General features: G+C 47.0%; 7 protein-coding genes across 7 annotated transcripts; 4 read left to right on the top strand and 3 right to left on the bottom strand.

Annotated features, from left to right (window-relative positions):
• Window positions 1-3,222: 3,222 nt before the first annotated feature.
• Window positions 3,223-3,893, top strand: LOC130489308 (sesquipedalian-1-like). Its single transcript, XM_056862998.1, has one exon. It carries the CDS (start codon window positions 3,223-3,225, stop codon window positions 3,844-3,846), a length of 624 nt encoding a protein of 207 aa, XP_056718976.1. The 3' UTR covers window positions 3,847-3,893.
• A 3,711-nt stretch (window positions 3,894-7,604) lies between these two features.
• TBC1D10B (TBC1 domain family member 10B) lies at window positions 7,605-24,685 on the bottom strand. The gene is made up of 9 exons (XM_056862994.1): window positions 23,811-24,685; window positions 15,330-15,429; window positions 15,099-15,206; window positions 13,470-13,576; window positions 12,629-12,743; window positions 11,961-12,026; window positions 10,518-10,707; window positions 9,594-9,748; window positions 7,605-8,432 (listed from the first exon to the last, which is right to left on the bottom strand). Exons 1-9 carry the CDS (start codon window positions 24,683-24,685, stop codon window positions 7,731-7,733), a joined length of 2,418 nt encoding a protein of 805 aa, XP_056718972.1. The 3' UTR covers window positions 7,605-7,730.
• A 7,144-nt stretch (window positions 24,686-31,829) lies between these two features.
• On the top strand, window positions 31,830-40,466 carry MYL11 (myosin light chain 11). The gene is made up of 6 exons (XM_056863074.1): window positions 31,830-31,951; window positions 36,566-36,641; window positions 36,748-36,852; window positions 36,957-37,035; window positions 38,418-38,466; window positions 40,097-40,466. The coding sequence occupies exons 1-6, from the start codon at window positions 31,916-31,918 to the stop codon at window positions 40,199-40,201; spliced, it is 450 nt and encodes a 149-aa protein (XP_056719052.1). The 5' UTR covers window positions 31,830-31,915; the 3' UTR covers window positions 40,202-40,466.
• A 282-nt stretch (window positions 40,467-40,748) lies between these two features.
• Window positions 40,749-43,816, bottom strand: QPRT (quinolinate phosphoribosyltransferase). Its single transcript, XM_056863834.1, has 3 exons — window positions 43,265-43,816; window positions 41,678-41,809; window positions 40,749-40,970 (listed from the first exon to the last, which is right to left on the bottom strand). Exons 1-3 carry the CDS (start codon window positions 43,814-43,816, stop codon window positions 40,749-40,751), a joined length of 906 nt encoding a protein of 301 aa, XP_056719812.1.
• Window positions 43,817-46,783: 2,967 nt separating this feature from the next.
• On the top strand, window positions 46,784-51,517 carry DCTPP1 (dCTP pyrophosphatase 1). The gene is made up of 4 exons (XM_056864226.1): window positions 46,784-47,062; window positions 48,710-48,837; window positions 49,585-49,695; window positions 51,288-51,517. Exons 1-4 carry the CDS (start codon window positions 46,784-46,786, stop codon window positions 51,514-51,516), a joined length of 747 nt encoding a protein of 248 aa, XP_056720204.1. The 3' UTR covers window position 51,517.
• A 1,482-nt stretch (window positions 51,518-52,999) lies between these two features.
• SEPTIN1 (septin 1) lies at window positions 53,000-66,433 on the bottom strand. Its single transcript, XM_056864225.1, has 11 exons — window positions 66,374-66,433; window positions 61,353-61,443; window positions 58,254-58,340; window positions 56,717-56,840; window positions 55,998-56,132; window positions 55,634-55,751; window positions 55,294-55,395; window positions 54,558-54,657; window positions 54,300-54,465; window positions 53,304-53,391; window positions 53,000-53,080 (listed from the first exon to the last, which is right to left on the bottom strand). Exons 1-11 carry the CDS (start codon window positions 66,431-66,433, stop codon window positions 53,000-53,002), a joined length of 1,152 nt encoding a protein of 383 aa, XP_056720203.1.
• On the top strand, window positions 66,432-109,679 carry ITGAL (integrin subunit alpha L). The gene is made up of 30 exons (XM_056864224.1): window positions 66,432-66,492; window positions 74,605-74,722; window positions 78,270-78,364; window positions 79,555-79,619; window positions 80,263-80,377; window positions 81,260-81,390; window positions 82,440-82,585; window positions 83,961-84,105; window positions 84,726-84,883; window positions 85,809-85,869; window positions 87,375-87,507; window positions 88,509-88,657; window positions 89,082-89,210; window positions 90,096-90,299; window positions 91,050-91,180; window positions 91,578-91,732; window positions 92,587-92,738; window positions 92,912-93,034; window positions 94,240-94,313; window positions 95,322-95,463; window positions 96,685-96,789; window positions 98,273-98,352; window positions 99,660-99,746; window positions 102,471-102,546; window positions 103,598-103,708; window positions 104,748-104,834; window positions 106,092-106,193; window positions 107,320-107,415; window positions 108,593-108,703; window positions 109,542-109,679. The coding sequence occupies exons 1-30, from the start codon at window positions 66,432-66,434 to the stop codon at window positions 109,677-109,679; spliced, it is 3,480 nt and encodes a 1,159-aa protein (XP_056720202.1).
• The last annotated feature ends 498 nt before the right edge of the window (window positions 109,680-110,177 follow it).

Below are 110,177 nucleotides of genomic sequence, written 5' to 3'. Positions count from 1 at the left end.
AGGGGAACGCAGAATTTGTGAGAGAATGGGAGGCATGGACAATATGTTGTCAAAATGCACTTAAATTGGGAAGCGTGGAAGGTTATGTTTTGCTCTAATTCAACTGATTAAGGTAGAAATATTATTAAGATCAAAGATTTAGGTTTTAAGGAATGTAATTTAATACATGAAGTATTGTATTGAATTAGAAACTAAATGCAAAGGTGACAATAAAGTTATCAAAAAGATAGAGGAGGGGAGAGGGGAAGTCAACGTAAATATATGAACTAATTAGTTATATAGAATAGAGAAATATTGTTTATATTATATAATTATCTTAATGAATGATGGAAACTACTGTACTATAAAAAACAATTAAAAAAGTTAAAAAAAATTTCTCAGCTAAAAAAAGAGGATTTAAAAAATAATAATCAGTTGGCTCATACAATTGTGTAGGAGCTCTTCGGTCTTTCGAGACTTTTATATATTAATATAATTAATGTATTAATCCTTTTATATATTATATATTAATCTTATATATTAATATTTTACATATATTTTATATATTAATATATTATTATAATAAATATTATAAATTATATATTATTGAGTCAATCCATCTCTTATATTAATCCCCTATCTCTTAATAAAAATTGGATCGCCACTGGCGTAGTCTCCCACCCACCCTCTTCACAGATCTGCGTGCAAATTTGCATGCACAGTTTTGAGGGCAATTGCATGCGAGGATATGTGGGCTGGGGTTATAATCGACGCTCAGAAGGGGAGCCCTGTGAATCTGTCACAGTAAAATCCGCAAAGACTCATGCTTACTGGGATCAGTGCCCACGAAAGCCGATGCCACAACAAGGTCGCAACTCTACTCAGAAGTAAATCCCCATTGGGTCTACTCCCGGGAAGGTGCATTTGCCAATGCAGCCAAATCCGCCAGCCTTTAAAGTGAGCCAAAAACAAAACAAAACACAGGTTCTTGTTACAGAGGGATTTCTTTGATTCCTTCATAAAACCAGCATAGGAAACTATCACTAGAACATCATTGCATCTATTCCTTAGCTTCCCCCTTTCCAAAAATCGCACTGGCATGAGGCAGAGATGCAAATGTAGCCACCTCAACACCTTCACGGAGGATCAGTTAGGGTGTTTCCTCAAGAGGCAAAGGCAGAAGAAATCTATGCCTCCCAGTGAGGATCCTCGCCCTTCCTGGAAGTTTGCATTTCCCTCCTCAGGTGCCCCTCGGTTTGAAAACTGTTGCCTCAGCCTTGAAACCTCCTCAGCCTTCTCCCTAGTTTATAAATAAACGCTGCACCATTGTGGCAGCCTGAAACCCAACAAGTGGTCATGCACCTGCCTGTCAGGAAGCTGTAAGGCCCATCTGGTAGTCCAGGAACACTCATTCTGGATGTGCAATGGAGATGCATGTGTTATGCTGGAGAATTACTGTCTACTGATATATCAATGTATGGACACTTTATAGAGAATTATAGCAACTTAGAAATAAACTTGATCCAACCCCCCTTTAAAAATAACACTCCCCTCCAATTTCTGCAGCAGTTTCTTCCTCTGATTATCCTGGAGAATTACTGTCTACTGATATATCAATATATGGACACTTTATAGGGAATTATAGCAACTTAGAAATAAACTTGATCCAACGCCCCTTTAAAAATAACACTCCCCTCCAATTTCTGCAGCAGTTTCTTCCTCTGATTATGCTGGAGAATTACTGTCTACTGATATATCAATGTATGGACACTTTATAGGGAATTACAGCAACTTAGAAATAAACTTGATCCAACGCCCCCTTTAAAAATAACACCCCCCTCCAATTTCTGCAGCAGTTTCTTCCTCTGATCAATGCAGTCTTCCTTAAAACAGATCCCTGGCGGGCCAGAAAGAATTTGTGGTTAACACTCTTAGCACATTGCGGCTTAGCTGCTTCCTCTTCGTCGCTGGCTGGGCTTTCTGCTCTTGAGAGAGGCGAGGGGAAAGCAAGCAGCTGCCCCTTCAAGCGGATGGCAGCTCTTTCCTCCCGCCTTCTTCCTTGCAATCGTGACTTTTCAGGCACCTGCATGGAGAAAGCCAGGTGAGCGCAAGCCCCGCCCCTCACCTGGGAAACCACTGCCCTTGCAAGTACAGGGGGAGGGGAAAGGGAAGAGACACTTGACCGGCCCGGCCCAAGAAACCTTAATCCCAAAGGGGCGGCTTGATGATTTGGCACCAAGGTGAGGAAATCCAGGTGGGATGCAAAGTCCATCCCCTGCTGGGAATATCCTTAGTCAGGCCTGGGGCTGTCTGTGCCCGCCTGGAAATGTCCTCCAGGAGGATCCTGGGCCTGCAGGCCAGGCCTTTATTCCTGTAGAAGCAGCCTCTCCCCTCCCTAAGGGAGAACATTGCTCTTTGAGCTGCTGTTTTTCCATTCCCTCCTTTTTCTGTCTTCCATTACTCATTTCTCCTTCCCGCGGCACTTTGGGCATTTGTCTTATAGCTTATCTTTTCCTTTGTTCTTGCCCTCCTCCCAGTCTTCCCTCTGCCTGTCCTTGGCTTAGTCACCCTCTCCTCCCTTAACTGCTGTGTGCCCTGGTATGTCCACTCCCTTCTTCATGCTATTTCACTCTTTTCCCCATCTTACTGGCTCTTTATTTGATGCCATTCCCTCAGTTGGTATTTTATTTCCATCCCTACCTATTGATTCCCCCTTTTCTAGAACAGGGCTTCTTAAACATTTTTCCACTCGTGATCCCTTTTTGCCCGAGAAATTTTTAAGCGACCCCAGGTATATGAAATAGGTCTACAAATCAAACATTTACAGATAATAAATCATAAAGAAATTTATTTTAAAACAATTCTTTTACTGTTGCCAAATTTTTTGCGACCCCCCACATTCAGTGACCTGAGCCCATATGGGGTCGTGAACCAAGTTTAAGAAGCTTTGCTCTAAGAATGTGGTTCCTTTGGTTCCTCCCCCCACATCCCCAGAATCTCGTCTTAATTCCTCCATTGGTTTTATTCCTTGTTCACTGTTTTCACTTTCCATTTCACCAGCACTGCATTATTTTATTCCTTTCTACATTTTCCCCAGCCTCGTGCCTATTCATATTCATGATCCTTTCAACTTGCTGTTGTCTCCTTGGATTCTGATGCTTTTTTCACTCCTCCTCATCTTCCATCATCTTTTTTTCACTCCTCCTCATCTTCCATTATCCTCACTTTCAGGGTCTGAGCACCATGAAACTCCACCTCTCCAGCGGTTTGGTCTCTTCCCACATGGAACACACCCCAGACCGGCAGGGGTTACTGTATAAAAAGAGCAGTCGCACTTCCTCCTACCACCCGCGTTGGTGCACACTCTGGGGTAACCTTCTCTTCTATCGGGAGCGAGGTGGAGACCGGGACCCTCCTAAGCTCATAATCTTGGAAGGCTGTATCGTGGAGCTGCGAGAATCCTCCTCTGAACCATACGCCTTTGAAATTTCTTACCCCTGTGGGTTGCCGGGCGGTCGCGCATACCAGATGGCAGCCGAGAATCAAGAAACCCTGGAGGCCTGGGTGCGGGCGCTCAGCACTGCAGGATTTGGATACCTCCGAGCCTTGGCCGCTGAGCTGGAAGGGCAATTTCAAATGCTGAAGAATCAGCAGCCCCCCAAATTGGAGGGAGCCCCAGTAGCCTCAAAAAAGAACTTTAAGCTACCCCTTCTGAAACTGGTGGCTGAAACAAGATCCAAAGAGACAAATTTCTCACAACTCCATCAGGAATTTGGCGAGGACATTCTGAGGTTAAGGCGTATGTGGCAGGAAAAGAAAGATGGCAAGACACAACCTGCAGAAAACAATTTGATAGACTTGGAGTAGAAAAATCAGCAATACCAAACATTTGACTACAATGAGCAAGTCTAGAGGAGAACTGGGATCTATATAAAGTTTGGGGAAGGGAATGATACTGCTAGGTATAACTTCCTGAATCAACTATTTGATGTGTATTTGTGACACACTGAGTATTTTTTTAAAGAGTAGATTTTAATAAATTAAAGGAAAACTTTTGAGCAACGCATTATTTACTTCAGTTTTATCCTCAGGAAAAATTGCTGGGCATGAGGAAGGTATGCTAGTTAATGGAGCTCTCTGGGCATAGCAAAAGGATCCCTCCGGGAGTGCTTGTGGAGGAAAGAGGAAACGTTTGGCAATGCAAATCCTTCATGAGAAAGTAAAATCTGCTATACCACCATCACCAAAAGACAAGGTTATGGTTCTTTTTATAATTTGGTCCTAATCTATCCATTTTGACCACAGAGTCCTAACCTAGAATCGGCAAGGCCACCAGGGTCTCCATCCTTTTAAGCCTGTGGGCACTTCTGAGAACATTGAGTGGGCCCCACCAGAACTGTCATGGCCTGGCTGACCACAAAATGGCAACCATGGGCTGACCACAAAATATCGGAAGGTTCTAAGCCAAGTGTATTCCTATGGTGGAGGCAGCCATTTCTAAATGGGAGTTTCCTACAGACACAAAGCCCCTCCCGGGCTCTTCTGAAGTACCTCCTGCTCTAATAACACAGAAGTAAGCCAGAATTGTCCTCTCATCCATTTTATCCTCACAACAGGCCTGTGAGGTAGGTTAGGCTGAGCAAGTGTGACTGACCCAAGCTCCCCCTGGCAGAGTGGGGATTCAAACCTGGGTCTCCCAGATTCTGGTCTGGCATTCTACTCACCATACTGTGCTGGAAGCAGGCCATCCAAACAAATGCCACCGTTCTCTGAATGAAGCCCAACCACTGGGTTTTCCCCACTCTGACTACCAAACAGCTCTCCAAGGTCTTAGGAAGGTGACCAAACACCTGAGATGCTGAAACTGAGCTACGGGCCCTGCCACATAGCCTTCCACAGACCAAAGCTTTCTCCTTTCCTTAGCCATGGAGATAGCAATTCTAGAGGGGATCAGATAACCATCTTCAAGTACTTGAAGAGGATGGTGCCGAGTTGTTTTCTGTTGCCCCAGAAGGTCGGACCAGAACCGACAGGTTGAAATTAGATCAAAAGAGTTTCCATCTAGACATTAGGAAGAACTTTCTAACAGAGCGGTTCTTCAGTGGAACAGGCTTCCTCAGGAGGTGGTGAGCTCTTCTTCCCTGGAGGTTTTTAAGCAGAGGCTAGATGGCCATCTGTCAGCAATGCTGATTCCATGACCTTAGGCAGATGTTGAGAGGGAGGGCATCTTGGCCATCTTCTGGGCACGGAGTAGGGGTCACTGGGTGTGTGTGGGGGGAGGTAGTTGTGAAATTCCTGCATTGTGCAGGGCGTTGGACCGGATGACTCTGGTGGTCCCTTCCAACTCTATGATTCTACAACACCCCCCACCCCCATCCTCAATCAATCAAGACACTTCGAGAGCTTGAATGTTGTTTCTTTTGTTAACATTTTTAAACAAAGCAATGGAAAAAAATTCAATGAAAATGAGGCACAAACGACAAAAAAAAATTATTAACAGGGAGGACAGCAAGGAGATGTCAGCTGTAAACTTCCAGTTATTCTGCTCTTCCTGATTAAGTGGGTGGAAAGCTAAAAAAAATATATAAAAGGCGAGGGGTAGATTTGGATGTATCCCTAATTTCCAGTGTCTGTCCCATTAAATAAGAACACAAGGTCAAAAAAAAATCAAAAAATCTCAAGTACCTGTGTACATAATTACAATACTGAAACATATATATAATATATGTGTTATAGGAAGAAGTTATGTACAGAGATGATGATGCACGTATGGGGGCTTTCTTCCCCCTGAGTCACGGGAGTGGGGGGACAGAGGACTTTGGGAGAAGCTGTCATTTAACAGCAAGTAAATTCTGGGAAGCAAGAAGTTAAAATAAGTTCCTGGCTCCGGCTACTCACGACTGCAGAGAACGTGACCTAAGGGGAAGGTGAGAATGTCTCTGCAGAAGCTGAAAGCCCCCCCCCCTCACAAAAGATGTTGCGAAAGGTACCTAAGTCAAAGCTGTGGCCCAGCCTGACCTCCGAGAAGCCAAAAGTCCGGTCTCCTTCCTTAGACCCTTTTCCGGCATAGTACCAACAGTTCTGGTTCTCAGCTCCTGCTACCATTGATGGTGGCAGGCCTCTCCTGAGCCCAGGGCACCAGAAATCGAGGCGTTTGGATTCCTCATGACCTTCAAGGGCTTAGCGAGCACCCCGTGGTAACAAGAAAGGGGATCAGGGGACACGCACAATGCTCTTTGGGGGCCACACGGTAGACCACAGAGATGATACATTCTGGTTACTTTATAGGGTCCCGTTCCTTTTTCACGAAGAGAGGAGACAGAATAAAGGATGCGCCATTTGGCGTGTCCGCACGACATAACAGCAGACATTTTAGAACTGTTTTCAGCCGACGTGGCACCCGCCCCGAAAGCTGTGTAGTTCTCTGAAGACAGACAGGGGCTCTAATAGGAAAAAAAATTCGCAGCCTTTTCTTAAAACTTTAATTCTTTGGGTGAACTCCCTTGTTGACTTGGTTTATCCTGATAATGGAAATGCCTCCTCCAGCAGTTGAGGCAGGGGGCTGGATTCATCCTAATAGCCAAGGGCAACATTTCTAACTGGGATGGGGTGGGCAGATATAAATTTGCAAAAAAAAATAAAATCTTGGAGTGGCAGAAATGAGGCTTTGGCTGACTACGTACCAACGAAAGATTGCCAGCAAAGGATGTCCCACCCCACCCCTTGCTTATGCTTCAGGAATGCATGAGCCTGAAGGCAAAACTCCAGGTCAGGGAATGAATCACTTTCCTTTCTCATTGAAGGATTCTGCTCCACCCACAGATATGGACAGCCGTTCCTATGTACCCAACGCTCTCCCCCACCCCTGGACCTCCTGGACAGATGTAATTTTAAGAGCAGGTGAATGGCGGAGCCACCATGCCCCCTGTCAGAGATCCCCTACCTCAACAGTGGGAGGCAGGCCAAAAAACCAACCAGCCTAGTTTTTGCCTTTCAACCCTCTGCCTGCCAGGTGGCTCTTAAAGGAACAAGCAAACAGCACCAATCCTAGTCCAAAAGTAACCATGCAGGGGCTGGGGGGCGAGAGAAAGAGGGCTTGGAGGGGATTTCTTCTGTCGGCCTGTCGAGAGCCCGTCAGGTTCAGACTGGAGCAGAGAAACACCCAGCGACATTATAAGGAATGGAAGAAGAGTTAGAAGACCGAAGGGTGGAGCTGGGAAGACCATACAATGCTTTTAAAACTAGCCTTTCTGGAAGGAGGGGGCCCACACAGCCTGCAATGGTTAAAGGGCTTTCAGGAGGGACAATTCTATATACAGTACTTGAGGATGCTGTAGTTATTAGTACCAGTACAGCTGTGGTTATGTCTCCAAGCTGGGAGCGGGGAAGGTACCGCTGCACTGGTTGGCCGTGGGGGAAATCTGCAGCACAGCAACCACGGGGAGAACAGCGGCCATCTTGTTCTGGGCCCTATTCAGTACCAGGGAGGGGGGGTGTCAATCTACCTCAAATCAGGCACACAAAGAGAGAGGCGAGCACACGGACACTCAGCGAAACATCCCCCTACCCCGCTGTGGCCCCACGCTGGGGGGGGGGGTTCGGCGCACGGCAGCCGTCCCCCTCAGCACACCTCCTCCTCCTGTCTTCTGGGTCCCCCTACCACAATAAGAGTGTCCCTGGTGTTGGCCACCATCTTGGTCCTTGGCTGAAGGGAGGGAGTACCTGGGGAATGTGCTGCCCCCTATCCCTCCTCAAAAGTACGTGTCTTGCAGCACGGACGCCGTTGGAGCTTCCCCATCTTTTCCTTCTTCGCTGGGCGGCGGAGGAGCCGATTTGGGTTCCTTTTTCCTCAGCGACAGTTTCCGTTCCTTCTTCAGCCGGGCTTCCTCTTTGGCTCGCTCCTTTTGCTGCTTCCTCTCCCGCTCTTTCTCCTGCCTCTCCCGCTCCTTCTGCAACTTCCGCTCGCGCTCCCTCTCCTGCTTTTGCTTCTCCTTCTCCAGCCTCTCTTGCTTTTCCCGCTCCTTCTCTTTCCGCTTCTCCTCTTTGTTGCTGCCCCCGAACGTCTTGGGGCCACCGAGGGGCATGTTGTTCCCTGTTGGGGAGGGCAAGGCCGGGTGGAGCCCTTCAGAAACCACCACCTGGCTTTGGGCTGCCGGAGGGGCCGGAGAGGGAGCCACGGACACCGCCAAGGTGCCCACGGAGTGCGCCGGGGAGAAGGAGGGGCCGCTTATGCTGCTGTAAGTGACCCTTTGCTTCAGGCTTGTGAGGCTCAAGAGGCTGCTGCTGCCCGAGAGGGGCGGGTTCATGCGGTGGCGCTCCTCGAGGATGGCTCGTGAGCCGTGGAGCCGCCGGGAGGGCTTATACTGGAGCTCACCCCGCGTCTCCCGCCACTTCTTCAGCTGGGTGCCGTTCTCTCGTTCTATGAGGGCTTCGGTCACCGGGAGATTCGTCACCTGGTCGAAGAGGGAGATGGAAAGAGGGGTGAGGAAGAATGGGCCTGGTGGCATATTTTTCTACCACAGCCTCCCACTGCTCGCCAAGCACACCTTTGCCTGGCGCCACCCCACACATACAGTGGGGAGCTGGCCTGTTCATGTGGTTCAAAGCCGCTTTAAAAAACAACAGAATTTTGAGTGTATTTGTTTCAGATTTAAAATTAGTATGGCCTTGTGTCTGGCCGTGTAAATGTTGTACCTGATGTTTGAAGATCTTAAACCCCTGTTTTGAACAGACAAGGTCAAAATCTATTACATTGCCAAGAGGCTGCTTACTGCAGAATCTAATGTATGGAAAGGATGTCTGAAACCCACAAGCGTTCCTTCTGAGACAGGTTTCTAGTCCTCATGACTGCCAACAAAAATGTAGAAATTCAACGGCTGATGATGACCCAGAAACTACACTGATCACCTGCCATAAATGGTCCTGGCCAAGTTTGGAATGACCAACACTGGTGCCATAAGGGTCCAGGAACCTTTGCTAAAAATGAGGGTCTTTCTTGGGAATACCCGCCTTATCCATGCGTCTTCAGCAGTGTCCTGTCAGAACAACTGGTGCCCAGTTGTTTTCTGTTGTCCCAGAAGGTCAGACCAGAACCAACGGGTTAAAATAAAATCAGAAGAGTTTTCATCTAGACATTAGGAAGAACTTTCTAACAGTTAGAGCGGTTCCTCAGAGGAACAGGCTTCCTTGGGAGGTGGTAAGTGCTCCTTCCCTGGCGGTTTTTAAGCAGAGGCTAGATGGCCATCTGTCAGCAATGCTGATTCTATTAACTTAGGCAATTCATGAGAGGGAGGGCATCTTGACCATCTTCTGGGCACTGGGTGTGTGTGGGGGAGGCAGTTGTGAATTTCCTGCATTGTGCAGGGGGTTTGACTAGATGACCCTGGTGGTCCATTCCATTCCATTCCATTCCATTCCATTCCATTCCATTCCATTCCATTCCATTCTAGAACTTCTACACTTGAGGTCATGTTTTCAGCCCAGGACCCAACTTTATTTATTTACTATTATTTGCATTTATATCCCGCTGTCACTCCCAGCAAGCTGGGCTCCCCTCCGGCTTCATCCTGCTTGCTTCTCCGCTTAGCACATCGTCCCCGCGTCAGAGTTCTCACCTCATGGACCAGGTAGTCCTCTTGCATAGTCTGGACTGGCAGGTTCCGCAGCTTCTCCATCGTCTCGTACATGCCCTGGCACGAGCGCAGCTTGTCTACTGAGCCCAGAGTGTTCCGCAGCAGCACCAGGCCCACTCGGAAGATTATCTTCACCCCTGTGGGAATCACAAGTTGAGAGGGAGAAGAGTGACACAGGCTATACACCGGGGGGGCGGGGGCAGGGAGAAACCTCTTACCATGTGAGAGGGGAGGGGAGGAAAGAGAGGTGGGGGAATGGGCATAAGGCACCTAGGAATTTTGCCAGGGGAATGGTTGTATTTTTCAGCGAATGTGTTATGTTCAACCGTTCCCATGTTTTGGGTGCATTAAACAACGAGGGAGCTACCAGTTTGGATTGTCACAGACTTTAATTTTGGAGCATCTAATGTGTTAGTTGAGCTGAACAATGAATATATGAATCTAAAACATTATATGTATTATATGAGTACACAATTACATTTGATCTGAGATTTACCTTTTGGTCATAGTTGCTGTAATTTTGCTGGTGATTTCCAGTTTCCAGCACGAGGTTATGTTTTTTCTAACTTAGGGGAATGGACAAAGCAGATCCCAGGCTCTCTTCATATCACTTTAGGACAACCGTGTTAAGCATGGGATCGGGTAGCCTAGGGATCTAGCCGCTCCTCTCTTTTTGTAAAACAAGTTCCTTGGCCTCAGACTACAACCAGGTCAGCAGTGTCTTGGGACCCTTCCTTTTATTCAGCGATGGGAGGGAAGTTCAGGAAGGGAAATGGGGGGAGAAATCCAATTTCTATAAAAGAGTAATTTTGTCTCTGGGCAGGCCACTTTCTTTGGGAGAGGGGGGAAAGGATGCCGAGTGACCAAACACACATTGCTTTATGGGAGCTGAAGAATGAGTCTCACCTTCACAAAAGAACATGTCCCAAACGCGCAACACGGAGCACCAGGGCAAGGTCCGGGAGAAGATGCACATGAACCACTCGGTCATATACAAGATGGGGTCAATCTTGTACCTCTTCAGGTGGCGGTAGGCGAGGGGGGACACCCGCCGTAAGAGAGCAAAGAAGATCTCCCCGTCCAGCTGGATTGCCTCCTGCACAAGACACGTTCGGGATGAAGGCAGGAAGCAAGGTCAGAATTAATCGTAGCTCTTCGGTGTCTAAATCCACATTCGGGAAGCAAAATACATCAGGAGCTAAGATTCATTCTGGCCTTGCCTACAGAGATATCTAGACCAGGAAGAGCAACAATCTGAACAATGATTTTTGATGGTCCTGATATATTCCAATAATTCAGTGGGACTTATCCAGTTAATCGACTGGCCCGACTTGTGTGTGTTTTAAAGCTTAAGTTAGAGATGTTGTGTTTGAATAATTTTACTTTATTTTAATAATTTGTACCACTGAGGAAGGCCGTGTGGCCGAAATGCATTCGGTTTTAATGAATTTTTAAAATTATTTCTATTGGATTGAAGCCTTTTCCCAAAGCAGAAATCCAGTGATGGGGGAAAGCGTCACTTGCTGATCCCCACCTGCTCTGCAGCTGTTAAAAGCACAGATTCTTCAGTCACAGAGAAACCCAGGGGGCTGAAATCAAACAGACAGCCCCCCTCCCCGTGCCTTATATGAAAAGTTGGTTTGGTTTAATTAACTCTTAACACACCTTCGCTCCTGCTGCTCATGTTTTCCCAAAGAGTTGTACATAAAACAAGATTGGGGGGAAAACCCAAATCAGGTTATCTTTTTAATCAATTAAGCAACCCGATTACTTAGTAAATGTGGCATCTCCTCTTTCAAACTAGGTTAATCTTTACAAGACGGAAGTCAGATTTGTCCATCAGCTGCTGTGCACAAGACGTTATAAAACCAACACCCGGAACCTGAGCACACAGTGAATTTGCTCTCTGCGAGAAGACCTCAGGTTGACCGGCGGGGGTATACACATGTGTACGAGAGAAAGAAAATCAGGTTGAAAACAAACTAATAATTTCAAAAAAACTCAAGCATGTGATTTGGTCTTAGCAGAGAAGTGAAACAGGTTAAAAAAAACAAGGCATGTGTGTTCTTCTTTTAAAGAGTATATGCTTGGACTGCTGAACATTTCTAATCTAGAGACCTCCTGACCTCTTCCCGGGGGCTCTGTCCTCCAGAAGGACTCTCCTCTCTCTAGAAAACAGAGCGCAACAGAATTTTAGGGCACTCTCCTCTAGGCACAGTTGTCCCCAAGAGGAAGAAGCAGGAAACCTCCCATCTGCGAAGGATTTTAGAACAGCACAGAGGGCATTTCCCTTACGAAGTACTGAAAGCCACAAATTCCCCTTCCTTCCAGGAATGTGGTCACACTCACCAGTCCGGCACTGTAGTACCCAGGGAGATATTTGTCACAGATTTGCACCAGACACCAGAAAGCATGCTGGGGAGAGACCAAGACAGACAGAATATTTAGCAGGAGCCATCTGGACAACCACTCTCCTTGCACAATCCTAGCTTGCTTCCCCGCCAAAGGCAATCAAGTGCTATTAAGTTCTGGCAGCTTAGCCTTCGATGCTGGGGCCATCCTCTCTCCTATCCTGGCTACCCCATTTCTTGGTCAACCCTGGGCAGATACGTGCTGATGTCCCCACAAAAGAAATAAACACAGGACCACTACACTTAAAGAAACAGGGTGCCAGTCATGAACAGGTGTGGGCCTTGTTTAACTAGACTGACCACCACTTGGCTGCAGGCGCTCCGGTTCAGCTATGGGGGAGCAGGATCCAAACCACACAAGGGAGAGCCTTCAAGAGGCAGAAGTTCAGTGGAGAAGGAGCCACTGGGTAGGCCCGGTGCCACGCCCGAGGAGCCCAAACCTTCTGGATTCAGCACAGCCACCCTTCACACCGATTTCAGACAGCTACCATTCGCTTGCTACATTGATAAACTGAGGGTCTTGGGTTGCTATCTACACATTTCCACTACACCCCACACTTTTGGGAGAGCACCTGAACTTGGCAATGTGATTGGGCAGCTCCTCACCTCTGCGGGCATATTCATCAGCAAAACTGCAGCGACGGGTGCCTGGGCTTGGCAGTAGCCTTCCTCCGGCCTGTAGATCGTGTAGGCTTTCAGGATGCGGAAGAGGTCCTGCTGCCTGCGTGTGTGTGAGAGAGAGAGGAGGATGGGAACCAAGAATCCTTCCCCACGCTCGAGAGGGTGCCCTAGTCCAGGTGTGGACCATGAGGCTCAGAGGAGCATTTGAAGATATTATGTGGGACTTCAGCCTCTTGGAGGCGCCATTTCCAACCCAGGACCCGCCTAGTGAAGAAGCATACCAGTCTTGGGTGTGGGTGCTGTAGGTTTGAGCCTGGCCCTCTGCTTCTTTATGGGAGGGGCCTGTGGCTCAGGGTTGGAGCATCCGCTTTGCACGCAGAAGGCCCCAGCTTCAACCCCTGGCATTTTTTTGAAGCAGCCCCAAATAGCCCAACTTAGCCCAAGCTCGTCAGAACTTGGAAGCTAAATAGTCGGCCATGGACAACACTTGGATGGAAGACATCTAAGGAAGTCCAGGGTTGCTACACGGAGGAAGGCAACGGCAATCGCCACACAAATGGGGTCGCCATGAGTCTATTTTGACTTGACGGTGCGTTGTTCTTCTTCTTATTAATTGGGCCTACGACTGCCAGGGGATGAAGCAACAGTTACAAGAGTCAAGCAGGCATACCTAGTACACCTTCTAGTTCACCAGATGGGAGCAATCTAGCATGGGGGAGGTGTGTCATTTCAGAAGGTTTTAGAAAAGCGCTGGGACCTCCCAACTCTGGATGGCGCCATGTCTGACCTCGTGTAGCGACACCTTCCCCTTCCTCCATTCACTCACCCGTGGCCTCCCCGATCGACAAACAGCTCATGTAATGGGAACTGCCGGTGGAGGTCTTTCTCAATCACATCAAGCCACTTGGGGTCTCCAGCTTGGCGCTCCAATTCCTAATGAAAAAAAGGCAGATAAAGAGGGAAAGGCTGAGATCTTACCTCTGTTTTCGAGCCAAGGCATTTACAGTGCTATCCTAAGTAGAGTTATAGCCTTCCACGACCACTGACCTTAATGGACTCAGAAGGGTGTAATTGTGCTTAGGATGGCACTATGTCTCCTCTCCTTAGTATAATTCAGAGATGTGACAGCCCAGAAGAATCTGGAAATAGCCACATTTTTTTTCTCTGAGGCCCTTTCCCCCAATTATTTTGAGCACAAAAAATACCCATCTTGTCTTTCTGGAATGAACAAAATGGTTTTTATTCAGAATGCGTAGTATGCCTCAAAAAACCCAAAAATAAATCTCCTGACTGCACCACTGGATAATGAGAACTCCTGTGTATAATGCAGACACATACCATATATTTTCAAGGCATATGCTGCTTAAATGAGTAATTTTGTCCGTGTCCTGACCTGGACGGCCCAGGCTAGCCCCATCTTGTCAGATCTCAGAACCTAAGCAGAGTTGGCCCTGGTTAGTATTTGGATGGCAGACCACCAAGGAAGTCCAGGGTCATGACACAGAGGCAGACGGTGGCCAACCACCTCTGTTCTTCTCTTGCCTTGAAAACCCTACGGGGTCACCACAAGTCATCTGCGACTTTACGGCACTTTCCACCACATGATTTTGTCCACAATTAGTCAGCTATACTGTAATGGGTAAAAAGAGCCCCGTGGCGCCGAGTGGTAAAGCTGCAGTACTGCAGTCAGAAGCTCTGCTCAGGACCAGAGTTTGATCCCAAGGGAAGTCAGTCTCAGGTAGCCGGCTCAAGCTCGACAGCCTTCCATCCTTCCGAGGTCGGTGAAATGAGTACCTGGCTTGCTGGGGGTAAAGTGTAGATGACTGGGGAAGGCACTGGCAAACAAGTAAAACAAAGTCTGCCTAGTAAATGACGGGATGTGACGTCACCCCATGGGTCAGGAATGACCTGGTGCTTGCACAGGGGACTACCTTTACTGTAATGTGTAAGATGAATATAACACTGAACTATCTAATACTGTATTAAGTTTAACTCATCATCCAGATGTGCTGATAGCCCTACTATACCTTTGTTCTTGTTTATTACAAAATTTGCACTCTCTATTTTTAACCTTTATTTTTTCCAGCCTCTCAGATGTCAAAAACTAAAGTGAATGTGCTAAAGCAGCAAAGCGCCGCCGTAGTCATCTCTCTCTCTCTCTCTTTAGTATCTGGTATAATCACAATTTTGTTTACAGAAAACTATAGCATTTATACTTCTAATTTTCATACATGTGCTTAACAGCGCAATTTCTTTGCTAGCTGAATTATAAACGATGCGTTTTAAAACAGTAAAATAAGTTCAGCCTTGACAAGTAACTAAGCATTGCATCCATCTCAAATTTGCCCCAAATTTCTCTTACCTTACCCCTCAAAAAAGTTTTCCCATGGCTTTAATATTTCCAGAAATTTTACATCTCTAGTATGATAGTTCAAAAAAAGATGCTCCAAAATACCTCAAATTTCCCCTGATTTTGATCCAGGAGTTCCTTGCTGTTTGAGAGAAGCTGCCATGCTTTGCCACGGAGGGAAGAAGGAATCCCCTTCCGGCAACGCAATTTCACCTACAAACAGATGGAGAAGCGAATAAATAAATACAGGAAGCCAATAAGCAAGCAAGGTAATCAGCACACCAGCTGGGATCTTTCCTCATAGCATCCAAGAATGCAGAATGGATCTCCGCTCACCTTCTGGAATCTGCGCGACAGCCATTTGTCCCAGTTGCACAACATATCCAGCCACTTCAGTTCCCGTTGCCTGCCCACATCCACAGGGATGGTGCTCTCGCTGCAGAGGGAAAGTAAGCGAAGGAGGACATACTGAGCTGGGAAGAGGAGGACTGTAAGTTCTACTCTTATCCCAAGTTGAACATCCAAATGAGACATGCAAGAAATGTGCATACATTTGCTTGTTTGGCATAATTTATGCTGCTTCTGCCATTCATGGCAAGGGACATGCAGGGCACGGAACTGCTGCCTCCCCAAAGACCTTCTCAGCTTGTTCTCTGAGATTTCACCGGGGGCATGGCTACAAGCTTTTCTCCCTCTCCCATAAAACCAGAACGCAGGCTCACCGGCTTCTGAGACCACATGCACACACACACACCACAGTTTTAAAGCACCTAGCTTCCAAGACACACCAAATCATGCCAGTGAGATGACCAAGTTAAAGTGGAGGGTGATGAATTTAAAGGAGGCACTGCTCAACTAGCTAGGACTCAGGTTTAGCTGGGTCACAGGTAGCGTGTGGGGCAAAGCCAAGGAAATCAAACCAGCCCTTTGTGTGTGTGTGTGGGGGGGGGAACAATGTGAAAGATGTGCAGCTTCAGTCAAGAAGCCTTGAGGAACATGATTGCACAGAATGCGCTGGGCAGGGCATTTTAACAGAAATGCGGCAAGAAACAGGAAGTGTGGCTTGCCAAACAGGAAGTTGTGGGCCAGCTTTATTGGGGGGGAAAAAGAGCCAGGGAAGGAAGCAGAAGTCAGGGGGAAAGGGGATACTGTGTGAGGGCTGTGGGAGTATTCCTTTCCCACAGCTAGGCCTAAGAGAGGAAGCGTGTGGTTGACGCATCCAAGAGCACGGTGCTCTTCTTCCAAAGAACACTTCTAGGCCTCATCTTTCTCAAAGAGAAGAAGGGCTTGATCAACAAACTTCCACCCCATTCTCTCCAGGAGAGCCAGCATGGTGTAGTGGTTAAGAGCAGTGGTTTGGAGTGGTGGGGTCTGATCTGGAGAACCGGGTTTGATTCCCCACTCCTCCACATGAAGCCAGCTGCCCTGCTTTTCCTCTAAGAAACTCAGAGCAGCCTCAATGGGGTTACTGTACATAAGAACATACGAAAAGCTCTGCTGGATTAGACCAAGGCCCATCGTCCCGCAGTCTGTTCACCCAGTGGCCAACCAGGTGCCTCCAGGAAGCCCACAAACAAGACGACTGCAGCAGCATTCTCCTGCCTGTGTTCCATGGCACCTCATATAATGGGAATGCTCCTCTGATCCTGGAGAGAGTGGGTATGCATCATGACTAGTATTCATTTTGACTAGTAGCCATGGATAGCCCCATGCTCCAGAAGAACATAAGGCAATCCCTGCTGGATCAGACCAAGGCCCATCAAGCCCCGCAGTCTGTTCACCCAGTGGCCAACCAGGTGCCTCTAGGAAGCCCACAAGCAAGACAACTCCCTGTGTTCCACAGCACCTCATATAATAGGCATGCTCCTCTGATCCTGGAGAGATCAGATTGTACCCTCATATCAAGTGACACAACTGAGACCATTCAAGGTGATTATTATTTAGAATATTATTTAAAATGTTATCATATAGAATGTTGATTATTATTATATTCCACTTTTCTCCCCATTGGGGACTCAAAGCAGCTTACAACATAATTTCTCCTCCTCCACTTACAAGGAAGGTTAGGCAGAGACAGAAAGACTATATTACTGGCTCAAAGTCACTCAGCAAGCTTCCACTGAGATTCAAACCTGGGTCGCCCAGATCCTCGTCCAGCCTTCTAGCCACTACACTGTGCTTGCTCTTTAACTAATTTCCCATCAGACAGATGAGCGCTAAACCTTGGCCTTCCCTTCCCCAAAATCCGTCAGTCCAGCCACAGATCAAAATCCATGCCTAGCCATGAAGATCACTATGTAGACACAGACACACACCCATAAGAAATATTTCATAGCCTAAGATAAACTACGTACAGCACATTTTAACCATTGTTGAGGCACTGGGGGAGAAAGATTAACGCCTAGTGTTGTGGGCTTGACCTCTGATCAGTGCATCGGTCTATCTCATGTGACAAACAGAACAGGAATGTTCCTTAACAGTCGTAGGCATCTTCTTGTCCCTGAGGGTCAATGAATGGGTTTGGTCAAGTGCACAACAGGACCCAGAAGAGCCAGCTTCCTGCCTAGCAGGAGGGAGGAGAGAGATGTGTGTCTGAGTGTAAAGACCCTTGGTCTATCAAAGTCATCATTGCCTACTCAGACCGGCAGCGGCTCTCCAAGTTCTCAGGTAGAGATCTTTCACATCACCTACTTGCCTAGTCCCTTTAACTGGGGATGCCCGGGGATTGAACCGGGGACCTTCTGCTTGCCAAGCAGATGCTCTACCGCTGAGCCACAGCCCCTCTTTCAGCAGCCATGGTGTGGTTGCACCCACTACCCTGCGTTAGAATTCCAAAGGTGCCCACAGGCTCAAAAGGTTTGGGGTCTCCTGCTGTAGAATCTTGCTGAAGCTAAACCAGCTTGGATCTGTTTGAAGAGGAGGCAGGTTTGACCAGGAGAGCTACACCAGGGACTGCAGCTCTCACATGGATGAAAGCCACACAGGACAAGAGATGCCAGGGGGAGGGGGGAAACTGGTGAGCTGAGAAGAAAAGCTGGCAGGATCCAACCCAGCACCTGGTTGGTAGGCCTACATATAACACCTTGGGTTCTGCAAAAGACAAAAGGTGAGACACAAATGCAATAAGCGAACTACGGCAAATAAGTGCCGGAGAGTGGTTAAAATCTTCCCCAGGTGGTTTTCCCTTTCTTGGTTCTAACCCTACTGAGAACTGGCACATGAACACACATGAACACATGAAGCTGCCTTCTACTGAATCAGACCTTTGGTCCATCAAAGTCAGAATTGTCTACTCAGACCAGCAGCGGCTCTCCAGGGTCTCAGGTTTGACCAGGGTCTTCACCTACTTGCCTGGTCCCTAACTGGAAATGCTGGGGATTGAACCTGGGACTTTCTTCATGCCAAGCAGATGCTCTACCACTGAGCCACGGCCCCCCTCCATGGCTCTCCAGGGTCTCAGGCAGAGGTCTTCTCCTACTTGCCTGGTCCCTTTAACTGGAGATGCCGGGGATTGAACCTGAGACCTTCTGCATGCCAAGCAGATGCTCTACCACTGAGTCACACTCAGCTCTCCATTTCTTCCTGGCTACCTTCTTCTTTGGCAATCACCTGTTCTCAATATCCCGTTTTCCTCATGGGCTCCATAAGCAGCCAAAAGATGACGGAAGGTAGGCCAAACGGAACAGCGACAAATCCCCTTTGGACAAAACGTCGAAACAATTGGTTCTACCACCTCCCCCAAGCAAAGAAAACCATGCCCTGCTGCCCTGTCAGCTGGGGGGGGGGGAAGCCCTAATCCCCAACACAAACACACTTTATAACACTCTGCTGTTCTGCGGATGAACGAACACAGCAGACTGTGCAAAACCACCAAGAATACGTTCTTGTCAGATTAGCGACTGAAAGCAAATTCCATTCTTGAAATAGACGGCACAGATTAGGGCTGTCTGCACAAACGCGGTGGTATTTAAAAGGGTTTTTTGTTGGCAGGAGCGGGAATGGTTTTACGCCAAACATAAGAGCCGTCGTTACTAGCCGCCATCCACAGATCTTTCCTGTACGAATGCGTCTACCCTGCTTCTAAAATTATTACGCAAAAGGCCATTACCTCGTCATGTGGTGGCAAGCTCCATTAATTGATTATGTGCTGTGTGAAGAAGATCTGTATGCGCTGGAAGGGATCTGAAGAATGGACTGGACACACTCCCGGAGGGCAGGCCTAGCCACAGTCAACTGCCACAAAAGCTTCTCGCGTTCAAGAACAGGAACAAATCTAATTGCCGGCAGTCGGGGACAAACGACAGGGGTTGGCTACTGTGCCTCGGCCAGGCTTCGGGTTTCCCCGAGGCATCCGACTAGCTGTTGCGGGAGACAGAGTGCTGGTCCACACAGATTTCAGGTCTGAGCCAGCAAAGCCATTCTTACATTCTTAATTATATTACATCACTTACAGGGCCAGTGGGGGGGGGGGGGTTAGGATCAAACAAGGTTAACAAACTCCCAGGAGTCAGGAGATTTAATAAGGAGACTTGAGCATGTGGGGTTGTTGTTTTTTAAACAAGGAGAGTGTTTGAACACATGAATCTGCCTTCTACTGAATCAGACCCTCAGTCCATCGAAATCAGTATTGTCCACTCAGACCGGCAGCGGCTCTCCAGGGTCTCAGGCAGAGGTCTTTCACATCACCTGCCTGCCTCGTCCCTTTAACTGGAGATGCCACTGGGGATTGAACCTGGGACCTTCTGCAAGCCAAGCAGCAGCTCTACCACTGAGCCATGGCCCCTCCCCACAGTCCCCCCCCACTGAGCACAGCCCCTTTCGGAATAAGGACGGCTGCCAAATTCTGCACATCACAAGTGCAGCAAAGGTGCTTTCGGGACACCCACACTCGCACCAATGGCACGCAAGGCCCCCAACAATGCAGAGGTCAAGGCAGAGGTGTCGCCTCCCCCACCAGCCCATCAAAGCTGAGGCTCTTAAGGAGCCATGAGAGTTAAAGGACATCCCCTAAGCCTCCCATCAGCCAGCAAGGGCCAATGGTTCCACACTCAGGAATCCTTGGAAGCAGGACAAAGTATAATACCAGGCTCAGCCACATGCCTGAAGGCCACAGACAGTTGCAAACAGGGAAGTTTCTGAATCTACCTACCATCTCCTAGTAAACTAGGGAAATTTGGCAGAATGGCAGGGAAGGGAAGAACAGGGGCACGTTCCTCCTGGCAGAGATCAAAAACTCCTTGCTAGCAAAGACACGTTCTAATCCCCTGCTGCACAAATGTCATCGCAAAGAACATATAAACCTCGGCGCATTCGATCTCACAGTCCACCCCCTACCCAGACTGCACGTTGCTTTTGCTTAGGGGCCAGAGCGGTGTAGGGGTTAAGAGCGGTGGACTCGAATCTGGAGAACCGGGTTTGATTCCCCACGCCTCCACATGAGCGGCAGACTCTAACCTGGTGAACCGGGTTGGTTTCCCCACTCCTACACACGAAGCCAGCTAAGTGACCTTGGGCTAGTCACAGTTCTCTTAGAGCTCTCTCAGCCCCAACTACCTCTGTTGTGGGGAGGGGAAGATGTTTGTAAGCCAGTTTGATTCTTCCTTAAGTGGTAGAGAAAGTCAGCATATAAAAGCCAACTCTCCTTCTTCTTCTTCAGATGTTGCTGGCAACTGAGGATTGTGGTGGGGCGGGGGCAGGAAGGGGAGTGGTGCTGGTCAGAATGAGCAAATAGAAGCCAGGTGACATGTGTGAATGCACACCGGCCAAGAGTCGACTCCCAGGAAAACTCCTTCCACAATAATAGCAGGGGCAGACAGAGAGGACAAAAACAACACCTGGAAAGTGACCCGCCCCTTTCTCTGCCATGCCCCTGAGGGAGGGAGGGAGGGAGGGGGGGCTGCTGAGCCTGGGGGTGGCCACACATCTTGCCCGCCGGCAGCCACCACACAAATTGCCTGGGCTGGGCCCAGCGGCTCCTGTTGCACAACCTGCCTGCTACCACAACTTACCCAAACTTTGCCTGGGATGGGCCTGCCCAGGCTGAGCCCGGTGCCTGCCGTCACGTAACTCGCCTGGGCACTGCGGCCTCCCCGCCACTCAGCTGCCACTTGTGAAGAGCCGTTTCAGGGCTCAGTATAAGCAGCCCCCACCCCCGAACTTTTCCCAGTGGCCATAAGGACCAATCCACCTCCATTAGAACATAAGAACAGCCCTGCTGGATCAGTCCAGCAGTCTGTTCACACAGTAGCCAACCAGGTGCCTCTAGGAAGCCCAAAAACAAGACAACTGCAGCAGCACCATCCTGCCTGTGTTCCACAGCACCTAATATAATAGGCATGCTCCTCTGATCCCGGAGAGAAGAGGTATGCATCATGACCAGTGTCCATTTTAACTAGTAGCCATGAATATGCCTCTCCTCCATGAACATGTCCACTCCCCTCTTAAAGCCTTCCAAGGTGATCAGCCATCTCCACATCCTGGGGCAAGGAGTTCCTCAATTTAACTATGCGTTGTGTGAAGAAATACTTCCTTTTATCAGTTTTGAATCTCTTACCCTCCAGCTTCAGCAGATGACCCTGCATTGTAGTACTATGGGGGTTACTGCACTTTGTATTCCCAGCGATATATTAAGAATTTGAAAATGTTATAAAAAACATCGCTTTAAAAGGGTTTTTGGATACCACGGCTTATAAATGGTTGGAAGATGTCTTCACAGCTAAAGGGGCCAAACAAAGTGCGAACAGTATTTTTTATAACGTTTTCAAACTCTTAATACATTGGTGGGAATACATAGAAAGTGCGAACAGTATTTTTTATAACATTTTCAAACTCTTAATACATCGCTGGGACTACAAGTGCGGTAACCCCCTGTGTGTGTGTGTGTGTGTGTGTGAGTGAGTGAGAGAGAGAAGATTCTCCCTGTCCACTCTCTCCAAACCATGCATAATTTTATAGATCACGTCTCCCCTTAGCTTTGAACAGTCAAAGCTACTTGTCATTGTATGGAGTAATTGAAGGCCATATAGGCAGCCAGGCTGGGATGCACAGACCACGAAAATCAATCCATCCCATCTGCAAAGGGAGGCCAGGAAGTAATCAAGCAGCTCAATCTCTCAGATCCTTCTAGCAACTGGAGAGACTCGAGCATTACGTGTTAACAGCTGGAGATGCAGAGATCCGGTGTGGTTGTGCTTAATCCTCAGCCAGCTCCATATTGTGAGAGAGGAAATTCCCTGCTCATGCTTTTCTCCACTTGCCAACCCCACCAAACATATGATGTTAATCGGGCCATGCAGGAGGTAAAGCGGGGGACATTCTACTCTGCCCTACCCATTTAAAAAACCACAAAAATAATAGTCTAGATCCACAAAGCTGTAGGGAGTGCCAATTCTCTCACCCACCCCCCAAACCTCAAAGGAGTTTGGGACAAGGATTAGTTTGCAAGGAACACAAGAGCCCTCTGTCACAATGAGTAATACAAAAGAACAGTCAGCACTCTTCCAGTGGAGTCATACATCCAAAGGAATTATTTTGATTTCAGGCCAATGAGGGCGGAATCCAAGCTGAAGAGGAAAAAAAAGTGTTATGGAAAAAACAAAAAGAAAAAAACAGACAGCAATGAGATCCCAGTCATATTTGGATGGTGAAACGAGTCATTCAGCGAAGCAGAAGGATTCTACCAAAGTGTTACGGTTAAAGTTTGGAAGATACAAACCACTTGGGGACGCTGCCCAAGCAGACAAGAAGTCAGCGGTTCCTACCTAACTTGTACGACACTTTCCAGAACCACTGAAGGATCATAACTCGCCGCTCTCTGAAGCGGTTGCTAAATTTCTTAGTTACTTTGGCGTAACAGTGAATGTAGTTAATGAACGAAGGATTCAGGTTATATAATGGTCTCCCTGGCCTCTATATGGAGCATTAAAGTTGTTCTTGGTTATTATTTGTATAGGTCTGGCCAAAGTATGGCCATTTTATAACTGCCCTGTATTTTGTATTGGATGTCCCATTTTTGTACTTGATGTTTTAGCTACTATGCCAATAAATAAAGCTATGAATGAATGAATGACTTTCCAGAACCCCAGGAAGTTTTGCAAATTCACATAGTTTTCACATTTGGATGTTCAGAGAAAACTGAGTATAATAATTTGTTAACGATCACCCAACAAACTTTTTGTATGCCAAGTACGGGATACTTAAATAGGGTCACATGAACACATGAAGCTGCCTTATACTGAATCAAACCTTTGGTCCATCAAAGTCAGTATTGTCCACTCAGACTGGCAGTGGCTCTCCAGGGTCTCAGGCAGAGGTCTTTCACATCACCTACTTGCCTAGTCCCTTTAACTGGAGATGCCGGGAATTGAACCTGGGACCTTCTGCATGCCAAGCAGATGCTCTACCACTGAGCCATAGCCCCTCCAAAGGAAGAAGTCATTTTGCCTGCCAGGAGATGATCTCATAACCTTTCCCTCAATGCCAGTCATAAAACCGGCACCCCCCAAACTAAGAGTGATACCTTTCAAAAAACAAAAGCACAAAGCACCTGTGGATGATGCCTTAGGCAGCGGCCTTCCTGTCAGAGTAATAATTTGGCCACGGGTATTCCCCAACTTTGTGGTCCTCTGATAAATTGTATCCCCCATGCCACCTCTATAGAATGACAAGTAATACCCCCCTCCAGGGAAGAAAGGACATATTTTTCACTCCCAGTTCCCTGGATGGAGCAAACATCTTACCAAGCTTATCTGCCCCCTTATATCGCGTCTCACATCCCCTAAAGAGGGGGAGAACTACCATTATCATGCCAATACTTACACCGCATCAGAAAACTGGCTGCCCCCAAGGAAGCCGTATCTGTCGGTCTTACGGCACGCCACGCCATTGATTTCAGAATCAGAACCCAGAGAGCTGGCATCATCAGGATATCCAGGGCCGGTCAAGGACTCCATGGTACCGGACATAAGACTGACAGACTCCAGGTAGCTCATGGTGTCGGGAGCAGGAGGAGCCTTGGGTGATGGAGTGCCCAGGCTGGGCTGGAAACCCAGGTCTTGGGGTGGTTGTGAAGAGGACAGATCATAAGGTTCTGAGCCCCCTGGGCCAACAGGCGAAGTCTTTTCCGGCGGCGAGCCGGGGCTCGGCGCTACCACGACCACTGTCGGTGACATTGGTGGGACCGGGAGGGGCTTCACCTTGGCCTCCGTGGGCAAAGCCCCAGCTGATGACCTCATTCTGTCCTGAGGTGATGATGCCACTGACGTCCCGTTGACCGTCGCCACAGTGGGCCCGGGAGCCTCTGAATTCACCACCGGTACCGTCACTGCCGAAGATGCATCCTCCACTGGAATCCCGTCCATAGCTGCCTCTCCAGCATCAGATGCCACCTGTACAAGAGACGCCACATCACCAGTACCCCTGGCCACGAGAGACATCTCTATGGTCATCACGGTCGATGTGGTCTCTGTGGACACGCATGATAGTTCTGTCTTTGCGCTTGTGGGAATGGTCGCTTCTGTGGGTTCCATTGTTACCAAGCCGGCCGCTGCTGCCACGGGCGAAGTGGGCAAGGTGCCCACAGATTCCGCCGATGCCACAGGAGCTGAGCCCTGCCCCTTCAGAGCATGGAGCATCGAGCGGGGGGAATTGTACCGAGGAGGGGGCGACGGGGGGTCCCCAGAGCCCGTCTCCATGACCACTGGGGGCCCCTCCCCCCCAGAGGGGGAGATGTAGCCCAGCTGCCCAGCCAAGGCCTCCCTTTGGGGGGGGAAGGGAGGGAGCCAGCCGCCCCGCGGTCCCCCCCTCGCCCGGGTAGAGGTCCCAGCCGTATGAGAGGCAACCACCCCAGCCTGCGCGCGCATCTCCGGCCTCTGCGGCCCCCAGTTCAGCCAATGCGCACCGAGGAGGGAAGCGAGTTTGGCCAATGGCACGAAAGGAAGGGGAAAGGGAGCCGAGAGCCTCGGGGGTGAGGGAGGGGACTCGTGGCGAGGGCTCCAATCGGAATAGAGTAGGGCCCGGGGCCCGGCCAATCGGGAACGCGACATGGGTGATGGCGATTAAAAAAAGAGGAAGGGCGGAGAGGAGGAACTCGGCGAAAAGGCGGGACTAACGAGGAGCGTTTGCGAATCGCGGATTGCGTATCAAAACCAGAAATCCGTTTCCTTAACCTGAGGAGAGCTTAACCAATCGGAACTGGCGTCTGCAGCGGTTGCAGTGAAGAATAGGGTGGGCGGGTTTACAGATTTGTTTAGCCTATAGGAAGAGGAACCTGCAAGAATTCTCCAATTACCAGCAAGGGTGGGAAATTAACCTTTCCGTGTCACGGGCGCACGTGACGCTTGCAGGCGGGACAACGGGGGACTAAACGGCAACCAAGATAAAGCCGTACCAGAACGTTGTGGGCGTCGTTTGAGCGGCGTGCTCTTGAACCAATGGGACGCGTAGGTCTAACGAAAGGCCAGAAACGTTCCTTGTGGGCGTATTCGGAACCAGGTGGGCCAATAGCGATGGCGCTAGGCACCCGGTTGAGATCATCCTTTGCCAATCAGATTCAAGTACTCTGAGTCAGTCCTCTTGAGTGCCACAAACTCGGGCCAATAAAGAAACACTTAGGAGGAGGGTAAGGGGAAAAAAAACTCCGTTAGCATTGTGTTTGGCAGCTATTTTGGCGAATGGAAAGTGAAGGGTGGGCGCCCCGAACATTGCTGCCGAGACGTTGGCCAAAGTCCCGGCATCCTTTGCGCTCGTGTGAGGGCCAAAGTCCCGGCACCCTTTGCGCTCGTGTGATGCCTTTTTGCTCAGACTGGCAGCCATTGCTGTGGGCAAAAGGTGGCAGAAGCTTCTCTGCACGGAGGGAAAAGGCAGCTTAAAGCCGGTGAAATGGGAGGAAAGGTCGTTCTTCCCCTCTGTTCGGTTGGGTTTAGTACAGTTCTTTATTGCAAAGGTGGCTGCGTCTGCATAGATGGAACATAATGCAAATTACTGCATAGAGTGTAATGCAAATGACGAGGCAGGTTTGATGTGCCTCGAGCAACTCTGTGGCTGGAAGGCATTCAACAGGTACAGTTTCCCCCTAGCAGAATGGCGGGCAAGACTGCGCCACGGGGATCCCTCCCCTGCAGCTGAGGAGTGTTTGGCATTGAAATTTGCTACCATTACTCAAGGATAGGCTAGCCCAAACAGATGTGGGCCTAGTGTGCTACCTATTAAGGAACAGTAACGCACATATAGTAGCAAGATTCTTGGAAACCTCTCTAGGAGCGCTGCGCCAAGCTCCCCCCGCAGAGTAAACTTTATTAAATAGACTACATAGCACTTCAAGAATCACAGATTTTAATTATTTTATCGATATTCTATCATTTAAATACAATGACTGATTGATGTATTTAAAAGATCTATGCCAATAAAGGGTTGAATATGAGTGTTTGGTATTGTTTGCAGAACCGGTTTCGTTCCCAGCCTGGGAGAAGCAGAGGCGCATCTCTAAGCCAACAGGGAGTATCGCCTTCCATCTTGGGTATGTGCCCGAGAGGAGGATGTGTTAGCTCAGCACTGGTGGCAGAACAAGACCCAGAAGGCAGAGGTAACCTGAGCTGAACTGGCAGTTGTATTCATGCACTTTTCTCTGGCTTAGCCGTTTCTCTCCAGTCTAGGGGGGAAAGTCCACGTTTTTTCCCTTCATCCGTCTTTGCTTTGTCCTCCATTGTTGTTTCCTTTTCTCTCTTCCCTCTTCCTGTCTCTCCTTGATCTTAATGTCTCCCCCCACACTGTTTTACACTCTCTTTTTCTGTCAGTCAGACACCACTGTGGTTGCCAGTAGGCCTGGAGAAAAATGGTCTGCCCCTTTAATAGAGGCTTCAGGTTGTGCACATGAGTTGTTGAAGCTTTTCAAGACATGAAAGTAAATACCGTCACCTTGTAAATAATGTCCCATTAAGCCTCTGTTAAAGAAACAGGACAAGTTTCCTCCAAGAAGCTGGCAATTGTAACCACCACTGCTCCTTTCTGTGGAACTGGGAAGCCCTTTAAATACAAGTATGCACAGTAAGTTTCGGGCTCTCCCTCTTTTCCCTCTCCCCTCTTCCATCATATTTCAGCTTACACTGAAACAAACTGTGGTCAGTCTTTGGCACCACAAGTGTTCGCTTTATTGTTATGCCCAGTCACATTGTGGTATTAAGTGCCGTCAAGTCGCTTCTGACTCACGGCGACCTTATGAATCAATGTCCTCCAAAAGTCCTATTGCCAACAGCCTTGCTCAGGTCCAGTAAACTGCAGGCCGCAGCTTCCTTTTTAGAGTCAATCCATCTCGTGTTGGGTCTTCCTCTTTTCCTGCTGACTTCCTGCTGCCTCACCCCAATTCTGCTGTTGCCGAATGCCCCACTGTTCCTTTCCCTCTTTTAATGCCATCTCTGGACATTGTGTTGGTGAAAAAATAGATGACAGGTTGTCTCCTTACCTGTGTGTTCCCTCGAGCCCTAGGCACCTGGGTGAACCTGGTCCATTATCCCATTAGTTTGAAAGCAGGAACCACTAAGGACTAGTCTAGAAGAAGTATTAAAAAAAAGGTAAGGTAAAGGTCCCCTGTGCAAGCACCAGGTCATTTCTGACCCATGAGGTGACGTCATATCCCGACGTTTCCTAGGCAGACTTTGTTTACGGGGTGGTTTGCCAGTGCCTTCCCCAGTCATCCTACCTTTACCCCCAGCAAGCTGAGTACTCATTTTACCAACCTCGAAAGGATGGAAGGCTGAATCAACCTTGAGCCGGCTACCTGAAACCTACCAAGAAGTATAACAGCCAGCAATTCATTTTCCAGAGTTGCCACCCTCTCCTCACACATCTCTGGCCTCTGGGTTGGCTGGTGGCATTTGGGGTGGGGGCTGGATCTCACCCTGGGTGCTGATCCCCACACAGGGGCTGTAGTTCAGTGGTTGAGCATCTGCTTGGCATGCAGAAGGTCCCAGGTTCAATCCCCAGCATCTTCAGTTAAAGGGACTGGGCAAGCAGGTGATGTGAAAGACCTCTGCCTGAGACCCTGGAGAGCTGCTGCCAGTCTGAGTAGACAATACTGACTTTGGTGGACTAAGGGTCTGATTCAGTATAATGCTGCTTCATGTGTTCATGTGTACAGGGATCATAAGGATGGTGGGACTTTGCATGCATGGAGAAGCCTACGCAGTTTCCCTGCTTCCGCATTCTGTCCCTGCCATTAAAACATCTGGCTACAATTGAGACTTGTTGGGAATAGGGGAACAAAGAAGGAGAGGAATGGACTGGGCTTCCCGTAGCTGTCTGCAGTGGGGTGGGAGAAGAGCTTAGATTGCTATCTTTAGGAGCTCTTGCCCGGGTGCCTCACCAGCGACAGCTGGGGCCAACCATCCCAAAAAGGAAATTTTCTCAGGGACATTGGATACCCTTGGCTGGGAGAGAGAGAGGAAGGGTGGACAGGAGGATGAAAGAAAGAATGGAGGAGTACATTCATTCTGCATCTTGGGCTTTAAACACTGATGTGTGAGGCCCTTTGAAAATGTTTCAGCACATGGGTACCAGCATCTTTTCACCTAGCCATACCCAAAAACGATGAGAATGCCGTCACCCAGCAACTAGTTGTTCACCTGCAGAAGGGCTTCTGAGTCAACTATCCCATCATTCCAGTGGGTGGCCCAGCCCTGAGTTCAAGTTAGCCCTCTGTTTCCCTGTGTCCATGCCACAGAGTTGTAGATCTAGCAACACCTGCCAGAGAGAAGGAGACAGAGTTTTTGTGCTTTGCAGAAGTTGGTGTGTAGAATCACTGAAATAAGTTCAAGATCTCAAAATTTTATATAAGGATGATTGGTATATAGATTCTTAGTATTTTGGACAAAAAAATCCCTGAATGAGGTTTAGATAGGGACAGATTCCCAAACTGTGTGGGGGGAAAGGTAGAAACCTGGGGTACCATGGACATCTACAATAAAAAGCATAGTAAAAGTCAAACCTAATATACCTCTCCCTTCTCCAAGAAAGGAGCTGGCCGCTTGCGTTCCTCTGGAGTCTATTTCTGGACTCTGGTTACCCCCACCCCCACCCCTGGAGCCAAACTGGAAGACGGGGCTATAGTTAGCTGCCCCGCCTCCCACAGTGGGAGTCTATAAAACCCCAAGGGAATTAGCAGCCTGTGTCTAGGCTACTCACCCTTCTGGGACATCCCCACCGCACCCACAGCCGCCGCTCACTGGCCCACTGAGAAAAATGGTAAGTGGAACAGACGGGTGCAGGCATCCTAAGGTCTCTGAGGAAATGAGGGGCAGAGGAAACGGGCAATTGTCCCCCACCCCACCCCCATGGGAATTTGCAACCTCAAAGTGGAGAGAAAGGGAAAAAAGGAATATCAGTCCCTCGAGCTGTTTCCTTCCTTTCTTTCAGAGGGTATAGGATTTGCAGTTTTTATCTTGGTTAAAGACGTGATCTAACAAAAGATGTTGGACAAAAGGAGGGGACCCCATTCTGTTTTACTCTGAAAGGAATACAAGTGGCCTACAAGTCTCTTACCTGTTTTTCTCTTGTGTTCATTCGGTCCCCCATCCCTCACCTTTTCTCTCCCTCTCTCACTCACATCTGGCCTCTTGAGTTTCTTTTCCGCTTACACATTTCCCTAGCCAAGCAGAAGAAATCGTTCTGTTCAGAGGATACCTTGGAGCTGTTGAAGAGAGACTGAGGGGTGATGTCTTAGTGGGGAGGCCACGAAGAACAGCTGAGGGGGTTGTACAGCAAAGAGAATTGGGGAGGGGGGGCCAAACAGGATGCAGAATGCCATGGTATGGAGGATGAGAGGATAATTTTGCATATACTACCTGGAGCCATCTCTCCCCTTCATTATCCTGCCCTGATTCCCATTCTTCCACCGTGCTCCCCAGAACTTGCTGGTGAATCCTTTCCAGCCCTTGAATAACCACACCGTGCTGTTAATTCTTGAATAATGCAGCAAAACCCTTTACGCAAATGGATATCCATTGGACATCTGAAATCCAATGATAGACCCCACCACCACCACCACAAATGCCAGCTGCTTAGGAATCTGTTTGAAGAGGTGGGTGATTAAAAAAGGAGCCAAAGGCAACTAGCAATTGCTGAACAGACAGCAGCCTCGGGAGTCGGGTTCCTAAAGGTGCCGCAGAGTTCAGACAAAGGGAGCTAGAATACAGAGGGGCCGAAGAGCCAGCCAGGATCGGGGGTTCCGCAGCCTCCTTTCTCTTTGGTAACAGCATGAAACATACATTTTTCCTTTGCCCTTTGAAGCTCTTTGCGTGCCCTGAAACATGACCAGCACACACGCCTCATCTTACGCAACCCAGAGCACAAGCGTGTGCTTCGAGCACCCTGCAAGAGGTGCTTATGGAGCAGTAACCCCAGGTCACTTGTGAGAATAAGCGAAGCCCTGCGACACTGTGGATGAAGATGACCCCCAAACACACAGAAACCCCCTGAGTCTGACAGTGCAGTCCTATGGAGGTTTACTCAAATGCTCTTACATGTAGGATTGCCAACTCCACTTTGGGAAACTCCTGGAGATTTGGGGGTGGAGCCTAGGGAGTGGTGTTTGGGGAGAGGAGGGACCTCAGCGGGGCATAATGCTGTAGAGCCCACCCTCCTCAGCAGCCATTTTCTCCCGGGGAACTGAACTGTGTAGTCTGGAGATCAGTTGTAATTCAGGGAGATCTCCAGGCCCTACCTGGTGGATGGCAGCCCTAACATGGGAGTAACTCTGCAAAGGACGGCACTGTGATTCTATCTGTGGCTTGTGCACTGATACAGAAAGACACAACCTCCGGGGGAGAGCGGGTTCTCACTTTATGGTTCAAGGTGGTGTCTGACAAAGTGAGCTCTGACTCATGAGAATTTATAGTCTGGAAGATTTTGTTGGTCTATGATGTATCTTTCTGGTGTAGGTGCACCTAAATCTTCAGACTATAGGCCACTTCTTAGATCCTCACCTCTCCCCTCCAACACATATTTCTACATTGGGAGGGAATCCAGCACTACACCCTGCAGTGATCTTACTTCGCTTACCTAGGATCTTCATATTCAGTCTAATGCCCTTGGTATTAGACACATCAGTTTAGAACAGAGAATGTATTCTAGTTCACTTTTTTAATTGCCTCCATATCAGGTTTGTTCAAGTCGCATCGTATTCCTCCAGAATGTGTTTTTATAGCAAATGTCGGGCTATGCGTTATTACTGTTCATCTAATTTATTAGCCAGAAACTGTTTTTGGAAGTGAAATTTTTTATTAACTTCAGGAGATGTAAAAGTAGACTGTATCATTTATTGCGCATCTTCCACACATACTTGAAGAAGCAATATTGGTAGTTAAAAACCAGAAATATATATTTGGTGGGACCTCAAGGATTCTTTACCCCTGTCGTCTGAAGCAGTAATTGCGAGGTCTAAGGCAAGCTGCCATTTTTGGACAATATTTTTTTTTCCAGCTTCCAGACAACATAGTTCCTTAAAGCATCATTTTCTCCCAGTTTTAAAGCCATTTTCATTACAATAAAACACTCTGGAATCTTCTAAAATTTCCTCCCACTCGGGGGAATATCGAAAACCTGGTACCAACAATCTATTCTGGAGAAAGATTAACTTCCCCCCAAAAATGAGAAGAAACATTCCTTTAAATGGGGAAAAGATGTTTCCAGGCTTCTTTTTTCATAGACTGAGAGGCATGGAAGTATCAGAAATGTTTTTGAATGTTCAGCAAGCCTCTCAATATTTCCTTCTCTGGAAACGTGGAAGGAGCACCCCCGTTCTCGACTTTTGTTCACGTGTGTTTATGCTGTGAATGGGCCTGATTATTCATTCCCACCTTGACCTGTTTCAGGCACCCAAGAAGGCAAAGAGAAGGGCAGCAACCGAAGGAGGAAGCTCCAATGTTTTCTCCATGTTTGACCAAACGCAGATCCAGGAGTTCAAAGAGGTAATAAACAAGGGCAGAAGCGGAGGGAATAGATTCTGTTTGCTGGAAGGAGGGCTAGACTCAGGGCTAGGAGGGGATGCTCAGAACTACCGGCTCATTATAAAAAGTTCACATTCTCAAAGAAGATCCAAAGGTGGTCTGCCTTCTAATGTGCCATCACGTAGGACCCCTTCAGGTATGCAACAGCAGAAGTATAATGTAGTGGACTTACCACATAATCCTCTGCAGAATTTATCCAGTCTAAGTCTATTGATTTCAAGGGGCTTAGAGCGAAGTAACTCTGTGTAGGATGGTACTGTTAATGTTGCTCTAGTCCAGGGGTGTCAAACATAAGGCCGGGGGGCCAGATCCGGCCCTTTGAGAGCTCTTACCTGGCCCTCGAGGCATCTACCCTCCTCACTCTCGCTCTGGGCTGGGCTGGTGAGGCATGGCCCAGCCCGACCAAGTGACATATATGTCATATCCGGCCCTCGTAACAATTGCGTTCGACACCCCTGTTTTAGTCTGTTCAATACAGATTTTGGCTCTGCTGTCTGAGAAAGATGATGACAAACATTTGGTGTATTTAAGGTCAAGAAGCAAAGATTTAAGTGTTTGGGGGGGAAAGACTGAATTACATGGGCACGGACGTTAAGCTAAGAGGCCTAAGAAGATATATGAGAAGAATACCTTGAAATAGAAAGACAACATCCCCCCCCCCGGGAAAATCTAGGTATACCCCATCAGTAAACATGGGAACCCCAAACATGGCAAATAGCAGCCCCCTAGGGATGTTTCAGGTAGGGAAAAGTGTGGGGGTGGGAGGCTGGACCCCTGCTCCTGCACCATGATCCTAGTTGGGCCCACGAACATCGGTATTGAGTTCCCAGCACGATCCTGCAGCACACATCTGATCGTGCAGCCCTAGGTACGGCTCAGGGAAAAGAACGTTAACATGTAGGTAGACGGTCAACTTCCTGTCTTATGCTTTGCTTTAACACTTAATAGGTGGGATCCTGTCAGATGTAGTGTTTGTGAGTAGACCAGAGTGTCGGAGTAAGTTTGAGGACTCCCCTGCTCAACCATGAAAGTCACCTTGGGCCTGCCCCTGTTTCTCAGCTTAACCAACTTCAGAGGGCTGTATGCTGCACTGAGCTTAGGGTTGCCAGGTCCCTACTCACCTCCAGCGGGAGAGCTTGTGTTTGCGTGCGAGTGTGTGCACGATTGCCCGCCGGCCCTCAGCTGGTCGGCGGGCAGAGGGGCACATTACCGAGGGTTTGCCCGCCACCAGCGGGCACCTGGCAACCCTAACTGAGCTCCTTAGGACAAAGGCAGGATTAAAAAAACAAACAAAGAACGTTCCCAAGTCCTAAAAAGGACAAGGATCTATGGCAACTGTAATTTGACAAAAAAATTAAGGTTGTTGTGTTTGTTGAAGAAGAACCAGAGTTGGTTTTTATATGCTGACTTTCTCCACCACTTAAGGGAGACTCAAATTGGCTTACAATCTTCTTCCTTTCCCCTCCCCACAGCAGACACCCTGTGAGGTAGGTGAGGCTGAGAGAGCTCTAAGGGAGCTGTCACTTGCCCACGGTCACCCAGCTGCCTTCATGTGGAGGAGTGGGGAAACCAACCCAGTTCACCAGATTAGCGTCCGCCGCTCATGTGGAGGAGTGGGGAATCAAACCCGGTTCTCCAGATTAGAGTCTACCACTCCAAACCACTGCTCTTAACAACTATACCGTGCTGGCTCTCTAAGTTTGTAGGACTTAACGGGGCTTAGAAGAACTAATATTGTTGATGCCACCTATCCTTGCGTGTTTCTGTCTCCTTCAGCACCCCCAGTTTATTTGACGGATCCCTCCATCCTTTCCACCGCACACATAACGCCCCATTTCAGAACCCGCCCTCCTTTAGCAATGATCCCAATTCGTAGCAAAATGCCTTCATCGAGAAAGCCAGCAAGAGAGACATCTGCGCTTCTGGGTCTCTGTTTCCTTGACCTTATGTGGGTATTGCTGCCGCCCCTCAACACCCCACCCCAAGAATGATGGAGGTTCCTTTCCGGGACCCTTGAGACGCAGCAGTATCTATTTTGGGCGAGAGACGACCGAGAGAGTAGGTGGCATCTGTGCTCGGACAGAACAAGCACCAGCTCCTTACAAGGAGATCTTTGGAGACATATTGTAGACGATGGGCCTGGAGAAAGATGGGTCACCAGAGCCTACAGGCTTCAAGCCATTGAAAGTAGAGACAGGGCCCAGCTTTGAAAAGGCGTTAAAAAAAAACCTTCATCTTTAAATCTCATTCTGGAGGAAAAGGGGAAAAGTCGACGTTTAAATAGTGGGGCGGGGGTGAAGAGAGTCTCCTTTTTAATCATCATTCATTCCAGCTCGGTTTCTTTCTGATGACAACCTGTTTTAAAACCTTTGGTGCAGAGGGCAAATTTCACCAGTGGGATGTCGGAAGAAGAGCTTCGGTTTTTCTTCCAGCATCACATTCACCGCTCTTTGGGCATTCTCTTAGTTTCTGCTTTTTGATTTGCTGGCATCGATATTTGCAGAGTGTCTGTCTGGAAAGCCGTTGCCAGTCACACTGGATAATATTGTGCTCGGTGGACCAGCAGTCTTGACTCAGTATATGGTAGCTTCATACGTTCAGTGTTGCTTCTTACTCTGTGGAGATTAGTGTCTCCTGGAAGGGATCTTTTGGGACAAGGTTCCACAATTGCACAGCTTTGGGTTTGCTGAGATATAAATCCCAGAAGTGAATACTCTCTTTATTTAAACGTTTGCTATATGTAAATTGTAAGATGCTCAGGGCACAGATCCATCATTTGCACATGGACATGAATGGTGCTACATAATTAATAATAATTACTGCTACTAGTAGTCAGTCAGTCATGTGTTTATTGTGCATGGCCATAGGCTTTTACAATCTAGACAATATTACAACAACTTAAAATATCTGTCCTCTCTCCATCTGCCTATCAGCAACGAAGGGATTTTTCCCAGCTAGTGCTGTTTTTGTGCACTGGACTTTTACCCCGTGGATTGGAAAGGATTCAGATGGTGCTTCTCAAGTTGGCACCTCTATTACCGCGCTCCAACCCCAATGTCAAGTTGGTGAGAAGATGCAATTTCTGCCCTCCTCCATTCCCAGCGATTTTACAATTTACCATTTTTTCAAATTTGCAATTTACCTTTTTTCCAGTGAAAAGAGAGAACTGGCAAATCCCTCACTTCTATGTTGCCTGAAAGACAGCAATGGCTCAACGCACATTGTGGTATCTGGCAGTTAATTTGTAGCAGGAAGGAGACACATGCATCTCGATGCAGAGACGGAGAAGACCGAGTGAGGCATGGTGGCATCAGATCCTCCCTCCTTCCCCCTCCCCACACCAGCAGCCTCTGGAGATCTCATCGACAGCTCCTTTGGAATGCACCACCTGTCCCCCAAGGGAGGGGCCCAGGGTTTAATATGAGACGGAAGAAAATTGTTTCCATTCCTGCTAGAAGCAAAGAGGGATATCGGGTGACAGGTGCCTCTAGGGCACAGCTGCAGAGAGGCCGGGAGGGGAAAGAGAGGCCAAAAGAGACTCATGTTGGCTGGGGTAACCCCCTCTCCCGTCTCGTGATGCACTGTTAGATGAACAGCAGAAAACTGGGAGACATCAAGCGATGTTTGTTCCAGCCCTGGGCATCAGTGCAAGAGTTTGACCTAAACCCTCCAGCCAACTTGCTAAAATCCTACAGAAAGATTTGGCAACTTTCCTGAAAAAAATCATACAGTTTTTATATTCTCTCCTCCTGCACCTCCATATGTAAGAGATGAGCCTGGTTTTGCCGGGGAGGGTGGGATATAAAAATGAAAAATAAACAGATAAGCTGCCTAATTACAATCCGTCGCTGCTGTATTTTGACCATTCTTCATTTGCCCAAGTTAGTTTGTTTTGTCTCTTGGTATCCGGGCCTTTCAGACAGCTACAAGCCGCTAATATAATCTGCTCCCTTCGTTTTCTGACCGCTTTAGTTCAACGTTCCCCATTCTTTCTCTTCTCCTCAATACTAAGCTGCGGAGCCTGTGTTAACTCAATTGATTTAGGGTTGTCCTTCATAAAATGTGGTGATCTAGGCTGGAGATCACATCCAACTTTGTTATTGGCCATTGCCCATGTTGGAATATCTTCTGTATTGTCAAATCCCAGGGCTGAAAGTAGGGAGTGATCCAGAGGCCACCTATCAGAACCCCAAAGTGTCTTCTTAGTCCACTAGCCAATTGACCTTGAAGTCGGAATAGTTTGTTTGATACCCTCCTCAAGGTCAAAATTGACATTAAAAGAAAATTTGTACGAAATGGGTTGTTCACATGCTGAAAGAAATGTGTTGCCATAAATCCACCAAAATGCAAATGTGTTATGCAGATCCTATATGCAAATAGTGGGTGGCTGAATTCTTATGCAAATTCCATGCAGAGTCGAGGACAGTTGGAATCAGATGCAAGAACCAAAGGCAGTTGGAGAGAAGAGCCACTGTATACAACACAGATGTCAGCCCAGGTCCAGCGTAGTTGAGGTTGGACATGGAGATGAGCTTTCTACAATCCTGCCATGATTTCTTCTCTCTCTTTCCCTAGGCCTTCACTGTCATTGACCAGAACAGAGATGGCATCATTGACAAGGATGACCTGAGAGACACATTCGGTGCCATGGGTAAGACAAGAGGGAGTTCTGGAGCAGCAGGGCCATGCGAAGAGGGGGTGGTTAGCCCACGGACCCTACCAATCCAATTCTCAGTTGCTCTTCCTTGTCTCCACAGGGCGCCTCAACGTGAAGAATGAGGAGCTAGATGCCATGATCAAAGAGGCCAGTGGCCCAATCAACTTCACCGTCTTCCTCACCATGTTTGGGGAGAAGCTGAAGGGTGAGTGATTCCCTCAGTTCTGCCCTTTCTCCTCTCCCTAGTTGATGGCATCTTCACCCTTTGGGCAATTAACTCCTCTCATTTGCTCTCTTTGTCTCCACCAGGTGCTGATCCTGAGGACGTAATCATGGCCGCTTTCAAAGTCCTGGACCCTGATGGCAAAGGCACCATCAAGAAACAATTGTGAGTACCTGCTTCCCTGTTAAGGGTAGGATGTTTTGGAGGTCATTAATTCATAGGGTCACCATAAGTTGGGAGCAACTTGATGGCACTTATAACACACACACACACACACACTCCCCTCCTCCATGCCCAGAGGCCCTGTCTTCCACATTACAAGTCTACATCCATTTAAGGCTCATTCATTGGTTGGTTTCACTCAGCCCTGGGATCTGTGATTTTGTAAAGGTTATGAGACAACAGAGATTTCTGACCAAATTCCAGTAGGTGATAGTTTCAAGCAGTAAATCTTTATTAAAAACAGTCATAGACCAGCACAGCTCTTCACAATTTTCCACCAGAAACCCTTAATATTAGACTCTGACCACAGGTTTACACAAATTCTAAATTCGTTATTTACGCAGTTATTGTAAGCTAGTTATACCACACTTTAAATTTGGTGGCATACCAGTTTTCTCAACAGCGTCTGACGAGTTCTACAGGCTGCCAGACAAAACTTTGCCGTTCCTGCTGTAACCTGTAGGTTTTAGTCTATGAGCAACATTTTAGTACACCCCGGACCTGAATGGCTGGGAATGCCTGCCAAGCCAGGGGGAAATAAACTTAAAACGAACCTCTTGGTATAATGGACAGCGCAGTAGGATATGCTCCGTTGTGTCGATCTCCCTTAGGGTGATAGTTTGGAGAATTCTGATAGAGAACCCTACCCTCCTCGCAGAATGAAAGTTCCCAGGATTCCCTAGGGAGGTGAACTGATAACACCATCTCCTTGAATCTCTGGTGTAGATATGCACGGTGTTGTGAGGATTAGGACATTTTGATAATCCTGGATTCCAAAAGGGTGAGATTGGTTGCCTACTGAGAAATGGCCCCATTAGGGAGCTGAAGAAAAAGCCAAGCTGGAACAATAGGATGTTTTGAGTTTATGTATGATTGCGGGAGGGAGGGAAGGTAGCATGGTATAGCCCGATCTCGTCAGATCTCAGAAGCTAAGCAGGGTCAGCGGTTGGAAGGGAGATCTCCAAGGAAGACTCTGCAGAGGAAGGCAATCATATGCCTTGAAAGCCCCTTGCAGGGTCACCGTAAATCAGCTGTGACTTGACTTTGGGGAGGGGCTGTGGCTCAGTGGTAGAGCATCTGCTTGGCATGCGGAAGGTCCCAGGTTCAATCCCTGGCATCTCTAGTTACAAGGACCAGGCAAGTAGGTGATGTGAAAGACCTGAGCCTGAGACCCTGGAAAGCCGCTGCCGGTCTGAGTAGACAATACTGACTTTGATGGACCAAGGTTCTGATTCAAGGTGGAGGGTTTGGGGGTCAATTTGAAAGCAGATTCCCAATATTGGGGGATCCCTCTGACATGCCCTGTTTTCTTTGGCTTCACACAGCTTGGAAGAACTCCTGAGCACCCAATGTGACCGGTTCACCCCAGAAGAGGTAAGGCCGACATTTCTTCTCTCATCCACATCTTCCTCCTTCTGTCCCTCCTATTGATATTTCTTCTGCCACAGATATTCCTTGTCAATGTTTTCCCCTGCCAAATCCAAATTTTACAAGGTCTTAGAATACAATATCAGCCTTATTCAACATGACGAACAAACAGAGGCTTTTTTGTGATGGGCGCAAACCTGGCTTGTCGCCAGGGTTCCCACAGTCTTTTCCTTTCCTCCCCTTCCTTGTGTGGTCTTCTGCTTTCAATAAAGGTTCGTTATCCATGAAGTCCAAATCCGGATACCAGAGCTAATTGGCGTTGGTTTCTTCCCCATAACCTGGATTTGAAATCAACAGAAAACCATGGAGTTTGCACTTTGTTTCTTATCCTCTCTGTAGTTTGCCCAGGTGCCTACCTTTAGACATCATGGCAAACTGGAGTTTGACTGGAGGTTTCCAAAACCAGGAAGCCTTTGGTTGCACTCTGCACTCAAGGGGAAGAGGGAGAGGAGAACAGAAGCAAAACAAGGTTTGGGCCCGTCTCACACAGAGATGTGTCGTGATATCTGAATACAGCGTTTGCTGTATTTCTGCAAAGTCACTTCCCTACATTTTATTGATTCACCATACTGATTTACAATACACGGAGAGTTTCACTTCAAGCCAGGGCAGTGCCTTAATCAAGGAATAACTAAGGGCTTCTGAGCATGCGCAGAGCGCCTCTCTGCCACTGCTGACTAATCACAGCTCATGTCCGCTATGGATTGCAGCCCAGAGGATCTAACTTCTGAGCAGGCATGATCCCTGCCGTTTGTCTGCTTTTTGTTGAGTGTAGGATTGTAGTTCCAGTTTTAATCCAGAGAAGAGGGGAAAATTTGATCAATAGGATATTAGACATTGCTGTTATGAACTTATTTCCTGTGGCGTACAGCATACCAGCTCTGCCCTGACTGGCCAGTTTAAATGGCAAAGTTCCATCGCAGGTGGTACGCTTCACCAAGAGGCAGTTAGTGAAGCAATGGCATTTTTGTGGAAAGCCATGTAAAAATTGTCAAATAAACACCATTTTGAAATTGTAAAGCATCCTCTTTGCACCTGAATTTACCACGCTACCCATAAGGTAGTTTCAGATGGGTAGCTGTGATGGTCTGTAGTAGAAGAGCAAGGTACGAGTCCAGTAGTGCCTTAAAGACCAACAAGATTTCCAGGGTGTAAGCTTGAGAGGAGCCCCATGGCGCAGAGTGCTGCAGTACTGCAGGTCCAAGCTCTGCTCATGACCTGAGTTCGATCCCAAAGGAAGTTGGTTTCAGGTAGCCGGCTCAAGGTTGGCTCAGCCTTCCATCCTTCCAAGGTCGGTAAAATGAGCACCCAGCTTGCTGGGGGTAAAGGGAAGATGACTGAGGAAGGCACTGGCAAACCACCCCGTAAACAAAGTCTGCCTAGTAAACGTTGGGATGTGATGTCACCCCATAGGTCAGGAATGACCTGATGCTTGCACAGGGGCCTTTACCTTTAAGCTTTTGAGAGTCAAAGCTCTCTTCATCAAATACTCCACCCTACCCATACTGACCCATCTATATTTAAAAATACCAATAAATGAAGGAGAAACGTGTTAATGCTCTTGTTCCCCCTGCAGGTCAAGAACATGTGGCACGCTTTCCCTCCAGATGTAGCCGGCAACGTGGACTACAAGAACATTTGCTACGTCATCACACACGGAGAGGACAAGGAAGGGGAATAAGCCCTGAATTTCCCACCCTTGCTTTGTGGGGGAATCCACCTAGACACCCCCAGGCCGGGGAGTTTCCTTTAACGCTGGTCCCAGGTGATCCACACATTTTTGTAAACCGGCAATATAAATGTCAATCTGTTATTTATTATTATTGGGGGGAGGAAAATTACACCCCCTCCAACACCAAACCCTGTGCACCTCTACCAGTCTTAACTTGACCGGGACCTTTCTCTATGAAATGTCTTAATAAAGATGAGGACATCTCTGTTTCTAATGCTCCTGTTGTTAACAGTCTGTCTTCTCTCACCTTGAAATGCAACCACCCTGGAATAAACATACATCTAACAGTAAAACATATATCTAACAATAAAATGACCGATTCATGACAGTCACAAAAACAGCAAAACTGGCCCACCCATGGATATGGTAAGGATTTCTGCATATTCTGGAATCTCCCTAAACAACGCTGTACGGAATGACTGCCACCCTTCTCCGGTTCGACAAACCTCCTACCAATTTTCATGTCACAGATGAACTCATAGTCCAGTTTCCCCTTTCAGAAGACGAAATTCCGCACAGGCGGCTTGGAAGCCGGGTCTCGGCAGACCTTGAGGGAGAAATCTACCGCCGTGGCTGACTGGGTGAGGCAACCGAGTGAGACCACGTCAATATTGGGTCCCACAAACTTGGCCAGGTTATCCTCAGTGATTCCTCCACTGGCTTCTAAGGTCACGTGAGGAAAGGAGGCCTTTAAGGTGCTGGCTGTGGGGTGCAGCTCCTACAAGAGGAGAAATGGGGGAGATTGAACAGGAAGACAGGCAGGGAGTAACCAGACACTTGCTCTTTCACAAATCAGGGCAACACAATGCATAGTTAAATTGTGGAACTCCCTGCCCCAGGATGTGGTGATGGCTACCAACTTGGAAGGCTATAAGAGGGGAGTGGACATGTTCATGGAGGAGAGGAGTATTCATGGCTACTAGTCAAAATCAATAATAGTCATGATGCAGACCTATTCTCTCCAGGATCAGAGGAGCATTCCTATTATCTTAGGGGCTGTGGAACACAGGCAGGATGGTGCTGCTGCAGCCGTCTTGTTTGGGGGTTTCCCGGAGGCACCTGGTGAGCCATTGTGTGAACAGTCTGCTGACTTGATGGGCCTTGGTCTGATCCAGCATGGCCTTTCTTATGTAGGGCAAATTGTTTTGCTAACATTGGGGCACATTTGCTGTTGAGATGTTGAATAGTGTGGTGTCCAATATAAGTGACTCCCATGTGGGGCCAGGTAGTTTTTAACTCAGGTTTGTTCGTTTTTTTTACAAAGTTGTAGTACTGATGCCATTAAAGTACTCCACAGCAATGCTACAACTGTAATAATTTCCCACTATCTTTCCCAATAAAGAGCTTTTGGGTTTTATTTATTTCTTTTAAAAGGGTAATAATTTTAGTTTCAAAAGCTATCCCTATCTTGCTCTGACCCAGTACCTCAGGAGTAAAATTGTCCAACATGACAATATCGGCCCCACATTCTCCTGCTTCAACCGCCTCTTCCAGTGAGCGACACTCAACTTCTATCTTCAGGGCAAAGCCTCCAACACGCCGGGCCTTCTGGACAGCCTGTGAGGTTGCACACATTAAAAGGCAGAAATATGGTTAGAAATTCTCTGATTCTCTCCAGGATCAGAGGAGCATACCTATTATATTGGGTGCTTTGGAACACAGCAGGCAGGATAATGCTGCTGCAGTCCGCTTGCTTGTGAGCTTCTTAGAGGCGCCTGGTTGGCCACTGTGTGAACAGACTGCTGGACTTGGTCTGATCTAGCATGGCTTTCCTTATGATCTTAGGGAGGATGGGGCTACTAGTCACAATGAATACTAGTCATGATGCATTCCTATTCTCTCCAGGATCAGAAGAGCATGCCTATTATATGAGGTGCTGTGGAACACAGGCAGTTGTCTTGCTTGTGAGCTTCCTGGAGGCACCTGGTTGGCCAGTGTGTGAACCGACTGCTGGACTTGATGGACCTTGGTCTGATCCAGCAGGGATTTCCTTATGTTCTTATGTAGAAAGGATGAGGGTTTCCAGATCTGGCTTGGGAAATTCCTGATGTTTGAGGACAGGGACTAGGGAGGGTGGAGTTTAGGGAGGGGAGGAGCTTAGTGGGGATGTGATGTTGCTGTAGGACTTCTGTTTCTTCTAGACCAGGAGTGTCGAACTCAATTGTTACGAGGGCTGGATGTGACATAAATGTCACTTGGTCGGCCGGGGCCATGCCTCGCCAGCCCAGTTTGAGAGTGTGTGTGTGTGTGGGGGGGGGATGGCTTCCTTGACTGGCTTACGGGCTGGATAAGAGCTCTCAAGGGGCCTGTTCTAGACTCTGTGGTATACCAAAGGTATGGTATACCCTCCAAAGCTAACATTTCCTCCAGGGGTACTGATCTCTGCATTCTGGAGATCAGTTGAAATTCCTGGAAAACTCCAGGCCTCACCTGGAGATTTTGCAGACCCTAGCAAGGACATATGTAGATTTCCCTTCCAGTGTCGTGCCATATTCCCCATAAAAATCCTTCCCTGTGAAAAAGATCCTGGTATATATTTCAGGAGTAAAAGCCATTCAGTACAAATTTCCGCTTCTCCCTAAAATTTTCCTTTTGCATTATTGATTTCAACCTAATTAATTACTTTCTGTTCACCTAGCCCATAAATTAATGTAAATTGTGAATTATCCAGAATTCTAAATGATCTGTTCTTGTGGGTGGGGAGCTCAATTACTGCTTCTCCCTTTTTAGCCAGTCAAAAGTACTGCTCTTTTTTCAAATGTTATTGTTTATTACTGCACTAGCATTACAAACTAACATTTTTAACGTGCAGTGGCTTTGGTTGGCTGCGAAGAAAAAGCAGTACTTAACGTCCCCTCAAAAAACAAATTCACTTTGTGTACGTGGGCCACTCATTCTTAACTGAATTACTGAATCGCTACTGGAAGCAACCATAGTGAAGGAATAACCTTTCTACTGTAACATGCAATGTAGAATTATAGAGAAAGAGCAAGAGAAGAAGGAAACACCCACTTGTGTGATGCTGCCCGATGCCCACACGTGGTTATCCTTCAACATGATGAGGCTCCCCAGATCATAACGGTGGCAGGAAGCTCCGCCCACTAGGAGGGCGTATTTTTCAGGGAGACGGAACCCAGGCGTGGTCTTTCTGGTTCCAGCCACCTCTCCATGCCAGCCAGCTGCTTGTGCTGCCCGGCACGCCTTTGCCGCCAACGTGGCAATGCCGCTGCACCGTCCCACACAGTTCAGAGCCACCCGCTCGCCCAGCAAGAGATCTTTCACTGGCCCACGAACTTCGGCCACCCGAGTAATTGGTTCTACCCACGCTCCCTCTGGTTGGAACCACTCCACGGAGCAGCCCACCTCAGCAAAGGTGGCCTCGAAGAAAGGAAAGCCAGCCAAGATCCCGGGGGACTTGCAGAGGAGCACGGCCCGTTCCTGTCGGTCACCCACAGCGTAGCCTCCATAGTCAAAGCCGGGAGCGTCTTCTTGCAGCCAGTCGCGGGCCAGTTGGCGCAATCGCGCGGCAGGGAGAAGGTGAGAGAGGTCTGAATGCGAGGCCATGGAAGCTGGGGAGGAGAAATGGCAAAAAGGTACCAGGCCACATTCTAAGAAGCTGGTGGTCAACCACGTGGCAGGAGTAAGTGATGAAGATGCCTGTCTTATGCTCAACAGCAGAGGTCCTCAGTATTTCCAGTCCTGGGGCTCACTGAAAGCATGATTCAGGAAGTCCTGTGACAGGAACCCAGAATTTTGACCCTACCGTTGACAAAGCCATAGGGTTGCCAACCTCCAACTACTAGCTGGAGATCTCCTGCTATTACAACTTACGGTATCTCCAGCCGATAGGGATCAGTTCCCCTGGAGACAATGACATTGGTTCACATTGTATATATTTGTTTTTGTAATGACGTTGCTCACTACTTGTAGCTTTTCCAAATAGATTTTTTTGCACTTTGTAACTACATTGTTGTGTCGCTCCAGTGCTAACCTCCAGGTAGTAGCTGGAGATCTGCAATTACAGTTTTTAAAGGTTGTTTTAAAAGCCTGCCAAACAGCTAATTAGACTGCAGTATCAACAAACTGTATTTCTCAGTGAAACATCCTTTTAACCATATTATAAAGGGCACCTTTTAACATATCCATTCCTTTTGTAACCTTTTGAATTGTGTTTGTATGCCAATAAAGGGATGATGATTGATACAACTGAACTCCAGCCGATAGAGATCAGCTCACCTGGAGAAAATGGCCTTTGGCAATTGGACTCTATGGCACTGAAGTCCCTCCCCTCCCCAAACCCCGCCCTCCTCAGGCTCTGCCCCAAAAACCTCCTTTGGTGGTGAAGAGGGACCTGGTCCCTGGTTTCATTTGCAGAGTGAACACACATTGGCACTCTTATAAGCAGAGGTATGTATGCACATAAAAGATGCATGTGTGCTCAATTTAACATGTGATCAGGGCGACAGCTGCCTTCAGTTCTTAATTCATAAGTGGACAAGTGATTTCACACAAAGTCCTAGGAGGGGGTGCCTTCCCAAGGGCACCTCCAATCTCCTGTCCTTAGTCAGCTGCTCCTGATGAATGAGCAAACTAGGGACAGCCAAAGTGAATCACCTTTGTAGCGCTGGTCTGCAGGATAAAGGTCAAAATTCCCTTTTCTCTGCACAGGCTGACTTTGTTAAGTAAGCGCCACAGAAAGAAAAGCCTACTATTTTGTTTATTTTTAATTTATTCACACTTGCAGCACCCACTAATGAGAGATCAGGGGTGGATGGGTGTCCTCGTCTCCAAGGCTTTAAAGGCAAAGCATAAAAGCAACTCTAAAATGCAGCTTATTAAACAAGGTAACCGCCCCAAACCTAACAAAACCCCAAAGAAAAACTAGTTGCAATTCCAGTTAACCCAGAGCAGCTGAAAATGAAAGGCAAGAAAAGTCTGCCTGGGTTTTTATTTTATGGCACATGCACTCCCCATTCTGTGATGAAGGGAGTTTGACTCTCAAAAGCTTTTATCCTCAAAATCTTGTTGGTCTCTAACAGTGCATTCCTAAGAAGAGTTACTTAGTCTAAGCTCATCAATTTCAATGGGCTTAGACTGGAGTAACTCTCTTTAGGAATGCACTGTAAGTTGCTAGACTGGAATCTTGCTCTTCCATTGCAGACTAACACAGCTGCCCACCTGAAGCCCCATTCTGCGAGAGGTTTAGGAGTGAAAAAGGTGGCGCCGGCCGCTTACCTGAAGATCCAGCTTTCCTGAACACTCCTTTGCAATTTTTTCTCCAGTTCCACTGGCTGCACAGAAAAGATTTGCTTGAATTCCTGAGGGGTGGGAGGCTGTGGGGTGAGGGGCAGGATTAGGGCTATGAAGGTTTGCCGCACTTTGGACTCCGGCTTTTTCGTGTACAAACAGCCACACGCACTGAGTGTTTTAAGAGGGATACATGGGGGATGTTAAAAGGAACGACTAGAGGGATATGTTGGTTCTTTCTCAAAGCACACAGGGGTCTATTCGTTTTCTGGAGGGCCTTTGGAATGCATTAACACAAAGGGGGGGGTTGGTTGCTGACAAGGAACTGTCTCCAAATAGGAGAACTTCAGAAAGAAAAATATAAGAAGGATCACACATACGTTACAACACAGATAACTAGGGTGCAAGACATGCATTTAGTGAACTGTGTTTCTCCAAGCAACGTTCATATGCAAGCAAAGTTTTTTTGCGGGAAAGTAATTTTCCTATGCATTTGTGAAAAAAATGGACCTGCAAAGGCTGTTCGAACTTGTACGGTTGCCAACAAGCCTGGAGAAAAACGTCCTGCCCCTTTAACAGAAGCCGGACAACCCCAGGGTTGGCATGCTGTTGTTATAGAATAACGTTGCCCGCCTTGTAAAGAAACTTTTCCTGCATCAAGGTGGGTGGAGGGTTGAAGGGGTATCTTTTTGATCTCAAAAACTTGGTACTTATGGATGTATTAATAAGTATTAGATACTCTTTTGCATTATCTTTTATTATATTTTTCGTATTACTTATTGTACTTGTTTTTTTGTTTTATGTTATAAAAATCAATAAAATTTTATATATATATATATATATATATATATATATATATATATATATATATATATATATATATATATATATATATATATATATATATATATAAAAGAAACTTCCTGCATCAAGGTCGAACTTTCTGCTTAAAAAAAAAAAAGTTTTATTTGTGAGTCTTTTCTCCTATTTCTTTTGCATTTGTTACAGGCGGCTCCTGATTCGATGCCCTCCGTGCCTGTCACCCAGCGAAGCCCCACCACCTGCTCCTCCCGCCTTCCTTATTTTCCAGTGATTGGCCGCATCGTCACCTCCCTCTCTCCCCCCCCCAAATCGTCTAACGCTGATTGGCCCGCAGATTTTCCTCCCCCGGCGCCGTGCCTCCGCCATCCAATCAGAGCCCGCTTCCCTGCCCTTTGCTGATTGGCTGGGAGGGGGCACGCGTGCCGAGCGGGCTCCGCGCGGGGTGCGGGCTGCCCGGCTGTCATGGCCGCCCCCTCCGCCCAGCCTGCGGCCAAGAAAGGCCGGCGGATGCAGAAGTACCGCGAGGAGTGGGAGAAGGACTACTGCTGGCTGCACAAAGTGCAGGGCAACGCCCTGAAGGCCCGCTGCAGCGCTTGCAACAGGGACTTCTCCATCTCGCACGGCGGGGTGTGCGACGTGAAGCAGCACGCGGCGGGGGGAGGGCACATGCGCAGCATTCGAATGCAGAACCAGAGACGCGCCGGATTGCTGGGGACGGGTGGCTCGCCGGAAGCCGATCAGGTGGAGTCTCCGGGCGCTTTCGCACAGCCCAAATAATGCACTTTCCATCCACTTTCAGTGCGCTTTAAAAGTGGATTTTACTTATGTTTTTTTTTAAAAAAATATTTGTTTATGTTCTTATTAAGTCACATTCAGTTTCAATATCATCATCTTCAGAGTTACATAAAATAAAACAATTTCAAACTAAGCAGCCTAATCAGTGTTGACTTTTCTGACTTCCCCTCCTCTATCAAATTAATATCTATATAATCCCCTCTGTATTTGTTTTCTAATTCATTATATCATTTCTATGAAAGGTGGGTTTTACTTATGTGACCCGGCAAAATCCACTTGCAAACGATCATTAAGGTGCACTGAAAGTGCATTATTTGGGCCGTGTGAACGTGCCCTCCTTCTCTCTTGCATATCTCCGTGGGTCGTTCTGTATATGCTCTGTTTTTCCTATCACGTTTTTGCCCTGTTGAAGGCATGAAGCTGCCTTCTACTGAATCAGACCCTTGGTCCTTCAAAGTCACTATTGTCTACTCAGACCAGCAGCGGCTCTCCAGGGTCTCAGGCAGAGGTCTTTCACATCACCTACTTGCCTGGTCCCTTTAACTGGAGATGCCTGGGGATTGAACCTGGGACCTTCTGCATGCCAAGCTCTACCACTGAGCCACGGTTCGTCCTCCCAAAGAGCTCAGGGTGGTGTACATGGTCCTTCCTTCTCTGTTTTATTTGCACAACGACCCTGTGAGGGAGGTTAGGCTGAGAGAGTGACTGGCCCAAGGTAACCTAGCAAGCTTCAGGATAGAGTGGGGATTTGAACCCAGATCCTAATCTGATGCTGACTAGTCTATGGTGGTTGTGCCCTGAGCTGCAGTATTTTGCAAAGCAGAAATAGTTGTTGTGAGGGCCACCTTACATAGAATTGGGTCACCTATCTCATTGTTTGCCCCAGTGTGGTGTAGCGGTTAAGAGCGGTGGTTTGGAGTGGTGGGCTCTGATCTGGAGAACTGGGTTTGATTCCCCACTCCTCCACATGAGCTGCGGAGGCTAATCTGGTGAACTGGATTTGTTTCCCCACTCCACATGAAGCCAGCTGGGTGACCTTGGGCTAGTCACAGCTCTGTCAGCCTCACCTACCTCACAGGGTGTCTGTTATGGGGAAGGGAATGTGGTTGTAAGCCGGTTTGATTCTTCCTTAAGTGGTAGAGAAAGTAGGTATATTGGAAGTCAAAATAAATTGAGTATACATGACTATTTTTTTTGCATAGTCTGAAAGTTTCAGTGAAGAATTTTTGACATGGTTGGATTTTGGATTTCATTGTTTAATTTTGGATTTCAACTGTAACTTAATTTCTTTTCTTCTTTGTATTTCCTCTATTGTTGTATCTTATTAAAGTTAATTAAAAAAAATTATTTTTTAAAAACCAACTCTTCTTCTTCTCTGAACATCAATGTCTCTCTGGGGTCTTTCTCAACCCCTGTTGCCTGGGATCTTTTTATGCTGGGATTGTATACAAAGCAGGTGTGCTTCCACTTGGCCATAGCCCCTACCCCTCGCCTACAGGACTACCTGCTATCCAATTTTAAACTGACAGGGGAGTTTCTTCATTCCTTGGTCAAAATGGAGGTTTGCATGACTGTTATTTTTTTCCCCACTAGGCTTTGCGCTCTCCTGCCAGTTCCTTGGAGATAAAAGTAGAAAAAACGGATGAAGCAATAGTGGAAGATGGGCCTGGAAACTCAGGGAGGACATTTCGGTTCAGTAATGAGCCCACCTTGGAAGACATGTAAGAGATTCCTTGCTCTTCTCCTACCCCGGCCTCAGTTGCAACCCATACACCCCTCACATAACCCATTCTTGGTATGGGGCATTCGACATTGGGGGAGCTGTATCACAACAGCAATTCCCAGCTCTCGGCTTGCATGCACTGAAGATGTGCAAAGCATGTACAAAAGTATGTGCATAGAGCCTTTTGCTGCAATTGGAAATCTGAAAAAGGAGATCACATAGCTGTGATGCTGTTTTCCTTCTCTCTGTGGAAGATATAGGCCACCATGCTGTTCCACAACAAAATCTAGAAAGCTGTGTAATAAGTCACTTGGTCTTAATACAAGCTAAAGCAAGACAGGAAAAACTAGGAAAAGCTGAAGGCAGCGGGAAAAGAGGAAGACCCAACAAGAGATGAATTGACTCAATAAAGGAAGCCACAGCCCTCAATTTGCAAGATCTGAGCAAGGCTGTCAAAGATAGGACATTTTGGAGGACTTTGATTCATGGGGTCGCCATGAGTTGGAAGCGACTTGACGGCACATAACACACACACAAAGCAAGACAGTATTGCATTGACATGTTTTCGTGGACTGCCCATATGTGTTCAGTCTCCCCAGAATGAGAAATGGAGAAAGTTACTTTCCCCATAATCTCGTTCATCTTCAGGTGTACCAGCTGTTTCATTTTTTCCACCTCTGAACCCGTCCTCATGCACTTCTGATCTCTATTTCTGGTCTCATTCCTTTTTCTCTCTCCCCCACAGCAGAAGCCTTCAGACGGCATTCGCTGCTGAGAGGGGCTGGGGAAAGTACCACCAGCCTCGGAATCTGCTTCTTGCCCTTGTCGGAGAGGTGGGGGAAGTGGCCGAACTCTTGTGAGTACTGAGGATGGAACTGGTGCTCAACCTGTAGAGGCAGGACTTGGGAAGGGGCATGGGGTGGAAGAAGGGAGAGGCCCATGGGTGTGTCCTTTGCAGTGTCTCCACTTTAATTTGCATTTTAATTTGGAAGAAGTCACAACCCTCGGAGGAAGGTGGGAGTTTTGTGGCTGGGGAATGTCCATGTTTGGCTCATTTTAATTAAATGGATGGGTAGGGACTGCTTTGCAAAATCATTCCATTTGTCCATCAAGGTCAGCATTGTTTACTCAGGCTTGCTCAGTAAGGCTTTTTCACATCACTCACTACATGATCCTTTTAACTGGAGATGGTGGGGATTGAACCTGGGCCCTTCTGCAAGCAAAACAGATGCTGCCTTATTGAGCCACAGCCTCGCCCTTTAGAATTTGGATAAAGCATCTACCTGAGCTTAAATAGCAAAAATAAGTGCATGGTGTCATCAACTGTAAATTGCTCGTTTGTGTTTACATGGCTGGGTTTCTCTGCTGTAAACAAAGAAGAAATGACACTCGTCTTCTCCCGGTCACCATTTCTGTGATTATTGTGAGGAAACCTGAACACCTGTTCCCACATTAGAAACCATACTCATAGTATGTTGCACAATTTTGAAAATGGCACATGAATGGAAAAACGTAGGGCTGCCCTTAAGACTGATCCGGCGGCTCCAGCTGGTACAGAATGCGGCAGTGAGACTCATTACAGGGGTCTTGCCCCGAGAGCATATAATGCCAGTGCTCTGCCAACTGCACTGGCTCCAGCTGGAGTATTGGATCAGGTTCAAGGTGCTTGTTTTGACCTTTAAAGCCTTACACGGCCTGGGACCTTCGTATCTGCGGGACCGCCTCTCCTGGTATATACCCCCCGAAGATCTTTACGATAATCAGATAACAACTTACTGGTGGTCCCTGGCCCTAAGAGTATGCGTCTGTCCTCGACGAGAGCCAGGGCCTTTTTGGCCCTGGCGCCGGCCTGGTGGAATGCTCTGTCTGGTAACATCAGGGCCCTGCGGGACCTTAAAGAGTTCCGCAGGGCCTGCAAGACAGCTTTTCCGCCAGGCCTACAGTTGAGGATAACTGCGGGTATCAACCTCTGCTGGCCTCCCTAACCCCCCCCTTTGTTCTATGCTGCTACTCATGGGGGGGCAACCTACTGCCTATTCTGGGCACTATGGGCCAAATTAAGTGCCATCTGGAGTTTTTAATGGTTTTTAATTGGGTTTTATTGTTTGATTTTAGAATTATTACTTTTACTGTTGAATATGTGTGATGTTCCCCGCCCTGAGCCTGGTCTTGGCCGGGGAGGGCAGGTTATAAATTGAATAAATAAATAAATAAAAATGACATGTAGAGGAGATAGATAATTTGTAACAAATACATGGCAGTTTCATATAAAATGCTTTTTGTGGGATGACCTGAGCTGTGACGAAGAACGGTGTGTGGGGCAGAAGATGAAATTTCAAAATAGTAATTCCTCAATACCTCTCGTTCTAAGTATTATGCACGGCCTTTTGGGCTCTTCGTACCCAGGGTCCACTGAGTCTTCACCCAACTTTGTTTCTGTGTTCTCAGCCAGTGGCGGGCCGAAGCCCCCGAAGGCCTACCAGGATGGACGGAATCAGAGCGTGAAGCCCTCTCCGATGAGCTCAGTGACGTCCTCATTTACCTGGTGGCCCTGGCAGACAAGTGCCACGTGGACCTGCCTTCTGCCGCCCTCCGTAAAATAGAGAAGAACCACCTCAAGTACCCAGCCGAGAAAGTCTACGGCTCGTCCAAGAAGTACACGGAGTATCAGAAGTAGGACCTGCCGCTGCCTCTTCCGGAGCAGGAGGACAGAAACTTACCCGTGGCCTTGAAAGGTTCCTAAGCTCTAGTTGCGAGTCAGGAGGACCGAGGATACTGTTGTGATTTTAGGCCTTGTCCGGATTATCCTTTCCAAGCATGTCCCTACCTCATTGTAGCCATTGCGGGATAAGTCCTGATATCCAATCAGTGTGTAATGGACTGGGAGGGGGCAGTGTGAACTGTGCTGCTGTTGCTTCCATGCCCCTTCTTTAAAAAAACAACATTTTATCTATGCTTCAGTTCCCAAGGGGGGGGATCCCTTTGCTTGTAGCAACCAACTCACCTGACAAGCAAAAATATGGTGAGGACCCTTCTGTCTTGCCCTTTTCAAACATTGCTTTGAAAAGGCAGCTGAATTTTGTACCATGCTTGAAACTGACAAGGAGCTTCCGGACACTTTGTTTTGGGGCTGGTCAAATTTCAGAGGGAAGCTGGACGTTACAGAGCAGATGCATACGGCAGCCTCTCTGTTCTTGGGGAGAGCTGCCAGTCTGAGCAGAGAAATGCAGGTAGGGGAGGAGGCTGCATAGCCCTTTCAGTCGCAGCCACAGGGGTAGAGGCATCCTTTCTACCCATGGATGGAAAAGCAGCTGAGCGGTGGTAGATATTAAGTGATAAAGTGCAGAAAAGGAAAGGGTTAAGCAGCCTATATGTCCCCCAGCTGTTTCTCTACTCAAGTTGGCTGCCTCTGCTGTGTTCTTGTTCAGCCACCCAACCATCTCGTTGGTTGTTTTGGATGCAGCATCAGACGGCGGACTCCCAGTTCACCATTTCTTTAGTGTGAGGTTTTCGGAGCTCGAGAACTGTGTCCCGCCTTTAAGATTGCCTTGTTGCGTTGCCACTAGCTACCCAGTTCTTAAAATGACCCATATGGCCTCAGAGAACCATAATATAGCAGCCTCTCTGTTTGTAGAGAGTATGTGGACAGCTTGGCGTATATTTCTGGATAAACAGATTACCGGTGCATGTGTGGTGGGGGTGAGAAAATGGATTTGTAGAGAAGCATCTGTTTGAGAATGGACAGATACCTTTGGAGATAAGTATTCGGTGAGAAACAGATGTCTGTGCGAAGGATGATTAAATCAATCGTGGGAGATAGAGGAATAGAAACTGTTTTAGATCTCTCCACAAACTAGTTCTTACATTGTGCAAAAAATATATTTTATTTTCTTTGAATGCTCTCACAATTTATTGAAGCAGTTGCATGCCAGTGAGCTATTATCACATCCTTAATTGTGTTGAGAAAGAAGGATATATATGAGAGAGAGACAGGCAATCCACTTGGAGAATTTCCTAAGCAGTTCACCCCCCTCCCAAATCAACATTGACACTGGGATCTCCAGTGTAAAGGGCTTCTTTAGCCACTTGCCAGGCGGAAGAAGGAAAGAGTCTCCCTTCCAGGATGCCCACGAAAGCGTGGGAAGGAGCTGTGGTGTCTTTCAGAGGCTGTCTGATTGCTCCACTTGATTCTGCAGCATCTGTTCCTTCATCCTCTGTAACATTTCCTGCATTCGGCGGAGCTGGGCAAAGAGAGAAAAAGAGGCTGAGTTTGTCAGCTTTCCGAAAGTACCTGTGGGGTCGCCAGTGTGGGGACCCGTGCTTTAAACCAAATACACAGGACCACTTTATTGTACTCCAGGTTATCAGGCAGTCATCTATGATCACTGACTGCAAGGGAAAACTCAGGACCTTCCAAAGCACAGACTTGTTTTGTGCAGGAGGGGCATTTTGCAAGAGACTCACCTCCTCATCTTTCTCGCGGATTAATTTCTCCGTCTCAGCGGTCAGAGGCAGAAGCGGCAGCTCGGTCGCGCTTTGACGAGACAGCTTCCTGGAATGGCAACCGAGAGCTTAGAACCCAGGAGATACTGGCTCTTACTTGTGCAGTTAATTGGGTCTCCCTTTCAATCGTCAGCTTTGCGGCTCTGATGAAAAGGCAACTACTCTGACCAGGATTTCTTCTTCTTTTTCTCTGCCAGTTCCTTTTTTTCTTGCCCTGTGTTGGTACCTGTCCTTTGTTAATGACTAACAAATAAGGATTCACAAAAATATATCTTTGCATATAAAACATGTTCCCTGGCCAGGCAGGTAAAAGCCAATTAATGGGAAGACTCACACACCACTTCCCATAAAGTTTTATAACCCTGACACACCTCTCTTCTTTTCCTCAGTCTTTAAAAAGTGGATCAGTATAGACCCTTTGGGGATCTACCAGAGCAAACTTGCAATTGTTAGCCATTTACCAGGGAGTAATCTATCATTAGAGCCCCGTGGTGCAGAGTGGTAAGCTGCAGTACTGCAGTCCAAGCTCTGCTCACGACCTGAGTTCGATCCTGACGGAAGTTGGTTTCAGGTAACTGGCTCAAGGTTGACTCAGCCTTCCATCCTTTCAAGGTTGGTAAAATGAGTACCCAGCTTGCTGGGGGCAAAGGAAAGATGACTGGGGAAGGCACTGGCAAACCACCCCGCAAACAAGGTCTGCCTAGTAAACGCTGGGATGTGACATCACCCCATAGGTCTGGAATGACCCGGTGCTTGCACAGGGGGCTACCTTTACCTTAATCTATCATACTTAGGAGACATCAGTGTTAAGCAGGCCCAATAATGCTCATACGTTTTGTCATCTTAAGTTCTGAAACTGGCTCCCGTCAGTCCCTTTTGTTGATTCCTTAACTGGGTCCTCCTTGGGCCAATGCCCCTTCCCACAAAGAAAATTTTGGGACCCCAGAACTTCCTTACGCGCGGCTGCTGCGATCCCGAGCCCCGGTTCTGGTCAGGCTCTGGATACACTGTGCACGGTAGTTTTCGTAATGGACTTCGTGGGTCACATCCTTCAAGTCCTGCATATGGGTTTGAATCAGCATGTTCCGAAGCTTAAGGAAGTCGCAGTGAGCAGAATTCTCCACTAGGGGGAGGGTAACAAAATGGGAAGAGGCATCAGCGGCTTCCTGCGGCACGGTGCCCTCTGCTGATCCTTCCCCCTTAAATGCGACTTACCTTCCACAGTTCCCCAGGGATACTGCCTCCCCCGGAAGACTTTATCCTTCAACTCTCTTACCACCTGGCTAGATCCAATTACAGCAAAGGGGATGCTACGCTGTAGGGAGAACACAAATTGTGTATAAGAACATAAGAAAAGCCATGCTGGATCAGACCCAGGCCCATCAAGTCCAGCAGTCTTCACAGCCAACCAGGTGCCTTTAGGAAGCCCACAAGCAAGATGACTGCAGCAGCATATACTGCCTGTGTTCCACAGAACCTAGTATAGTAGGCATGCTCCTCTGATCCTGGAGAGAATAGGTATGCCTCATGACGAATATCCATTTTCACTAATAGCCATGGATAGCCCCGTCCTCCATAAGAACATAAAAGCCATGCTGGATTAGACCAAGGTCCAGCAGTCTGTTCACACAGTAGCCAACCAGGTGCTTCTAGGAAGCCCACAAACAAGACGACTGCAGCAGCACCCTCCTGCCTGTGTTCCACAGCACCTGATATAATAGGCATGCTCCTCTGATACTAGAGAGAATATGTATGCATCATGACTAGTAGCAATTTTGACTAGTAGCCATGAATAGCCCCATCCTCCACAAACATGTCCACTCCCCTCTTAAAACCTTCCACGTTGGCAGCCATCAAAACATCCCAGGGCAGAGTATGTAGATCTTAGTGGGCCACCTCCCTTCCTTAAACACACACACACGAGCTCAGCCGCCTCCCGGCCAATTGTCACCTTCATCTCATCGTCCTGAGCTTTGAATTCTTCATCCTCATCCGAGTCACACTCAGGAAACTCATAAATGTTGATCCCGTTTTCTTCTAACTCTTGCCGGATCTGGGGGTTCAAAGGAATTGGAACTAGCAGCTAAACTGCCCACGAAAGGCAGCTGTGGCCGGGATGGGGGTAGTATTGGGATACAAGAATCCCAGCTGCAGAGACATCTGTTTCTGGCCTGGCGTGAGATTTCAAGTAGGTTATCTACTCCTGAATGGAGGATTCCCTTACTGTAGCCATCAATTCCAGATCCCTGGGATTTGAGGTTCCCTTCCCCTGCACCCTTCAAAAGCCTCACCTTCTCTTTTTTCTGTTGCACCTCTGCTGGAGTCAAGCAATCAGCCTTTCCAATTACAGGTACAATATTGACTTTGTCATGGATGGCACGCAGGAATGCTATATCCAGGGGGCGGAGCCTGTGGCAGAGGAGGAGGAGTCAGAGTCTTGACATACCCTATCGGAGTGCATAGGAGTCCTGCCTCTTAAAAGGCTGCTTCTGCTCTGACTTAGGGCTTATTTACTAAACTTTTTGACGGAGTGTGGCTAAGTTCTAATTATCCCTCATCTGGGGAGCATCTTGTCCCTCCAGAGACTAAGAGGTACAGCTCCAACCCCTTCTTCTTTGTCACAGCAGACAAATTGTAAGCTTCCACACATTGTACCCATGTCCAAAAGGTGAGAGGACGTAGAGGCAGCAGTGGACACGGCCGTCCTGGATATTCTTGCGGTCAAGGCCACTCTCGTCCTGAAAATACTGCTCAAACTGGCAATCGATGTAATGGGCCATTGGCTTCCAGCTGCGGCACAAGAGCAGGGAGGAAAACAGAGGTTATGAGAAAGGACCTGCCTAGCTAGATTCACCCACACAGCTTCTTGAATGTATATTCTTCTAAGATAATCATTGAAATATTTTTTTAACATATATCCAATTACAGAGCCTGCTGAGTTAAAGGTTTGAGGTGAACAGGTTTAAAATACTGAATGGAGGAAGTTAGTGAATGGAGGAAGTTATATGAACAAAGAAGATCAACTGTACTATCAACAATACTATTTTGAAAGGAGTCCTCAAAACTGGACCTTAACCTCACAATTCCAACAGCAAGGAATTTACCAGAATTTTGGCAAAAAGGTATTTTAAAAATTCAGTTCCAACCCAAATCCTCCGTCTCAAATATTTAGACTCTCCCAAAGTATGCATGCTTTGCTTCCTCCCTCCCCCCAACAAGAAACCCTGACTTCAAGTGTAGTGTGCTAGATGTTCCTTCCTTTCTGGAGAACCCTGGAGTCCTGGCTGGCTCCAAATCTTCACTCCCTGTATACATTTCATAGATAATCTGAGCCCAAGGAACTGAGGCATGTGCCCATACATACGCCCTCTTACCACTCCACGTTGTTCACTGCATCTCCAAATCCTGGGGTGTCGATCACCGTCAATTTCACTTTCACCCCCCTTTCTTCGATATCTACAGCATGTTTGACAATCTCCAGTGTCTGTGGGATCCTGGCTGCAGGGAGGGGAGGGGAGGAGAGGCGGGATGGAAGAACAATCAGCACTGTGCTTTTCCTGCCTCTTAATGTTCCGGACCTTGCTCATCAATGCAGGCCACTGTTACTGGAATCACAGGCTTTATTGGTTTCTCTGACCATGTGACACGCTATCTTCAATCCCTGTCCTGGGTTTTTGAGTGCTCTGAGATCCAGCACAAACTCCTCATCCTTACCTTGAAAGCCCTCCGTGGACTTGGCCACCTTTATCTCTCTGTTCTTGTCTCCAATTACATCCTTTCCCAACACCTTCGGTCCACCATCCTCGGCCATCCAAAGGTCTCCTGCTCTCTCCAACAACTCTGCCTTTTCTCCCCTGCCTCCCCTTCTGTTTGATCTAAACAAAACACCTTGCTATGCTCTGTATTATAGCAAACCAACTCGCATAGTATCGCATGCTACAGAGTGGCCATACTATGCGAGTTGGTTTCCCCTTCTGTTTGGACAGTCTCCTGGAAAGCCTGGCCGATGCTCTCAGTTCCTTCTTTCCTGGAGGGTCCTCTGGAAACCCACCTTTTCTGCAAAAGGGACCCCTTCGTCCTATTCTTCCTGTGTACTCTTGTCACCCTCTTCCACGCCATCGCCTCCCCGAGTCCAATTTGGATTGTAAGCACCTCTGGGCAGGGATCTGTTGGAGGGTTGCCAACCTCCAGGTACGTAGCACAGAACAAAGATAGTATAACAATGTGCAATTATGTATTGAGTGCTACAATGATACAATTATATACAAAGAGACTAATATTCTATTCCAAAATGTATACAAAATGTCCTGTATAGTGTGTATGAGTCCTTCAGACTTTGTTCATATATTTCATATATATTCCATATTCCTTTTTGGTACCAGCATTGGACCCTGTTGAATGAATATGGAATATATATGAAATATATGAACAAAGTCTGAAGGACTCATACACACTATACAGGACATTTTGTATACATTTTGGAATAGAATATTAGTCTCTTTGTATATAATTGTATCATTGTAGCACTCAGTACATAATTGCACATTGTTATACTATCTTGGTTCTGTGCTAATTTCCAAACCTCTTGGTGTGAGTACAGAGGTATTTGTTTGTTTCCAACCTCCAGGTACTAGCTAGAGATCTCCTGCTCTTACAACTGTTCTGCAGCTGATAAGAGATCAGTTGTCCTGGAGAAAATGGGTGCTTTGGCAATTGGACTCTATGGCAGTGAAGTCCCTTCTCTCCCCAAACTCTGCCCTCCTCGGGCTCCGCCCCCACAATCTCCAGGTGTTTTCCAATCCGGAGCTGGCAACCCTAATCTGCCGTTTTGTGGTTGTGCCGCAAAACACTTTGCACACTGATGGGGCTATGTTATTGTTGTGATGGTTTCTAACAAGAAGCCCCGCTCACCTTGGGCATCCAGAACTGTCCGATCTTTATAGAGATCTGTCAAGAAAAGGCTGTTGATGAGGGTGGATTTTCCCAAGCCGGATTCTCCTGTAGAACGAATAGGTCAGAAGGAAGAAACTGATTATTCTCGAATCCTGGGGGTCAAATCACGACACACGCTGGAAGGTCCATGACTGAATACCTCATGCATTGTTATGGCAGCTTGAGAGACCCCAATTCAGATCACAGCCATGGGGCATGACATGGTGGGACAGAATGAAACCTTTCCTTCCTCCTCCCGCTTTATTTTATGAGCTCAAACCGCTCCCCCCACCACCAAGCTGCAATTTGACCAGAGGGGAAAACATACAAGCAACATTCAAGAAACCTGTACATTTCTCTAACAGGGCACACCTCAGTTTCAGAAGGGTGTTTGAAGTGCAACAAACTGTTCAAGAGGAACTGGAGACCAAGTCCTATGAGGAAAGGTTGAAGGAGCTGGGTATGTTTAGCCTGAAGAGGAGAAGACTGAGAGGGAATCTGATAACCGTGTTCAAGTACTTGAAGGGCTGTCATATAGAGGAGGGTGCCGAGTTGTTTTCTGTTGCCCCAGAAGGTCGAACCAGAACCAACGGGTTGAAATTAAAAGAGTTTCCGTCTAGACATTAGGAAGAATTTTCTAACAGTTAGAGCGGTTCCTCAGTGGAACAGGCTTCCTCAGGAGGTGGTGAGCGCTCCTTCCATGCAGGTTTTTAAGAAGAGACTAGATGGCCATCTGTCAGCAATGCTGATTCTGTGACCTTAGGCAGATGATGAGAGGGAGGGCATCTTGGCCATCTTCTGGTCACTGGGGGTGTGCGGGGGGAGGTAGTTGTGAATGTTCTGCATTGTGCAGGGGGTTGGACTTGATGACCCTGGTGGTCCCTTCCATCTCTGATTCTAAATGTTTTCACCCTCCCTCATGCAAAGTACTGGAGAGCCATCTACAAATCTTCCAGTGCCTCATCTGGTTTGACCCTGCAGGGGAATCTGTTTACAGTCTATAGCCAATAAGTACAGACGAAGAAGAAGAGTTGGTTTTTATGCCCTGCTTTTTCTCTACCGTAAGGGGTCTCAAAGCAGCTTACAATTGCCTCCCCTTCCCCACAATAGGCACCTTGTGAGGTAGGTGGGGCTGATAGAGTTTGGAGAGAACTGTGACTGGCCCAAGGTCACCCAGCAGGCTTCGTGTGGAGGAGTGGGGAAATCGAACCCTGTTCTCCAGATTAGAGTCCGCTGCTCATGTGGAGGAGTGGGGGATCGAACCCGGTTCTCCAGATTAGAGTCAGCCGCTCTTAACTATACAACGCTGAGAATCAGAGAATCAGGTAGGGCGCCTGGGTTTCTGCCCCTCCTGTCCCAGTCTCTAAGTGGGTGTGACCCCCTATTAAATTTGCGAGGAGAGCAACCAATAGCTCCACTAAACAAGCACTCATGGGTGTCCCAACTTCACTCTGCCATGGGAAATTCCTGGAGATTAGTGGGTTGAGCCTGGAGAAGGCGGAGTTTGGGGAGGGAGTTCGGCAGGGATGTGATGCCATAGAATCCACCTGCCCAAGTGGCCATTTGCTCCAGGGGAACGCTCTCTATATTAATGGTGATTAAGTTGTAGCTCCAGCAGAATGACAGGCCTAGGGTTGCCAGGTCCCTCTTCACTACCGGCGGGAGGTTTTTGGGGATGGAGCCTGAGGGAGGGGGGGTTTGGAGAGGGGAGGAACTTCAATGCCATAGAGTCCAATTGCCAAAGGAGCCATTTTTTCCAGGTGAGCTGATCTCTATCGGCTGGAGATCAGTTGTATCAATCATCATCCCTTTATTGGCATACAAACACAATTCAAAAGGTTACAAAAGGAATGGAAATGTTAAAAGGTGCCCATTATAATATGGTTAAAAGGAGGTTTCATTGAGAAATACAGTTTGTTGATACTGCAGTCTAATTAGCTGTTTGGCGGGCTTTTAAAACAAACTTTAAAAACTAGTCAAAAAGGGCAAGAGTCCAGTAGCACCTTAAAGACTGGTAGGGTATGAGCTTTCGTGAGCCACAGCTGAAGAAGTGAGCTATGGCTCACGAAAGCTCATACCCTACCAGAAAATATTTTTGTTAGTCTTTAAGGTGCTACTGGACTCTTGCCCTTTTTGATTACTGCAAACAGACTAACACAGCTACCCACTGTGATTTAAAAACTGTAATTGCAGATCTCCAGCTACTACCTGGAGGTTAGCACAGGAGCGACACAACAATGTAGTTACAAACTGCAAAAAAATCTATTTGGAAAAGCTACAAATAGTGAGCAACGTCATTACAAAAACAAATACCGGTATATACAATGTGAACCAATGTCTACGAAGTCCAATAGTCACTTATGTAAGTATCTTGAAGGTAATAAAGCAGAAGAAACATTGCTTTCAGAGATGACACGGGGATATGGCCGTTTCAAATTTCTTCAATTCTTCATCAGTCCCCAAGCATCAAGAAAACTTGATTCAAATAGTTTTTGACTGCAGTTAATGATACAGGATAGTCACCACGTTCCACTTAGGATACAGCCAGTGCAGCAGTGTCCTAAGTGGAACGAGGTGACTATCCTGTATCAATGTTTCTTCTGCTTTATTACCTTCAAGATACTTACATCGGTGACTATTGGACTTTGTAGACATTGGTTCACATTGTATATATTTGTTTTTGTAATGATGTTGCTCACTATTTGTAGCTTTTCCAAATAGATTTTTTTGCACTTTGTAAATACATTGTTGTGTCGCTCCTGTGCTAATTTCCTAACTACCCAGTATCAGTACAGTGGTGTCTCTTTTTTCTACTACCTGGAGATTGGCAACCATAGCCAGGCCCCATCTGGAGGCTGGCAATCCTAAACATTCGCTGTATTCTTCTTCAACTACCAGATTATGCAAAAGACTACAGTCAGGAGGCACCATTTTGTACAGAGGCAGATCTGTAGCAGTGTAAAAAGAGAAATAGAAGGAGCGAATCTGGTTGTACTGGGGATGTCTGGGATCTGCTCCCAGCAAGCAAGAAGGTTGGAATTTGTCGCCATGAAGGAAATGGGTATTTTCATACTTTACCTGCCACCATCAGAGTGAAGTCAAAGCCCTTCTTCACGGATTTCCTGTGGACTTGGCTGGGCAGGGTAGCAAAGCCGACGTAATCTTTGTCCTAAGGCACGGAGAAAGATTCCATTTGAGTAGGGTTGCCACCAGGTCCCTCTTTGCCACCTGCGGGAGGTTTTGGGGGCGGAGGCCGAGGAGGGCGGGGTTTAGGGAGGGAAGGGACTTCAATCCCAACTTCACATTTACACTGATGGGATCTGTGCTGGCAGCAACAGACCAAGAAAGGGATCTTGGGGTGGTAGTGGATAGCTCAATGAAGATGTCAACCCAGTGTGCGGCTGCTGTAAAAAAGGCAAATTCCATGCTGGCCATAATTAGACGAGGAATAGAGAATAAAACTGCTGATATCATACTGCCTTTGTACAAATCTATGGTGAGACCACACTTGGAATACTGTGTACAGTTCTGGTCACCACACCTTAAAAAGGATATTACAGAGCCTGAGAAGGTGCAGAAAAGAGCAACCAAAATGATTAGGGGACTAGAGCAACTGTCCTATGGGGAGCGGTTAATACGCTTAGGGCTGTTTAGCTTGGAAAGAAGGCGGCTGAGGGGAGACATGATAGAGATCTATAAAATTATGCGTGGACAGGGAGAAGTTTTTCTCCCTCTCCTATAATACTAGAACATGGGGTCATCTGCTAAAGCTGGAGGGTGAGAGATTCAAAACAGATAAAAGGAAGTATTTTTTCACACAACGCATAGTTAAATTGTGGAACTCCCTGCCCCAGGATGTGGTGATGGCTGCCAGCTTGGAGGGCTTTAAGAGGGGAGTGGGCATATTCATGGAGGAGAGGGGTATTCATGGCTGTTAGTTAGAATGGATACTAGTCATGCTGCATACCTATTCTCTCTAGTATCAGAGGAGCACGCCTATTATTTTGGTTGCGGCGGAACACAGGCAGGATGGTGCTGCTGCAGTCGTCTTGTTAGTGGCTTCCTAGTGGCACCTGGTTGGCCTCTGTGTAAACAGACTGCTGGACAATGGGCCTTGGTCTGATCCAGCAGGGCCTTTCTTATGATCTTAATGCCATAGAGACCAATGGCCAAAACGGCTACTTTTTCCAGGTGATCTGATCACTATCGGCTGGAGGTCAGTTGTAATAGCAGGAGATCTCCAGCTACTACCTGGAGGCTAAGCAAAAACCAAAATACAAACCCTGTGCTGATAATACAACAAGCTATACACAGAAAGAACAGCACGTAGGCTCGAAAGCTTCAAAAAGCTCCCAAAAAGTTTTTAAAAACTTTGACGCACAATACACAAAGGATACAAACACGCAACAGAGATAGTATCCAAGCTCTACAAATGAGTACGCCATCCTGACTTCATTGTATTACTGTGGATAACACTGCCTTATAAGATTTATGGAGTTTTTACTGTTAATATAGAGCTTGGATACTGTTGCATGCTTGTAACCTTTGTGTATTGTGCGTCAAAGTTTTTTAGATTTTTTTGGGAAGTTTTTTGAAGCTTTTGAGCCTGCGTGCTGTTCTTTCTGTGTACTACCTGGAGGCTGGCAACCCTACATTTGAGACACCCCTCATGCTGGGCCTTCCCTGGTATCCTGACCCCCACCCCACCCTCTCCCCCTACCCAGGATGGAGCACTGAAACTAAACAAGGTCAAAGGGGTTGTTTTCTGGATTCTTACCATATCTGGCCTCTGATTTTTGCAGGACGCGACGGAGAGATGTCTGCGTACCTTGCCGTCTCTCAATTTACCACTTCCTCTCTCATCAGGGAAACAGGAAGCCAGTCTTCGCGCTCATCATGATCCCCATTGGCTGGGCCACTTTCATTTCTTTCTTTTTCCACCTGTGGGTGATGCTAGTTTCAAGCTGGAGTCACTAAAGTGCTGTATAGAACTTGGGTGTGTATGGTTGGTGTTTCTGCATATATTCTTTCCTGCCTTTTCCCAACAAACATTGTACCCAGGGTTGCCAACCTCCAGTGCATAGTAACTGTGAACATTTGCTGCAACATTGCGTAATTGGTGATTGTTTTGCGTTTTGTATAGATAAATTGTGTTGTATACAGTTTAAGTGCTGTTTTATGTTTGCTAGCTAACTATCAGCACGCTAACTCTTGTGTACCTAACCTCCAGGTTATAGCTGGAGATCTCCTGCTGTTACAACTGATCTCCAGCCGAGAGAGATTCAGTTCACCTGGAGAAAATGGCCGCGCTGGCAATCGGACTCTATGGCATTGAAGTCACTCCCCTAACTCCGCCCTCCTCCGGCTCCGCCCCCAAAACCTCTGGTTGGTGGTGAAGAGGGACCAGGCAACGCTAATTGTACCGGACAGACATGTAAAGATTAGAAGAAGAAGAAGAAGAAGAAGAAGAAGAGTTGGTTTTTATATGCCGACTTTCTCTACCACTTAAGGGAGACTCAAACCGGCTTACAACCACCTTCCCTTCCCCTCCCCACAACAGACACCCTGTGAGGTAGGTGGAGCTGAGAGAGCTGTGACTAGCCCAAGGTCACCCAGCTGGCTTCGTGTGTAAGAGTGGGGAAACAAATCCAGTTCACCAGATTAGCCTCCGCCACCCATGTGGAGGAGCGGGGAATCAAACCCGGTTCTCCAGATCAGAGTCCACCACTCCAAACCACCACTCTTAACCACTACACCACGCTGGCTCTCATTCAGGCAATGAAACGTTTCCAAGGAAATGAGTGCAAATGTACTCAGAGCAGGTTCCAGGTTTTCGTGGGCCCTGTGCAACAGACTATATCTGTACCATTTGAGCTGTTCCCTAAAACTATCTATGCTTGGGCTCAGGTGTAGGGTTCTGAGTAAACTGCAGGGTCACAGCTGGGAAATCTCTGCAGCACCCCCTGCTGGTCTTATTTCCCCAGTGGTGTAATTAGCAGAATATTTATTTATTTGTTCCTTTTTTTGCTCCTGGGACTGGAAGTGGCTTACACAAAATAGCTTAAATAAATAAACAGGGAAAGTACGGTAAACTGCCATTAAACGTTCAATAAAGGTGATTAAAGTATTTAATTCTAACAGATTATAGCCTGTGGATTATATCCACGGAGCTGGATTAAAGCAGGGCTGAGCAGGCTACGAACGTCTGGCCCCACCCAGGTTTAAGAAGAGTTGGTTTTTATATGCCGACTTTCTCTACCACTTTAGGAAGAATCAAACCAGCTTTCCTTCCCCTCCCCACAACAGACACCCTGTGAGGTAGGTGGGGCTGAGAGACCTCTAAGAGAACTGTGACTAGCCCAAGGTCATCCAGATGGCTTCATGTGGAGGGGTGGAGAAACAAAACCAGTTCCCCAGATTAGAGTCCACCATTCCTAACCACCGCTCTTATCCACTACACCACGTTGGCTCTGAATCACTTAACCACTTCACCACACTGGTTTAGCTTTCCTGTCAGCTCAGTTTTTATTAGCTGTTGGCCTGCCAAATTTAAGAGATGTAGAAGTGATATGCAAACACAGATAATTTTAATAGGGGTCACAGCTTGCCATCTTCAAGGCACATTTTGGGTATCATGGGTCTGTTTTTCAAGGCTTTGAGATATTAATAAAGTCATGCCACAGACAACATCTGAAAAGACAGCTGGGCCAGACAGCAAGTCAAATGTGACTTGTAATTTTGACATGGTAAAGCAACCCAGAGAGCCAACGTGGTGTAGTGCATAAGAGGGGTGGACTCTAACCTGAAGAACTGTGTTCAATTCCCCACTCCTCCACATGAAGCCTGCTGGGTGACCTTGGGCCAGTCACAGTTCTCTCAGAACTCTCTCAGCCCACGCGGAGGCAGGCAGCGGCAAACCACTTCTGAACGTCTCTTGCCTTGAAAACCTTGAACATTTTAGTATTTTGGAAGTTAAATAATATATTTTAAAAGGTAACGGTCCCCTGTGCAAGCACCAGGTCATTGATGACCCATGGGGTGACGTCACATCCCAACGTTTCCTAGGCAGACTTTGTTTACGGGGTGGTTTGCCAGGGCCTTCCCCAGTCATCTTCCCTTTACCCCCAGCAAGCTGGGTGCTCATTTGACCGACCTTGGAAGGATGGGAGGCTGAGTCAACCTTGAACCAGCTGAGTCAACCTTGAAACCAACTTCCATCAGGATGAGACTCAGGTCATGAGCAGAGCTTTGCCTGCAGTACTGCAGCTTACTCCTCTTCCCCACGGGGCATAAAATGTACGCATTTATACCATTGTATTTGCTGAGTTGTACAGAAATATGTATTTTGAGGGGAGGGGCTTCAATGCCACAGAGTCCAGTTGCCAAAGCGGCCATTTTCTCCAGGGGAACCGATCTCTATCGGCTGGAGGTCAGTTGTAATAGCAGGAGATCTCCAGCTACTACCTGAGGTTGGCAACCATAAGCTCACTCCAAATAGAATTCTCTCAGCCCATCCCTCCCTCTCTCACTGATTTTTAAAAATTGCAAAATGGCACTTCCTCATAATGACAGCTTGCTTTGAGACCCCACCCCTACTGGGGAAATGCCCATTCAGGAAGCCGTGAAAGGCACACCAATGTTTTGATGTCAGATCCTTGCTTTCAAATGGGCAACAGTTTAGGCAAAACCACAGTGACGGTCCCCTTCACAGGAGCCAGGCATCGAAGCCCAAAAAGTATTTTTGTCATTGGTTGGCGGGGAGGCTGATGCAACCCCCTTTCCCTATTGCTTGGGGGCTGCTTCATGCGTTTCACCACTCAACCTTCAAGCAGAGGCAGGAAGAAGCATCGGTTCCTTCCGCCTGTCACCCACATGTTGCCGTTTCCCTCCTCCTGCCCACATTTACTCCACCTTACGCAGCACCACGTGAGGGTGGGGGGAGGCGGGGGGAGAGACACAGAGAGCGAGAGTACAATTTGTTTGGAAATTGAAAACTTTCCACCCCTTCCCCTTTATTCCCCTTCTTGTGCTGTCTCGGTCTCACTCTGTTCCAAGCTCTCTCTCGGCTTTATCAAATTCCTCAGCGGGTGCCGTGGTACCCCCTGCCAGCCATGCCCTCCAGAAAGTAAGCCGCTGCACCCTTCGTACTGCCGCACCATGGCTGGTCTCCCACTTCCATTCTGCTTTCTGACGCTCGTGATTGGATCTGCTCTTCAAGGTAGGTTGAATTGGGTGGGGATCCAACGGCCGCCACTGTAAGTCATCCAGGATGGCTGGCCTACTGATGCAGGTTCACGGTCTATGTAGAGTGAAGTGTCTGGACTTTGCTTTCTGCCAAGCCTGGAAATCCTAATTTTCTCTTTGACAGCCTGGTTTTGGGGTTAATGGGAGGCATGGAAAGTGTTTTTTTCTTTTTAAAGACAGAAATTAGTTTGCAAAGAAATAGCTTTATATGAAAGTTGTGATGAGGAAGATTACATGTGTGTGTGTTAAGTGCTGTCAAGTCGCTTCCGATTTATGGCGACCCTATGAATCGATGTCCTCCGAAATGTCCTATTGTTAACATCCTTGCTCAGGTCTTGCTAACTGAGGGCCGCAGTTTCTTTTATAGAGTCAATCCATCTCACGTTGGGTCTTCCCTGCCGGTCTGAGCAGACAATATTGACTTTGACGGACCGAGGGTCTGTTTCAGTATAAGGCAGCTCCATGTGTTCATGTGGGATAAGGGATCAGTTCTACTGGGTAAGCTTGAGGCCTAGCGAACCAGTGTGGTGTAGTGGTTACAGTGTTGGACTGGGATTTGGGAGACCCCAGGTTCGAATCCTCACATTGTCATGGAGGCTTTCTGGGTGACTTTGGGCCAGTCATACACCCTCAGCCTAACCTGCTTTACAGGGTTGTTGTCAGGATAAAATGGAGGAGAATTATGTAAGCCACCTTGGGTCCCTACTGGGGTGAAAGGTGGGATATAAGTGAAGCAAATATAAAAATAGACAGGAGTGTAGAGTACTTAAGAGTTGCTGACTGAATTAAAAATGTAGTTGCGTCTTCTCTTTTTTGAACAGCAGCTTGATGTTCAGAAATCAGCTGGCAACACTTTTAAAGGCTTGGAGATGTGGTTTTACGGAGAGGGCCGTAGCTGGCATATTCCAAGGAACAGAACATTGCTTTTTCCAAATGTGGATATGTGGTGATGCAAAGAGCTTAATCTGTCAGTTTTCTTCTCGTTTGTAGCCACTGAAGGCACAGATTGTTTGCTGTGGAGGATATGTTGCCTCCATCAACACACCTTGGGGAAATAAGCGCGCTGCCACATCAGTAAAGCCACATTATGCTGTGAACTTCACACAAACACATGCTACACTATTTTGTCAGTTCCTCTTCACCATTGCACAACCTGTTCCAGCTGCTTATCGCCTCATCTCTACGTGATTATTTCTTATTTGCGACATTCCTGGAGATTTGGGGGCAATGCCTATCTGTGGTAGGGAGCTCAGTGGGGGTGTAATGTCAAAGAAGCCACCCTCGGAAACGGCAATTTCCTCCAGGGTAACTGATCCCTGATCCTGACCTGGATGGCCCAGGCTAGCCTGATCTCGTCAGATCTCAGAAGCTAAGCAGGGTCAGCCCTGGTTAGTGTTTGGATGGGAGACCACCAAGGAAGTCCAGGGTTGCTGTGCAGAGGAAGGCACTGGCAAACCACCTCTGTTAGTCTCTTGCCTTGAAAACCCCATAAGGGGTCGCCATGAGTCAGGTGCGACTTGACGGCACTTTACACACGCACAACTGATCTCTGACGTCTGGCGATAAATTGTAATACCAGGAGAATGCCAGGCCCCATCTGGAGGTTGGTAACTAGGGTTGCCAGGTCCCTCTTCACCACCGGTGGGAGGTTTTTGGGGCGGAGCCTCAGGAGGGCGGGGTTTGGGGAGGGGAGGGACTTCAATGCCATAGAGTCCAATTACCAAAGCGGGCATTTTCTCCAGGGGAACTGATCTCTATCGGATGGAGATCAGTGGTAATAGCAGGAGATCTCCAGCTAGTACCTGGCGGTTGGCAACCCTGTTGGTAACCCTAAGCGATACCAGTGTGCTTAGAAGGAAATTTTCCATCCCATGAAAATATATCTCCCTCTGATTTGCAGAGCAACATGCCTATAAGACAAGAACAAAAACAAAACTCTTCATCCAAGACAGAGCAGGGCCTCAAAAATGACTTTAAGCCAAAAATAACCCACCTACAATTCTCCTTCCAGGCAAGCCTGCTTCCTTATCAAGAAGCTGCTTTTGCACTTTCCAACCCAGATTATTTCAACACGCAAGTCCATCCTTCCTCTTTCATTTTGCACTGCTTGATCCCGGTCAGCAGGGAAACAGACCGGGATGCAAAACTAAAAAAGGGTGGTTTCCTAATTGAATAAACTTTTGTTGGTGAATCACATGAGCTTTAGTCAATTTGTTAATTGGTTAAATTTGCCTGTGAATAAAACAACACTTAAAGGTAAAGGCCCCCTGTGCAAGTACCGGGTCATCACTGACCCATGGGGTGACGGTCACATCCCGATGTTTACTTTACGGGGTGGTTTGCCTTCCCCAAAACAACATTCCTAATACTGAAAGGGAAAAAAGCAAGTGGAATGTTCTCTTCCGCAAGAATCTACGAATTGCCAGCAAGAGATTCAAGCAATTGTAAGCGGAGTTACACCCTTCTGAGCCCATTGACTTCAGAGTTTTGGGCAGCATTAGTGTAAGTTTCTGTATTTAAAAAAATTAACAAACCCACATTTGCTAGTGAGCCTAGAGATGCTCAAGCAGCCACTTCAGCTCTCACCTCACTTATCCATCATGAACAGGGAGGTGATAATTGGGTTAGCACTTTGGGTTACGCGTGAGCTTCCGCACATTCTGACAGCCATATGCAGTACACGGTGAAACCCTCTTCCCCGGTTGCTATTGCTGCCTGCACTTAAATGAAGGAAAGCAGTCAATCCTATATAAACACGGCCAGTTTTTCATTTAGTGTTCATAATTTAGTTGATCGTTTAGTGTTCATCGCAGTCTGTCTGACATACCCCAACATTAATGGCTGCCGATGTGTCTTGGAACAGCAGCGCTGTCACTCAGCACCATGGGTGTTGTAGTTTTCACCACCACCTGGCATCATGTAATTACCTAACCACGGGGGGGGGATTTCACTTACCATGTTAGGTGCAAAGGTGTTAAGAAGATACCCAGGGAGGAGAGATTCTGCACAGGGCCCACGAAACTGTTGAGCACCCCCCCCTGAACTGCAATTTTTACGCATTACCCCGTTCTAAGTTTATTGAGCCCCTCTTATTGAGAATGGGGCCTGACAGGGCAGGAGAAAACATTGAGTTGCCCCTACAAGGGGATAATCCTTCAATCACTTTACAAGTTGCGAAATTTTGCTCGGCAGCAGTGAAAATTCGACGCCATAGAACAGTCTCTTAGCCCAATTGGCAGAAGTGTCTCGGTTGTTATTTCTTTTTTTTAAAGTGTTATAAGACTCGGACTGTAGTTCTTTGTTTGTAAGAATATTTTAGTCCATGTTTCTGGTTTTATCTGGCTAAGGGCCGTAAATAAACAATCTAGGTGCAAAGGTGGCCTCAAGGCAGAAAGAAATGCCGCTGTGCCACCACAGCTCCTGTGCAGCTGCAAATTTGCCCGGCACAGTGCTAGAGCTGGCAGTGATGCGGCAGCGAGAAGAGCTGATCTGAGGTTTGCTTCACAAGTGATCACAGCCATTGAAAGTGGTATGCTTACCTACCAAACATATTTGCCACAAAGTTCTCAACACAACTGTGCTTCCCAGAGCCTCCTCTATCCCTTGACAGCCAGCATGGTGTAGTGGTTAGGAGCGGAAGACTCTAATGTGGAGAACCGGGTTCGATTCCCCACTCCTCCACACGAGCGGCGGACTCTCATCTGGTGAACCGGGTTGGTTTCCCCACTCCTACACGTGAAGCCAGTTGGGGGACTTTGGGCGAGTCACAGTTCTCTCCAAACTCTGTCAGCCCATCCTACCTCACAAGGTGCCTGTTGTGGGGAGAGGAAGGGCAGGAGGTTGTAAGCCGGTTTGAGACTCCTTAAAAGGTAGAGAAGATTGGCATATAAAAACCAACTCTTCCTCTTCTTCCTGGCTTCATGGCCCACCTTTTCCATAGGGTTGTCAGGCCCCTCTTAGCCACCAGCAGGAGGTTTTTGGGGCAGAGCCTGAGGAGGGCAGGATTTGGGGAGGGGAGGGGCCTAACCCTAACCCCAACTGGAGATGGCAGGGATTGAACCGGGGACCTTCCGCCTGAAAGGCACAGGCTCTGCCACTAAGCCATAGCCCCTAGCTGCTGGGCCCTTGCTTGTGGGACTCCTCGGCCAGATCTGTTTGCCAGGCATCTACTTTGTTATTTCTTTGTGCCGAGTAAAATCTTTCTCTCCAGAGCTGGAAACCCTAGCATCTACATAGAACGGGGATACTAATGAGTTGCTGTTGTATGTACATGTGTTGGCACACACAGGTTTTCCGCTACCCAATGTGTGAACCAGCCAGGGCCGGATTTAGGTTTGATGAGGCCCTAAGCTATTGAAGGTAATGGGGCCCTTTATATGTCCAGCTGTCCTTTGTCAACAACAAGTTGTCGCTGGGTTTTTTTTTTTTTTTTTAATTTATGCTATATGGTAATTTATGGACCTAATAGGTATCTAATAGGTGTTCCGTGGTGCAGAGAAGCTACAGTACTGCACTCAAAAGCTCAGCTCACAACCTGAGTTCGATCCCAACGAAAGCCGGTTTCAGGTAGCCGGCTCAAGGCTGACTCAGCCTTCTATCCTTCCGAGGTCGGCGAAATGAGTACCCAGCTTGCTGGGGGTAAAGGGAAGATGACTGGGGAAGGCCCTGGCAAACCACCCCGCAAACAAAGTCTGCCTTGGAAACATCGGGATGTGACATCACCCCATGGGTCAGGAATGACCCAATGCTTGCACAGGGGACCTTTACCTTTACCTTTAATAGGTATCTAAAGCCATTTTCACATAGCAGGCGGGGCCCATTACTTACATCATAGGAGCCTGCACAACACAAAACACTGTTGCTGTATGTAGGTTTTATTTTATTTGTTTTTTATCTTATATTTTGGAAATGTGCATCCAGATTTTTTTTCCTTTAAATTTTTTTTTGGGGGGGCCAAGAGAGTGGGGCCCTAAACTATAGTTTGTTTAGCTTATACGTAAATCTGGCACTGGAACCAGCTCAGCTGGAGGGAGAGCGGGTTGGAGCCCGAGGCCCAGAAGAGAGGTGTCTGAAGGGCATTTTTGTTTTAATTTGCAAGGGGAATGGTGTCAGAGTGAGAAATCTCCCCCAGGAACCACACCCGTGATAGCTGCTCTCCTCTCGAAAGAGCGTGAAGTGGTTTCTATAATTAACCATGAGAAAGATGAAGAGCCTGTTGTAACGTAGGTAGTTAGCAAGTGGTTTCTATAATCATAAGAAAGATGAAGAGATAGGAACAGAGTGTTTTCCTCTGTACAAGAACACCCCTAACTACAGGTGGGCCCTGCTTAAGATCCCATCATCCAGGGAGAGTCAGCAAAGAAAAGCCCCCTTCCCCACTTCTCTCATTTTGCAAAAAAAAAAAAAAACAAAGTGCAAAATAAAATTGGTTAGGGGCGCATTCTTGTCGAGGGGGCAAATCTGCGGTGTAATGGATCTGCTCAGGAGATGACTTTCATTAGGGATAAAGATTTTCCTACCCTTATGGTTTTGCTGCCTTACACGGTTATGTTTGCTTGTGTTGTTCTTTATCTACTCCTTCTCCCTTCTATAATCCCATCCCCAATGGTATTGTTTCGTTTAATTTAGGAATCTTTGCTGCTAGATTCATGTTGCTGTGATCTAGTGACTGACGGAAACGTTTTTGTCATACTTGAAATCTCCCTTGAGTCCCAGCGAGAAAGGCACGTTGTACACGAAAATAATAATAATAATAGTTCTGAGAGTTTAGCAAGGGCTTCCAACAGTGTCATAGCTAGGGTTGCCAACCTCCAGGTACTGATCAACACTAAGTTAGCCTGTTGTAACGTAGGTAGTTAGCAAAAAAACGACAGAAAGGCAGTAGCACATGTATATGCAAAGAGTGAACGTTGTTGACAAAATCCAAAGTCAGAAATATGCTGACTGTAAAGTACAAAGTGCAAAGTGCAATAATACACAGAAATATATATAATACAAGTAGTTCAAGTCAAGTAGTCATATTGTAGACCAAAGCCAGTGTGAAGCTGGTCTTATGAACAAACCTCCAAGGCAATCAAACGACGTGCTGTGTAGCATGCGTTCTTGGACATAAAGTTCTGCATATAGGTTCCCTTGACCTGTATCAAGAGTGCAAGCAATACAGGGATCCGGTAATCTTCCTGTTTCGATTATGAAGCTTTCTCAGAATTCGACATGGTCTGCTCAGTGGCTAGTTCACATGTCAATGTGAGAGAATTTCACATTGATCTCTGTCTGCTGGAGATCAGTTGTAACAGCTGGAGATCTCCAGCTACTACCTTGAGGTTGGCAACCCTAACACACACACACACACTCACACACACTTTTGATCTTGAACCCCAGGTTTTCTAGGACCTTCAATAACTATTTCCATTTGCAATGTGTATCCTAACATTAAAAAAAGAGATAAACTTGGTGTTTTTTGAACAGTTGTTATATGAGAACTTTTCTAACTTTGGTTAGTGGTCTCTTTTTTGATTTGATGATGCACGAAGTTGGCAAGCAAATCTTGTGGGTGAGATTTTTTGCTTCGACAGTGGAATTGCTCTTGTCGGGACAGTCCCCTCCTCCTGATTCACAGGCATGCTTAGCCATTGTGTAGGGAGATTTGTAAGGTCAGAGGCGAGCCCTTCCCTGGCTTTGGGGGAACCCCTAAAATGTAAATGGCTTCTGTTGCCTCGTTGCTCAGGGCCCTCCACTTTTGAGCCTGAGCTGTCCTTCAGACTTTTGAGATGTACATACCTGCTTATAGGGTTGCCAGGTCCCTCTTCACCACCGGTGGGAGATTTTGGGGGCAAAGCCTGAGGAGGGCAGGGTTTGGGGAAATGAGGGATTTCAATGCCGTAGAGTCTAATTGCCAAAGCAGCCATTTTCTCCAGGTGAACTGATCTCTATCAGCTGGAGATCAGTTGTAATAATAGGAGATCTCCAGCTAGTACCTGGAGGCTGGCAACCCTAACCTGCTACCAAGTAAAACACAGCCCTATTACAGCATCTTCAAGACTCGCACGGCTTCTTTAAATGTTGCATGTAGACCTCAGTTACTGCTGGATAAGCTCAGTCAGCGCTTTACTCTTACAAGTGATAATGATCTTGTTGGTTCTTAATTTCCTCCACGAGAAGATGCAAGTCTGTTTCAGACAGCGACCCTAAGCAGGTCTACTCAGAATCCTCTTCAGGTCTGTTCAAAGGTGCATACTCCCAAGAAAGTGTCTTTAGGATCGCACTGATAGTCACCATTTTTTCTCAATCTCTGACACTATTTTGTCCTCGGTCAGTACCATTCTTCCTCTCACCCTGCCAACTGGATTTTTGAAATCATCAGGCTGGCTCCATTTTTTTTAAGGGTGCTTTCACGCATCCTGAATAATGCACTTTCAATGCACTTTGATGGTCGTTTGCAGGTAGATTTTGCCGTTTCACACAGTAAAACCAAGCTGCAGAGTGCATTGAAAGTGCATTATTCAGCATGTGTGAAAGCTCCCCAAATCTTCTGCTTTGTTTGGAGAGGCTTTAGATTGCCCCATGTCAGCCTTACCCATTTAATGCCCTTGGGTGGTTTACATTATCTAAAACAGCATCCAAGGAAACGAACTTGGCTATTAGACATCTACTCTCATTGGCTGACGAGACTTTCTACCAATTTTTGTTGCTTATACTGGTATGGCCCTTAGTGAATTTGTTAGCCATCTCAAATGGCTGCAGAGCAGGGGAACAAAGATAGTAAAAAAATGCTGTAAAGGATGTTCTTCATTTTGTTCTAGAACATGGAGCCAGCATGGCATAGTGACTAGAGCATCAGACTAGGATCCCGGAGACCCAGGATCAGATTGGTCCTGTGTCTTTGACAAATTGCTTGATCCGGAACGAAGAGCAGTGGAGTATTCTGATCTCCATGTCATAATAGGCTTCCCTTTCGAACATTTGTGGATCAAACTGTGATTCAAGGCAATAGAAGTAGGCCACACTGATTAGCTGGGGCGGAAGAAAGACATGAAAATTAACTCCGATGTATGCTGGATTAACATTGCTCCTTCTCTCTTGGCAGGCCCTTTCCCTGTGCGGGGGTACAATATCGATACCTCTCCTGCGACCATATTCTCCTCCAACACCAGTGTGCAATTTGGATATGAGGTTCTGCAGATCGGGGAAGGCCCCGAAGCCAGGTAATTCCCCAAACACAGTAGAATTCAGGGTTGGGGTATGTGTCTCTGTGTGCACAGCATGCCAGTAGGATGATCAGCTTGTTCTACTGGATCTCAAACACATAGGCCTATCACCATTGTTAGGTTTGCCAACCTCCAGTTACTAGCTGGAGATCTCCTGCTATTACAACTGATCTCCAGCTGATAGAGATCAGTTCACCTGGAGAACATGGCTGCTTTGGTAATCGGACTCTGTGACATCGAAGTCCCTCCCCTCCCCAAACCCCATCCTCCTCAGGCTCTGACCCAAAAACCTCCCGCCGGTTGTGAAGAGGGACCTGGCAACCCTAACCATTGTATATGTGTAGAGGTTAGGGTTTCCAACACTCTAGGCCAGTGATGGCGAACCTTTTAGAGACCGAGTGCCCAAACTGCAACCAAAAACCCACTTATTTATTGCCGAGTGCCAATGCGGCAATTTAACCTGAATACCACCCCCAGAGGGGGCCCAGAGGGAGAGGCTAGGGTTGCCAAGTTCCTCTTCACCATGAGTGGGAGGTTTTTGGGGTGGCGCATGAGGAGGGCAGGGTTTGGGGAAGGACTTCAGTGCCATAGAGTCCAATTGCCAAAGTGGCAATTTTTTCCAGGGGAACTGATCTCTATTGGTTGGAGATCACCTGTAATAGCAGATCTCCAGCTAATACCTGGAGATTGGCAACTAGTTCCTTAGTGTTTTCTCTCTACATATCAAGACAAATGGAAAGGTGTTTGGAGGATAGCTTGTGGGCACTTCAAAGGTGGAATAGGACTGCACGCCCCTCCGCCCGCACAGACCCAGAGGGTGCTGGAGAAGCCGCTGGAGGGAAAGAAGGAAGGAAGGAAAGAAGGGAAGGGAGGGGGAAAGGGAAGGAAGGGAGGGAGAGAAAGAAAGAAAAAGAGAGAGAAAGGGAGAAAGAAATGGAGCAAGGGAGAGAAAGAAAAGGACAGAGGGAGACAGAAAAAGAAAGAGGCCATTTATGCATGGGAGGTTTTGCCTTGGATTTGCCACTCGGTGGGGCGCGGCAGCAGGCTTGTGAGAGGCGAGCAGGGTGGGGCAGAGGGCGCCTCCTTCGCACCCACCGACCAGCCATGCCCCTCCGCCCGCACAGGCCCAGAGGGCGCCGGAGAAGCCGCCAGCCATGCCGAGTGTGGGAGCTCGGCTTCTGTTCCCCGCTCTCCCACCCGCCTGGCTGGCCGCGCACGCTCCAGCGGCAGCAATGGCGGCAGCTTCTGTGGGAGAGTCCGGGGGCCACCGCCAATGATGTCGGAGGTTCCCCACCCCTGGGCTACAGCCTCCCCCATCCGGGGTGGGGCAGAGCCGGAAAGGCCAGCGGATTGGAGGAACCGTGAGTGCCGGCAGAAAGGGCTACGCGTGCCGGAAGTGGCACCCGTGCCATAGGTTCGCCAACACGGCTCTAGGCAAATGCCAGGAGATTTGGGGACAGTGCCTGGGGAGTTTGGGGTGGGGGGATGTGTGAAGTCATGTCCGGGTGATGGTCTAAGACGCCCCCCAGGGTTGCCAGATCTCCTGGTGAGAGTGGTGAGAGAGAGACCTCCTGCTGGCCACCTGCTCTTCACTTCACCATTCCTTTGGGTGGTGGGAGAAAAAAAAATCCCCGGCATTGTGTGCTGCATGGCATCACCTCCAGGGAAAGCTTGGAAGTGATGTTATGTTGCTCTAGGAATCACTGGAAACTCTATGGTTTTAAAGGTAAAGGTAGTCCCCTCTGCGAAGCACCGAGTCATTCCTGACCCATGGGGTGACGTCACATCCCGACGTTTACTAGGCAGACTTTTTTTACGGGGTGGTTTTGCCAGTGCCTTCCCCAGTCATTTTCCCTTTACCCCCAGCAAGCTGGGTCCTCATTTGACCGACCTCAGAAGGATGGAAGGATGAGTTGACCTTGAGCCAGCTACCTGAAACCGACTTCCGTTGGGATCGAACTCAGGTTGTGAGCAGAGCTTTTGACTGCAGTACTGCAGCTTACCACTCTGCGCCACGGAGTAAAAGCAATTGTGTGTGCATGACTCCGTAGAGTTGCCAACTGCTTAGAGGAAAAAAATGCCTTGTCGCTTGAATAGAGGCTGAATGCAGCGTAATTTACCTTCATGCCATGAAAATCTTAAATAACCCACTTTCATAGATGAAGGCTGTCTTCAAGAGACAGGCTGTCCTTCTCCAGGCCTGCCGGCAATGGCAAAGTTAAGTCTAGCTGAGGAGAAAGCAATAAAGAAACTGGCAGCCAGCTTCACGGCCATAAAATCTAGGAGCCCTGTGTGCTCAGGGAGAAGACTGGGGTAAAAGAAGAGAATGAACAGGGATTTGGGGGGGTTCACAGTAGACGTGATTGTCTGGGGTAGAGGAATCCCAGACCACTTGACTTCTGCTTTCAATTTGGACTCTCTGTCCGGCTGCACTTGATCTGCAGAGTCACTCATCCCACACAGTTTCATTCTGGTAAGGGCAGAGGGGGCATGTCCATCTCTTCTTCGGCTGTTTCCCTAGCCTGAATCTCACCTCTGGTTCCCTTTCTGGTGAGTCACCCTGCGTGTTTTCACATAAGTGGTTGTAGGAAGTGAGAGTAAAGGATTGGGGGGGGGGAGAGATAGGAATAGTGTTTATTTATTTTGAATGTTTAAATCTGTCAACTGAGATACTCAAAGTGGTTTAAGTGATCAAATCAATAAAATTATAGTACAAGTAATATAAGAAATTGAAACTCTTTGCTAAAACAACGAAGTTGGCACAGGGGTTCTGTGGATGGGGTTCTTTAACAGCTGGATGATAGGCTGAAATACAGATGCTGCAGCTTTCCTCACTTTCTCTGTTGAGACCTTCCTGCAAGTTGGGAAATTCCTGGAGATTTGGGGGCGAAGCCTGGGGAGGGTAGAGTTTGTGAAGGGGAGGGGTATCTCCAGGGCATAATGCCATAGCGCCCACCCTCCAAAGCAGCCATTTTCTCCAGGGGATCTGATCTCTGTCATCTAGAGATCAGTTGTAATTCTGGGAAATCTCCAGCCCCCACCCCTGGAGGTTGGCAACTCTAGTCCTTCCTGACATCCACCAGCCAGTGCGGTATAGTGGTTAAGAGCAGTGGTTTGGAGCGGTGGACTCTAATCTGGAGAACCGGGTTTGATTCCCCACTCCTCCCCATGAGCGGCGTTCTCTAATCTGGTGAACCGGGTTTGCTTCCCCACTCCTCCACATGAACCCAGGTGGTTGACCTTGGGCTAGTCACAGCTCTCTGAGAGCTCTCTCAGCCCCACCTACCTAACAGGGTGTCTGTTGTGCGGAGGGGAAGGGAAGGTGATTGTCAGCCGCTTTGAGTCTCCCTTAAGTGGTAGAGAAAGTCGGCATGTAAAAACCAACTTCTTCTTCTTTAAGGCACAAGGTATTTTTTTCGTCATGAAAAGGGGTCAACCCTGACCCCGGGGCTTCAAAACAAAACTTGGGGTGCTTTGGAAAGAGGTCAAGTTATTTACTGATGATAGCACTACCTCATATATTTGTTCTGTTATTTCTTTTCAGGGTCATAATAGGAGCCCCCGGTGAGCAGAACACCACAGGCCATGTGTACCAGTGTAAAATGCAAAGTGGAGACTGCCAGGATATTCCGCTTGCGGGTGAGCAGGCAGGCCTCGAACAAAAGGGAACAAGTGATCTTTCGTAATTGGAAAGAACTCTGGCACTCTAATGGAGAGGGCGCCCCAGGCTATTCACTCTGTTAAAGAATCATAGAATCATAGAGCTGGAAGGGACCACCAGGGTCATCTAGTCCAACCCCCTGCACAATGCAGGAAAATCACCACTACCTCCACCCCCCCACACCTTCAGTGAAGAAGAAGAGTTGGTTTTTATATGCCGACTTTCTCTACCATTTAAGGGAGACTCAAACCAGCTGACAATCCCTTCCCCTCCCCACAACAGACACCCTGTGAGGTAGGTGGGGCTGAGAGAACTGTGACTAGGCCAAGGTCACCCAGCTGGCTTCGTGTGGAGGGGCGGGGAAACAGATCCAGTTCACCAGATTAGCCTCTGCCACTCATGTGGCAGTGAGGGGAATCAAACCCGGTTCTCCAGATCAGAGTCCACCGCTCCAACCCACCGCTCTTAACCACTACACCACGCTGGCTCCCACATAGAACATATAGATGCTCACATGACAAAGCTGAAACTATCGAACGTATGATCATAGAGTGCCCTATATTTAACGGGCTGAGGGCCAGTTTAATTACTCCTTTATTTAAAAATATGGACATTTCCAACGAGGCATCTGGCAGTACGAGGGTGCAGGTGACGTAGCTACAATCAGATTCTGTTCCTCTGTCTGTGGCAAAATTTTTAGGGGCAATAATTAAATACCAAAAGAATCACACTAAGTAAGGCATTTTTTATTCCTTTATTTTCTGCTCAAGGCTACAGCTGCATGAACAGTACTAGTAGATAGACAGAGTTGCCAACAGGCCTGGGGAAGAACGCCCTGCCCTTTTAACAGAGGCTTCATGTGTGGGAATGGGATGCTGAAGCTTTTCATGGCACAGAGGTAAACAACTACCTGATAAAAAAATATCCCATTATGCATAAAAAAATCCTATTAAGCATAAAAGGACAAGCCTTTTTTTTTTCCTCCAGGCAGTAGGCAACCCTACATATTACATTGCAACTGGAGGAGTTTGAAGTAGCATCTTTAAAGGATGGTGTAGACGCCCCCCTCCCGCCCCAGACTAGATGAAAAGATGTTGGGGGGCAGGGGGGAAGCTTAGGTACATATCTACTTCAACGTTAATCCATCTGGCCTCATGTTTCTTCCCAGGAGGCTCTGGAATATCCCACCTTGGCATGACGCTGGCAAGCAACTCTGAGAGAACTAAGATGATTGTAAGTACCACCGTGGCCATTTTTGCATGGTAATTAGCAGTGCGTTCCAGGCTGAATTGCCCCGCATATTTTTTTTAAATTTTGCACGCTGAACCACCATTCCGGAAGTGACTGCGAAGCCGGCGCGTACCTGCTTCGCATTACCAAAGAGCCCATTTAACACGACCTTTGGTGTTTGCCTCTGAAGAATCTCCCTCAAGGAACCATGCAAAACAACAAAGGTGCGTTAGCGATGCACATGCTAATGGCTATGCAAACAGGAACAAAGGCGCAGGCTAGTGGGGTGGTGGTGGAATTTCTCCTTTTGCCGTGAATAGGCATTTTTAAAGTCACATTTTTAAAAAGAGCTTTGAGTGAGCGTCAAAATTGACCATGCAAAAATGGCCAGTGTGTAGCATACATTCAACTGCCACTATGTTCCTTTTAACATACATATGGTAAGAAGAAAACAATAGATAAAGCTTTTCTTCTCATCACCGCATTTCCATACTTGAGAATATGCTTCCCCTGTTGATTTCAGTGAAGCTGTTAAAAGGCTTGAGATGTGCACAGGGGTTTTATGCTGGCCACATTTTCCCTATGAGCCCCATGGTGTAGAGTGGTAAGCTCCAGTACTGTTAACTTGTTACCTCCTCTCTTTTAGGCATGTGGGCCAGGAGTGGCGCAGCACTGTGACAAAAATATCTTCGTGAGCGGGGTCTGCTATCTGTTTGATGCCCAACTCCACAAACCCAAGAACATAACGACAGGATACCAAAGTGAGAAGATGTTCCATGACATTCAGGCAAAATGTATTCTAATCTCTTGGCACTAAACGTTTAACTATCTAGAGCCCCAATCCTTGCCAGACCTGAGGATAAAACTTTGGGGAGGGGCTGCAGCTCAGTGGAAGAGCCTCTGCTTGGCATGCAGAAGGTCTCAGGTTCAATCCCTGGCATCTCCAGTGAAAGGGACTGGGCAAGCGGGTGATGTGAAAGACCCTGGAGAGCCATGAAGAGGGGCCGTTGCTCAGTGGTAGAGCCTCTGTTTGGCATGCAGAAGGTCCCAGGTTCAATCCCCGGCATCTCCAGTTAAAAAGACTGGGTAAGCAGGTGATGTGAAAGACCTCTGCCTGAGACCCTGGAGAGCTGCTGCCAGTCTGAGTAGACAATACTGACTTTGATGGACCAAAGGTCTGATTCAGTATAAGGCAGCTTCATGTGAACCACCATTTATTTTTTTGAGGGGCCATGGCTCAGTGGTAGAGCATCTGCTTGGCATGCAGAAGGTCCCAGGTTCAATCCCCGGCATCGCCAGTTAAAGGCACTAGGCATGTAGGTGATGTGAAAGACCCCTGCCCTGAGACCCTGCCAGTCTGAGTATACAGTACTGACTTTGATGGACTGAGGGTCTGATTCAGTATAAGGCAGCTTCATGAGTTCACTAAAAGTTTAACTCTCTAGAGCCCCAATCCTTGCCAGACTTAAGGATAAAACTTGGCTGGTGTCGTTATTTATCTGTATCCCAATTTTCAGACAGACAGTTGTCTTCCAAACCAACAGGTTTCAATGACGAGTGATACTTCGTAAGTCAGGATTCATAACTACGATAACATTTTATGCCAGCGCTAATGCTATCCTCCCTTTCTCTGTGTCCCACAGAGTGCCTGAAAGGGGATGTAGACCTGGTGTTTCTCTTCGATGGATCAGAAAGCTTGAAAAGCGAGGAGTTCAACAAAATAAAGGAGTTCATGATTGACGTGATGGAGAAACTAAGCAACAGCACCATCAAGGTACAACGTGCTCGTCATGTGCTGGGGGGGGCGTCATTGCCCAAGGCCTTGCGAGACCAAATAAAGTGGGCCCACGCCCACTCGTCTCATGCTGCTAGATAGCCCAGGTTAGATCGCTAACAGCCATCCTATGATCTGTAAGCTACATGGTTTTCAGTGTCTGAGATAGTCATCTCTCGATGGGTTTTACCGGTCTCCCATCTCGGGATGAAGTAAATACATCATACTATGGCTCTTTCACATGAATTATACATTGTTGAAAGCCCCTATACACGTCTCCAGTGCCACGGGACTCTTGTCCGGGTTTTCTAATTATCTTCTCGCAGCGCTGCCCCACCTCCATCTCAACTGGAGCTGCCTCGCCATTTAACGTAACACCACGCTTTTTGTATACTTTACAGTATCTCGGGCATTACAGAATATTTTGCAAACTGTAATTTATTGTATGGGATTTTACCTAATTCATTATATAAGTTGTGTGCCATCAGTGCTTGTTGTTATTTATTTGACTGCCAGGTAGTAGCAGGAGATCTCCTGCTAAGGCAACTGATCTCCAGCTGATAGAGATCAGATCACCTGGAGAAAAATGGCCACTTTGGCAATTGGACTCTATGGCATTGAAGTCCCTCCCCTCCCCAAACCCCGCCCTCCTCAGGCTCCGCCCCAAAAATCTCCTGCCAGTGGTGACGAGGGACCTGGCAACCCTAGCCCAGGTACATAAATGCTGCTAGGTAGCCCAGGTACATAATTCTTTCCGGATAGGTGTGTATGCACTGCCCCTGCTGGTCTTAAAGGGACAGGTGAAAGAACTGCTGCAGCACAGAAAATGCTGGAATATGTCAGAATGACAAAGATTTTCTGTTAAAACTGAGCGAACAAATGACGGCCATTCCAGACTTGAACATCGAGGGTGAAAGCAACCATTCTGTTCTCGCCCTTTGTGGCCTTTCAGTGTTAGCCCTTTTATCCCTGAACCTGAGCAGTTAGTGGTATTGTATAATGTTGTCTAACACTGTTCCTGCTTTCCCTTCCAACCCGCCCCTCCCCAGTTTGCCGCTGTGCAGTTTTCATATGACATCAGTATCGAGTTTGATTTTAATAATTATACCAACGATCCCAATCCTCAAAATCTGTTGGCCAACGTGGCACACAAGAAAAGTACTACAAACACCTTCAAAGCCATCAAATTTGTAGCGTGAGTACTTTTGTCCTTAATGTGGGGAGACACTGACGAGGTCAGGAATGAGACCACTTGGAAAAGTGGAATGAGCCCAGATGCTTCAGGAGTGGGGAATGATGATCTTTTAACATTATCTACAAGGTAAGAATATGCCTTTGGATTGCCTCATCACAGGGTTTTCAAGGTAAGGGTTGGTCAGAAGTGGTTTACCATTGCCTTCTGCGCAGTACTAACCAGGGTTAGCTGTAGTGGCCCTGCCGTTGTCTACAAAAGATCCTCCGCCAGTGTCACCTTCCACTACTTCTGCTGCCCAGCAGCTAACCTTCAAGGATTCCTCTGCCCCCATCCCCATTGGAGCTGCCTGTTCTCTTCTGCGGATGTGGCCGTTGATCCCTCTGTAGAGGAAGCCACGGCCCTCAGTCTGCAAGACCTGAGCAAGGCTGTTAAAGATAGGACGTCTTGGAGGACACTGATTCATAGGGTCGCCATGAGTCGGAAGCAACTTAACGGCACTTAACACACACACAAGAATATGCCTTACACTAAGCCAGACTCTGGGTGTCAGTGAGCAATAATTGATACATATGGAGCAGTGTGGTAGATGCTTTGGAAGTTGAGTTAAGACTGGGGGTTTGGAGTTCAGATCCCCACTTGGCTCTGATAACCATCTTCAAGTCCTTGAAGGGCTGTCATATAGAGAACATAAGAAAGGCCCTGCTGGATCAGACCAAGGCCCATCAAATCCAGCAGTCTGTTCACACAGTGGCCAGTTGTTTTCTGGTTGTTTTCCAGTTGTTTTCTGGTGCCGAGTTGTTTTCTGTTGCCTCAGAAGATCGGACCAGAACCAACTGGTTAAAATTAAATCAGAAGAGTTTCCATCTAGACATTAGGAATAATTTTCTAACAGAGCGGTTCCTCAGTGGAACAGGCTTCCTTGGGAGGTGGTGAGCTCTCCTTCCCTGGAGGCTTTTAAGCAGAGGCTAGATGGCCATCGTTCAGCAATGCTGATTCTATGAACTTGGGAAGTCCATGGGAGGGGGGCATCTTGGCCATCTTCTGGGCAGTGGGTGTCTGGGATAGTTGTGAGTTTCCTGCATTGTGCAGGGGGTTGGACTAGATGACCCTGGTGATCCCTTCCAACTCTGATTCTATGATGTTCAGGGCTGCTTTCATGCGGGGATTTCCCCCTGCATTGAGAGCAGCATGCCCCAGCATTTTTGGGAGCTTCCACACGTCCTCCTCTTTGACTGTGTTGGATAATCAGGTGTTCCTACATGTGTGAACTAGCCAGTGAGCAGACGCTAAATAGCAGTAAGCATTTATTAATCTAAACTGATTGTTCTTACGAATGTGGTCACAGTCCGGATAACTGGCATTCTGTTGATGACAGGGAAAAGGTTTTTGTTCCTGAACGCGGCACCCGGGAAGGCGCAAACCGAGTAATGGTCATCATCACCGATGGAGATGCCACCGACTCTGACAATGGAAGTATAAAAGCTGCCAAGGACAAGAAAATCTCGCGCTTTATAATTGGGGTAAACATTCTAAGAGTCCTGTGTACTTTAGTACAAAGCTTCTTAAACTGTGGGTCATGACTAGGGTTGCCAACTGCCAGGTAGTAGCAGGAGATCTCCTGCTAATCCAACTAATCTCCAGCCGATAAGAGATCAGATCACCTGGAGAAAAATGGCCGCTTTGCCCATTGGACTTTATGGCATTGAAGTCCCTCCCCTCCCCAAACCCCACCCTCTTCAGGCTCTGCCCCCAAAATCTCCCGCCGGTTGCGAAGAGAGACCTGGCAACCCTAGTCATGACCCCATAAGGGGTCGCGTAACTGAATGTGGGGGGTCGCGAAAAATTGGGCAACTTGGCGCTTTCCGCCACCACCACCATGAGGACCTCTCTGTGCAATGAATGTGCGGAGGTTGGAATGTGGATGGCAAATACAATTCCGACTCCCCACCATGCATTCAAAGTAATGTCTGTCCAGTGCTTAAAACCAGTAGTACAGCCTCTAGTTTTCTCACAGTTCATAGACTTGGGGAGCAAATCACAGGCTCATTCTCTTTCCCTCCTAAACCCTTACAGAATCCTTGTTCTCTTCCCATGCTCAAAAGCTTCCTCCGCCTCACTTGGTCCTTCGTTGCCTCCCCAGATTGGAAGTTACTTTCCCAAGGATGTGAGCCAAGCCAAGGTCACAAGCATTGCCTCGGAGCCCAAAGATGCCTTTGTGAAGGTCCTCAAGAGGTTTGAGGATCTCAAGGACAGCTTCAACGAACTCCAGGCAAAGATCTACGATATTGAAGGTGTAATGTTGGGCTGATATATTGCTTGGTGGATTATGATTGGGGAGGAGACATTAAAGGTGTCCTGTTGAAAGCCATGCCCTGACCTGGATGGCTCAGGCTAGCCTGACCTTGTCAGATCTCAGAAGTCAGTGTGATGAAGTGGTTAAGAGCGGTGGTTTAGAGCGGTGGACCCTGATCTGGAGAACCGGGTATGATTCCCCGCTCCCCCGCATGAGCGGCGGAGGCTAATCTGGTGAACTGGATTTGTTTCCCCACTCTTACACATGAGGCCAGCCCCACCTACCTCACAGGGTGTCTGTTGTGGGGAGGGGAAGGGAAAGTGATTGTAAGCCAGTTTGAGTCTCCCTTAAGTGGTAGAGAAAGTCGGTATATAGAAACCAACTCTCCTCCTCCTCCTCCTTCTCCTCCTTCTTCGCAGGGTCAGGGACACCACCAAGGAATACCAGGGTTGCTACGCAGAGAAAAGCAATGGCGAAACACCTCTGTTAGTCCCTTGCCTTGACAACCCTGCTGGGTTGCCATAAGTCGGCTGCGACTTAACAGCTCTTTACCCAGAAAGTCATGCCTCCTAAATAGGGTTGCCAGTTCCCTCTTTGCCACCGCGGGAGGTTTTTGGGGTGGAGTCTGAGGAGGGCGGGGTTTGGGAGGTGGGAGGGACTTCAAGGCCATAGAGTCCAATGGCCAAAGCGGCCATTTTCTCCAGGGGAACAGATCTCTGTCGGCTGGAAATCAATTGTAATAGCGGGAGATCTCCAGCTAGTACCTGGAGGTGGGCAACCCTACTCCTAAATCTGCTTAGTTCTTTGCAAACCCCACTCATGTTTCCACCCCTCCCACGGTTGTGTCTGGGCTTCTGGGAGGGGAAGAGCATCGGTTCATTACAAAGGCAACCTTTTCCCTCCTGTGCTTGTTGCAGGTACCAGCAACAGTGACAATCGCTCCTTCTACCTGGAGATGTCCTCCAGTGGATTCAGTGCCGATATATCCCAGGTGAGGGTGAACCAGGGGTATGGTGTGGAATGAGGAGGGGTCTCAGCCTCTCTTGATGTGGGTGGATCCATGAGTGCTAAACCTCCTCTTTCTCCCTCTTTTTTGAAAATATTTTTTATTTATTTTTGATATATAGGGATACAGAAAAAGAAAGTGGGAAGAAGGAATTTTTTTTTGGGGGGGGAGAAAGAAAAGAAAACATGTATAGCAACATGTCTGTGCCCAAACAAAGCAAACTTAAATTTCCGAATACCCTAGCGCCCCTTGGGTTCCGACACCTGCCCATTAATTTAATATACTCCTAACATGCCTTCCAAGTTTAAAAAGATACAATTAGCTAATATTAAAAACATTGAAAATCAAATATTAAGTGCTAAATGCTATGACTACAATATTGCTTTTTTCTACTAATGACTTATATTTAATACATAGGGTTGCTGACTTCCAGGTACTGAGAGAAAATATAGTAAGGGCTCTATAAATGACATACAAACTCTTATTCTATAAGCCAGTGAATTTAGTGACAAAAGTGAAAAAATTACATACAATCTAATAAAGGAAACTTATGAAAATAACTATGAGTACATGTGAGGCAATACAATACAATACAAAAATATATAACTTATTGAAGGAGCTTTGACTCCAATTGAAAGGAGAGCTGATGAAGCTGCCCACGGGGTAGTGAAAACGCAAAGCATCCGGACGGCGTTCCTCTCCACCTATCGTCCGTCATCTTTCTCCCGGTTCCTGAGGGAACAATAAGCATATGAACAGTACAAAATTCTAAGAGACTAATACGTCATTGAATGAGATAAGCCAAAAAAATAGATATATTTGTATTTTTGTATTGTATTGTATTGCCTCACATGTACTCATAGTTATTTTCATAAGTTTCCTTTATTAGATTGTATGTAATTTTTTCACTTTTGTCACTAAATTCACTGGCTTATAGAATAAGAGTTTGTATGTCATTTATAGAGCCCTTACTATATTTTCTCTCAGCTTGACTTTTATAGTAAACGTGCCTTTTTTGCTCCAGCCTAGCGACTTCCAGGTACTAGCTGGAGATCTCCTGCTATTACAACTGGTTTCCAGCTGATACAGATCCATTCACCTGGAGAAAATGGCTGCTTTGGCAATTGGACTCTATGGCATTGAAGTCCCTCCCCTCCCCAAACCCCGCCCTCCTCAGGCTCTGCCCCAAAAACCTCCCGCTGGTGGCGAAGAGGGACCTGGGACCCTTACTAATACATACTATTATATCTAATACATAATTAAATGATACTTAATTAAATTTTTATCATGCAGACAATTAATGTTTCTGGTTGTTACTCAGCTGCATTATGCTCAGAACATATATTTATCATAGAGAGGTTGTCATTTTTATTTAAATTCATCAATCGATTTTCTTTTAACCGAGTAAGTTAGTTTTTGCCATTGAGGCATAGTCAGATAATTTGCTGATCCATTCGTCTATCTCTACTTTCTCCCTCTCTTCGCTGTAGGGCCGGGTGGTCCTGGGGGCCGTGGGTGCTAACGATTGGGCTGGGGGCCTGCTAGAGCAGCAGGAGGGTTTGGCCAGCGAAAAGTTCATCACCGCCCCAGCAGCCAAGGAAGAAATGAAGGCTGCCTACTTGGGTATGTAGAAAAAGGTCCACACCTCCTCTTGCACCCCGAACTTTCTCCGTTCCTTGGGGCCTTCCTCTCAGGTCTGTGGAGTAATCCGGGGCAATCATAAGGTCAGTTGCTCCGTCTTTATTATGGCCCATGGACCATTCAGAAACAGAATAACGCTATTATAATATTAATAATCTATGTAAAAAGTAGTATCCTTCGAAATGTGGTGTTGGAGGAGTGTGTGACGGATATCGTGGACTGCCAAAAAAAAACACACACAAAAAAAACAGTGGGTTATCGATCAAATCAAGCCTGAACTAACCCTAGAAGCTAAAATGACTAAACTGAGGCTATCGTATTTTGGTCACATTATGAGAAGACAAGTGTCACTGGAAAAGACATTCATGCTAGGAAAGGTTGAGGGCAGCAGGAAAAGAGGAAGACCCAACAAGAGATGGATAGACTCAATAAAGGAAGCCGCAGCCCTCAGTTTGCAAGATCTGAGCAAGGCTGTCAAAGACGGGACATTTTGGAGGACTTTTAGGGTTGCCATGAGTTGGAAGCACACGTAAAATCTCAACATACATCACACATCCTAATATATCTAACATTAATGGTTAGAACCTGAGTAGATTATACGCAGGATGTTAACTGGGCACATATTTTAATTGCTGAGAACAGAAACTTGGCCTCAGATACAGGGGTTCTTTAGTCAGTCCCTGCCAGTAAGATTTTGAGAGTCTTCTGCTCAGAGGTCAGTTTTTGTCAACCAACACAGGTTCCAGTAAATCCAAGCATGCCTGGATATAAAATCTACAATGGAAAAAACATGTGAACCAATGTTTCAATCAGGTTAACAGAGCAAGGACAAAATCTACGATTAAACGGGATATTTTTGTATGTTAAGGACATAAGATGAGCCCCTCTGGATCGGCCCCCCAAAGCTAGAAAAAGATGATGAATTAACATTATTGTGTAGATGCTTCCTCGTCCCACCTGATCTTTTTTTCTTTTCTTTCTAGGGTATGCTTTGAAATTCTTACAGCATCAGAAGAGGGAGTTCTATGCTGTCGGTGCCCCTCGGTACCAACACGTGGGAAGGGTCCTGGTATTTGAGGTCTCCCCCAGCACTGCCAACTGGACCTTAAAGCAGCAGATTCCTGGGGAGCAGGTGAGGAGAATGGGGGGGGGGGGCTCTATTATAACATTTTTACTGAGGGGCAAGTCTGGTGCAAAGGGGTAAAGACAGTGGCCCAGCTCACCTGATCAAGACTCTCCGTGTACCTTGAGGGACTACTGTTGAAGTGCCCACAATAAAGGTATTTTACCTGTGGCACTATTAACTGCCCCTGTGTACATAAACAGGTGCAGGAATTCTCCTTTTTGACATGACACCCGTGTAGATAAATGCGTGTCAACCCCCCCTCCTTTTTCTATTGCAACCTGGCTGCTGCACTGGTCAGGGCAGGTGGCAACCAGAGTTCTGCACAAAAAGAGAATGTAACCAGAGGTCATCCATCAGGTCCCCAAGCAGAGGTTTCATCTCCCGAGGTCAGAGTCACGAAAGCCAGGACATTTCAACCTTTCTTTTGCAGATAGGGTCATATTTTGGGGCAGTCCTTTGCCCAGTGGATGTGGACAGCGATAGTGAAACAGACCTGCTTCTCATCGGGGCCCAGCAGTATTTCAAAGGAGGTCGTGTTTATGTCTACGGCTGGGCACAGGTGAGTAGACTGGGCAAAGAGAATGGGCAGTTCTGTTCCTGGCCCCGAGGCAGAGATTAGGAATCTACCCCGATCGCAGGACAGTTTCACAAAATGATAACTTTATTCAATGCCGACATACATCAAAGTAGACACTTATGACTCACTGCCCATCTAGAGACAACTGCAGGGTGCGAAGTCCTCAATAAGAGTCCATTATAAGAGCAGGTAAAAAGACTATGGTTTTCCCACATTCCATCAGCTGCTTACATCTTGTAACAAAGAAGAAGAATAAACTTTGGTGCCAAGAAGGAAGAGGGAAAAGAACCAGTAAAGAAGGAAAGATAACACTAACAAGATTTTAAAGGTTATTTTAATAGATTTGATAATCACATTTTTAACAATAGGTTCAGCTTTTTATAATGGAAATAGAGATAGTTATCAGTTGAGGTTTATGTCTATAATAGTTCCTCAGTAAAAATCAATGAAGTACAGAATAGAAATGAAGTACTAATGAGTTTTGAATTACTGGTTAAACTTTCTACCTCTATAAGAGATTTTATGGTGGGGTGAAAATGGGTTATTCTGGGCACAAACACAAAAATGAAATGTTAAACTTTCCCCATCTTTCCCCTTCTTTTTCTGTACCCCTTATTAAAAATGAATAAAATGAATAAAAAAGAAGGAAAGATAAGATTACATGATCTGCTGCTGGAATAGACTACATTTCCCTACATGCAATACCCTTAAAGAGAGACTAACTAATTTTATGTACACACTAGTTACAACTTACTGCTGGGGCAGCACAAGTAGACATATATTTTTTGTTCCCTGTTGCGACTACCAAATATCTAATCACAGAATTTATGAACAGGAGCACCCTTTCAAGGATACTTCTCCTTCCAGGACAATCTCGCCCTCCTGGGGGAGCTTCACGGGGACTCTGAAGACCCCTTGGGCAGGTTTGGAGCAGCCATTGCTGACCTGGCAGACATCAATGGGGATGGGCTGACGGACGTGGCTGTGGGGGGACCCTTAGAAGACGGGGAGAGTGGAGTTGTCTACATCTACAATGGCTATGAGAAGACGGTGCATACACGGTATAGCCAGGTAACGAACTACAACTCTAATTCCCATCCTGGATCATACTAGCATTCAGGGCAGCAACCTTCAAAGACCTGTTGATTGACAAAAAAAGTCACTGCCAATCAATTTTTTAAAAAAGGTAAAGGTCCCCTGTGCAAGCACCGGGTCATTCCTGACCCATGGGGTGATGTCACATCCCGACGTTTCCTAGGCAGACTTTGTTTACGGGGTGGTTTGCCAGTGCCTTCCCCAGTCGTCTTCCCTTTACCCCCAGCAAGCTGGGTCCTCATTTGACCGACCTTGGAAGGATGGAAGGCTGAATCAACCTTGAGCTGGCTACCTGAAACCTACTTCCATCGGGATTGAACTCAGGTTGTGAGCAGAGCTTGGACTGCAGTACTGCAGCTTACCACTCTGCGCCACGGGGCTCATAAATACAAAACATGGGGGGAAATTTGTTCGCTCCTAACTGATGGGAGTTTCCTGCATTTTTATGTGGGGAAGGGGGAAAGAAGCGAGTGTTACCATAGTTTTCAGGGGCCCGTGGGGCAAAGTAAGTGAGTCCTATGAAGTGTATGAAGACCCTTTTCGCATGGGGACACTTTGCTGTGGTTTCTCTATTGCCACCGCAGCGGCCAATGGCTACTTTCCCCACATTTTCCTGCTCCCAGTCCTTTTAGTGGCCAAAAGTGTTTTTTTTTTTAATTAGTATGTGACATATTAATATACTGTTACTGATATACAGTGTCTGGTCAAAACATTTTTCTCGCCCAGAAAATTAAAGGAGCAAACATTTCTCCTGGCTTGAAATTCTTTGGACGGTCCATCCATGGAAAGACGGACCTCAGTCAAGACGGACTCACTGACATTGCCGTGGGAGCTCTGGGAAAGGCTGTGGTACTCCGGTGAGTGACTGGGAGCCAGCATTCTTAAAATGGCAGCTGAGCTTATAGGAATAGGATGCATATGTGTGTTTAGCTGCTCCAGGGTTCTTGGATTCTCCCCCTAGTTTTGGCAACAGAATGGTGGACTGGGGAGTAAGAGGCGCTGGAGGATGGAGCAGGATGGTTGCCTCCAGTAAATTAAGAGAAGTGGGTTTTGTTTGGTTAGAAATGGTGCATGTGTGAGAGTGAAACAACTCCAGCAAATGGGGCCTTATGAAAAGAGAGCCTCTGGAGAGACCGGGACAACCCTTGGACTCGGCCTTTGGTTATGGATAGGGTTGCCAGGTCCCTCTTTGCCACTGGACAGGGGAGCTTTTGAGGGGGCAGCAGGTAACCACTATGTTCCATGTATCGGCAGCTCCAGACCCATTGTGATCGTGGCTGCGACCGTGCACTTTTGGCCACAGGAGATCCCAGTGAAAGAAGTGGAGTGTCTGGAGAATGCCAGCTCCTGGCAGGAGATCAACCTCAACATCTGTTTCAATGTCAGTTTAGCCACCAAGCACTACCAAGGTGAGGAATACCAGAGAGTGACGTTTAGCTGATCCTAATCCCTGCGACATTGGTCGTTTTTGCATGGGTACTTGGACTAACATTCAACCTTGGACTGACTCGGTTGTTCCTTGGAGTTATGCATGAATATTCCGTCCATTAGAGATGACCTCGGAGCCAGCCCTCGCAAATCCTGGGTCTTCCCGTGGCTGTGAAATCCCGATTCTTTGATCTCTTCTGAGAGCAGCCCGGGTCAAATCTCCATGCATAATCCAAAGCGCAGGAGAGTGGAGCTGGGTGCATGTGTGTGTGTGATTTATTTATTTATTTACAGTAAGCACTATAGCCAATTACAGAGCAGCTTTTCAGGGCGCAGGGAGTCAAATGTTTCCTGATTATACGTCTCCCAGCCAGAGTTGTTTGCCACATCAAAAGGGGTTTTAAAACGACGGTTGGGTTTCTCCCCCCACCCCCATCCCGTTCCTTTAAAAGAGCTCCTTTTTGTGAAATGCTTTTAAACATGGCACTTGGATTTCCGTGGGGTGGGGAAAGGGGGAACTGGATGTTTTTCTCACAGTAAGCACTACAGACAATTACTAAGCAGCATTTTCAAGGGTCGGGGACTTCCCAGGAGCTGGTGACTGTGCTGGGGCATAGCTTTCTTAGCACTCGCTACAGAAAAGTGTGGGACGGGCAACCTTCGAGCCCTGGGTAAAACTCCCATGCATAAACAACCATTCTGGATCCAAGGCTGTATCTACAGGGGGCATCCAGCGGCTTCAGAATGGGTGGGGCAAACACCAACGCGCTTTGTCCCCACACTGCTCATATCCTGTCCACAGGATAGGAAGCAGACTTTTTTTTCCCCCTTCCAGGGGATCTCTCTGCCAACCTTTCCTTCTACTTGGAGATTGACCGACACCGGATGAAGAACCGAGGAGCGTTCAAGAATGGCAAGAAGGTCATGGAGGGGACCCAGATCATATCTGTGGGATCGGTGTGCATTCAAGAGAAGATTCGCATCCCAGTAAGCGGAGGTTTCACTCCAGGATGGGATGTGGCAGCTTGTTATACATGCATCTCTTACACGAGTCTCACATGAGCCATTGTGTTTGCACAGATCCCTCTGTAGACAAGGAGGGGTTTATATCTCTAAGGGCTGAGTGGAGTTGTCTGGCAACCATCTCTATTGCCTTTCAGAACTGCATTGAGGATTACATCTCAAATATCCAGGTCTTTGTGAATTTCTCCCTCAACGATGACCCTAATAATGGGGGTGTCGGCCCTATTCTGAACCCACTAAACAGCACGACTACAGTGGAGGTAAGAAGCGGAAGCCTGGACCCCTGGGGTCCTGGTAAGCAAAGTGGATCTAGCGGAGCAGAATAGACTGGGGGTCCTGGAATTTGTACAAAGAGTTTAGTGGCTCTGGGCAGAGGAATATTAACGGATAGAGCACAGGCAGACATACGGAATGACAAAGTTGACTCCAAAGCTGTCTATGTTGGAAAATGCATGATAGTGGTATTTATCTTTCCAGTTAAAAAAAGAATATTGTTTTCATTGATATTGAACTGTAGGGAACAGGTTTTTCTGGAGGGGGATGGATGGTGTAGACTAGAGCGAAGGCCGCCCCCATCCTCACCCTTCAAGGAAGTGAGAGGAGGGGTGTGGTTTGGTTGCTGGTGGCGGGAATGGAGAGGCAGTCGTTTGTCACACCTGAGCCCTGACGCAGAAAGAGAGGTGGCTCAAGGAAGGGGCATATAGGAGCCTGTGTCAGGCTGACCCTCCCTCTTTGGGAAAGCAAACCTTAGAAGGCAACGAGGGAGATACGGCAGCAAGAAGGAGAAGACGAAGACCCACAATTTAAGAAGGATGTTGACAAGTGGGACCGTGTCCAGCGGAGGGCGACCAGAATGGTCAAAGGTCTGGAATCCATGCCCTATGAGGAGAGACTTAGGGAGTTGGGTTTGTTTAGTTTGGAGAAGAGAAGGTTGAGGGGAGACTTGATAGCCATGTTTAAATATTTGAAGGGATGTCATGTTGATGAGGGAACTAGCTTGTTCTCTGTTGCTCCAGAGACTAGGACACGGAGTAATGGATTTAAGCTAATAGAAAAGCGATTCCACCTAAACATTAGGAAGAACTTCCTGACGGTGAGGGCTGTTCGATGGTGGAATGCACTGCCTCGGGGGGTGGTGGAGTCCCCGTCTTTGGAGGTTCTTTAAGAAGAGGCTGGATGGCCATCTGTTGGGAGTGCTTTGATTGTGGGATCCTGCATGGCTGGGGGAGGGTTGGGGTCACTGGGGATGTGGGGGGAGGTAGTTGTTAATCTCCTGCATGTGCAGAGGGTTGGACTAGATGACCCTGGTGGTCCCTTCCAACTCTATGACTCTATGATTCTACCCCCGTAGATGTTCTAGACGAGAGCAAAAGACTTTTGCTGCATCTATGTGTCTAGCATGGAGAGGTAATATACAGGACAGATATCGTACCATAAATACTCTGCTTTTCTTGGTAAATGTCAGATTCCTTTCAAGAAGAACTGTGGGGAAGATGAGGTGTGTGATGCCAACCTGAGAGTCCTCTTCCATTCTCCAGGGTACGTAAAACCCCTCTGATTCCAGCAGATAAATTATTCTTTGATATAGTGTAGTTCAAAGGGCTTAACAGTTATGACGTCAGTAATCCTTACGACAAGATTGCAGCTGTGTATTGTATTGTTATCCCCATATTGTGGGTGGGGGCTGAGGCTGGCAGAATATTGGCTTCTCTAAGGTCTTATTTTTGCTATGAAACTGTAACCAACTGGATTGGGTACAGGTAGGGAACCAGCTTAAGAAACATCAGCAGTAATTGGAAAACCTGTGGCAGCAAGTTTCAGCATGTTATTTATTTATTTATTTGATTAATTGCTTTCTATTCCCGCCCTTTCCTGACCAAGGTCAGGCTCAGGGTGGTTAACAGCAAAATTCAACAGTTTAAAAGCATATTAAACAGAAATTATACCTTAAATTATCTTTAAAACCTTCAGGTCTGTTACAAATTATAGATGGTGCCCTTAAAACCTTGTACAACAATGGTAAGCCGGTCAGAGGAGGGGGTGAGAAAAAAGGGAAAGGGAAAAGGTAACCAGGACATGAAAGGAAATAGGAAATAAAAGTAGTTAAAGGTAATATTTTGAGTTCAGTTGGGGTCAGAGTCATACAGCATCCCATAAACCTTTGTTTATTCTATACCACAGTCTCCTGTGGCCTCATATTATAAACTTTGCAGCGGTAAATAATACAAAATCTATCTCAGTTGTATACTAGAGTAACCATCATGGCTTCCCCCAAAGTATCCTGGGAGTTGTGGTTCCGTGAGAGTGCTGAGAATTATCTTTTGGCAGTCCCTAGCCTTCTCCTTCCCACTACAAGACTCCAGTTCCCGAGGTGCCCTGAGGACAGGAAATTATTATTAAAGCGAATTTTTGTATAGCTGTGCTCCAGGACTACCTGGAAGCTTCATCGTGGGACAACCATCTCTCTGGAGTTTTCAAAAACCTGCCACCCAAATGAGGAACTGAGGGTGGCTAATGTATTTGCTCCCCCAACTTCTCTTTGAACAGGTCTGTGAAGCTGCTTCTGTCTTCTGCATTTGTGCTGAAGGTGGCCTTGGAAGTCGAGAACCGCCATGAGGATGCTTATCATGCGGTCCTCCACTTGCTCCACGTTCCTGGCCTCTCCTTCCGCAAAGTGTCTGTGCTCAAGGTACGCATTCTACCTGTAAAAGGTCAGGTCTTCACCACCATAAACAACCTTTCTCTCCCCTACATGTCATGATCTTCTGAGTTGGGGTGGTGCAGATAGCATTCTTTTCCCCCACTGGGCGAGACAGAGAGCGAGCGACAAAATTGCCGTTATCAAGAGTTCACTGGAATAAGAGGGGGGAAAAGGAAAAAAAAACCTCAACCAGAACTAAGAATTTTAAAGTTGAGCTAAGAAGAGCCCCATGGTGCAGTGGTAAGCTGCAGTACTGCAGTCCAAGCTCTGCTCACAACCTGAGTTCAATCCCGATGGAAGTCGGTTTCAGGTAGCCGGCTCAAGGTTGACTCAGCCTGCCATCCTTCCGAGGTCGGTCAAATGAGGACCCAGCTTGCTGGGGGTAAAGGGAAGACGTCTGGGGAAGGCACTAGCAAACCACCCCGCAAACAAAGTCTGCCTAGTTAACGTCGGGATGTGACGTCACCCCATGGGTCAGGAATGACCCAGTGCTTGAACTTTTACCTTTAAAAGTTATAACAAAATGATAATATTTATTATACGGTGTACACAGAAATGAAAACACTTGGCCTTTTATATAGCCTAGTCAATAAAACATTGTTGATGATAAAAACATTGTTAATAACCAATAATTAACCAGACGCATTTCAGCCTCTATGGCCTTCTTCAGTGGTCATATATACAATTACAATTATTATAGAGACACATCCAGAAATACATGTAAAAGGTATGCTATAAAGCAATAACCTTATATATTGTGTGGCCCGTTGTCACTTATTGTTGTATACCATGGATATTTCACCATTGGAATCGGCTCACACAAAAGTCTTGTAATGTATTTCTAATGTTGTACGGATGTTTATACCATCAGCTAGTGATAAAGCATATTTTTGCTCAACTTTAAGGTTCTGGAATAATTAGTAGACACTGAGGGCCAAACTAGACGTGACGTTTTTTGGCGAGCTGCTTCTCGGTTCCCCAGCCCAACTCACTTTCCCTTGCAACCATACAACAACTGCAGGGAATGTCATTTTGAAGATTACAGGGGGCCCTCTTCAGCTTGGAACTGCGGCGTGGGGGTGGAGGGGCTCTGCTCATCCACGAAGTTCAGATTCTCTTAAAGATTTGGGCCTCGCTGCAATTGTGCAAGAGAAGATTTGCAACTGGGTCCATTTCTCATAGCTCACAGTACCCCTTGTTTTCTGGCAGCCCAGTACTCTGACCATCGTGAGCTGTGATGGAACACCTGTAAGTCAAGGATTCAAGAATCTCGTCTGCAACGTCAGCCACCCTATCTATAGGGAGCGCACAAATGTGAGTTTGCAATAATGTCTTTGTGGCAGTAGGGATTTCACAACATCCTGTGTGGCATTAACTAAAGCTAGGGATAAGCCCTGAGGTGGTTGCCTCAGTAGGAAGCGTCTGCCCATTCTGGATTCACCTTTTGTGCTGGTAACCTCTGGAGACTACAGCCATTTATACAGGATCAGTTTTGATGCTCGTTCAAATCTTTTTTTTTAAATGCGACCTTTAAAATGCCTATTCATGGTCCCGATGCAAAAGGAGAAATTCCACCCCCCCACTCACCTGTTCCTTCTTTCCTGCTTGCATAGCCATTAGCAACCCCCGTGTGCATAGCTAATGTGTGGCTGTAATTTTGCATGGTTCCTTAAGGGGATTCTTCGCAGCTGGGGTGGAGCAAACACAAATGGTTGCGTTAAAGGGGCTCTTAAGAAATGCGAAGCAGGTATGCACCGGCTTCACAGTCACTTCCTGAATGATGGTTCAGTGTGAAAAGCTCAAAAAAATATGTGGGGCACTTCAGCCTGGAACAGGCTGCTAATTATCAAGCATAAATGGCCTACAGAATTGGTCTTTGGGAGGAAAAGAGGCTCCAAGATTAAGGCCTGTGATAAGATTTCTGTGTTGACTGGAAATGTTTCTTGGAGCTAGGGAAAAAGCTAAAAGCACCCAAGAGCTAGCCAGGCAGAGTGGTCCCTGCAGCTTGGGCAAAGCTTGGCTCTCCTTGCTCCTAGCCACCAGCAGCCCTCCAGGGCAATGGCCCACCCCCGAATTTTCCCTGTTAAATGTTAAATAGCCAGTTTGTCTCTGCCTAGAGCTGCTCCATCACTTCATGCAGACCCAAATGAAGAAAGAAGAATCCTGGACTGAGAGTGTGTGTGGGGGGGAGAACTCTGGAGGAACAGCAGGAGGAAAAGGGATAATTTTTGGGAATAGAAAGCAATGCTTGCAATGTGCTGGCAAATGTTGGCAAATGGCTGTGGGGTGGGGGAACCCCGGGGGAAGAATGAAGGAACAAGCACCAGATGTGTAGAGGCAAGAACATCAGCTTCTGTAGAGCGGGGTGAGTGCATCAAATACCAGGTGCATCATGGAGAATGATTGTGATTTTGCAATTTTAGGAAACAAATTACCGTACCCAGAATTTCTGAGGATTGCCTGTAACATGTATCTTAAGAGCGGAGGGATACAGTAAGGGGCGTGGGAACACCTGGTGCTTTGTCATTGCAGCCCTGCTAAACAGATGTGGACTTGGTCAGTCCTCTGGATCAGGGCCCATTTGAGGGTGGGCTGTAAATAAATATACATCTCAGGGGCACCGCCACATAAAAACGGCTGGCGTTCTCATTGCAATGGCACATCCCCTGGCATGCATCTCTCCGTCGTTCAACGTTGTGGCTGCACAAGGGAGAGATCAGCACTCTGGAAAAAGAACAGAGAATCTTGGCAGGGGCTGTGAATTTTCTCATTTTTGGCTTCGCCTCCCCCATTTCAGGTTTTGATCGAGCTCTGGTTTGACGTTCTTGAAAACAGCTCCTGGGGAGATAGTGTAGAGATGGAGGCGTATGTCAGCAGGTAAGTTTATGCTGACGAAGTCGCTTTTGGAGGGTTTGTGCAAGGGGCTACGCAGAACGTACAGGTGAGGGGGTATTGCTGGGGTAAGGAATTTGGTGGCAGTGGGCAGAGTGTGCATGATAACATTAGGGAAGTTCTGGGAAGCTAAGCAGGATCGGCCCTGGTTAGCACTTGGATGGGAGACCACCAAGGAAGTCCAGGGTTACTATGCAGAGGCAGGCACTGACAAACCACCTCTGTTGGTTGTTGGAAGAATTTTCCTTTTGCCCTCTCCCTCGGTCCTTGATGTAAATGGAAAATCTCTGCTAGCCTACTCACCAAAGCTTAGCAAAAACCTTAGTTCGTTGTGCATGGTTCTCTGCCTGCTTCACTTACCAAAAGGCAACCCAGAGAGATCTGGAGAAACACTCTTACACAGCACACAGAACAGATAAAGTAAATCATGCAGCTTTATTATACTTACAAGGAAATATAAAGCAAAGAGAAAAAGCAATACTTAACTAAATATATATACATGTGACAGAATATAACAAAACTTACACACATGCAAGACAAACAATTACAGACAAACAATTACAGAGGCCTCTGGGTCAATTCCAGAGAGAGAGATGGCAACAACTGGGAAGCCTGATCTCTTTCCCTAGAATGACAAAATACCAGGATTTTGGGAGGCTCTTTTATAGGTAAAACTGTGGGAGAAAGATTTTTACAACAGCCCTCCTTTCATGTTTTCCCGGAGATAGGCTTGCCATGTTTTTGCTTTGAAGCTTTCTGTTCCCAGAATGTTATTTTCAACAGGGTCTCTGACAATTTGTTTGTTTGTGACAAGTTCCCCCAATTTAGCAGATAGATTGCTGCCGGACCAAATGTTCGTTCTCTCCTTAAACAAGCATCCTGGTGTGTTTTCTTTTGGGTAACTAGCCTCTAGCCTGCAATTTGCTTTAAGATCAGAGGCCCTAAATTGGAAACTGGGGTCAGCTAAAAAGTCAGGTCTTCGTGTGGCTATAGGTTATAATATTAAGATATAAGTGTGGTTATTTTTAACCCAAACTCATTTAATATAAACTAATATTTTTAATATGAACTAATGTTCAATACAAAAAATTCTCACGACATTGGTCTCTTGCCTTGGGGTAGCCATAAATCAGCCGCGACTTGACGGCACTTTCCACCACAAGGATGCCTGAGCAGAATTCCTTGCAGAGACTTGATTTCTTGGCTACGCAAGGATTTGGAAACCCAAGACAATCCCTGGCTTTAATGATTGTTTTGTATGCTTGACATTTGTGTGGCTGTGTACTTTGCAGTGACAATGAGAGGAATGACACCCTTTCTGACAACAAGGCTACTCTCACGATCCCCGTCCAGTATCCCATCAACATCATTGTCAAGGGGTAAGAGAACCGGTGCCTTTGGGTACCCCACACTCCCACTCTCCTCTAGAGCTAGGAGAACTTCTTGACCATGGCTGTCTTTCTCACAATTCCACATTAAGTGCCACACAAGTGTAGACTCTGGAAACGGTGCAGGTTTGGAGCTGTGGACTCTGATCTGTAGAACCAGGTTTGATTCCCCACTCCTCCACATGAGTGGCGGAGGCTAATCTGGTGAACTGGATTTGTTTCCCTACTCCTACACATGAAGCCAGCCGGGTGACCTTGGGCTAGTCACAGCTCTCTTAGAGCTCTCTCAGCCCCACCTACCTCCCAGGGTGTCTGTTGTGGGGAGGGGAAGGGAAGGTGATTGTAAGCCGGTTTGAGTCTCCCTTAAGTGGTAGAGAAAGTTGGCATATAAAAAACCAACTCCAACTCCTCCTCCTTCTCCTCCTCCTTCTCCTTCTGATGGATCCACTGATACCCTCCCAAAGATTCCCCCAACTGGTGGAAGACTTAATGGAATGGAGTTCTTGGGATCTGATCCCTTAGCTTTTATTTATATGTTTTGAAGTTAAGTTTCCATCCCTTACTGCTACGAAAGAATGAGGGCAACATATGGGTGACTCATAGTTGCTGTGGGGGTGGGGAGGAGAGAAGAGGAGACCTTTCCCTTTCCTAGCAGAAGCAGCAGAGGGCTAGCCATTCCACTCTGTTGCAATGAAACCAACACGGGTCAATTTAAGGACTAACAGGCTTATTGTGGCGTAAAGTCTCATGGACTAAATTCCCGCTTTATCAGATGCCACCAAATGTAATCCTCAATTGTAATCACCTGGATATTGAAGAACAATGATAAACAGCTGGGTTTAAAAGCCGTGACCTGCAGGCAGCACATCCGGGGACATTTCTGTGGGGCAGAAGTATGAGAATTTGTAATGTTATCAGAAAAGCTGAGTTCAAAGGAAAAGGGAAGGTGGCCGTTCGGGCCTGGGGTAGTCTAGTGCCACTGTACTCTGGAGGACTGGAGAAAGCTGGCCAGAGTGGTGTAGTGGTTAAGAGTGGTGGTTTGGAGTGGTAGACTCTAATCTGGAGAACCGGGTTTGATTCCCCACTCCTCCACATGAGCGGCAGACACTAATCTGGTGAACCGGGTTGGTTTCCCCACTCCTTCTCATGAAGCCAGCTGGGTGACCTTGGGCTAGCCACCGCTCTCTTAGAGCATTATCAGCCCCACCTTACCTCACAGGGTGTCTGTTGTAGGGAGTGGAAGAGAAGGTGGTTGTCAGCTGGTTTGATTCTTCCTTAAGTGGTAGAGAAAGCCAGCGTATAAAAACCAACTCTTCTTCTTCTTCTGATATCCAGCCCTCCCACCCCAGAATCCCTGCCACTGAAGTCCCATGCGGTTCTTGAAGGAAAAAAAGTTTCCCCTCGGTAACAAGTTTAGGCTTATTCCTCCCTTTTTTTTCTAGCTAGTGCTGTGTGTTGTGTATGTATGCATGTGGGATCAAGGGGAAACAAGTACCTTGTGTGGAAACCAGTTCCTTGCGTTGGACAAAAGGGAAATAAGCACCTTGTGGAGTTTGGAGTTCCCCGGGCTCCTGAACAGCATACCGCTATTGGCTACTGGGGTTATCCTCCCCAATCACGGATTTGGTGGGGAGTGGCCGCAGGCGGCCAAGCGGGCATATAAGCAGGGGTCCGGTCACAGTAGTTAGTTCTGTTCTGCCCGTTCTTAATAAAGCTTTTGCTGTTGCAACGCTGTCTCCGTTCTTCATGTATCGCCCACACGACTTAATTGTAGTGACGAAGGTGGGATACAAGCGCTGGTAGGCAACCCAGCTCATCCCCGCTGAAATTACTCGAAGGCCGGTGAGCAGCCCGGCTCACTAGCTGCAATTGTTAGGAAAATTCTTTTATCAGAGGTTATGGATTGTATAATCATGGCTGGTGAAAGTCAAATAAAGCAGACGCATACAATGAACAAAGTCCTTTGTCTTAGCAAAAACAAACTTTACACACTATAAAATAGGATAGGGTAAACTTTGAGTTTAAAACAAGAAATCCTTACTACATTTTTAGTTTCCTATACGTGCCAGAAAGGATCTGGCAGTTTCTAAACTTAAGCACATGGCATCTCTAAAATACATAGTTGCCCCATCCTCACTGTTTGAGATCCAAAAAGTAACTGGGTACTGCTTTCTCTTCTAAACAAAGGAAGAAAGCAGTAATATGCAGATTGTGGCTACGTGACCACAAACATGTTTACAACTGATCCTCACTGACCAATAGCTAATTGACACTCTGGAGATTACATCACCTTCTTGAACTGGTCAGCATCAATACAATCAATTTTAACCCTTGTCTGTCTGACATGTAACGAAGCTCGCTATCTAATCCTCAACAGAAATCACTACAGAATAGTCGGTAGGCAGCCCGACTTGCACAGCTGAATCACTACCGATACACGAAGGAGACGCAACGCAAGGTGCTTGTTTCCCTTCTGTCCAGCGCAAGGTACTTGTTTCCACACAAGGTACTTGTTTCCCCTTGATCCCACACGCATACATACATACACAACACTGTGAGTGGTTGGGGGTTCTGTGGCGACGGTGACTACAATGGAGTTATTGGAAGATATCCGGTGGCACCTGGTTCCATTCACTTTCACCCAAAAGCGGCGGGCTCCCCCTGCCCCACTGCCTCGCCCATCTCACCTCCATGTTTGTTCTTTTTCTAATGCAGCTTAGAGACATCCGTTCAATACATTAACTTCAGTTCTGTCCATCAAGAAAACAAGACTGTGACGCACTTTTATGAAGTAAGTGAGAGAGAGAGCCTGCGAGATCGTGCAGAATGAGAAGTTTAGGAATGTTTGGGATCTGAAATAATCGGGAAGCGTCTTACCTAGGTCCCTGCCTTGTCTCTTGAACACTTTTCTCGCCATGGCCTTCACCGTTCTACTTCTAATCAATCAGGACTTCAAAAGTCCAGTTCTTTGTTCCTGTGCTGGAGCTGGTTGGCCTTTGTTACTTTCCTATAGGCTCAATGGACTTTTTAACAGGAGAGCTAAGAAGGCTGGAGGCAGATTGCGAGGATGTATGCCTGTGAATGTAAAGGGGCTGTGTATTGTTGGAAGTGACACAAATTGCTTTACTGGGTCTGCCTAAAGTCCACATATGTTGGTTCTGTTTCATGCACAGGGGCCAGATAGATAGATTAGAAACAGGGTCTGTTTTTAGGGAGAAATGGCAGGTTTCACATATGGATCCAAAATTTATTTGTTTGTTTGTTCAATTTATAATCCGCTCTCCCCGGCCAAGATCAGGCTCAGGGTGGGGAACATCATCAAATATATCACACATTAACAATAAAAGTAATAATTCTAAAATTAAATAATAAAACCCAACAAAAAACCCTTAAAAACTCCGGATGACGCTTAATTTGGCCTATAGTGCCTGGAATAAGCAGTAGGTTGCCCCCCCCTCCAATAATGAAAGTAACATAGAACAAGGGGGGGGGAATAGGGAGCTAAATTACTAGCTAAAGTTACAATGCAGGTCTTTAGTAACTAAACAGTACCAATGGGATAGATCTATTTCCTGCTCTGCAACAAAAAGAGATGCACGTTATGCTTGTTAATAAATAGTGGGTGTTGCTGTGTTTTTATGGGGAATATAGGACTATATTGCACTGTGCAGAACCTGTTCCAGTTATGCTTACAGTTGGCCCTGGAAAAGGAATGTCTGAGTAGTACAAAAATTTCCTAGTGTGAGAGCAGCCATCTTCTAGCTCAGCCCTGGCCTGCTATTGCTTGACGAATAACCTGTTGAATTGTCATCCCCTCAGCCTCTTCTTCCTTCTCCCTCCAGGTAAAAAACGTGCCCTGGGGTGCTTTCCCAGCTGCTGCAGTGGCAGTGTTTGTGAAGGTGCCTGCTGTGTTTCCTGCTGGGCTGATATGGAAGGTTGATAGAGTCCAAGCTGTAAGTATTATTCGGAAGGACCTGGGTGTCAGCGGGATACATGGGGTGGAAAGTCATGACCACATAGAGCCATGAACAAACAGGACAGATCTTTCTGCAAACCTAAAAAACGCCCTAACTTTACAGAAAAATCTGAAATCTTAAAAAAAATTAATGGTTTTTTTAAAACTTCAAATAATAGAAGCAGTGCTTGTCGCTTTAAGAATCAAATGTCCTTAGTAGCTGTTGCTAGGCAACTACACAGTAATGCCAGCCTTCAAGCCTAGGTTTATGTCAGTAAAAAGCACAGGGAGTCCCCCCTTGAATGATTTCTTATTTCACCATTCCCTTCTCCTTTTATCAATTAAAAAAGGGCAAGGAAACCAAAAACCTTGGGCCAGTTGCATATTCTCAACTAACTTACCTCAGAGTGTTCTACTGGTCATGGACTGTAATAATAAAGAACTGAACTGAACTGAACTACCTCACAGGGCGAGAAAGAAGAAGAGTTGGTTTTTATACCCCGCTTTTCTCTACCTTTAAGAAGCCTCAAAGTGGCTTACAGTTGCCTTCCCTTCCCCACAACAGACATGTTCCTTGTGAAGTAGGTGGGTCTGACAGAGCTCGGAGAAAACTGTGACTAGCCCAAGGTCATCCAGCAGGCTTCATGTGGAGGAGTGTGGGGTGGAGGTGGAAACTTGGTTCACCAGATTAGATCACACAAACACAAACCTTTATTGGCATAATTACAATGCCATAATCATAAATCCATATAAACACCAGATTAGATGTAAACCGCTTTGGGTCACTATTGTGGAGAAAGGCAGGGTACAAATGAAATAACAGACACAGCTGAAGATGCAGGGGCAGATAAAAGGCTGGGAAGTGGGACAGTGAGAAGTAAGCAGGAGAAGGGGAGAGGATATGGGGGCTTTCAGGGAAGGGAAAGAGGAAATAGCAAGGGAGGTGAAAATGAGATGCCCCCCCCGACTCCTTGTGAGTCTCCCACTTGTAATCTACAATTTGCATGCGGCCAAATGGATGATTCTGCTCTTCCTAGGAACCCTCTGTGATCTGTGAACTTGTTCGAATGGACAACAGCACAGGAAAGATGGATTCCATCGAGGACCATTCTCAGCTAATTGAGGTAGGTGATTTCAGTATGAGAGTCAAAAACACAATGTACCCCAAGGGATGGTTCTGTAACAAAACCGGGTGAGGTGGTGGCCTCAGGTCAGGTCCAGGTTTTTTTTTGGGTGGGGGGACAGCTGCTGCCATTTCCCCTGCCTCACCACCCCTCATGTCGTCTACCCAGAAACTGGAGCAGCCAACAACTATTTCCTCCTCCAGTTGTCTTTAAACACAGAGCAGCAAGCTGAGAATGCCCAATAGGGCTTCTCCAGAATGTGGCAGTGGGGTTGAAAGGGGGGGGATAGGGTGGCAGTTGCAGCTGTGGGTTCAGGGAGCAGATGGCCTTGGGGGGCACCCTTGATTAAGCCACCAGTAAACAACCCTTTACTCTTGCAAATGTTTAAAAGGGCTCTAGAAATCAGTAAATCTAAGAGTCGTTTTGGTAACAATCAGCAACCTCTTGTTTGGGTAGGGTTGTCAGGTCCCTCTTTGCCACCATTTGGAGTTTTTTGGGGTGGAGCCTGAGGAGGGTGGGGTTTGGGGAAGGGAGGGGCTTCAATGCTATCGAGGCCAATTGCCAAAGCGGCCATTTTCTCCAGGTGAACCGATCTCTATCGGCTGGAGATTAGTGGTAATAGCAGATCTCCAGCTAGTACCTGGAGGTTGGCAACCCTATGTTTGGGGCCAAGTGGCCATTGATCCCATACAGCCTGTAATCCCATACTGCTGTAAGCCTCCGTATCTTCCCTTAGAACAATCCCTCCCTGGGGCACTGAGATCCCTCTTCTATCAACAGTATGTGTCTCGTCTTAAATCATGGAATCTAGACTGCTTCAGTGCGCTGGATTCCTTGAATGCATTGATCTTTCTGCTCTAGTTCCTTCATGCTCAAGCTTAAAATCACTGAGAGTTTTACAATTCAAGCTGAACAGTGCCTATCTTTTACAGAGGTAGAAAGCTATTTTTAAAAAACTGTGCCTACCCAACAACTTCACTATTATGAGTAAATGGTACAGTTAACTCTGGAATTCTAGTAGTCGAGCACCTTCACTTCATTGGTGGCAATTACTACTTCCTTGAGGGTTATTTGATACCAGAACATCCAACTCTGATTCTTCTTGCCTTACTTTGGGGGCTGCCAACCGAGGGTAAAGTTAGCATGGCTTCCTATAAATGGGATAGTGGAATTCACTCAGAAGTATCCACTCTTGGAAAATATCAGTTTGAAGTGTGGATTATCATTTCCTTAATATCTTTCTTTTCTTTCTGACAGTGTGCTGTTGACAAATATCTCATCTATCAATGTAATCTTGGAAAGATAACTTCCTCTGTGATCAGTGTTTCCGGAAAGCTGTATGCCACTAACAAAATTGAGGTAAAGATTTCTGAATAATCTGGAAAGAATAACTCATGGGGGACACCAGCTTGTCTCTAGCCTTAGGGCTGGGCACGGGCTTAATACGGTTGCCAGCTCTGGGTTTGGAAATTCCTGGAGATTTGGGGGTGGAGCCTGTGGAAGGTGCTTTTTGGGTGGGGAGGGACCTAGGTGTGGTATAATGCCATAGAGTCCACCCTCCAAAGCATCCATTTTCTCCAGGGGAACACATCTCTGTAGTCTGGAGATGAGCTGTAATTCCAGGAGAGCTCCAGGTTCCGCCTGGAGGTTGGCAGCCCTAGCTTACAGAGGAGCTGGGAGCGTTCAATCCTCTCCTTGTGCCATGAGTCCCGGGTCCAATTTATTTGAAGTTGCAAAATTTAAGACAGAAAATGCAACATACTCAGCATGGGGACCACAGTGGAAAGAAATTCCAAGCCCACAATGCCAGTACTTTTCTATGCTTATGCTTGCAATGGTATTTAACATAATTTGTTGTGTGAATGATATAATTCACGCGAGTCCAGCAACTCTCCTGTTCTGATGTTCTTATTCTACATTTATAAATTGCACTGTGGAAATCTTTGAATGGGTTCCTTCAGCCTCATGAGCAGACACCAACATCATATTTTTGGGGGCAGGATGGAGATATGAATATAGGCCATTTATGCAGAGCTGTTTCCCTGTGGTCACCCCCGCCAACTGCTTCGGGGCTTCCTTTTGATTATGCATGCCTTTCCTGACTGTCAGAGGTTGCCTTGTGCTCCCGGCACCTTTCCGAGCGTTTTGCCCGTGTTTTCCAGATTCTGACTAAAACAGAATCCGGAGAACACGGGCAAATCGCATGGGGAGAGCGAGGCGACAGTCGGAAAGGGCGTGCATAATCAAAAGGAAGCCCCGAAGCAGTCGGCGGGGGTGACCACAAGGGAAACAGCCCTGAATAATCAGCCATAGAGTACTACCAGTTGGATTCCAAGAGCTTGATGGTCACGTCCAGCCTATTTTGAAATCAGCTGTTGCAACAGTCAGCGCTTAGAAGTGTGCATCTTACTTGTAAAGGGATTTTCTGAGTATGAAGCTTATTGTCCAATGGGATCTAAGGCTTGTCGTTTCTTTATTCTACCAGGATTTCTCTCAGTCCAGCTTCTGCACAGCCTCATGGCTGACGTTTGACACCAGAAGATACTCCAATCAGTATGGTACTCAATATGCCCAGTCTCAGGTAGCAGAACAAGCAGATGCTTCTGAAATAACCCTCTTTCTTCCTTTAGTGCAAGTGTATTAAAACTGTTTGCAACATTCATTCATGGCATTCCATCCACTAGAGTACTTTGTGAACCAAAGGATATCTAGAATGTGTGAAACAGTATCTACCTCTTTGAGCTATATACTTTGAGCTTGGTGATTATCCTACTGTTAGCATGATAATGGGTTTTGGATTATTTTAAAAACTATATCCATTTTCCTTCTTGCACATAGCTTGCTTTAATGTGGATTTTGATGTTTTCCCCGTGGGTTATTTGCCCTGGTTTTGATGCTATGGAGAAGCTCCTTTCTCTCTCATTTCTCCACAGCATCTTTTCCCTGCTAAAGAGGCTCATTCAAAACCAGGTGACCCGAGTCATTGGCAGCAGAGTGTTGATGTTTGAACATATAGAGGTGCATCCAGCAAGGTTTTCTGTGGTGAAAAAGGGAGGCAGGAGTCCCCTTTGACCACCAAAAGGGCTATGCTGGGGATCGTGGACAAAAGCCATGTACAATGAAGGCTTTAATAAGAATGGGACAAAATGTTGTGAAAAAGCTGACTAGATCCAACCCATAGTCTGGAAGACTATGTTAATTAATAGATTAAAATATATTTAATGTTAAGGAGATGGGGAGACATGTGACATTGAATAAGAAATCTAAAGAGCAATAGTACTCACTTAGTGCTATCTTGGATTAGATCACGTTCGATTCAAGGGAAGGGGCTGCAGTTCTCAGACAGAGCATGCCTTTGCATGCAGGTACCAGATTCTGTCTGTGGGATCTTCAATTAAAACATCGCAATAGCAGGACATTTTTGTTTGCTTGAGGCCCTGGAAAGCCATCGCCTGTCAGAGCAGACAGTATTGAATAGACGAACCAAAGACATTGTTCAGTATAAGACAGTTTTGTATGTTCATCACTATCTAAAGAAAGTGTGAGAAGTATTTTTGCTGATTTTTTTCCTCCTTTACCATCTCTTTAGGGAAGGTATTGGTTTTTTTTAAATGTTGAACTGATTTGTGAATGTTGCAAATATTATAGTGTGGCATCGTGGGTTTTCCCCATTAAAATGATACATATAGCCAGGCTGGCCATCTGACTGCACCCAATATGACTGGCGATTTGTGTCCCTTCTCTCTCTTCTCACATAGGTCACTACACAAGTCGATATGATTTACGTAATGGATTATCTCCCTGTTATTATAGGCAGTGCCGTGGGAGGCTTGTTCTTGCTTATTCTCATCATTGTGGTACTTTACAAGGTAAGATCGGATATGTTTCGGGAATCCAGGATCAAAACCTGGAAGGTCAGCTGCTTTTGAGAACTGAATAAAAATAGTGTGTGTGTGTGTGTGTGTGTGTGTGTATGTGTATGTGTATGTATATATATATATATATAGCACACACACACACACTCCATTTCCTCTTGCTTTCAGTCCTCTTGGATTTCAGTCCTGATACAAACATGACTGTCTGATGCCAGTAACTGGCACTAATACATTTTGGTTGAATAGTCAAGGTTTTCTGTACACAGAACGTGTTCAGCCTTGTTACAGAATATGGACTTCTATGGTCCACTCCAAGGTCCTGTTAATGGTATATGTTGTTCTCCTGTCTAATTCAGAGTAGAAAGATAGGATAATTATATTAAGGATTTTTCCTCCAATGGCAAGCAACTGATTTCATTCTACTTCATTCTGAAGAGACTTACTTGGCTCTAAGCTGAATAACCATTCTCCTTATTTTACAGTGTTCAGCATGATAGAGTCAAAGTTGAGCCTTTTAAAGTCCCATAGATATGAATTGTTCCTTTTAAAGTCCCATAGATATGAATGGGGGAAAGTAATTGTTCCTTTGGAATCAGCTGGACTTAAATATACTTAACAAAGGCTGGACTGTACCATTTACTACCATTTTATAGTATTTTCCAGCATACGAAGTGCCCTCACAACAATCACAGAAGCTAGGTTAGGTTGCATTGTTCAGGAATGCCCAATAAGCATCAGATGGGTTGAATGGGCATTTGAATTTGGGGCCTCTCACATGCCAACCAAACACCTTACCCAAACAGCTATTATTTCCCTTCTCTGTTGCTTACAGTTTGGATTTTTCAAGCGTAATTATAAAGACAAGATGGACCATGAAGGCAAAACTGAGACTATGTTCCCAGCAGAAGGCAACCTTGAGGACGATGAAGGAAAAGTAGTCCCATTGAATGGAGGAGCAGAGAGCAAATAACCAGGGGCTGCTTCCGCACTAGCCATTTGGTTTGGAACGGACAGTGGTTTTAACAAAGAATCCAGATGGCATTGTTGCCAAATTGTTGCTGCCCCACATTTCCTGCCCCACACTGTAATTTTGTTTTTTTTTGCATACTTCAATTTAATTGCAGTGCCAGCTTGTCTAGCGTTGACAGTGAAAATGCTATTGCAATTGCTCAGGGCTGCTGGCCCCTTCATTTGTTTCTTCCCTTCTGCTTCCAGCTTAATTCCTTCCTGTTCACTCATGACCAGCAAATCTGAACTGTAACTTATTGATTCTTGTGGGGTAGTGCATGTGTGAAATATTGCTTTTCTCTTTGCAGTTAAAGCCATTGCTTTAATTAAAAAAAAAATTATGGTTGTAACCGTACTACAAGTTGACCTGGAAGCTAAGCAGGGTTGGTCCGGGTCAGTATTTGGATGGGAGACCACCAAGGACTATCAAGGTCGCTAAGCTGAGGCAAGCAATGGCAAA

Source organism: Euleptes europaea, chromosome 18 (assembly GCF_029931775.1).
Source record: "Euleptes europaea isolate rEulEur1 chromosome 18, rEulEur1.hap1, whole genome shotgun sequence".
Lineage (NCBI taxonomy): Eukaryota > Metazoa > Chordata > Lepidosauria > Squamata > Sphaerodactylidae > Euleptes > Euleptes europaea.
The sequence above is the reverse complement of the archived record's forward strand: the minus strand, read 5'-3'. Positions and strand labels throughout refer to the sequence as shown.

Bases quoted from the DNA above. Each gene is read 5' to 3' on its own strand.
- TBC1D10B (XM_056862994.1), bottom strand. From the start codon at position 24,685: ATGGAGACGGGCTCTGGGGACCCCCCGTCGCCCCCTCCTCGGTACAAT. The intron at 15,430-23,810 runs GTAAGTATTGGC...TTCCCTCTGCAG, and splicing joins AGCCAGTTTTCTGATGCGGT to CGAGAGCACCATCCCTGTGG. The intron at 8,433-9,593 runs GTGAGAACTCTG...CTCTTCGACCAG, and splicing joins AGGACTACCTGGTCCATGAG to GTGACGAATCTCCCGGTGAC.
- DCTPP1 (XM_056864226.1), top strand. From the start codon at position 46,784: ATGGCCGCCCCCTCCGCCCAGCCTGCGGCCAAGAAAGGCCGGCGGATG. The intron at 47,063-48,709 runs GTGGAGTCTCCG...TTTCCCCACTAG, and splicing joins GCTCGCCGGAAGCCGATCAG to GCTTTGCGCTCTCCTGCCAG. The intron at 48,838-49,584 runs GTAAGAGATTCC...TCTCCCCCACAG, and splicing joins GAGCCCACCTTGGAAGACAT to CAGAAGCCTTCAGACGGCAT.
- SEPTIN1 (XM_056864225.1), bottom strand. From the start codon at position 66,433: ATGGTGCGGCAGTACGAAGGGTGCAGCGGCTTACTTTCTGGAGGGCAT. The intron at 58,341-61,352 runs GTAAAGTATGAA...TTCGTTCTACAG, and splicing joins CTTCACTCTGATGGTGGCAG to GAGAATCCGGCTTGGGAAAA. The intron at 56,133-56,716 runs GTAAGAGGGCGT...CTTGTGCCGCAG, and splicing joins GCAGTGAACAACGTGGAGTG to CTGGAAGCCAATGGCCCATT.
- ITGAL (XM_056864224.1), top strand. From the start codon at position 66,432: ATGGCTGGTCTCCCACTTCCATTCTGCTTTCTGACGCTCGTGATTGGA. The intron at 80,378-81,259 runs GTGAGAAGATGT...TGTGTCCCACAG, and splicing joins CATAACGACAGGATACCAAA to AGTGCCTGAAAGGGGATGTA. The intron at 99,747-102,470 runs GTAAGAGAACCG...TTTCTAATGCAG, and splicing joins ATCAACATCATTGTCAAGGG to CTTAGAGACATCCGTTCAAT.
- QPRT (XM_056863834.1), bottom strand. From the start codon at position 43,816: ATGGCCTCGCATTCAGACCTCTCTCACCTTCTCCCTGCCGCGCGATTG. The intron at 41,810-43,264 runs GTGGGTGTTTCC...GCAACCTCACAG, and splicing joins CATCGGGCAGCATCACACAA to GCTGTCCAGAAGGCCCGGCG. The intron at 40,971-41,677 runs GTACTGGGTCAG...CTCCTCTTGTAG, and splicing joins TGGACAATTTTACTCCTGAG to GAGCTGCACCCCACAGCCAG.
- LOC130489308 (XM_056862998.1), top strand. From the start codon at position 3,223: ATGAAACTCCACCTCTCCAGCGGTTTGGTCTCTTCCCACATGGAACAC.
- MYL11 (XM_056863074.1), top strand. From the start codon at position 31,916: ATGTTTGACCAAACGCAGATCCAGGAGTTCAAAGAG. The intron at 36,642-36,747 runs GTAAGACAAGAG...TTGTCTCCACAG, and splicing joins AGACACATTCGGTGCCATGG to GGCGCCTCAACGTGAAGAAT. The intron at 38,467-40,096 runs GTAAGGCCGACA...TTCCCCCTGCAG, and splicing joins ACCGGTTCACCCCAGAAGAG to GTCAAGAACATGTGGCACGC.